At 34.3% G+C, this 121,896-nt stretch overlaps 2 protein-coding genes and 2 long non-coding RNA genes across 9 annotated transcripts in view; 2 read left to right on the forward strand and 2 right to left on the reverse strand.

Annotated features, from left to right (window-relative positions):
* Positions 1-12,817, reverse strand: part of LOC143232535 (uncharacterized) — a 14,613-nt gene extending 1,796 nt beyond the window's left edge. Inside the window, exons 1-4 of one of the 4 annotated variants that reach the window (XR_013017571.1) lie at positions 12,695-12,812; positions 9,580-10,548; positions 4,888-5,026; positions 1-667 (exon numbers count right to left, since the gene is read on the reverse strand). The exon at positions 1-667 is cut by the window's left edge and continues 100 nt beyond it. Coding sequence is in view for 2 of the 4 variants with exons in the window: in XM_076468109.1 (XP_076324224.1) it covers positions 4,917-5,026; positions 9,580-10,057 (588 nt within the window). In the remaining 2 variants the exon portion in view is untranslated. Of the gene's footprint in view, positions 668-4,887; positions 5,027-8,375; positions 8,547-9,579; positions 10,549-12,694 lie in introns of those variants that run through there. The other 3 variants (XR_013017572.1, XM_076468109.1, XM_076468110.1) reach the window with 3 other exon arrangements.
* Positions 12,818-27,845: 15,028 nt separating this feature from the next.
* Positions 27,846-35,947, forward strand: LOC143232537 (uncharacterized). Its single transcript, XR_013017576.1, has 4 exons — positions 27,846-27,979; positions 32,660-33,099; positions 34,244-34,358; positions 35,811-35,947. It is a non-coding gene; the product is annotated as an uncharacterized LOC143232537 (long non-coding RNA).
* Positions 32,387-41,583, reverse strand: LOC143232538 (uncharacterized). Its single transcript, XR_013017577.1, has 2 exons — positions 40,930-41,583; positions 32,387-36,058 (listed from the first exon to the last, which is right to left on the reverse strand). It is a non-coding gene; the product is annotated as an uncharacterized LOC143232538 (long non-coding RNA).
* Positions 41,584-74,533: 32,950 nt separating this feature from the next.
* On the forward strand, positions 74,534-118,150 carry LOC143232536 (uncharacterized). 3 transcript variants are annotated; one of them, XR_013017575.1, is made up of 4 exons: positions 74,534-75,255; positions 100,149-100,261; positions 108,108-108,440; positions 115,332-118,150. XR_013017575.1 is itself a non-coding variant. In XM_076468111.1 (3 exons), the coding sequence occupies exons 1-2, from the start codon at positions 74,787-74,789 to the stop codon at positions 100,229-100,231; spliced, it is 552 nt and encodes a 183-aa protein (XP_076324226.1). In that variant the 5' UTR covers positions 74,540-74,786; the 3' UTR covers positions 100,232-100,261; positions 115,332-118,150. The 3 variants fall into 3 exon arrangements, 1 of the variants encoding a protein (XP_076324226.1); XR_013017574.1 differs by lacking the exon at positions 108,108-108,440 and adding an exon at positions 102,933-103,020 and having other exon boundaries at positions 74,535-75,255; XM_076468111.1 differs by lacking the exon at positions 108,108-108,440 and having other exon boundaries at positions 74,540-75,255.
* Positions 118,151-121,896: the final 3,746 nt, after the last annotated feature.

Below are 121,896 nucleotides of genomic sequence, written 5' to 3' on the forward strand. Positions count from 1 at the left end.
AATCTTTACCAACATCACAACTTCTGTCAAAAAGCTCTTCTCAAACAAACTAACGAATCAGGTTAAGCCACTGCTGTGCGGAATTCACTGCTGTCTAGTGACATAACTTTCAAAATCATGTGTGAAAAACATCAGCTGGCGCGCACAATGAATTGAAGGGTGAATACGTTTTCACTACAGGAGACCAACTATCATTGTGTTGTATTCACAGCCTGCCATCCACGTGCATCTTTAGTAACATTCCAAACGTTCCTGTTGCCTCGGCAACGACAAGCAGTCAAAGAGAAGAGCGTGCCTGAATGTTGGACCCATCTTCATGGTAAAAGCCCATTGCGACAATGCGGAATTCTAAGGTTAAAAAAACAACTCTAGACTAAAAAAAAACGTACTTATATAATCCGAAGTGGAATTCCACACAGAAAGATTTCGTAGGTCTTTTATCTCATAAACACTGAAATGAGCACGGTAGGTCACTGAAGGTTTTGGGATTAAAAGTCTAAATCCTATCTAAGGCCATTGTTCAACATCAGAAGGCCATCGATTCTCCTCAGAAGCAAAAACAGAGGTATTTAAACAGTTTAATCCCTTCGATTTTTACAGGAACGATTTACTCCCTCTGCTGGTATGACGTGTAGTCAATAATTCCTAATCACATTTTCAGTGTTATCTGAAAACACAAATATAATATTCATTATAGAATTAGAATACTAGATTCTTCCTTCTTCAGTAAACAGACACGTGATACAATTCCTTATAAGCACGTTTAGTTTTAAAAAATACAGTGCAGTGCAAAAGGGTTAGAACAAAAGTCAAAAATTCGATTTCAGGCTACTTTCAAAGAATAAAGGAAGGTAAATCACAGGTGAAACATCACAAGCTAATAAACTTTTAACTTTTTTTAAATTTCGTGCAAAACTATATAAGGGCTATCTGCACTAGCTGTCCCTAATTTAGCAGTGTAAGACTGGAGGGAAGACAACTAGTTATCACTTCCCACCGCCAACACTTGGGACATTTTTTTAACCAACAAGTAGTGGGATTGACTGTTACGTTATAACGATCCCACTACTGAAGAGGTGAGTATGTTTGGTGTGACGGGGTTTCGAACCCGTGACCATCAGATTACGAGTCAAGCACCCTAACCACCTGGCGTCCGTGGAATGACAAAAATTAATATATATACTGTTAATCATTGTTTTTTATTGAGGTTTATTTGTGGAATGCTACGAAACGGATTTTTTCTAGCATATTTCGGTACCGTGTGCTAACTTCTTTCTATATAGGTTAAGACACTGCATGTGGTTCCATGTCAATTATTTCAGACCCTAAATTTGATCACTATGTTTATTCAAGCAGAACCATTATGACATGTCCCTGGTACAAGTGTACAGGAATTCTAATAAATGATAAATATTCTCACCCTGACTCATTCACTTGTCAACAGGGATCAGTGAAACATTACTGTTGTGTTGAAATTTACATTCTGTAATAGTATGGAAGAATTAGCCCCATAAAATGGAAAGAATGACAAAATATACTCTTGTACTCTTGTACAGTACTGTAACAATTCATACAACTGTAATTTTTTGATTGAAGAAAAGAAACTTATTAATACAAGTTTTACTATGTTCTATTCAGTTTATAATTAATGTCACACCTAACTGATAATGTGAAATGAAATTTGAACTTCAAAAACAACACAAACAAGAATAACCAAAAATACTGTATACTCTCACCCCGCTGCTCGTTTTCGGGACTAAATGTGTTTATACTGGATAACGTTAAACTTTACCTTCTAAAGCTAAAAAAATCCTTCCCAGGTCAATCCATAATGATCAACGATCCGGATCATTTATTGTTGTGTGATGGGGTGTCTCAGCCTTAATGTTCCCCTGTAATTTCATATAAATCGGATCATAGGTTACAGCTATTAACCCCAATGGCCCGGCATGGCCAAGTGTGTCAAAGCGTTTGGCTCGTAATCCGTGGGTTGCGGGTTCGAATCCCGGTCGCACCAAACATGCTCGACTTTTCAGCCGTGGGGGGCGTTATAATGTGATGGGCAATCCCACTATTCGTTGGTAAAAGAGTAGGCCAAGAGTTGGCAGTGGGTGGTAATGACTAGCTGTTTTCCCTCTAGTCTTACACTGCTAAATTAGGGATGGCTAGCGCAGATAGCCCTCGTGTAGCTTTGCGCAAAATTTAAAACAAACATACTTAATATTCAGTGTAATAGACTAGGTTTGTACGATCTTGTAGACACAAATCAGACAATATTCTTAATACCTGACAAATTTGAAGGTAGTATTATCTTAGATCCATAGGATATAGTTTTCGTGTTTCACCAAGTGAAAAGGGGGAGTTGAGCTCTCGTGGTTATTTTTGCACAATTTTTCAACTTAAAGGAGAGTTGTTGTGTTTTCAATAATCCTATAACTCAGAGACTATATCCATACATACGCACACACACACACATATATTAAACAAACATTTAATTGTTTGTTCGTTAAAGCCAGTAAGCAAACAATCGAGGAAATGTAAACTCCAGCAACAGGAAATGATATTTTATAGCCAAAAAATCAAAAATTGCTAAGTAATTTCAATATTTATTTTATCAAAGAGTGATAACTTATAGAAACAAGCTTGTACTTCGACAGATAATAAACATCTGTGGCTTACGATATGAACCCTACTAATGCAACCACAACACATTTAGTCAACGAAATGTCTACCAAACTGTTTGTTTTTTTTCAAACATCGATCTGCTTTCAACGAATAAACGTGATTTTAAACAGATTTGCGAAATATTTAACTTCCTGAATACGACAGGATTTCCGTTCATTTTCGACTGACTTCTAGCTTTTAGGCTGTTTTTTTAAGCGTGTCAAGCCAACAGACACACAATGAAGGATTGTCACGTGACTTCCAACAACCACAAGCTAAGCTAGCTCTAAGGTTGGGGGCAAAGTCCAGCACAAAACGTTCAGTGAAGTGTGGTATTTCCTCGGGTACCACCTGAGTTCGTCTACCTGCTGTCTTAGGGAAGTATAAAAGTCTTGGGATTTCCTGGCCAGCTGTTACTTCTCTCAGCACATTGTATGGTCTCTTTATTCACTCCCCCCACAACCTCACTTCCTTTTCTCTTCGCCTTAGCCCTTTCTTACTTCTAATGACAGCACAACCAGTATGAAAGACAACACACGCACGCGTGTACACCACACCTCTCAGGAAAACATTTCCCACAACATAAATGTTACTTTAGTTAGAAAGTATCGCCAAACCTATTCAGAACAATTGATAAAAAAAATAGATATCATCTGGACGGGGGTGTTAGTTTCTGAGTTATTATTTGCTAAGGAAGAATATTTTTTACTTAATTTAGAATAAAATGAAAAAGAGAGAGAAAATTAATGCTATTAGTCAGTTTGATAAACTAAAAAATAACTTCATTTAATGTCTCCACAACAATGGATTAAATAGTTTGTGATTGTATTATATTCATTTTACAAGAATCTCTGTTCTCAGAATTTTCTTACATCAAACACCAGATACTGTTCAGATTTTATTGAGAAGGACCCTGAGAATTTCTTATAAAGGAGCGTTTTCTCTCATGTCTTAAATTGGGTTGATCCCACCTGTGCATCTGAACACTGCAGCTACCTGTCGGTAGGCTATTTTCCCAGTGGACAACTGGATTTGCTGTAGCACGCGAACAAACGGCACACAGTTAAACTAGGTCCCCTTCCCCAATTCAACAAACAGATGTCTACCACAATAGCTTTTTTGGCGCCAAGTTTAATCTGGGGTATGGGTACGTGGGGTCGTGGGAAGATCAGTTGAACAGCTGCCTAGATTTTCTTATGGATTTGATCTTAGCTTTATCTCAAATTTATGTAGGTATATGTTCTTACGCACATGCATATAAAAAGAGAAAAATACCGTGTTTCTTCGAAAATAAGACAGGGCTTATATTAATTTTCACTCCAAAATATGACACTAGGGCTTATTTTCGGGGGATGTCTTATTTTGATATATTAAAAAAATGAAGTTACAAAGTAAAAATTATAAGACCTCTAAATAAATAGAAATTACGAAAAACATTCAGAAACTCATTAACAGGAATTTATTCAAAAACAATCATATCATCATCCTCTGGAATGTCTTGCAAATCATCTGTTTTTAAAATTCCTGCTGAGTTTTCACTTAACTCAATTTCTTGTAGAATTTTCGCACCTACTCTCTCATGTTGAGCAATAGAGGTTTCATGGAATGAGAATTTCTTATCCAAGTAGCCTGCTCGTAACGCGTTGGCAATACAGTTGTCTGTAATTTTGTTCCATGAGTTTGTCACCCAAGTCACAATCTCTTGTAACCCGGGCTTCACAAAGTTTCCACGCTCATTTCTCACCATTCTATTTTCAATGTAATCAAAATAAACTATTATTAAACTATTAAACTAACTGATTAATACTTAAACAAACTAATTAACTAACTATTAAACTAATTAATAATTTATTTTTTTTTCTTTCCTCTTCCTGCCACTCTTAACTAGGGCTTATTTTAAGGGTAGGGCTTATATTAAAACCATCCCCAAAAATCACACTAGGTCTTATTTTATGGGTAGGTCTTATTATCGGAGAAACACGGTATATTTAAATATAAAGTAAGATAAAAATCGTGAAATAAAATAACGCAATAATGGTTGTTCCAATAAGCTGGAAGTTACCATGCTTTAATTTTACTGTTTGTAAACGACCTTTGTTTATTTTTAAAGTGACAATTCAATAAGCAAATAAACCTAGATTCCTCCAGCGTGTGTATCCTAAATGAAGCTTGTATTATCATATTCTCACTGGAAATACTGTGTATAAGTAAAAATTACTGTACCGTAAGTATCACGACAGTTGATTTTACGTTCATATTGAATGAAGTTGTCCGTAAGCCTTTGTCGTTGGTGAGATCTTATCCGTCAGGCAGCTTCTGGTGGAACTTTTTAGTTCTGTTCGTTTCCTGATCCTGAGATGTTCTGCGTCAATGTAAAGAGAATGGAAAGTTTACTTGCATTTGTGTAATGTAAAAACCAAAAGAAGAAGCAGCAAGAAAGTGGTAATCAGAATTATTACATAATTTGAAAGGTGTTTACTTAAGAACAAAATCCACCATTCAGGATTAATTCAGTTTGCAGGCCTACTGATAATACTATTCAATGGCGTAAGAGGATATCTGATGGGGACATATGAGGTAATAATATATGCTAAGAGGTAACACGATGTACGAATAGACAAAGTTTCAATAATTATTGAAAATATTAGAGGGATACATGAGGTAATGATATAGCCTAAAAAGTTAACACTATATATAGGAATAAGGCTAGTTTTAAATCTATCATTACAAAAATTATCATAAAAAGTAACACTATATACAGTATATAAGTTGTTACGTATTATAATTTCAAATAACCAGAAATTTGAATTTGAATTTAGAACTAATTATAACTGTTAATATGTATCAAATTAATGGTATTTGCCAACAAGATTGATACATGTAATTTTCCTTTTTAAACCCACTATTAGAAGTAACCGTTATTACAAACGATAGTTTATATACAAGAGTTTTACAAACTTACAGACAACACAGAATCTTACATCCGATCTAGAACTGAATACTTTATCGACCATCCAGGTCCACGAGGAGCAAATTAATTCTGAGTTGATACATATACCTCTCTCTTTCTTAAGCTAGTTGGTTCGGTTGGTCTACGGGTTCGAATCCCTGTCATACCAAACATGCCCGCTCTTTCAGCCGTGGGGGCGTTATAATATCACTGTAAATTCCACTATTCGTTGGTAAAAGAGTAGCCCAATAGTTGGCGGTGGGTGGTGATGATTAGCTGTTTTCCTCTAGTCTTACACTACTAAATTAGGGACGGCTAGTGTTGCTTTGCGCAAAATTCAAAAACAAACAAACAATCGGTTGGCCTAACGCCGCTTATAAGCTGACTTTTACCGATGAAAATATTTAATGCCCTCGTAGATATAATCACGTCCAAAATAATTCACTGAAGTTGAATTGTTTGAAATGCTCGAAATCTATAAACGTTCCTGATCAAATTCTGTAGTTTTCCGATTAATAAGACGCTAATCACAGTTACAGCTTCTGAGGTCTATGGAACACCGACTGTAGCTGATGAGTAATAATCTATTCTTTTATCTCTTGCTCGCTGTTTTTTACACGAATCACTCAAATTCTAGAGCTTTCAACAATGTTCTAGCGCATTTTCGTAAACAAATATTGTTGATTGTTTCTCTCAAAATCCTCTACAAATCTCGAGAACAAGCAGGACTTGCGCAATACACAGCCAACAATATACGTCATAAGCAAAAAAGAAAACTACACTGAAACAAACACAGGAACTAAAATAGATGTACAACAGTAAATCTGTTACCATATATGTATACAGTAATATTAGAAATAATGTATTCTAACAAACTACTTATGAGCTATGAAATCTACCTAAAAAAAGAAAGATTTCAACAAGACAGCTGTCTCATCATTATCACCAGAAAGACAATAGTTTCTAGGGTATGGTACTGTGTGATGTCGATAGATGACAGTTTTTTAGAACACACAATGAATATTCTGACGACTATAATTATCTCAAGTGACATAAACATTTCCTTCATTCACGCTTTGTAAATATTTTCCCAGGCGTCAGCATCCTGTTTCATATTGTGCTTTTTATTTGAGCAAAAGATAAAATATGAAGCCAAGTTCCCTTCAAGTAATATTCTTTAAGCAGCAATACAATAATTACAATGAAATTATATTGAAAGAAAAATGTAAACTATTCGTACAGCTACATAAAATATTCTAATATAAATGATAGTTTACTATTTCGAATATCTTACATCGATACAACATTAGAAAAATCGTTATTCTGATTCTGTATATGGCAATCTCCTTACACGTGTTTTTCATATGATAAAATCCATACGGGGTTGAGTACCAAGTGAAATGTTAATATTCTACGTTCCGTATTTCTGTACACATGACTAACAATATTAGTCAAAATAAAATTCGTAACAAGTTTGGGTTTTTATTATATAGACACACGAAGTACAACAACAACAAAAAACAACTCGGGACAAAAACATATACTCTAATTCATCTAAGTGTTTTATAATAAGTAAAAGTAGAAATTTCAAGAAAAATTAAACGCCAATAATTTTTCATAATTCAGTCTGAATCAAAACGTAGCTAAGTGTTACTGAAGTATATAAAAACATTTAAGTCATTTTGAACTATATTTGTAAATAATCGTAGTCTACGACATGATGGGTCCAAAACACAGTCAATAATGCTATAACAACGACCTACACTATTATATAAATGTATACTCATTTCACACCATTAAATTCATGTCGCCAGAAATGCTACAACCTATTAGTTTCACATTTTTATATATCTGATCCTGTAGTTACAATGAGAGCACTTTATGTGTAAAACCACTCTTGCCTTTTCAGATAATAACGTCAACGAATATTTTAAATAACTAAGATTTATATAGAATGAACAATACAAGAAATAACACCATGGTTACCGTGCCTCGTGAATGAAGAACGCCATTGCTTCATGGCGCTATAAACAAGTATACATTCACGACACTCAAAACAGGCCATCAAGAAACTGGATTTTTCAGGAATGTAAAGAAACATCCTGTATAACTCCACCTTCAGTAAAGACTCTCAGGTCTTACTGGGGAACAGTAAAAAGCAATGTATCCCCATCAGTAATTAGAAAAAGAAAAAAGTAATCCGATAATAACTGCAGGAAATTTTTAGTTAAATTAGATAATTAAAGTACGCTTTCTTCGTACTTTGTAACAACATAACAAATTGATCGAATCAGCAAATTATGTGAATAAACACAACAGATAGAAAGAATGAAAGACCGGCAAACTGTATACACATTATGAGGTCAAAATTGATTGCTATAGCCGTATAAATATGTGACTGAAATAATGAAGTAAAATAAAATGTATAAATTTTACCAAATTATCTAATTTAGCTGTAAAATAACATCATAAATATGATGATAGATGCCATTTACTCCATATTCTGTTATACATCATAAGTATGCTTTTACTTTTCAATAAAGCAACCAAAATTAGATTTTAACACCTCAATCCTTTAAACACTATTCTGCACTATTATATTTAGTTCTGAGGGCGAAAGTAAAATTTAAAACGAGAAATTATAATCGTTACTAAGTTTATTTGCATTTAATTTTAAATGTACATCTCATAATATTGTTTCCACATTAAAATCCTAACTAAATTATTTGTTGATTTTTTTTTTGTCTATGCAATGAATTACTTGATTAAAGATCCATATTTGCCTCTCATGGGAACTCCGTTTCCAAAGATTCAAATACTTTTCTTATGCATTATGCATCAAACAACTGGCTGTAAAATAATTAAGATGGACGCTAAAATCAGGGATTCGATTCCCCTCGGTGAACTCAACAGATAGCCCAATGTAGCTTTGCTATAAGAAAACACACACATAAGAGAAAACATTCCAGTTATTATATTTATAAAAAAAAATTCATAAAAGCCAATTCTATAAAAACAACAACAAAAACTTGGACCAAATGACCACACTAATATTCAGTTTTCCCACGTGTAGTAGTAATAATCATATTTATTTTTTATACACGTAGAGAGACTGCCTTGAGACAGCAAAGTCAGGCCTTTATGGTTTTAATTCTTTTCTTTTTCTTTTTCTATTATTCATGGGAACAAATGATACTGAGAGAATGTTGACAGCAAGTTCTGCTTAGTGTATGAATATGTGTTTAACCTATTTGGTATATGCGTCAGTTTTTATTGTTGTTGTATGTGAATTACTAAAAATAAGTGGTAACGTGTAAAAGATTACAACTATACGATTTACTAAGCATATTCAAATATATTGCAATATTGCTGATAAACTGTGGTATCTTATGAACAAATAGGTATTTGTTGTTTCTCTTTTTATTTTACGTGCTTAGAAAGTAGTGACATACTTTGGTTTCCTTTAAAGTTAATTTTATTACTATTAGTAAATATATTTAAAATAATTCTGAACACAGCTTATTAACTAAGATTATTTTCTTCCAATATGAGCTTTGTATTTGGAGTCAGTTTGCCTATATCTCCCAAGCTCGTGAAATACTGGAATTAATACTCTCAAAATTGTTTTCGGTCAGGTTATCCAATGAAATGTACTATTGATGTTTTGTTCTATTTTAATTTGTGACATTATGTATTTCTATTCAGTTGTTATACAAATTTCGATTCGATAATTCATAACTTTATCAGTGTACTTTTTACTTCTAATTAACACAACTGGCATAATTCTAATCAGAAGTTATTAATATTATTATAATAGTAATAATATTGGTGTTACTATTATTACAACTGATTTGGAAAACTAAACTTATATATACTAATAACAAATTTACATACATTCTTTATTAACTACAATAAAACAATCAGATAAAAGTTGTGAATTAAATATAAATAGGTATTATGCTTACCGGTAATTTTCTTTTGGTGTTGTAAAGTTGGGTTGTAGCTCTGTTCTGGATCTGTTAATATTATGTTCGAGGAGCAGGCTGGGACTACAGAACGTTTGAATTTTACCATAGGCTCTTCTTGGAGCCCGATTTCGAGAAGACTAGAGCAATTTATTTTCGCACGTGTTTTACACTTCTGAAGACTTTTTGTCTTATAAGGCCGGGGCAGAACTCTTTTTCTGTTTTTATTCAGTGTCGATAAATATCCCCAGGGAATTGGTGTTTCAGTTTTGAAATTAAAATTCCACCTTTCTTCATCTTCGTCGTGGATCTTATTTAACTCCTCGTGGACGAACCTAAGGTTTTCTTCGTGATCCACTGGACCAAACAGCGCTCGACGAGCTCGCAAATTCAGCAAGTGTGATCGATCATTAATCCCTATACGACTTCCTAAGCTACTTGGCCTAATTTGTGGTATTATTAAGTCAATATTACCCATGGTGATTTTTTTTAACTTATGTATGAATGCTTTCAAAGTTCACAATCCAGAAAAAGAGATTTTTCACAGACTACTGCAGCGAGCTCAAATGTAGCACGCGTAAGACCCTATGCGCTTTTCAGGGAAAACTACTCTCAAGGTAATGCTTCTCAACAGCGGCTTCAACCGTTATTTTTTGAACCAATCGGTGTTACCCTAAGTCAAGAATACAAGGGGAGAGAAGTGATAGGCGGGAAAATTTAATGTCAGCTGATATAGTAGAGAACGGTGATTGGTTTAGAAACGAAGCTAGAAGTTGTCGAGTTCATAACGCTTGTGTTATTTCAAGCTGAGATGATGTACTATAGTCCTAGACGTTGACTCAGAATATAACCAAAAGAAAAAAGAAAAGCTTGTAGGATTCTTTCAGATTTTATAAAATTGTTAGAGTTAGACGATGATTTTTTCTGTTTGTCTGCTGTTCTTTTCTGCTTTAGCTGTCTGTACACAATCTGCATAAAATTTAATAAAAAAACTTAATTTTTATTACAAATGTTTAACTTGTTTGACTATATTATGACTTTTAGTTTTTACATTAATGGAAAATAGATAAGTACCATATAAACACTGCTTTAAGAAATGTTTTTTGCCACTTAAACATCCGAACAAGATATTCTCACAGCAGTGGTTCAATTGCCTAATTTAACCACTAGAGGGAATCACATTACAATATACTAGCAATACCTAATACCTTTTATTCCTTGCTAAAATTGAGTTTTTTTCAGACAATAACAAAATATAAAGACATGAAAATGTGATAGCGGTGTTTATTTTTTAATGATTAAATTAGCACAATTCTATTTACTCAGAATACACAGCAAATGATATTATAGTGTTAATAAGTGTAAGCCTAAGTTTAGGTATAAAAAAAATATTCTTTAAAATAAAGATGAACTACCACGTACCTTTCAAGCACTTTTCAGTTGGATTACATGATTAAATCTCCCTTAATTCTAACATCAACAACCACATTATGAAAACTTACTAGTTTTTGGACTTTTTAAAGGACATCCCATAAACTTATGGTTACATAGTTGTATTAAGTTTATTTAAGGACTATACACGCATTCACACACTCATTCATATACTCTATATTTATAATTAGATTATAATATAATTAATATGAATTTCAGTGAGATTTCATATTGAAATATGAAGTAAATAGTTAGGAAAACAGAGTTTAATTTAACAGTGACTGTGCTTTCGCTTTTTTTTTGCTATTTTAAAATTATTGACTATTATGACGATAAAGCGCAGCCAAAACAAGCAAGTTTTAATTTAAATATAACAAAATTCCTTCACACAATATATGCTTTTCACAATAGTTGTGAAAAATATCGCTCACAAAAAATAGTTTTTAGAAACATTATATGTTTTTACTATATCTAATATCATCCAGATTTAGCCTGGGATGATAGAATAGCATCCCCCGCCCCAACAAATACAAGTACATACAATAAATAAGAAATTCACAATTTTCTTTCGTTGGGGCACTCTAAATGGCCCGAGCCCTGGTGCAGTTGTTCCTTCTGCCTCACCCTTAATGCGGCCCTAAGTCTATTTATAAAAAGTTAAAATATCCTGAAAGTTACTTTTAATAAACTACGTAGTCTAAAATTAAAATAATGTGACAATCACTTGAAATGGACAATCTTGACATAGCAGTTAACACGTTGGCCAACATATCGTAACATTCTTTATTCCAGATTCCGCTGAACTTATTTAGTGCTTTCAGCTCTGGACGAAGTACAAAAGTGACAGTCAATTACGTTTTTGGTTCAAGAAGCTGAACGATATAGCAGTGGATGCTGCTAGCCAGTTGCTCTCCCTGTTGTGGAGATTAAACTTAAAAACTGCTATACTTGATCGCTAGGAGTCTTGGATCTACTCATTTAGTCCACATGCGAGTAAGTTTCCATTGAAGGTTCCAAACTGTGTAGCCTTGTGTTTAATGGCATAGAAACAGAAATAAAAAACATTTTCAGTTACGTTTCAACGTAGTTGTATGTCGTCTTCAGAAAGGTATATAAATATAAAATACATAAATAAAATCACTCTTTACTCTATATCTTTTCTCAGCGATAAAATGTGGACTTATAGCGTTAAAAATCTGATTTCGATACCCGTGATGAGTAGAATACAGACAGCCGATTTTTAACTTAGCGCTTAACAACAAACTTTTTCAAAGGTACTAACAAAAATTAATGTTTCAAAGGTAATAAAATTAGCCTTACAAAGTTTATAAATTAGTGAAAAACCACAGTAAATGGAACAAACTATGATATTAGAGAAAACACGAGACTGAAGTGAACGCACGAAACAAGTCGAAACTAGTTTTTCTGATATCAAACTTCAGACAGTTTGTTCCGTTTACTGTGGTTTCCCACTAATTACAAAGTTCACTAATATTAATTTTGGAGCTTGCAAAATACTTTATAAAATATCGATAGTGAAATAAAATTAAGTACTCCTTTGCATTTGAATAATAGAAATACCGCCCTCTACAGTTTTTACGACGTAGAGAAGCTTGTATGACAGCTAAGTAAGAGATTGTTGTTACACTAGACTCTAGAGATAGGAGACAAAGCCTTGCCTCACCCTTTATCCTTCTTTCTATCTTTTACTGCCAGCGGCGTGTGGGCGGAGAAGAGTGGATTGGTCACGTGGCTATTTGCACTACCAGACAATGACTGGCACGCGCCATATGGCCTTGCAAATCACGGTGCTATGCTTAACCGTGGGGACCTGTAAATAATACATTAAAATGTTTTAAAAGTCTTCAACAGACATCGGCAGAGAAAAAACCTGTCGTTTGATAATTTAAAACTCTTAAAATAAAAATAAAATGAAATAAACACGAAAATGAATCAATTGAGTAGGGAATGAATTTGTTTGGATCACACACTACCGGTAAATCGCACGATGATCTATCTATCTGCATTGTGTCAAACATACGAATCGAGCCCTGAACTTCAGCGATGTACGCCCTTAAGCTTATAACTTCTGATATTTCTAATAACCCTTAAAAACAATATCTTATTCTACTTAATATAGATAAAAAGAAAGACGGATGTTTATAAACAAAGATAAGTGCTTGAGAAGACAAAAAATAAACGTATTTCTTCTAAGCTCGTGAAATATGATTAAAACGCCTCCCATTAAACTCCATTTTCTCTGATATCACAAAAGTGTTGCTCTTTTGTGAAGGCTCTTTTATTATTATTTTAAAGTCTTTTTTTTCTGTCCAAAAGTCATAGTACTAGAAATTAAATCCTAGAATGCATACTTGAATCTACAGTCAAACTATTAATTCTAAAAAGAACACGTACTCTTAAGAAAAATCTTACGCTAACAGTGTTAAAAAATAAAACAGCATTCATACTCAAAGATAAAAATAAATACTTTGTCGCTTATTAAGTGACGTAATTCTAAGAATGAGTGAAAGTAAAGAATGATATGTCAAAAACACTACATATACTATATACATTGGTGGCGAGGCTTTTCTCTAATACCAGGACTCATCAGACTAGCTTGGATACGAAATATATAATAGCGGTCCATGCCCTGTTTACACCCCAAACTGGTGGTCCATACCCACTGTACACCACCATTCGACGTGAGCAACGACTGCTATCGTGAGAACTAGACAAAGTAAATGAACTTGTAATTGTTGTTTATTTAAGTAATTCGTGCAAACTATAAGTATAAATCGCATTCAGTAACAAATACTCTAACTTTTAGGAATTTTTAATGTGATTACCAATCAAGTAAGATGTGTTCAACGTATTTTAAAAACGTATGAAATTAAAACAAAAGATGTTTATCCACAACTAATGTTCGTGAGATGACTCTAGACGAGAGAAAGCTACCATAATTCTGAAACCTACAGCTGTTAGGAGTGTGTTGAACATTGTAGTCATCTCTAACCATCCAGTCTAGGCCTCACCCAAACTACTGTGTTCTTTTTTATTGCCCCAAGCCAATTCTTTTTTTCTCTCTCTTTTTTTTTTTTTAAGTAGTGCGATTATATATATATGTTCGCGAGGCGCGTGTGTGATAGGTGTTGGGCACGTGCTTACGTTATTTACTCATGGCTTTTTGCCAAGTTCCACCTGCCACGGTCTATGGACAAGGCTTCAGGGCCCAGATGAGGAGGGACAATGAACAGACGTGCAGGTGGGTGCGTAAGCTCACCATCAACTATTACAGCTGTTCACAAATAAATAAACAGGTAACTTTAAGCGCAAGAAAAGTTTATTTATTTATTGCATTATTTAAACTCAATAAAATGTATTACATTTTGGTTCTCTATCGAATGCGTTCATTTATATGGATTACTATATAACAGATGTACTCGCATCAAAATTAGTACTACGATATTTTTACAACGCATCATTTAAAATCAGAGTAATTTCATTTTGCATAAATAAAATATTTTTGAAAAATTTAAGCGTATCATGCATTAGTGCTAACTTTTTTAAAAGATTGGGATATTAAATTTCATTAGCAGAGTATTTGGGCGCTCAAATACCTACGAGATTGGTGTCTGTGAGTGCAAGTATGAATTCCAAATAGACGAAATTTGCATTGTTTTTAGAATTTTGGAAATTTCGAAATTAATAATCATACTACAAAAGAAATTCTGGTTTTTAATAGGTGTAAAAATAGACGGCCTGGCATGGTCGAGCGCGTAAGGCGTGCAACTCGTAATCCGAGGGTCGCGGGTTCGCGCCCACGTCGCGCTAAACATGCTCGGCCTCCCAGCCGTAGGGGCGTTATAATGTTACGGTCAATCCTACTATTCGTTGGTACAAGAGTAGCCCAAGAGTTGGCGGTGGTGGTGATGACTATCTGCCTTCCCTCTAGTCTTACACTGCTAAATTAGGGACGGCTAGCACTGACAGCCCTCGAGTACCTTTGAGCGAAATTCCAAAAAACAAACAACTGTAAAAATAGTTTTGTAAGATATGTATAGGAGAAAAAAAATGAAATGTTAACAGAAAGTAAGGATCGTCGGTTATTCGTAGAATTACTGTAAGAAGTGTTGAATACTAAATACCTGTTGAATAAAACAAGTAAAGTGATGCTAGTTGGACAGATTTTAAAAGATTTTCAACCCTTACTTTGGTTGGCAGATTTAAACTGCTCCGTTTAGTTATACGGATCACAACCATCAGGTTGGCAGTAGACAAAAAGTTGCTGTTTTATAAATTCTTAAATTGTTTTACAAGAAATGTTAGCGACCGTTTTAGCATATTATTAATATATATAATATCGTAACCAATACTTTGGATATTAGATTTTTCGCTTAGAAATTCAATAGGTGGTAGTTTTACGGCGCATGAACTATTTGGAAAGTATCGATCCTCCACCATTTAAGTACTGTCATACTTCATAATTAGGTAACATGAAAATGTACAGTAATGGAACTAATAATTGAAACACGTAACAAGTAATGACAATTATATGATTAATTTTTAATTATTCAAACATTTTCACAGAAAATAGAAAATATAAGTATAAAACGTACTATTTTGTACGTGAGACGTTTGCTTTGTAAGGGGCATTACGTCACGTTTGCATATAGCCACACGTTCTACCAACGTGTGATTCCAGAATATTATTCCAAAACTCTTGTATTGCTCTCAACAGCTGAGTTCTTGGTTGTAAAACCATTGTTTTGCATGTTTTACATGAAACTACATAGTCTGTACTGTTATATCCTTTATAACTGAAGTGAGACTTTCTAACTGTTGGATTACAACCACTCACTGTGTAAACTACCAACTACATGGCTGTACTCTGGTGTAGTTCATGTGCGCACGGAAATGGGTGTCGTCATTCCCGTAGTATTTGCCTTTTATTCTGGATTCCATAATTATTTCTTATACATTCATATGAAATTTATGAATGTAAAGAAACAGCCATTATAAACTGTTTCCACCATCAACAGTATTGGAACTGTAATAGCTAATCATGTTCACTCAACCGAACTTCTAAAACTGGATGAATTTAAAAACCATCCAGTACAGAGACTCCAGAATTCCACTATTCCATATTCTTACTGTTCAGTTCATATTTATGAGCAGTAACCGTTGATCTTAACAAATGTACCACAGAAATTCACTATTTATCTGTTAATTATTCAAGACATGGCTTTAATCAACAATTAAACTATTAGATTTACCCCAAAATTTCTCTATTTATCTCTCCTTAGTATTTAGAGTATATCTTCCATCAGTGATCCCCAGTGGCGCCTGAAGACTTATAACGCTAAAACCAGGCTTCGATACCCTTGATGGACACCTCGCAGATAGCTCATTGTGTAGCTTTGTGCTTAAATACAAACAAACAAACAAACTTTAATCAGTTAACCTATGTACCATTAAATTTACCATGGACTTTCATTATTTAGTGTACTGATTTAAACAAAATCCACTAATCACAGTAGATTCATTACGTGCTTTCTTCACTTTATCTCTTATTATTAATTCAGCAAGAGAGACTGAACAGTAAGTTTGCATCTATTAAATTCACCACGGGTTCTTAGTGTTGTATTTTTCACTATTCAGGACATGGCCATGAACACTGAATATTTATCTTATTAAATTCACCTTATAATGAACTTCCATTGTTTTATCTTTTTACTATTCAGAACATAGCTTCAGCCAGTAAAGACAGTAACGGATTTACCACGACATGTATTCACTCTTTTATAATCCTAGTATTCAAATTATGAGTTAAATCAGTAAATACAGATGTCAGTGAAATTACAGTGGCATGCATTCACGTTTTGCTTCCCTATTATTCAGAGCGTGCATTTAACCTGTAAATACAGGTATCCATGAATTTACCACAGTATGTCTTTACTATTTTGTTTTGTTTTCATATTATCCAGTGCATGGATTAAGCCAATAAACACAGATACCAATGGATTTACCACGGACTTATACTATTAACTATTCAGGGAATGTATTTCATCAGCTAGGAGAGACAAGTAAAGATTCACCACAGACTGACACTATTTTATCTTCTAACAATTAGGAAATAGCTTTAAGCAGTAAATACAGATATCATTAGATTTAATATGATCTTCCATTGTTTTATAATCTTAATATTCAGGGCCTTGCTTTATCCAGTAAAATGAAACACCCATTAGATTCACCAAAGGCTTTTAATGTTTTATCTTTATACTATTCGGGCAAGGTTTGGCCAGTAAACACAGATATCGATGAATTTACCACTGTTTTTCATATATTTTGTTTATTTATTATACATGGCATGATTTTTACCACTAGTAACAGATACTAATGGATTCACCTCGGACTTTCATTGTTCAGGAAATGGCTTTAACTACTATATTAATTACGGACTTTCACTATTTTATTTTATTATTATCTGTGCTACGGGTATAGTAATAAAATCTAGAACCTTGATAGCTCAAGTGTTACGTATACTCCTGGTACAGAAACATAATGTAGATCCTGGATAGCTAAACGATTAGCCATACTATTAGTAGGACAACGTAATCTGGAGCCTGGATAGCTAAATGATTATCTATACTATTAGTAGGACAGTGTAATCCGAAGTCTGGATGGCTACTGGTAGATCAGTATAATTTGGAGCTAGGCTGGCTGAAGGGTTATTTGTGATTCTGGTCGAGAAATACGATCGGGAGCTAGAGTGGCTGAAGGGTTATCTGTATAACCGGAAAAGCATTATAATTTGTAGTGTAGATAATTCAAGACATTTTTACTGGTTACAAAACAAGGTTTTCGCTACAAATATACTAATATAATGAAATGTTTATGTACATGTGGAGTACATTTATTTGTAGACTCAATCATTACAGTTTTATTTTAACTCTAGTACTTAGGGTGGATTATAGCGTTTAGAAGCTCAGTTAATTAAACTATTATTTATTGTGATAAAGCACAATTTTCTACTGGCTGGTTAACTGAAAGGTTTTATGTTTTACTGAATAAAATTATCCGACCATACAGCATATACGATGGACAAATAGGACTATTTTAAAAGCCTATTCAGTAAAAGTTTTAGCGTATTTATCGTACATGTGATTTTTAATCCTGGAGAAAGTTATGTAAATTTAGACTAGTGGTTCGTGTCGATGATTGACACTTACGTGTTTTAATAGCTGAATATTTTGGGAAGGCAGTGCAAGCCTCGAACTAATAGTTTATAATAGTATTAAAGAAAGCTTCTGTGGCTTCTTTACAGTCTTCTTTGCATGTTATTCAATCCAGACACACTAATATACATAGAGGGCGTTTAGTAACTGTTCTTGGGCGTTGTCCCATACCCGCTTACCCTTCAGTTGGTTTTATGTGGTAATAACTTACACATTCTAGGCTCCGCCTAGTGTTATATAGAGATTACAGGGATATATACCAGAGAAGTAGAACAAAGCAACTCTATCGAAAGTCCATTATTTATTTTTTATTTAATAACATAGAAATTATCATCAAAATACACATTGTTAGAAAAAACAATAAGTAATTCAACGACATTTGCTTCTGACTTTTATATCTGGTATAACACAGTAGACCATCTAAAAGGCAGCAAATACCATGATATTATGTTTTAAATACCAAGATTTTAGGACTTGAACAACAGAAATTAGATTTTGAATATTAATCCAGAGTTAGGTGATTCAGATATCAACAAACGATTGTAATTAAAAATCTACAGAAGCTAGTCCCAGTTCCATATTTTCTAAATTCAAAATGCGACCAGAACACCAATATTCCCTGAGAATACAAGTGTTTGAGTATCTTATCTCGGTGAATCGTATCGTGTTCTTGATTACGTTGTGTTCTGGCATTTGCTACTGACTTCTATAATCGTGGATTTCCCATCTATTACAAGACCATGCATTTCACTTACCACAACTAAGGTACGACTTGTTGCAGATCTCTTTCTAGATGGTCTTAAAACCCCACGTTGATCCGCATTCCTTTGTTTTCCAGTGTCATAAAATACAAGGAATATTTCCCTTTTGAAAATTCTAAATTCCCAATTCGAACACATCTTTAAGATTTGAGTGCACGAATATTTTGTGTCCGAAAGGAATGTTATATAGCCTTCCCTAAAATGATCAATTTTCACTGAAATCAATGTCAAACAATGTAAAAATGTCTTTCTTACATGTTTCACTGCCACTTTATATCACTCGTTGTTGTTACGTGACTAACTGATTTACATATTCAAGATCGTTTTCATTAGGTACAAAAAAGTAGATGACCATAGGATAATTTTATATATAAATGTTATTTTATGAAGTGAAATACTATACAACAACACGACAGTATAATGTTAAACCCGGTGTTTTTTGCTATAAACTTCTTATGTTCTGTTTCTTTCTGCACTTTTTGATATAGTTCGGTACTTCTGGATCTTATTTTCTCCATGCTCTTCCTCGGGATGGCAAACGTTTATGATCTTGTAGCTAGCGTGCTCGAACTGTAAACCTGATGGGTTCATGGTTCGTAGCCTGTTGGCGCAAAAATGCACCTCCCATTAGGAGTTGTGGGTGTGCTATAAGAATGCTGGTTGAACACCATTATTCTATTGGACAAGAGTTGGCGGTGGGTGCTGTTGATAAGGTTCCTTCTCCCTTATTTAACACCTCAAAATAAGTGGTGACTATACTCTTTGTATCGCTTTGCAAAATAACTTCTGAAACAATCAAACAATTTATAGCAACAATAATAAATGTTTGTTCTCTAGTATTTCAATATTCCTTTGTTTCTTTAACATTTTTTTTGCTCCCACAACTGTCGTATAGAATTGTTACGTTTTTTTAGATAATGAGTAATAGGTAATTGGCATTATTCTCCTTATAGGCGGCTGGTGTGTTTGTTGTTTATGACGCTTTATGACCTTCGATTAATTTTTATTTTTGAATGTATATTACTGCATATGCATGCCCACTTATAAGTACATAAAAGCTTCATATATTGTTAGCCGTATGAAGCTTAGGGGCAAATATCTATTGTCATGTGTTTTGTAAGTAGTTTGGTTTGTTTTGAACTTCGCGCAAAGCTACTAGAGGGCTATCTGCGCTAGTCATCCCTAATTTAGCAGTGTAAGACAGCTAATAATTACCATCCACTGCCAACTCTTTACCTACTCTTATATCAACGAATAGTGGGATTGACCATCGTCATATTATAACGCCCCACGGCTGAAAGGGCGAGCATGTTTGGTGTGACGGGAATTCGAACCCGCGACCCTTGGATTAGGAGTCGAGTGCCTTAACCACCTGACCATCCCGGACCGTTTTGTAAATAAAGATACACTCAGTTTTTCTTTAAAATTGGCTTTGTTAATATTATCAGCAACAATATTTAAAATTATTTTCATTGTTATTATCATTAGGGAGAGTATTTGAAACTTGAACTTGCTAAACTGGTTGAACTTTATGTTGTACCACTGAGATTAGGCCTGAAAATATCCATAAAAGCAATGGTACTCAATTAACATTCAACGCATTTAAGTCGTTATAGCATCTTCTTTTCTTCAGTATTGATATACGTTATTACACGTCTTGTCAATTTATTGTGCGCAATTGGCTTTACATTTATAACTAACGTTTACTTCTATACTGTTAGTTTGCTTTTGATCAGAAGTTTATTAACGTTTGTTTAATATAACTTTCGGTTTGAGGAACGTTTATTTTTCTTTATTAACCCTTTATTTTTCAATGCTTTGATTTATACACTAGTTTTATGTACTTGTTGTTTTATATTTTGTAACTACTTTGAAAAACATATCTCTCGTAGAAACTCTTTATTCTAATTACGTGGAACTGACTGCATAACCAAATATAACTTTTCTTAAGTGTACGAGTAGTCTGAAAACAGAGCAAGTAAACCAAGCGTTGTTTATCGTTGACTATAAACATAATAATTCCTTTTAGTGGAAAAACACAAACTATTAAAGACACAAACCGGCCTTGTTGTTTGTGATCCCTCTCAGGTGTACCGGTAAGGGTCAGGTTTGAGGGAACAGTCACTCACTCACCTTGCTGACCTTGGCAGCAGAAGCAGCTGCATGAGGGCAGCATACGGGCGCCCGGGCCTCACTTCTTTTTGCTGGAAATGGCACGAGCTGATCCAGTCCGCGGTCACGCGTATAATCTAAGTTATCACGCGGCTAGCTGCAGAAAAATTCGTGAAGTTTGTAACAAAAAATAGATATCCCGACGTACTAACAGTTTCACATAAATGAACCTGTAGGTTTATTTAATTGTATGGTTTTCTATACATATAAAGATACGTACGTACGTTACGATTTCGTTATCGTTTATTTTGCCGTTAGGCTTATGAAATATCGAACGTATCATTCTAGCTAGCTCGGTGATATCATGCCGAATAGACGACTGACAAGCGACTCCAGCGTGTTTGTCGCAAAATATGAGCCTACAAGAGTGCAGCATACCTTGCAATATCTCGTACCATTTTCAAGAACTAAGAAAAAATTATGTTGCTAATTGTGTTACATTTTCCAATAGCAGTATTTAACTGTATTGTTTTCTTCTCATTTTTTGACTTTTTAACGTATCACTAAATAAGTTTTTAACCAAATTTTTACGTGAACGTTTGTTTTTATTCAAGTTACAATAAGTTGAGAAACAGTTGTAGAAAGTAGGACCACGTAAAATATCTCAGCTGATTTGTATTGGATTAAACTACCAATATTCCTATATTTAAAGTACACGTAGAAAATGTAGTCCGTACAAACAACCAATGATCATAAAAGTACAAAAGAGATAATCCAGTCACACTTATTTTATTTATGTCTCTCTCTATTAATATATACATTCTATGTTCTTCATGGCTATATGTCACATACTATAAGCCAGTATGCTTCTAAAGGTTCTTTAACTTTTTTATCAATATTTTGTAGATCGGTGAAACAAAAATGATTGGAGCCTCTGATATGAATGTATACATTTATAGATTCTTGAAATGATAAAATGACAGATTTGAGTGCTGCATTTTAAATGGACAGGATAGTGTGGTGTAGATTCGCATGAGTAGCTCTGACAGCTGTACATTATTATACAGACAGAATATACACATGTCCCTGGAAACCATATATAGCCCTATACATTATTACACAATTCGGAGGATTCTCTATCCTAACTAAAACATTATCTAGATTTCCCTGAAAAAGAATAGTAAACTATTCGAAAGCGCTCGAGTTTTAAGTCGCGTTAGAAACCTTTCTCTTTATGAATATTCTTCCTCCTGAAATGTCCTGTGAGACAGTCCAGTCTTTCTGTGGCAGTGATGGTTGTGAATCGCAGTGAAACAAATAGTCAGGTGCTAACACGCCGCGAGCCGCCACGACTCACATTCGTGGCGAACAATCACTGAAGTAGCGTGTACGAATAGCCTGAATGAAACATATTTAATCCTATATGCAAAAAACGGTCATCTTCAGATGACCGAAGAAGGTCGAAACGTTGTTCGCTCTTCTATGTAAAGTGTTTTCTCAGCCCAAACGAGCCGTTTTTTGCATATAAATTTCTCAACAAGTGGGTTTCTCGTCATAACTGATATTTAATCCTATGTTTTTAAAACTCGTTTTTGTTAAATTAGATTTCAATAAAGTGCCGTAATTATTTCTTTATTTTACAGTAAGTTAATTCATATTGAATTATAGTGATATATACAAGATAAGAGTATTAATTACAACTTTATACGCACTTGTGGCAATTTATAATAATGTACGCACAAAGTGTGTAATAACGTTACTGTACAGGTCACTTCGTCATCACAGAACTTAGACTATATGGAATAGTTAGTCAATGTGGCTTTGGATAAAGTAATTCAAATTATTTCATTTTTAATAAACAAGTCTAAAAGATGAAAACTGAGAAACAGTAGAAAATATTTATAAATAAACACGTAAGGAAGCCAAAAAACAAACAAATAAACATTACATTAATCGAGAGAGCTAACGTGGTCAAACATATCAAATGAAAGAACACAGGCAGCCTAGACTGGCAACAACAACAGAGATGACACTCTTCAGCACCGTTTTTATATAAAAAAAAAACAATAATGTGTTTGTTGGTTGAGAAGTAAAAACGAAGGTTTGGTTTGAATTTCGCGCAAAGCTACACAAGAGCTATCTGTGTTAGCCGCCCCTAATTTAGCAGTGTAAGACCAGAGGGAAGGCAGCTAGTCATCACCACCCATCGCCAACTCTTGGGCTACTCTTTTACCAACGAATAGTGGGATTGACCGTCCATTATAACGCTCCCACGGCTGAAAGGGCGATCATGTTGGCTCAACGGGGATGCGAACCCTCGACCCTCAGATTACGAGTCGCACGCCTTAACACGCTTGGCCATGCCGGGCCATAATTATGGTATTAGTGGCGTTTTGACTCGCCTATAACTATCAAATATTGGGAAGTAAAATATCTTTGTTTGTCAATGTGCGAGACCCGTGGAAAAGTATTTTTGTCCCAAATTTCATGTACCATGGATCAAAATATGGCCGAGTAATTGTCCAAAACACCCAAAAATATATTTTTATGAGCTTTGCCCTCATCCCGGAAACGACTCAAATTAAATCCAACTTTTTATACGTCAATGTGCTGGACGCATGAAAATTTAAATTTGTGCCAATTTTCACGTTTATTGCATTAAATATGACCACAAAGGAACCCGAAATATACATCTTCGTGTTTCTTAGACATTAGGCCTTACAAAATCCTTTTAAAATATCCTAAATATAAAACAGAAATGGAAAAGGTATCTGAGTGTATCGGACAAAAGTATACTAACCCTACAAAGTTTCAAGTCAATTCACAAAGAAACGAAAGTATGGCGGTTAATTATAAATAGTTTAAAAGAAGAGGGAACACTAGAGAAAAAATATACATCTCTGAGGAGACATGAAAATAAAATATCACTTATAGGAAAGAATAATTTATAATGGAAAAAGTGCAAAATTTAAACTTAATATAAAGAAACTCTTTCTACACCGTTCCGTCCTTATTTTATTTCTTGTTTCTTAATGACACATATTTTGCCTACAAAAAAAAAAACAGAAAATAACGAATGACTGAGCATATACAAAGTTACTGTTACTGTATATCCTAGGTGCGTGCTACATTTATGTAACTTCAGAAAACCTCACGAGAAACTGTATTCAAGGTAATAAAGTTACTGTGAGGCAAACTGGCTTTGGGTTCCCTTGAGTAATAACACCAATTTCGGTTATTTGCTGAAGAAAACGAAAAGTTGGTCGAAAGCGCTTTAAGGGAAGAGAAAGATCCGGTAAACATTTTTTGACCAGATACTTATCTTTTTATATAAATACTTTAAAACATGTGCTACAGAGTATCAGCATCTGTTTGTTGTTTATATTATTTATTAAGCTATTTTCTGACTTAATAAACTGGATTACCTAGTTTACTGTTAAATCATCGGGTGCCAGTTAGTATGTACCTTTACTAAGCTTCTACCCAACATGTGGAAAGTTACTAGCAAGTAAGTTCCAAAATGATTGAAAGTTGTAATTTCCATCTCTAACTTTCTTAGAGCTTCCATTTATGCCAACTCTATTTCAGGCTAATTAGGGTTGCCAATTTTTCAAGATAAAAATGAACGACGTCCTGCGTCCATTTGTGAATTTTAAAAGTGACGCTGGAGGGATGCTAAGCATTCCGAGTGCGCTTCTCAAAATCAGAACGACTCGTTCGAGAAACACATGGTGAAAGATTCGCTACGTTGGATTACGTAACGTTAGGGTTGTTTTAGTCAGTTCGCTGTTGTTGATACGTGAAAAAGTTTGCCTGAGCTGTAAAATTAAAGATCATTACGCGTTTGTAGATAATTTTAATAAAATATAGGTGATGTCTTACATTAAAATATTAACGGAAGGAAGAAAAGAACATTATTTGAGGGAGAGGACTTTAGCCGTTCTCTCACAAGACTTCCTGACATAAAGGACAAATTGAGGAAATACAGGACTTTCTTTTTAAAAAAGGATGGAAAGGAACCCTCCCTCCCAACGAATTACATAATATTTGACAAAGTTTTTAAACAATACAGTGGCCTTTTTAACTGTGGAAAAAGTAGGATGTGTAAACTCGTGAACTGTTTTTACACGTGTATAAACATACAGAGACATACACAGATGGATGTTACAGTTTTACAGAGGCGTACGTGCTTAGCTGCAGATACCTCTTATATTTGTGCTCCATAAAACTGATCTTTGCTTGGCTAACATTTTTTACTACCATTATTTTAGGTCAGCATTTTTGTAATAATGTGTTCGCTTACTTCCGATTTTAAGATTAAAGTTAAACTGTACAGAAACGTGATTAAAATAGCTAATTAGTTTCTACTGTACATCAACTTCCCAGTTCGTCTTTAAACGTCATTACACGCCACTATTCAAATGTCTTGAAACTCCTGTAGTCGTTCGATTGATTAGGACGTTAAGAACGTCTTTGGTTTATTGGAATAAAAATTCGCGTCACATAAATTTCATCAGTACTGGCCCACGAGGCTTGGAACCTAGACAAGTGCCGTGTCTCAAGAGTTTCCGGTTGTATTACGTCACACTGCTAACAATAAAACGGTGTCAATCGAAATCACGAAAAATAATTTAAAGTATCCGTTAAGATTCAAGTTTAGAAATATAGTATGAGAAACTCTCTTTTAAACACACAAGAACATATTCCATAATAATTATTGACGGGTTTTAACCCTTAATTTTACCTGATAATGCCAGCCAGCGAGTTTATCGTTAAATTTCTAGTTATGTTTCCTCGACTTACAAGGTTTTGTTTGGAGTAACAGGATTTTACCATAACAAAATTGATCTCTCGAATTAAACTTAAAAGTCAGAGAAAGAATAAAATGTGAAAACATATATACAGACAGTTACCTGGCCCGGCATAGCCAGGTGGTTAAGGCACTCGTAATTGAATCCCCGTCACACCGAACATGATCGCCCCTTCAGCAGTGGGATCGTTATAATGTAACTGTCAACCCCACTATTCGTTGGTAAAAGAGTAGCCCAAGAATTTGTGGCAGATGGTGATGATTAGCTGCCTTACATCTAGTCTTAAACTATTAAAGTAGGGACGGCTAGCGCAGATAGCCCTCGTGTAGCTTTGCACGAAATTCAAACCAAATCAGACAGTTACCTCGTGCTGTTAGATGTATTACTAATATAAATAATAATCATAAACTTGAAGTTTACGGTAAAGCATACAGTGTGTTCATGTTTTTACATGTAATTTTAGGATTGTAAAAGAAATTCAATAAACACATTTTATCTTAAAACTAAACACCTAAAAATCAAAAATAAAGTTAACAAAGAAAACGTAAAATGTGCGAGTTTAACTTATCATCCCAAAGTTTCTAATAAGATATACAGTATATTTAAAAGAACAGGGGTGGAATTAGAATCATTGTAAACAGAAGGAAAGTAAAGAATCAACTGTTCCTTATCACATGATACATGAATATCGTTGTATTAATTGAATTAGATCTGGAATTATTGCACAGGTTTGTAATGGATATTAATATCTGATCAAGGCAAGTAACCTGTGTATTTAAATTAATTTATAAAAAAAAGTCACAATTTGAAACTTTAGTTTATAGTTTTTTTTAAGTTTATAGAAGTTAAAATTATTCTATTCATTCATTTGCTGACTGACCTCATAAATAGCTGGAAAATGCACTTGACTGTGTAATATATATAAATACAAGTATCAAGTTAACAGTGCTCTTTGATGAAAACAACAACAAAACACACACACGACGCTATGAATACAACGCTGTTATTGCAATAAATAACTAGTTTAGAAATGTTTTTTGTTGTATTACGTTTCATCGTGTTTGGGTATTAAAGTACTAGTGACGTTTTCCTAGCCTAAACGGTGACTTTTTTTCCGTGTCTTTCTCTATTTCTAGCTACTTTTGAAACGAAATATGCGCGAGTCTTCAGAAATATTAAACAGATGTGCGTGTGTGTTTACTTACAGCAAAGCCACATCGGGCTATCTGCTGAGTCCACCGAGGGTAATCGAACCCATAATTTTAGCGCTGTAAATCCGTAGACTAACCGCTGTACCAGAGGGGGCATTAAAAAGATAAAATTAGATCATCCGCCCTGTGGTGGACAGAGCACAAATGGCCCATTGTGTTGCTTTGTGCTTAAGTTCAAATAAAAAAATAGACTATAGGTTCAGATGAGGGACTAGAACTGAATCCGTTATGGAAGAAGTTTTCTTCCAGATGCCAGTTCTTAACTTATGCAATGATATTGTCTTTTTTATTCTTTTATATCGTGTTTAAGAAAATACTCCTAACCGCGAGCACGAAATTTAATGTGCCGTACGTTTCCTATTTCTACAAAAGTTACGTAGTAAATGAAATTCTTTTAAGCGTTTTGAAATATAAGATAGTGATGTGCTAATAATTCCGCATTTCTTCAATATTCCTATTGTTTATAAAATTATAGAACTTCTATTAAAATATTATTAATTATTAAGAGGTAAGTAAACATCTGGATGTCTAATTATTTGTGTTTTATAGGCACAAAAAGATTTTTTAAAAGTTATACTGAAAACAAAGAAAAACTAATGCTAAAAATAATGTTCCTTCGTGAAGTATTTCAAAATTCTTAGTCAGTGACTGGCTGTGTAATATCAGATACCAGAAAACACGTGCTTACTCGCGCTGCATGGGCATGTTCGAAACACGAGACCGAGGGTATTACAAAGATGTTGTGATGGAGGAAGACGTCATTCCATGGACAGTCGTTATTATACACATTTTTCGAACTTAGCATCCATTTCAATCTCTTGGACCAATCACGTGAAATTGTAAATAGCTATTACATTTTTGTTGGTCGGAAGTGTGCCTGTAACTTCCGGCAGACAGTTTCCAGCTGTTTCTTATGGCTGCGATGTCTTTTGGTTTAGTTTATTTTGAATTTCACCCGAAGCTACACGAGGGATATCTGCGCTAACCGTCCCTAATTTTGCAGTGTAAAACTAGAGGGAAAGCAAATGGTCATCACTACCCACCGCCAACGAGTGGGATTGACCGTCACATTATAATGTTCCCACAGCTGAAAGTGAGAGCATGTTTGGTGTGACAGGGATTCGAACCCACGACCCTTTTATCAAACTTATGTCTTGTTGTTAATTTAAAACTGTATTAGCATATAACTAACAGCAAACTACACTGAAGCGATAATAAGAAATTATTCTGATTATATCGTGTGACTTCAACCAATAACAACATTGCCTTAACTTTGTGTCCATATACAAAGACTGAACCTTCGGCAAAATCTGAGGTATTGCACAGTTGTTCCAAATTCCTGGAATACCACTGTTCGTTTGTTTAACAACTGATTATAAACGCTTTTGCATCACGTTTAAAACAACACCTTCATGTGTGTTCTATATCAAAAGAAATAAGCAGTTCAAAGGTAATAAATCTCTTCTTCTTTTCCTTGTTTAAGAGGCAAAAAATAAATAAAAATACAGTAAACATATGAAGACCAGCATGAAAGAAAATACTATTAGTAAATGTGAATTTGAATTAAGGCTTGGCAGACGTAGCACATATATTAATGCTCTTTGTAAATATCTCTTTTAATGATTTTAATGGTGAATTGTTTGTTTGTTTTGGAATTTCGCACAAAGCTACTCAAGGGCTATCTGTGCTAGCCGTCCCTAATTTAGCAGTGTAAGACTAGAGGGAAGGCAGCTAGTCATCACCACCCACCGCCAACTCTTGGGCTACTCTTTTACCAACGAATAGTGGGATTGACCGTCACATTATACACCCTCACGGCTGGGAGGGCGAGCATGTTTAGCGCGACGCGGGCGCGAACCCGCGACCCTCGGATTACGAGTCGCACGCCTTACCCGCTAGGCCATGCCGGGCCTTTAATGGTGAATATCTCTTCGTTGTCATGAGATTAAACCTGATATATTGAAGGCCTAGGGGTATGTTGAAAATCTAAATTAGGAAATAAAATTTAGGTCTAAAACGCAGAATCTATGTTACTAGCGTCACTTAAAAATTATGGTTCGAACCCCACTTAGGGTAGAGTGTTATTGTTTGTAAATTTTATAATAATATTGAAATGTATTAATCTATGTTGAATATTAAGAGAAATAAGTGATCAAAGAATTGTAGAAATATTGCTGTATCTGTCTTTTCTGTTATTGCTCAAATCCCCGTCACATAAAATATGCTCGTCCTTTCAACCGTGGGGGCGTTATAATGTGTCTGTCAATTCCACTATTCGTTGATAAAAGAGTAGTCCAAGAGTTGGCGGTCGGTGGTGATGACTAGCTGTTTTCCCTCTAATCTTACACTGTTAAATTAGGAACGGCTAATACAGATAGCCCTCGAGTAGCTTTGCGCGAAATCCAAAACAAACAAACGTGTTGCTCTTTTACTGGTATCAAAGTTAGACTATAGTGTGAATTATGTTTTACTTTTAACAGTTTAATTTAGATTTTTGTTTTGTTTGCTAAAGAGAGTTTTTGAATAACGTAATGACAACGTGTAACGCCTAGAATGTGAATCTTGATTTGAAGTGATGTCTTGAATTTTTAAAAGATTTGGATTAAACCTATGTTACATAAACACGTCAAAGGTCGTGGTTGATCAGTTAGTTATAGAATTAATGATTAACAAGTAAATGACTGTTTGGTTTTGTCTGTGAGTTAGGCCTGTCAACAAACATATTGGGGTCAAAGAAATGAATTACTCTCATTATAATTAAGTGGACTGGACTTTGCATATTTTTACCAAATGGTAAAAAAAATACTAATTAATTAAAGAAAACATTACAAAATTAGAATGTTGAAATGAACGTATGCAGTTTATTACTAAATAAAGAACATCTGTAATAAGAAAAATAAAATATTTTGTATAAAGAACATTTAACATTTTTAAACATATAAAATAATTACTGCAGATTACCTCAGAAGACTTGTAAACTGACAACAACTACTAGTCTCTAGGTGCACAGTATTTAGATACATAAATTATTGTTGCATGTGTCATCTTAACACGTGTAAAGTGACAGAAGTAAGTGATATCGTTTGTTAAAACAACAAGTAATAACATTATGTAACACAAATTTTTTTCTTGATAGTATGTGTTATATCTTAATTGCTCATGTTGTAAAAGTACAGAAAATGGCCATTATTCCCTTCAAACTTTGCTTTTGTGACCTGGATAATGAAATTTAGAAATTAACCGATTTTCTATGTAATTTTCATTAGGTCTGAATAAAACAACATGTGAACCAACATTTACAAAAATGTTTAGAAGTGAGTAGTTTTTTGAGACCTGCGACTGTAATGTAAATCACTTTCATGAATCGGTCCCCAAATATAGTCTTCCATCATGTTTTCCTTATATGCTCCTTGATAGCGGCGTTCAAAGTCCAATATATCTTGGTAAAAGCGCTCGCCTTACTCCTCTGAGTATGCCCCCATGTTCTCATTGAATTTATCAAGACGAGCTTTAAGGATATGGACCTTTAGGAACTTCTTGAAGCCCATTTTTCCGTAGTTCTTCACTAGAGCCTCAACCAGTTCCACATAATTTTCGGCCTTGTGATTACCCAAGGAGCCCCGAACCACTGCGGCAAAGCTGCCCCAAGCTTTTTCTTCCTTCCTACTGAGCTTCTTGGGGAATTCTGTGCACTCCAGGATCTTCTTTATTTTTGGTCCAACGAAGGCAGCAGCTTTGACCTTTATCTCAGACAGCTTAGGGAAGTCTCGAAGGTACTTGAAGGCTGCATACTCCTTATCAAGAGCTTTGACAAATTGTTTCATAAAACCCAATTTTGTGTGCAATGGTGGGAACAACACCTTCTGGATGTCCACTAGTGGCTCACAATTGACATTGTGCCTTCCCACAGAGAATTCGGTTTGTTGTGATCAGTGCTTTCTGTTGTAGTGCACAGCGATGTCCCTGTTGTTCCAAAGGCAAAGATAACAGAGAAACTTGGTAAAGCCTCCTTGGAGACCCATCAGAAACGCCACCATTTTTTAAGTCTCCGATAACCTCCCAGCCATACTCATCATACTTCAAGGCTTCTAGCAAGAATATGACGCTGTTGTATTCCTCTTTGTGGTGCATCGAAAGATATTTAAATTTTTAAAGGTCTGAAATTTGTATAATATAAAATCTTATTATTCAAGCAAGCAAAAATTGTCCGTCTTACCTTCCAGAGTTTCTTTGCAATGCTTGCAGATAAAATGAGGTGCCAGGGTTTGTTTTGATCCCCGACAGGCATGGCGAAATGTGCCTTGTAGGCTTCACACATTTTAGCAAATGCTGTCACAAAGTACTTTTTCGCTCTTATCATGATAAATTGGCCACATACATAGCAGAATGCGTCTGGAAAATGTTTTCAGCTTTTTGATGCCACTTCTGATAAAATCAGATAGGTCTATGTGTTCACTTTGACAGCTAGAACTAAACTGAAGTGGTGAGTGATGAGCCCCTGTATACTTATTACTATGGAAAGTTCTAGAAAATTCTAAAATGTTCTTGAAAATTCTCGTAAGCTTTACAACATTCTAGAAAATTCTTGTAAGTTTGAGAAAATTCTCTATCAGCTACTCATGGAATGTTCTGGAAAATGGGTAAATTTGAAAATTTCATTACCCAGATCACAAAAGCAAAGTTTGAAGAGAAAAAGAAGTCTTTTCCATTTACGTTAGGCATAAGCAATTGGGAACTAAAACTTTCTGCCGAGGAACAAGAAATAGTAATAGTTTTGTTACATAATGTAATATCTTGTCTATACACAACGTGTATAGAAATGTCACGTTGGAATAAAGGGGCCAGTTATATATATAATTTAAAAAAGAGTCAACTTACATAAAATGACAAATTTTGTGAAGTTGTAATGTAACACTGGGTAAGTTAAACAAGAATGTTTTATATTCATTTTACCCTTTACTTTAGTTTAAGTAAAAAGAGGGTTCGAGTGTTATATTCTTTACAAGTTTTTGCATATTTTTATAACTTGACTTTCTCATGGGATATCAAATTTCTATGTGATTAACCCCTTTATTCTAACTTGATTGTTTTTGTACATGTAAAACGTTTAAAACACAGACCAGTTGCACAATATCTTTATAACGATCCTACAATTCTACATGGAAAGTGCTGTTGCAGTGGCTTCAGTTGTTAGGTGGGTTCTTTGAAATTACTCTATGAAAAAAAAGAAAGCAGAATTCACTCTATTTAATAATTACTAAAGCTTTTTATTTTTCAACCACAAGTTCTACATATTTCAAGTACTAACCTGACGTACATCAAACAATAGGCCTAACTTCCAAATAAACGATAAACAATTACTTACTTTCTAATGCTCTGTCGCGCATACGGAACTTTCATGTATCTGCAGTACTCCGTTAAACAAGAAGAAGCTTAGTATTTACAAAACTTAAAACCAGGCCAACAATTGTAACGGATTTTTCATTATACGTTGATTTTAATTCCTTTGTTTGTTTCAGTTTGATGCTTGTGACGTATATTGTTGGATGTGTATTGTGCAAAACCCGCCTGTTCTTTGAATTTGTAGAAGATTGCCGAGAGTAAGAATCAACAATATTTGTTTTACGGAAACGCTATCGTGTTTCGAACATTGTTGAACATTCGAGAATCTCGCTTTAAACTACGCGCCAAGAGACAGAAGCTATAATTATGATTGATGCTTATTAATCGGAAAACTACAGAATTTGAACAGAACATTTATAGATTTCGAACATTACAAATCGTTCAACTTCAATGAATTACTTCGAAGGTTATTTTTACAAGGACAATAGATACTGTCGTTGATGAAAAACTGATGTGTGCTTAAAGTCGTCAGGAGAAGAGTACCTGTGTATCAACATAGAATTAATTCACTCTACCTGAATGTCGATAAAAGATTCAGTTCCCGACAATAAAGTTTGTAAGTTTGTAAAACTCTTGTATATAAACCAATATTTGTAATAACTGTTATTATAAATTGTATTATTGTTTACATATTAAAATATATTTATGTTAAGAAAGAAAACTGTGTGTATTAATTTTGTTGGCAAATATCATAAATGTCATACATATCAATATTTAATTAAAAACTAATTTCAGATTCAAATTTCCTGCTATTTGAAATCGTAACATAGTAGATCGGAGACTCGTCCGAATAAATTATAATACGTAACAATTGCAAACAAAGTTGCTAACTAAATAAAAAAGTTCATTACTGTTATAGTCTAACTTTAAAAAAGTTCAGCTGTTAGCCACACTTACCAATTGTTATGAAAATTACCTAAAGTATAAATAAAGAAAAAAACTGTAGGAATAACCAAATCGAAACAACCACATACATGTATTATAACAATATAACCGCGATGACTCCACAATTCTACGCCAAAACATATATTCATAGCGATCATTCATGCTATTCTACGGGGAAATAATTTCAAAATAATAAAAATCTAAGTTTCGCACTTCAGTACTGAATAATATTATTAAAATTGTTTGCAACAAACTTGTTTTGAACTGAGTATTTATAGAATAATAGAATAGAATACAATAATAGCTGGAATCTGGGGATTAGTTCAGAAGATAGACAGTGGCGTAAAAGTCAAAATAATCAATTAGTTTTAGTTTTTATTTATAAAACAATAATTCACCATAAATATTTGCATGACATATTAGCACTGTTCGAGATTCGTATTTAAATAATGTTATTTATAAGTTGTTGTTATTTATTAAAGCAGATATACTTATACATCATAATAGCCAGTTTCCAAAAGGTATTTATAAATCACAATAAAATTATTTAAAATAAATTATTATTCACCACGATAAGTTGTGTTTACCGGAAATATGTATTTAAAATGTCAGTATTTAAGAAATATATGCGTCATAATAATTGATCTAAATCGTACATTAATAACATTTTTCCTTTTAAATCAGAAATATTTAGAGACTAAGATTTTAACCGTTTTGAATTCAATATTATAACAATTACAAATGTTTAAATTTTCTGACAGCCATCTGATAAATGATGGTTTTTGTTGTTTTTTTTCTGAAAAATGCCAATGTAGCTTTTGTTACCAGTTACTTCCTTGAAAGTTTCATGAATTTACTTTCAATACATGTTGAATGAAATCGTGTAGTGATTCTAAGCAGAACGAAAGAAGGGGAAATTGAAGTCTAGAGGTGAGTGAATTGTTATGCCTACTTGTATCAGAGATTCATTTTCGGTTGATTTCTTTTCTTTTCTTTGCGACGCGCCTCCCTATGTATTAACATAACACCGGAGATTGTTGAAACGTAGTATTGTTTTATATTGAATAGAACACTTTAATCAGTTACAAATCTCCAACGTCTTTAGTTAAATGTTCAGATGAATAGAAAACGAAGAAACAGAAACGATAAGTGTTTGGAAGAATGCTTATTTTGACATACATTTTTTCGAGGACGACTTTCTTCTACAAACCTATAAATACTTAACGAACAGATGTAATAATCCCAGAATAAATCAAGAACACGGTATAGAGTTTACACAACAATAAGACGTTCGTGCACGTAGTATCGGAGACAAGAAATAATTTGTTGTAGGTGGATAAACGAAACAAAAAGAGATTGTACAAATTTTAAAGGGTATTGCGTTGTGATGAGGTTAAAAATTAAAATAAACGAATAAGCTGCATTTAGGTAAAAGGTAAAAACAAAAGGTATCGCGATACAGTAATACCATATGAGTATCGAGAAGCCTTGATATTGTTATATCAATACATCGTCCAATACGGTTTATGTATCTTCACAAAATTTGCCAAACTTTCACTAAACATTATAAGTCTTTTGTACAGAAAAACTTAGAATTTCTGATAAAGTATTTTATGCTAAAAATTAATGATTCGGTAAAGAAAGAGTGTGTGTTTTCTTATAGCAAAGCCACATCGGGCTATTTGCTGAGTCCACCGAGGGGAATTAAAGTCCTGGATACAGGATGATGAGTATTGTGAACTCCATATTGTAATCCTTTCTTTTATCAAAAACATTACATACAAAGTAACATAACAAACTAACTATAACAAAATTGAGAGACAGGTATTAACTTTTTTATTTTACTTTTCTTGCCAGCTGCCATTTAGTTGATCAAACCTGAGAATTTAAAAACTGTAATGTGTGAACTATTTAAATAAGACAATGTTAATAATATAGATAATAAAATACAGACAAGACCGACAGACTTTGCAACAAACTGTTGTTAAAACTTCTGTATCTGGGTACGTTTCGTATCGACTACTGTGGTGAGATACATACTCCTAGTAAAAAACAATAAAAGCATATGTAAACAAAAGAAGATAAAACAAACTTTACTTCTGTAAACTAAAACACCAAGTGGTTGATAACTTAAAAGGAAAAGGTTCACACACACACACACACACACACACACAAGGCCTTCTTCTAAAGGAAGCAAGTTTAAAAGATCACCATGAAACAGAAACGTTTCTAAGGGCCATTTCATGGCTCCTAGTTAACCTAAATATTCATTAAACCTCAAAATTCGTGTTATGACAAGTGTTTTTCACTTTTACATACTGTTAATGTTTTATTTTAATCTTTGAAAAAAATTTCTTTTTCTTTTCTCTTTCCTTCTTTTAGGATTCCAAGCACAAGTCCCTCTTCTTGTCTTATGAGCTGATACTCCTTCAAGACAAACACATTTGAGCAGCAGGTCAAAAGTTATATAGGTAGTACAAAGACCGGACGTCCTAGCATGTTTAACTCTTTCAAATAAGAAAAACAATCTTGCTGAATATTCCAAAGTTATTCTCATATTCCACATTTTGTCTGAAGCTGACCAGTCACAAGGTTGGATTACAGGTATCTGGAAGTAGCTCTGCTCCATCCTATGTACACAAGGTGATAAAACAACAGATAATTTACATGAATGAAGCCTTCTAGAGAAATTAACATTTGACTTGAACTAGCAAACAGCTTTGATCAGATTTACTATGTTCCAAATTACAAGTTCATAAAAAAATTGTTCTTTAAATATTTAAAAAAGGAGAGTGAGATATATGGTGCTACAAGAACATTATTAAATTAACTGGAATATGTGGCTGAATAAAGATAATGTTTTTGGTTAATTTTTTGCTGTCGAAGAAAACGAATGGACATTTATCTGTTTAAAGCACATTAGTTTGTACATCAGTCTATTAAGTAATTTCTATTTGTTCATAATACGGCTATTGATGTGGAAGTTAGCTGACATACTACAATGAACCTATTTTATTTTACTGTGTTTATATTAAACTATTTCCCTTAATAGTAGATATTATATTTTGTTATTGATTTAATATACGTACCAAGTTTGTTTTCACAAATACACGAATATTAAAGTTAATAAAGTACATCTTTTTATACAACTCTTTAATCACTACAGGATGATTAGAATATATTTCGAGGTGGCCAGTGTTTGCAAAAAGAAAAAAAAAAACACTAAAATAAACAGCATCTGTTTAGGATAAGACACCTCTGATACCTCCCTGTGTGGTGTTGCTTGGGTTAACTCAATAGCCTCTCTGTGAATATACTTATGATTACCTCTACATCATCCATAAACAACTTGCAAGGGTATCCCTTCACACATAGCTTCCACAGGTGATCGACGTAGACGAACAAGTTCTTATGGACTCCTCACTTTTAAGCCTTGTTGTTAGCCTTGTGCGTTAGTGAGTTCTCCATTTGGTCAAAACACTACTGCAATCTGGTTATAATTGTATCACAATAACTAACAATATTTATCAATCAGATACTCTTCAGTATTAGTGCTGAACGGTCAAAATAAATACTTGTGTGGGGGTAAAGCCAACATTCAGGTTCATTAACATTGATTTAATTTTGGATTAATTATGATAAGCTAAACTTGAGTACAAGTTGCATCTATATCTTGTAATCACTGCTTTCATCCACAAAAAGAACTAAGAACTGAGTTCAGATATCTTAAAGAGAGACCTGTTGCAGAAAGGGTCAACCAACTTCACCTATGGAACGGTACTGCAGTAAATCACCCAGTGCCAAACTGTCATAGTCAAGAAACAGTAGAATATAGATGCTTCTAATACGGAAGAAGAAACAACGTTTTTAAATGTACAAGTAGCTTACTGTAACGTTATGTGGAAACAGTGTTGTGTATCCCAACACGAGAGAACCCAAGTACAATATTAACGGTTTTTTCATAACATACTACTACACGAGGCTACACATTTGTGCCCAGAACTAATGTACCACAATGATAATCATCAAATGAGTTTTCACAAATAAGCGTTTCAAGGGTTTATGAATCATGCCACTAAGGAATCTCATGCTTAATTATGAAATTTATGACATATTTGATTGAGACTAATATGTAGTAAGGGTTAGCCGCATCATGACTAAAATAGATTCAGGACTGTCATGTGCATTCACGTCAGTACATTACAGAAGGTATGTAGATGATATTTTTATCATCTTTAGAAAAGTCGAGCATGTTGAAAGTTTTTAAACTACCTCAACATTAAATATCTATTATCAAATTTTGTGACTTGAATGACATAATCACGAACTTTTGTTTTTATATTTATTCTTCATAACAATGAGGGAAAAGCTGAATGTGGAAATTTTCACCAAAATGTGTTTATGGTTATATTTGAACTTTGAAACTTTATGCAGTTGTATTTTAATAAACATTCATAAAAATAGTGGTTCATCGAGCATATCAGTTGCTGTTTTCATTGAGAGGTAGAAAACATTAAGGAGAGATTAATAAGAAATTCGATTCGAACAAATATTGTAAATCAAGTTATCCATGGTTATTTAAAAAAGAGGATCCTTCTTACATTGTACGTAGGAAAAGTTGGTTGGTTCTTGTTAAACGTAAAGCTACATGATGTGTTATTTATCCTCTGCCTGCTACGGCTATCGAACCCCAATTTTTAGCGTTTAAGTTGCAGACTTACTGTCCGAAAGAGATTATGCTTACTGCTGTACGTTTATGGATATGCTTGATATGCTTGTTGGTAATGATATATTTTCCCACTTTTTTCTAAACACCCTATTTTTATTCATGTTTGCACTTTCGATCTAAACTAGTTTTTGGATTTATTTGGTTTAATAATGTTTAGATAATGTTCTCTAAACCTCTCACTGACGAAACAATCGGCCCGGCATGGCCAAGCGTGTTAAGGCGTGCGACTCGTAATCTGAGGGTCGCGGGTTCGCATCCCCATCGCGCCAAACATGCTCTCCCTTTCAGCCGTGGGGGCGTTATAATTTGATGGTCAATCCCACTATTCGTTGGTAAAATAGTAGCCCAAAAGTTGGCGGTGGGTGGTGATAACTAGTTGCCTTCCCTCTAGTCTTACACTGCTAAATTAGGGACTGCTAGCGCAGATAGCCCTCGAGTAGCTTTGTGCGAAATTCAAAAACAAACAAACAAACAGACGAAACAATCCAGTTCGTAAAAGTAATGTGTAACGTAGCATACAAAAATATAAAAGAAAAATAAACTTCCATACGCTTATGTTGTACTAATATGAATTTCCATCTGAAATGAAAAAAAAAAATCTATTAGTAAGATAGAACTGACTGATTATGAAAAAACAAAACAAACATTTCTCCAAGGTAAGTAGCTCCTCGTGCAGAAAGTCAACGTAACGAACTAAAGTTGACGGTTAAACAAGGGAGTTGTAACGGACTAGACTTTCACGTGATTCAAACATTTGAATTCGAGGACGTTACTTCAACTAATGCAGTAAGCTCACCATTAAAATCTAAGTTTGTTTACTATGCAGGCAGTGTTCATTGCTGTGGACCAGAATCTTCTTTTCATGGAATATAATAACAGTAATTACTAATACTAAATGGATTATTTAGGTACGTGATAGTGGCAATTATACGATAAAGGTAAGTTAATGTAATAGAAAATTTAAATGTTTCGTGTAATAAATTATTTTTTCAATGATCTAGTAGTATTAGTTTATATATTTCCTTTTTACAACCTTACATGCTTTTAAAGGTTTATTTGTCCGTTTGTATTGTGTATTCAGATACGTTTGAACATACTTAAGAGTAATCGTACAAGAGTAATATTCCCAACGTTTTTCAGAGTTAACTCTATTACAATTTTTTTTTTCCTTCATGATGTTACTACTGTTGTAAGATTCCACAACAACACGTTCTCTTATTTCGGTTATACTGTATAAATTAAGCAGTCTTTAGAACTTCTTCAATTTGCTATCTTTGCTGTTTATCGTTTAATGTTTTCAAGGTGCTACCATTACATTAAGTTTGCTAAGTTTGCCATTTTAGTGGTGGTATTTTTAGACCAGGGTCTTTCACTCTGCTTGGTGATATATCTTATCTACTTCCAAACTTTTCCCGGATGAAAGCACAAGAATATACTGTTTAATTTCATCAGAGTGATATTACATTTTTCTGTTGCTTAACTTTTGTAGGATAATATCACCATACATTATGCACGTTCTAAGGTCTAATTTTATAACAATATCGTTTGACAATTTCTTCAGACCAATATCACCAGAAACAATATGATTATTTTACAATTTACCCAGAATAATATCACAAGAAACTAATGTACAATTTCTTCAGGCTAATATTTTGATAAGGATTCCTTCTTCAGAGCAGTGTCACTATAAACTACACTACAACATATTTAAAATAACATGATTATAAGATGATTTTTGGAGATTCCTCACAGTAATAATACGAGACGCTATTCTGCAGTATCTCTTAGACTAGTTTAATAATTAGATTATTTTACAACACTTGGAGTAATATTACTAGAAACTATTCTGCATTATCTTTAGACTAGTTTAATAATTAGATTATTTTACAACACTTGGAGTAATATTACTAGAAACTATTCTGCATTATCTTTAGACTAGTTTAATAATTAGATTATTTTACAACACTTGGAGTAATATTACTAGAAACTATTCTGCATTATCTTTAGACTAGTTTAATAATTAGATTATTTTACAACAGTAATATTACTAGAAACTATTCTGCATTATCTTTAGACTAGTTTAATAATTAGATTATTTTACAACACTTGGAGTAATATTACTAGAAACTATTCTGCATTATATTTAGATAAACGTCATATTAAAATTATTTTACAACATTCTCAGAGAAATATCCATTGAAAATATTCTATAATTTTTTCTGGCTAATAACATAGTAATATTAGTTTACAATTTCCTCAGAATAAAATGACTAGAAACCTGTTTACAACTCCTTCAGGTAAATATCGTAATTAGATTATTTTATATCCTTGTCAAGACAAAATCACCAGAATCTAACTACTCAAAAACGTCTTCAGACGAACATAATAATAATAAAATTATTTCATTTTACAACGTCCTTAGTGCAAAGTAAAAACTATTTTCAGCTTCTCCAGACTGATTTTATAATACGATTATCTCACCATTTCATCACTGCAATATCATTAGAAACTATACTACAAACTGTTTAGACAAATATCTTAATAAAATTATTTTACAACGTCATCAAAGCGATATCACTAGGAAATGTTTGAAGACTTTTACAACCTACTTTGAGTTATAGCACTGTAAACCATTCTGTATCTTCTGGCTAACATTATAATACGTTTATCTTACAACTTCCTTAGAGCAATATCACTAGAAACTATTATACAAATATAAATAATGTCACCATCACCCAGGTGATTGTGATTTGTTACAACTTAACAACTTACCGTTGTATACAGGAACTAGATTTCACTTTTTATGTCTGTCACCAAAACAGTAATACTTTAAACATTTCTTCCAGGTGCAGTGAATCGATATAAGCACACTCTGATCATTGACTCTCCCTCAAGAGAGGTGAATTTTCGTTAGAGTATTAAAACTTTCTTGTCAATATATAATTATTACCATAAGAGTGTTTTATAAGGCTTAAGTGAAAAGCTTAGGTAAACGTTACCTACATGACACTCAGCAACTGAAGTATACAGAACAAATTATGAAGCTGTTAAAAACAATATTTTTGCCCCAAACAACTATAGTTAAACTGCGAGACGTTACTCACTTCCTGACTTCATAGCTATGAATACTGATCTAGGAAGGAGTTGTAAAATGGGGTTGCTTGCCTGGACATACAGATTTTTACGTTGAGTGATTGAAAGTACAAGAAGTTGCTGAAGGTAGCGGAAACGAGGAGGACCTGGGGAAATTCTCCCAGAAAATTAATATAATAATATAATTTACAGGTGCTATATAAGTCAGATAAGTTACAATGGGGGATGCTACAGCCCCCTGGTTCTAAAAGCTCTGTTTTTGAATACAATTGTTGGACAAAAACTGCATTGTTTTGCTTGTTTTTTAATCTCATGATGTGAAGTTAATTTATATGATTTTACCTCTTAATACATCGAAATTTATTATTTTGTCACCGATATTTACAATCTTGTATACATGTTCTATCGGACAAAAAGTGACGGTTAGCAGAGAAAATACACATTCACACAAGATACGATGAGCGGTAAATCAGACACTGAAAAATATGCTTCATATTATATTCGCAGTCGTGATGAATTTTATGCTTTTGCCACAATCGCGTCGATCCAAAGAAGAGCCATCGGCGATGCTTGTATTATTTCTTCCGACTTTGTCTGATGAACCCCCTGCATATTCGTCACACCATACAAAAAAGAAAGGTTGTTTTAAATTTCGTCCTTTCTGAATATAGTGACGTCTTCAGTTAAGCACACTTTGTATCCTTCACAATATTTCAACCAGTTCTTTCATCATTTGCTAAAAACATGTCTATAAGCCTACATTCTTGGTGTTTCTAAAGAATGACAGTTAGTTCGTTTCTAAGAGAATTTTGTAGCTTTAAACGGTTTTTGAGACATAAAAGGAATGAATAAACAATGGAATACTTCACACTGAACACATTTTATTATACTCAATAAAATCACGAATCAACCAGCAAGTGTCTCCAATCCCTAAATATTTCTGTAGTATTTTTGCAATTCTATTTTTTCTTCTTTCTTAATTAATAACATAAAGAAACAGAAAATATTTTATTGTTTAGTTCCTATTTGTACTATGGAAATCAAACGTGCGAAGATCAATTGTTCCAGAGATGTATGAATTAACAATCTCATTGATTGTTTGTTTATAAACACTCAATAATTGACTAATATTTGTATGGTGGGTCGATTTAGGAAGTAGACTTGTTGATAGAGCGACTTCATATTACTTTTATTATTTTTAAGTATTACAAGGTATATGTAGCTAAAACTGTATAATTCATAAACGCAGCTCACTTTATTTGAATTAACTCAATATTTAACACCCATATTTCCTCTCCCACATATCCATTAGCTACAGAGTTCAAGCCACAATGACAATCGATATTCGTTAATTCCTAAGCTCGAGCACTTTTGCCAATAAAAATTTTCGAAAGCTCAACGTCTTATACATTTTCATTTCCATTATAAGCGGTGCTCATTGACATATATTGATGAGCTTAGCCAATTATGTCATTTAGCTATTTGCTAATTAATTGACATTTTTTAACTTTATTAATACTTTAGGTTTTACTAGCGTGCGAATCACTCATTTAAGCATGGGATGGCTTGATATTTGTAGCTCTTAATTCCGTCTGCGGGCTCGAGGCCTCATCACCGAAAATGCTCTCCCTTTCAGCAGTGTGGGCGTGATTATGTGACGGTAAATCTTACTATTTGTTGATAAAAAGAGTAACCGAAGAGGTGGCGGTGAGTGGTATTGTCTACTTGCCTTCTCTCTAGTCCTCCCTCTGCTAAATTAGGGACTGCTGGTTGGAGAGAATAGGGGCGATACCAGGTAAACCTGTCCAAAAATCACCGATTATGCATAGTAATCTAAATGCTCCAACTGTTTCGAGACTAATAAATAAACAACTCATTAACATAATCTATATCATGGTAATACTCTTCCCATAGAATAAATAAATGACAGGTATCAAAGGTCAGGTGAAGAGATACTACATTCCAAGTCATTTGAGCTGTTTCATTAAGCTAAATATGAAGCACTAAGTTTACAGGGTGTTTATGTAGATCATGAAATTCAATGAGCAAGTATATCAAGTTTTCTCAAATCTAACCCAGCTGACCAGTATGGTCATTTTCCGGTTTATCTTTTATTTTCCTTGACCTTACGTTTTAGTTTAATTTCGGTTACTTAAAAGTTTATTTTCACTTGTTAAGTTTTGTTTTTGTTTTACAATATGTGTGCCTTTGACTTGGCCTTTTAGCTATAGTAAAGACACGTTTTCAGTAGTATTGGTGGTTTAATCTAGTCACTTAAGCCTTTCATTCATGTTTCTATTGTTGTGATTTTGGACTCTGATTATCTGCCGTCCGAATAATCGAGAATATTACATGTTCACTTACACATTCGAAAATTTGCTTTATTTCAACAGTCACACGCCGAGGCAGCGGTAAGTCTTGGGATTTACAACGCTAACATCAAGGGTTTGTTTCCCCTTGGAGTTTACACAGTAAATAGCCCGATATGGCTTTACTATAAGAAAGCACGCGCATATTATTTCAGCACGTTATTGATTTAAACATTTCTACAGCCCAAGCACTTAACGATACATTTGTGTCTTTTCAAAAGGGTTAGCTAAAATAAATACGTACATACATTAATTATTTGACGTTACTCGTGTAACGCAAAGAAGGAACAAATAATCTTATATTATTTTTTAAAATTTTAATAACTGAAGTTGGTTATTGTTGTCCTTTGAAAACAGAATAATCATTTAGGAATATATTCTTTTAGTTAAATTATCTCACCTTTTTAGCTTACTTACTGAATGTGTTTAGGACTAACTTAAGTTGGCCCGAACTCGTAAAATATTGTTGGAACTGCAGCTGAAAATATCGTTAACAAGGAAAATACTCAAATATTGGTTCGATACATTATGGTTTGCTTTTTTGCTTGTTTATTAATTTATGGCATTACGTTCTTCTGGTCATATTACGATTAATCATTGGCTTTATTAATTTGTAAGTCATTTTGTTGTTTTGACTTATATATTTAGCTTTTGATTAAAAGTGATTAATAATAACTAATTAATAATTAGTTTCAACATTGTACCTAAAGATTTAGTTGCTTTCCGGTTACATACATGTAACACTGAAATTATGGTTTGTTTTTACTAAAAAGGAATGAGACATTAAAAACGGAAATGGTCAATGTTCCCAACGTAGCTGTAACCTGATAATTCTTCAAACACCCACTCACAGACATATAAATATAACGAAATCCAAATAAAACTCCGGAAGTCGAGCTGGCATTAATATATACTTTAAACACTTGGAAACTTGTGCAATGACGTCTCCATTAAGTCTTGAGGAAGTAACACAAGCTACACCAGGGAATTTCCGGAATAGCTTGAATATATGCTTTGATTGAATAATATATAAAACCATCAAATATATATACAAGTACTCAATGAGTTACTGGTGCGTGTGTGTTTTACAAGAAAAACAAACTCTGCGATGTTATCAAGTTTCTCTTTACGGACAAACACCAATTTATTTAGGTTTGTAAATGTTTAACAAAGAACCTATCAAATCGATCCTCTTGAGAAAACAGAAATAAAAAAATTATGTTATTCTTACACTAATTATAGTTCATAGGTGTAAAACCATTCGTCTCTATTTAATGCTACGTCCAACGGTTAGTTAAAACAATCGGCATAGAAAAAATTAGTTGTATTAAAGGAAAAACTGATTAATTCTGAAGAACTGTTTTTGGTGAAAAGCTGGCCGTCTAATCAACTGTCACTAAACAAAAGAAAATTGCTTCTATGTATTGAAAAATGTTCGTTGTGTTTCTTCATGATAAAACGTCAACAGCTAGTGTGAAGTTACTAAATGAGTAATCGAAGTAGAGTTTAATGTTTCTGGGTCAAAGTTGAAACGGTTAGTTGTTTTGAAGAGTGGACCGTCTGCTAAACAGTTAACTTTCTCTGAGGAAGTTTGTGGGTGTATCTTAAATATATTAATTTGTCTCTGGACTTAAAGAAGAGTTAACTGTCTTTAATATGTGTTAGTCATACCCGATAAAAAGCTGTTTCTGAAAATGAGATGAGTATAACTGAAATATATTTCACCTATTCCGAGTACGAGTTGATTATCTTCAGTAATAACTGAGGAAGAGGTAGCTTTCTGTTCATAATGGTAGGAAATTATCTCTAATGGAATTTAGCTGTTTCTCATGAATTTGAGGAAATGTATTATTCACATCTTATATAATTGATATGTAGCTGTAGTGGTGTCAAGTCCTGATATTTTACGCAAGAGCATGAACATATTACTTAACAATTTAATTCATTAGTAATAAATATAAATTGTGTACAAGAGAATAAGCTGAAGAAGCGGATTTTCGTTTTATAAAGAAATAAGCTATAAATATATTTATGCGCAAAATAAAAGTGCCACTAAAATGTATTGTTACCTCCAATACGGCTGTTTATTTGTTTGTTAAGAGGTAAGCACAAAGCTACACAATGGGCTATCTGTGCTCTGCCCACCACGGGTATATATATGTTATGTTCGTGGTACAACTTATGTGTAGAATGCGTTGAAACGAAAATCTTGCATATGCATTTTAACAATTAACATGTTCTTCACGGGACGACCGTGCACAAATGGTATAAAAATGTGTTGGCATATCTCTACAACAACCTGTGACGTGGAAAATCGTCGGAGACATGCCACGACTTGCAACAAAACATTGAGATTTGAGAAATACTGTGAATAGAAGCTTCAAACTCGCTGAGTGCCAATAAATAAATAAATAAATCGGATATTCAAGAGTGACCACTACAGGATTGTTGTGTAGTTCAGGCAGACTGGTCAAACATCAGGTAGTCCTAGGACAAGCACTAATTACGTGACCAGACCTCGGGAAGATCGCTATCTACGCACACAGCATCTGAGAAACTGGTTTCTGACAGTGACGTCATCGAAGAAAATTCACTAGGTCATTCCATCAGCCGACACACTGTAATCAGACGACTAAGAGCTGATGGCGGAGTCCGTGCACAGAGAAAATCGAACAGTCAGTGTTATGTCCAGGAGACAGAGCCATTTGAGGTAAAAGGGTCATGGTAAGGAGAAGAATTTATGGTAGCCAGAAGACTTATTATTGTCGACAATAATCTCACTGGCCAATATTACATAAATGAAGGCTTACAACCTGCTGGTACTTCATCTGTTAATAGTCCCTGTTTAGTTTCTTCCAACACAACAATACCAGACCCCACAACATTTCATCCAAGCCAAGAACACTGATGTTCTTACATACCCAGCTCATTCTGCTGAGATATCCTTCTCAACAGAACTTCTCTGGGATTATCTAGATAAAAGAATAAAGAGGCAGCAAAAAACCAACCAACCAACAGAAAATAGCTGAAGTAACCCATCTTGAAGAAGTAAAGACGAGTTCTTGATGACATCATCCGTCGGCTAAGTGGATTCATAAGGAAGCGTATATTAGCATGTATTAGTGTAGGGCTGGTCGCACAAGATACTAGCTTCAATTTGGTGGTGAAAATACAGACGTGTGTGCTAATTGTCTATCTGACCTCCATATGAGATTGACAGTAATCGCTTCAATTTGTAAGTCACCCACAGATGTGATTTCCTAACAATGCGATAATATCATAGAAAGCTCAAATTTCATAAACCATCGTTGATCAAAGACTTTGAGTTGAATTCGATAATTACATTACTAATATTATTCCGATATATTGTGGTCTAACAAAAAAAATACCACTTTACGCTCAATCGTGTCAACAATACAGACATTTTAATGCAGGTAAGATTAAGCAACAAACTTTAGTGCATATCTGAGGATAAACTTCCTTTTTAAAAAATCACTATACTTGTACCAACCAAATGTAAGATAAGTTTAGTGTGCGTGTTTTATTGCTACCTTTACATGAAACTTGTTGAGTTTCGTAACCAGAGAAAGTCAAGTCATAAAACAAGTAGGTACTTTGTACACCCAGTAATAAAGTAGGCCTGTCTGTCATGACCAATTGTAATACTAGTGTTCAGGGTAACAATAAAATAACCTGGTATGCTGTTGGGGTTTCAGCACAGTCAGGTAGAGCTGTTTTTTTATATAATTACAAAAAAGAAAACACTTAAGAAACAAAATCCGAAATACTACAGGCATTATTATTATTAATTCATAATTATAAAATTCATAATCAACAATATTTCACTACTACGGTTTGAAATAATAAGATAAAAATATTTGTGTATAAGTGACTTGCGTCAACGTATTAAGGGCCTCCAGTTAGCTAAAACCATTCCTAATCATAATATTCTTAATTAATAATATTTTACTACTATAGTGTGAATAAATAAGACATACCAGAAGAGTAATTGTGCATAACGTGACCAGACTAGTATTAGCGTGTTATGGATACCCACTTAATTAAACTAAATGAACAGCAAATAGCATTCAAAAGGTATTCATTTACCTAGCTCTTCCACACCAGAATAAAACATTTCCAGTAGCCATATCGTAGTCACGTTAACATGATAATAAATCATTATGTGACGTTGTACCAATTATTAGATCAATTTCTTAACATAACAATATTCCTTTCCCTTGTTGGGTATCCCTAAAATTTTATTTCTCCTCCTGTTAATATAATCTTTTAAGATAAATTTATTTTAGATTTATCCCAGTTGAGAGTATGTATGCTTTCTTAAAGCAAAGCCACATCGAGCTATCTGTTGAGTCCACTGAAGGGAACTGAACCCCTGATTTTAGCTTTGTAAATCCATAGACTTATCGCTGTACCAGCAGGGTACCACAGTTACGTTTCATTGCTCCTTTTCCCTTGGTTAAAAAAGGCTGTAGCTTGGACTGCCTGTACTTCTTTTGATGTCAACAGCCACATTTGTTATGTTGCCTAAATATAGAAACTTCTGGTCGTTCGTAAACCTTCACGTGATGTGAAGAAAGTATTGAATACTTGATATAAAAGTCCTACCGGAAATACGTGTGTTTCAGAAGGAAGGATGCCTAACAAATAGCAATATTTCTAGTCCTTTCTGAATTTAAAATGTTAATTTTGGCTGATTGTTTGAAGTTAAGCACAAAGCTACACAATTGGCTATTTGTGCTCTGCCCACCACGGGTATCGCAGTCCGGTTTCTAGCGATGAAAGTCTACAGACATACCGCTGTGCCACTGAGGGATCGTTAATTTTGAGTACTTAAATTAGGCAACTAAGATATTTCAGGTACAAACTTATTTTCCAGCAGTTACTGAAAAATTAATCACTTGAAATTCATTTTCATCAGTTGAGATTATTTTAGCATCAACGGACGTCGATATAGACAGCTCCCTCTATCGAACGTCTATTAAATCACTTGCTCTTAACGTTTGCAAATTGAGAGACCTTTTATAAAATATACAACGGACTGTGATTCAGTTCGATGAAAAAATATGGATGATAGTTTATGTGTTAATTATAATAATTGTAGCTGAAGTGTTATTATTATTATTATTGTTTAAATACTTGAAGAAAATCAGAGGCACCAATAAGCTCAAGCACTGTGGCAGGCTTGGGCTTTATACAACCCCAATATTTAGTATTTATATTAAGATTATTATATCGATTAATCCTTTTCAGACTAACGGGAGTGTCACTGATATCTCCTGACAGCTTTTGATCTTTTAGTATAGTGTGTCATTAACCACTGTACAAAACTCTGCGTTGATAGTACGTATTCAATATATTTTAATACCAGCAGAAAACCTCCAAACATTTACTGTCAAATTGGTGTCCATACTAGGTACATCATTACTTCTTTAAATGCAGAGTTTCTAGAATAATACAAAATAAATCTAATCGCAGACACAGATGTGCATAAGTCCACTTGTATTAGGCCTTAACATTAGTTAGCCTTATATTAAGTAAGGCCTATATTCGATAAAGAGATACATTAACACTGTGTACCTTTTTTGTTTCAGTTTAGTAAAGACTAAATTTTACCGTATTTAATACAATCAATAAATAAATTTGTAATGTTATTGTACAGCCTAATGTTGGGCCTTTTTAAAAATTCTGATAAGCTTTTAATATGTTGCACAAAATGTCCACTAAAGTATATTCACATCTACTTCTTGTTTACATTCGTGCGCATGCTCTTTTAGATAGCAAAGAGCGCGCGCATTTTTAGGTCAAAAACTGAGTATTATTATAATATATTGTTACTGTTCGTTATGATTTCATCAAATTTTCTGTTACATGTATCGTTAATATTTTCAAACTTAATTATATTTGTAAATAAAATGATTTGTTAAATCTTAAAGCTGATATATCGCATAAAGAAAATTTAATATTTAATTTGTTTTCATTTTGTCGTTGTTTTGTTTTTTAGTTTACTTTCAGTTATTCAAGACTGTTGTGTTGTAGTTACATAAAGATTTCGATTTTTTTATGTATAAACGCTATTGCTTCAGAAACCCAGCATCATTTCTTGAAACTGCTTCCTCTCTCCTACAAGGCCTCACATGGCCAGGTGGTTAAAGCACCTGACTCGTAATCTGAGGGTCGCGGGTTCGAATTCTCATCACACCAAACATACTCGCCCCTTTTAGCCGTGGGGGCGTCATAATGTTACGTTCAATCCCACTATTCGTTGGTAAAAGAGTGTCCCAAGAGTTGGCGGTGGATGGTGATGACTAGCTGCCTTCCCTCTAGTCTTACACTACTAAATTAGGGACGACTAGCGCAGATAGCCTTTGTATAGCTTTGCGTGAAATTCAAACTAATCTTTCGTACAAAACATTAGTTACTAAAAAATTGAAGAAAAAATGAACTAGTAAGCGAACTAGACAGGTATTGCGTACATGATGAGGATAGTCCCAAACACCTCTTCCTAGTAAATATATATTAAAAAAAGCCACCTGTAAACTAGACACCACATTAGTTTAGGGGTTAATTACCAAACATTGAAAGGGTTTTATTATGTAAATGTTTTATAGTTAATATCCATCTAATAAAAGTGCAAATAATTATGGAACTATAAAGAGAAATGATTTATTTGCACCAAGTGTTTGTGTAAATAGTGCATAGACATTACTCTGAAAGGGGCCTGAGTAAGTGCGTATTACTCTGGCTTTCATACAATATACCGATACACTTGACAGTTGCAGAAACAAATATAAAGAAAGGAAGAAGAGGTCGACGAAACCTGACCCTCTCGGGTTTATAAACATCAAAACCCAAACACCTATGAGAGAGAGAGATTAGTTGTTACACTGAAGAGAACTTCTTCACATTCAACATGAACATAATAATATTTTAACGTTTCTTATGTTCTTATTTCTCGAAAACTAAAGGGTGAATATATTACGTCACTTACATGTGTTTTTGCGAAACCTACTCCTTTTATAAGGTATTTGAATTTTTACACCACCATATAAAATTGTATAAATAATATATTGTTTCTGGTTTAATCCACAAAACAAATGTGATGTCTAGAGACCTATGAGAAAGAAAAAATATCTATTTTATTCAGTCATGTAAATAGTATTCTTACGCAAGAATCTGTAGACAAGGGATTTATGAGATACATAGAGTCTATGTTACGACCAACGTGTAAACAGAAATAAAATGGTTTTCTACATTTGTAAGTGTAAGTGACAAACTTGTTAGAATGTATAAATTGACAGGTACTGACGCTTCACAATTTATGTTATACCATTGACAGTCGAATCCTGCTATTTAGTTGAACAGTAGATTCCGTTGAATAATTATAATTAATCATCTTCCCTCAAGCTTAGCTGGTCGAAATTGGATACGGCTGTGCGTCGATAATCCTCTGTATAGCCTTGCGTGAAAATTGCGAAACATGTTAAACAAAAACATTCAGTGGCACATAGCTAAGATGGGTCTTTCATTTATCAATCACGACAAAAAGCTGAAACCATCTAGAACAGACTGTTGGTCATTCCTCTATTAATAAGTCTACAGCAAATGTTTCTTATTCGTTATCAATCACAAAGCTACGCAATAAACAACTGTCTGTGGTGTGTCCACCGCTAGTATTGAAACTCGTTTTTTAGCGTTTTAAGCCTCACACTTATTGCTAGGCTACCAGAACTGGGAGAGTGCGTAACATAAAATAAAAACGAAATCAGAAGCAGTCAGCCTTAAAATGACTGAAAACACCAATTAAAAATGTTCGATTGTCTTTGGTCATTTTTAGCTCGTGTTTGTTTTTAAATCTTGTTTTGTCTGCTACTCTGTTCAATTCTTTATAATGTTGTCTGTCTTTGTATCTACTTATCATCTATATATTATTGTGCTTATTTAGCTAACCGGTTTTGTCTTTCCCGAAGCCTTCACGATGCATACCTGCACCTATACAGTCATTAGTAAGTAAAGCTGGACAAGACTCAGGCAATTATATGTTGGATTCAGTTTTCAAGTATTCGAAGAAATCATATAGGTAACATTCCTTTTCCGATACAATATTTAGACATGTCATTAGGCCTATCAAAATTACCTTTCAATCACGTACACGTACCTACCTACCTATTCAAAGGCTAAAGATATTACTTGACAGAAATAAAACTTCATAACGATATCATTTTCCTTTCACACTAGTACACTGAGCAAAGTTACCATTTGAAAGAGTTTGACTTGCAAAGACCATAACGAAACTGAGAAAGATGTTGATACTTCTAATGGAAGTATAAAATGTGTCCGTATATATATACATATATTTGAAATTGTATTATTGTTGTTAGAATTAATTATCACTTATAATAATTATTTTCCAACCTTAGTCTCATATGATGAATTATACAGAAATATCACAGCACGAGGCATTGCTTGAGAATATTAAATTACAGTTCACTTCCTTCAGTCCCACAACAGAAACGTATATTCTTACAATATTAAAAATCAACAAAGTTTCCAAGTTACTCGTTTTGCTCTATTGTTTGAACCTAGGTGACGCACATTGTTTGACACGTGACCGTGACAAAGTGAAATGCCAAATAATGACTCACAACAAAATGAGGACAACATATAAGAAACCGGAGTCAGACAAAACACCCCTGATTTCTATTGGAAGATTATGATTCATTTTCCTCCTGACTTGTCAAGCATTTCCTCAGGGACATGTTCTGAGCTTATAACAGGAGTTGTGTTTCTCGCTGATAGTATCAATTTCTCTTCGTTATGATTCATAAACTAGTTGCTTAACTGATTCCAATACAAAGTAATATTTCTCATAAAATACTGAAACGTAAAATTCTATCATGATGGCAATCATTTGTAAACCATTTTGTAAAAATTAATTAATAATTACGAAACAGAGTTTTTTATTTAAAAAATTCGGTCTTTAAAACAAAGAGGTACACACCATCAAGAGAACTGGAATTTTGTCTACAACAGTTAATCTAGCTGGCTTGATTTCATTTGGAAAATTGTAAAAAAAAAAGGTTCTATTCTAACGTCTATAAACGATTGTATATTATCGTGAAAATAATATTATAAGCTGAAGTACCAGCTTTGTGAATAGCTCCTTGTTAGGCAGAATTACAACAATTGCTTGAAAACAGAAAATAGTATAAGAAAGTCACGAAATTACTCACGTATTGTTGCCATGGGAAACGACAACTAAGCTGTTTATCGTTTGTTATTAAACACAAAGCTAAACAAAGGGCTATCTGTGCTCTGCTCATCGTGCGTATCGAAACCCAGTTTCTAGCAGTATAAGCCCACAGACACACTGCCCTGCCACTGGGGAGTAACTAAGTTATAATGTTCTAAGTATCAACTAAATATTGTATAAAGGTGTGGAGAGTAGGTAAAGATTCCCCTACCTCGACCTCGTCAACATATTTAAATTCAAATGTTAGTGCTGGAAGAAAGGAAGAACGAACACACATATAAGAAAATGTATACTTCCCGCCGTGTTCTTTCCTCTCACAGCTTTACTCATAAAAGAAACAAGTATACAACCATCACATTCTACCACGTTAACACCTACAGAAACCAGTATATAACCACCACATCCTACCCGGTTAACAGCTATAGAAACCAGTATACAACTATCACATCCTACCAGGTTAACGGCTATAAAAACAAATATACAATCATCACGTCCTACCAAGTTAACAACTATAAATACAAATTTACAACCATAGTATCTTACCACGTTAACACCTATAGAAACCAGTATACAACCATCACATTCTACCACGTTAACACCTACAGAAGCCAGTATACAACCACCACATCCTACCAGGTTAACAGTTGTAGAAATCAGTATACAACCATCACATCTTACCATGTTAATACCTATAAAAACAAGTATACAATTATCGCATCCTACCACGTTAGCATCTATAGAAAGAAATTTACAACCAAAATATCCTACCAGGTTAACAGCTATAGAAACCAGTATACAATTATCACATCCTACCACGTTAACTCCTATATAAACCAGTATACAACCATCACATCTTACCACATTAACATCTCCAACTTTCGTTGATCCACCTTAGCTGTCGCTCCTCTCTAACAACTTGAAATAAAACATGATGTTTGTTGGACATGTGACCATATCAGCAGAACACCTCTTCTGATGAACAAACATGATTCATCCGGTATACATCTTTTACTGAATTATGCTTCTTGAACAGTCTTTGATTATAACTCATTTTATTCTGCAACACTTTCTCTTCAGTATCATACACTGCTGTATATCTGGATGTCCAAATCTAATAGTTCAATTTACTTAGATACGAGATTAAGAAAAACAGGAACATGCAGTGAGTTATGAAATTAAAATGTTATGTAACCGAAATGTCTGACCTGAAAATAACTGAAACCCTTCTCCAGTAAACTTTGACATTTGAGCAGCCAACATATAGAGACAGTAAGACACCTCAAATGTATAGGAGTTAACGTGGTAGGATGTGATAATTGTATACTGGTTTCTATAGCTGTTAACCTGGTAGGATATTTTGGTTGTAAATTTCTTTCTATAGATGCTAACGTGGTAGGATGCGATAATTGTATACTTGTTTTTATAGGTATTAACATGGTAAGATGTGATGGTTGTATACTGATTTCTACAACTGTTAACGTGGTAGAATGTGATGGTTGTATACTGGTTTCTATAGGTGTTAACGTGGTAAGATACTATGGTTGTAAATTTGTATTTATAGTTGTTAACTTGGTAGGACGTGATGATTGTATATTTGAATTTATGTAACCTTCCTCTAGTATTTACTATATTGTGGTCGATCTTTAAGTTTAGATCTCTTTTTTTACTTGCTATTTTTATTACTTAAGTTTTCCATGTTTTTATTCCACTTAACACTTGATGTTGTTGTATTTTCGGTGTTAGTATGTTATAAACATTTTATACCTCATTGTATATGATTTTATTTGGTTGTCATCTTTACATTTTTAACTAATGGTTCCGTAACGAGATATAAATAAAATGGCGAATTAAGTAACTTAAGTGTTTGGTGTTTGTACGATTAACTTTAAAATTGATGTTTGTCTCCTGGAGTGTATTGATAAAAGAGGACGCAGTTATATTCTAAATATAAGAATTTACATGTTACATCCGTCGACAACGGTATTAACTAATTTTTAAACTTTAGAAGACCTCCTAATTCTTCTGGGATTATATATATTTATTCATTAGTGAGTGACCTATTTAACCTTTAACCTCTTTCTAATTTTGGTAAATGCTTAGTAATTTCTGGCTATATTCATTTTGTGACTTGTTTAGATGTATGTAAGTTTGTAGAGTATTGTAAAACTGTCTATCTTATTTCTAAATTTTGTGTTATTATTTTAGGTGTGTTTTCTTATCGAACGCCTGATTTTAGCGTTGTAAATCCGTAGACTAACTGCTGTTCCAGCGAGGGTCGTTACTGTTTTAAATTTATAAATTATTTATAAAAAGTACTATTAGTTTTTTTCCTCTTCATAAATCTTTTTTGCTTTTGTTTGTTTGTTTGTTTTTTTAATTTTGCGCAAAGCTATTCGAGGGCTATCTGCGATAGCCGTCCCTAATTTAGCAGTGTAAGACCAGAGGGAAGGCAGCTAGCTAGTTATCACCACCCACCGCCAACTCTTGGGCTACTCTTTTACCAGCAAATAGTTGGATTGACCGTCACATTATAATGCCCCCACGGCTGAAAGGGCGAGCATGTTTGGTGCAACCGGGATTCGAACCCGCAACTCTCGGATTTTGCTTTTGCCATAATTCTTATGCTTTCTAATTTTTCTTCATGAAAAATCATTTAGTTTTTGCTTTATGATTTGTTTGTAATCAAGCACAAAGCTTCACAATGAGCTAGATATTTGTGCTCTGCCCAACACTGGTATCGAAATTTAGTTTCTAGCGTTGTAAGTCCGCAGACTGGGGGGTGACCATTTGCTATGTATTTGATTCTGTATATCCATGTTGGCTGACATGACGGTGACCTTTCTATTTTCTCGTAGAATTCCTCACCGTATTAGGCCCGGCATGGCAGTGTGGTTAGGGCGCTTGACTCCCTGTCTCATCAAACATGCTCGCTCTCTCAATCCCACTATTTGTTGGCAAAAAAATAGCTCAATAGTTGGCGGCGGATGGTGATGATTAATTGCCTTCCCTCTAGTCTTTCACTGCTAAATTAGGGACGTCTAATGGAGGTAACTTTAATAAGGTTCTGCGTGAAATTCAATAACAAACAAACCTTACCGCGTTGACGATTAACTCTATAATCACGTTTCTTAACACAGATACTCTGAAAAAAAAGACACGGTACTTTCCATTTGTAAAATTTTAAGTGTTATAACGTTTTTGAAGATAGTCTGAGTTTCGTCACAAAATCTGATGATTTTGACGAAAATCCTTATATATGTATGGTAGAATGTTCGTAGCTAGATTTTCAGTTTTTGGTTTTTGAGTACACTGGATTTTGTTAGCTCTTCTGGTAGGTGGCAATTTGTTTTTATACGATATTGGAGGGGTAATGATTTTCTTGCAATATGTGTGCCAGTTTCATGTACAGAAGTCTGTTTGACTTGTTTTGAATATATTATTTTAAAACAAGTAGAATGTGTGCTTTCCGTTTATTGTTCGCCAATACGTAATTCACTACTGTAAATAATTGAGCTCCATAAAACTGACATTTGACCAGGATTATACAATGGTAAACGGCTGTGAAGGACCTGAACGAGAGCAGAAATAAGCTCGCCTATATATATAGGCAAAACGGTAATGCCGGCGAAAATAGTGTAGAGATTACAATCACGTTATAGATTCAGGTCAACAGCTTTTGATAAATGGGTTGAAAGAGGTGAGCTAAAAAGTAGTGTATTTCAGTTTACAGCACATCTGTAGTGCTACTTAACAAGATGGACTGGCATAGCCAAGTGTGAAAATAGTTTAGAGGGACTGGCAAATTAATTAATACGTGAACAGTTTATGATCACGTGCTCAACTGATATGTCACCGTTTTTAATGGAGAAAGCTGTTGTTGTTTTTTGAATTAAGCACAAAGCTATTCAATGGGCCATTTGTGTTTCCCCACCATGATATCGAAAGTCGGATTTTAGTGTTGTAAGTCCACAGACATACCACTGAGCTACTGGGTGGCATGGAGAAAGCATCAAACGAAGTGGACGAGATGACCAAACTGGCAGAACAGTATAAGGAAGCCAGGGTGTGTGTGTAGGGGTATAACTGGCGAGTCTAAAAATGACCAGTAAAAGTTAGAAACAGGATACAGCCAAAAGTGACAAGAACATAACAGACAACTAGGAGAAGAAATACAATACTTGCTATAAAGTGAGGCACATTGCAACGGAATGCAAGTACATCATCAACAAACAACTATAAAAATATCAACATAAAACAGTTGGATCAACCTAAAAATATGGTATTAGTAAGAAACGATAAAGGTGTGACTATCACTATGGACACCGCTGTCACAAAAAACAAAATTAAGGCAAGATGTCAGGTTCATCACAAAGAGGAACTGCTGTTTGCATGATTAATCACTGCATGGCTAAGGGTCAATTCATATTAGCAAATTGATCAACAGTACCAGTAATGATTGGAGCATGGGACAAACATCCAGAGCTGATAAGAAATCATAAAATACCAATAGGTAAAAGCCATGTTAGAACAAGAAAATGAAAGTTCTACGAGATACTGGAGGCAGTAGTGCATCAATGAGAACCAGTGTAATATCTGATCACCAGATGACAGAAGCCATACCAATGCCGAAGATAGAGTTACGAAATCCATTCTGAAAGCGTTCTGCAGAGTTGGATTTCTTAAAGAAGTCGTGAGTAATAGAGATACCCAGTTTACTTCAGAAATGATGCAGACTCATTAGTACTAAGCAGCCTTTACCATTCCGTACAGTCCTAAACGTAAAAGTGTTTATAAGAAAGTTATTGGAGTCTTAAAAAACATGCTGGGGTAGGTACTTGCAAGGTGAATTATTTGCTTATTGAGAAGTACTGCAAACAAGTAGAGGATTTTCACCCTTCGAGTTATTGTACAGGAAAACAGTACGAGGTTCGATGCACATATTGAAAGAGCTATCGACAGATTTAGAAGAAGAATCAGAAGTGAGGTACACATACCAGCATGTGCCAGACCTTAGAAACCGATTGAAAGATACTTGTCAACTCGCTCAAGAAAGCTTATACGCAGCTCAAGACAGTCATAAGTATTTCTATGACAAGAAGGCTAAGGTCGGACAAAAGGTCTTAGTTCTGCTGCACAAATCAACGAACAACTTACTTTACAATGTAAGGGACCTTTTAAAGTGCAAGAAGTGATAAACAGAATGGATTATTAGGTGAAAGTGAATAGAAGACCAAGATCCACCATGTTGATCTGCCAAAAAGATACTTTTAGAGAGAGGAAGACTTAATGAGTGCAACAATTGAGGATCAGATAGGCATGGCAGGTGTGGCTGTCATAGATGCAAAACCAGAAGGCAGTGTCTTTGTCATACAAGATGAACATCTACTAGGCCTAAGAATAATGGAGAGGGAGCATGCAAAAACGTCAACTTCATTTAAAAGCTGGCTGACAAGCGGAAGAAAGAACTAAGTATCAGTATGCAGATGTCTTCACAGATAGACCAGGCAAGAGATGCCTAGTACCACACAAGATCTAGACCACGACCAGGGATCCAGTCAAAGTGAAGCCCGATCTGATGCCCTATGTGATGAGAAACCTAATAAAATAGGAAGATGAGACAATGTTAGGAGCTGGAATTATTGAGCCTTCAAATCTAACTTATTGTTTACCAGTGGTAATCAAACTTCTGCATAGACTTCCGGAAGTTGAACCCAGTGATGAAATTCAACTCCGAACCTATGGGCTACCCAAATATTATCATAGCAAAACTAGATGAAGCCAGATTACTTTCACAGATCGATCTCATAAAATGCTATTGGTAGATTTCAAAGAAGACAGGGTCCATCGAGAAAGCAGCTACTGTGACACCAGACAGATGTTACTAACGTAAAAGGATGCAATTTGTGTTAGTCAACTCAGCAGCTCGATAAGGACGATGATGCAAAAACCCACCAACATTAAGCGTTATGTCGACAACCTTCTGACACACACAACCAGATGACAAGACCATCTGAAGAAACTCAGAAACCTTTTGACACCAGTAAGGGCAGCAAGTCTGACCATCAGATCATTCAAGTGTTACTTTGGCTATCCTGTGCTGAACTTTGTTGGACGCAAGGTGGTTGGATAACAGATAACTAAGGAAAGGGAGAAGGTAACTTGCACACAATATGCACCAGTTCTGATGACGAAGCAGCACATCAGTTTCTTCCTAAGATTAGTGGGATACTATAGGAAGCTCATCCCAAATTATGCTGAAGTTACTGCACCATTAAGTGATCAAGGAAAGCCTAGCCAACAAAGTGAAGTGGGAACAACCACAGCAGATGACGTTCCAGAAGTAAGAATACATGTTGGGATGTTCATTAGTACTTAGAATGTCAGATTTTAATAAACCATTCACCATTCAAGCCGATGCTTCTAACATTGGAAATGAAGCGGTACTTCTGCTATAACATGAAGACGGACTGTTTCCTGTAATGTAACTTCTCCTGTAAATAAATGGAAGAATGAGGTAACTGACCGATAGCTGACCACATGTTTGAAGGTGGTTGTGTAACTGAGTGTAGGAATGTGGAGAGCGTGCTTAGATGTTTGATTATATTTATTAATACAGGTATAAAAATGTTCCTTTGAATTGGCTTATTTTGAGCTTGAGTTGTTGTACAAGTAAGGCTTCTTTAATTTTGCGTTTGTTTATGTTTGTTTCTTTATTTACTATTTGAGTGTTTTCTATGGTTATGTTGTGTTTATTTGATTTGAAGTGTTCGAAAACATGTGAAGGTGACATTTTGTGTTCTTCGAATTCGGTTTCCATTTTCTTCTTGTTTCTCTAATATAGAAGTCGTGGTAGTTATTGCATTGTATTTTAGAAATAATGTTGGTGTTATGTTTGTCAGTGTAGTTTTTACATAGTATAGACCTTAGTTTTGTGCCTGGTTTTTGAATAAATTTAGTATTAACTGGAATGTCATATTGTGTTACTAGTTTTTGCTAAATGTTGGTTATTTTTCTGTTGATGTCAGGAATGTATGGTATGCAGCAGTATACGGTTTCGTGATTTTTTAATTCGTGCGTATAATGTTTTCTATGGTTTGTGGAGAAAATTTATTGATGTTGATGAAGTATTGTTTTATTTTGTCTAATTCATCGTTAATTTTGTCTGGTGAGCATAGTTTTATGGCTGTGTTTATTTCTCAATCCAAACCAGCCGTTTTTACATGAATGGAAGAGTACTCTTCATAAGATAAACATCAAGCTCTGTATGATCACGACCCTAGATTACGAAAGCGTCATCAACACACTGCCACCAATAATGCGATATGCAAAGCACTATTCTTTAATTCTTACATGACATTTTCAAAGATAACGTCGAAAAGAAGAGAATCTACTGATGCACCATCAGTTATATTGTATGTAAAATCTTTCTAAATGAAATACGATACTAAAAAACTGGTTTTTAATAGTTTCATAATATATTAGACTAATATTCAATCCAATGCTATTAGCATGTCAACATTTTGAAGTTCCTGTGTAATTACTGATGTACTGATGGTACGTGTGTCAATAATGAAATCACGTAAAAAATGAGAACTATGCCAGCATCGTTCATTCTCATTTCTTGACAAAGACCTTTGAACTTTTGATGGTGTAAATGTTGTCATTGGTTAAAGGTTTCAGGATTGGATGTTTTACAACATTATAGGTAGGACTGTTGATCTTAGTTTGTTTCACAGTATTTAGTCTATTTCTCCTGTTTGATTGTGATTTTCTACCAGTGGATTTAGCTTCTTCTCAAGGTTCATCGTAGGATCCTAAATCTATTTAACAGTTTTAATATTTTCTTGTATTATTCTGTCGTCCCCACAACTAAAGCAGCACATGATCAGTCAGATAATAATATACGGCCATTTCAGAATATGTTTGTATCTGTAGGTCCAAGTTTTAAGCCTCAGACATAGCATGGGGCTATGTTATTTGGGTTTGGGAAGGATTTGCTTCATTTCCACTATATACATAGTCCCGGCTTCATTGCCTTTTAGTTTGTTTGCAAGTTCTTGAATGTCTGTTATGAATTCAAGTATTTGAAAGCCATGAGAAATAATGGGAATGCTAATGCCGTGTTTCATAAGAGAAGCTTGTTCACAAGTAAGAGTCTTTCTTAAAAGACTGATAACGTCAAATATTGTGTCATCATTGGATTCTCTAGATTTGTTGAAACCTTTGCTTTATTCAACAATAGGTTTCTTTTTGCTTTTCAAAATTTCAGAATTAAACTTTGCTTTTACTACCACAAATTCAGTTGAATCAATATATTATTGTTATTCTCACCCAGTAAACTGATTCAATACTTTGTTGTTATCTTCACCAGTCAGCTGATTCAACACTTTGTTGTTATCTTCACCAGTCAACTGATTCAACACGTTGTTGTTATCTTCACCAGTCAGCTGATTCAACACGTTGTTGTTATCTTCACCAGTAAACTGATTCAACACTTTGTTGTTATCTTCACCAGTCAGCTGATTCAACACTTTGTTGTTATCTTCACTAGTCAGCTGATTCAACACGTTGTTGTTATCTTCACCAGTAAACTGATTCAACACTTTGTTGTTATCTTCACCAGTCAGTTGATTCAACACTTTGTTGTTATCTTCACCAGTCAGCTGATTCAACACTTTGTTGTTATCTTCACCAGTCAGCTGATTCAACACTTTGTTGTTATCTTCACCAGTCAGCTGATTCAACACGTTGTTGTTATCTTCACCAGTAAACTGATTCAACACTTTGTTGTTATCTTCACCAGTCAGCTGATTCAACACTTTGTTGTTATCTTCACCAGTCAGCTGATTCAACACGTTGTTGTTATCTTCACCAGTCAGCTGATTCAACACTTTGTTGTTATCTTCACCAGTCAGCTGATTCAACACTTTGTTGTTATCTTCACCAGTCAGCTGATTCAACACTTTGTTGTTATCTTCACCAGTCAGCTGATTCAACACGTTGTTGTTATCTTCACCAGTCAGCTGATTCAACACTTTGTTGTTATCTTCACTAGTCAGCTGATTCAACACGTTGTTGTTATCTTCACCAGTAAACTGATTCAACACTTTGTTGTTATCTTCACCAGTCAGTTGATTCAACACTTTGTTGTTATCTTCACCAGTCAGCTGATTCAACACTTTGTTGTTATCTTCACCAGTCAGCTGATTCAACACTTTGTTGTTATCTTCACCAGTCAGCTGATTCAACACGTTGTTGTTATCTTCACCAGTAAACTGATTCAACACTTTGTTGTTATCTTCACCAGTCAGCTGATTCAACACTTTGTTGTTATCTTCACCAGTCAGCTGATTCAACACGTTGTTGTTATCTTCACCAGTCAGCTGATTCAACACTTTGTTGTTATCTTCACCAGTCAGCTGATTCAATACGTTGTTGTTATCTTCACCAGTAAACTGATTCAACACTTTGTTGTTATCTTCACCAGTCAGCTGATTCAACACTTTGTTGTTATCTTAACCAGTCAGCTGATTCAATACGTTGTTGTTATCTTCACCAGTCAGCTGATTCAACACGTTGTTGTTATCTTCACCAGTAAACTGATTCAACACTTTGTTGTTATCTTCACCAGTCAGCTGATTCAACACTTTGTTGTTATCTTCACCAGTCAGCTGATTCAACACTTTGTTGTTATCTTCACCAGTCAGCTGATTCAACACGTTGTCATTATCTTCACCAGTCAGTTGATTCGAGGTTTTGTTTGTTTGTTTTTTAGAATTCGATACTGGTAAAATTGATATAATTAATTAGTTTAGTAACAGTCTTTCCATGTTGTTAGTAAAACAACGAACTGCTTTGCCCTACGTATTTTAGTATAACGTGTAGAAAGTATTTTCACACGAAGATTTCACAGATTAATTTCTCAACTGCGACATTGTATAACAAAATGTGGAAAAGAATATGTGAGAGGAGGCAAGAAAACCCATTAAAGGTCTGACCTCAAGAAATACTAGCCTCCGTCAGCCATCATGGACACCCGGTCAGGATAACACGTATGTTGAAGTCTTGATACAAAATGATAAAAACAACCCTAAAACCCGAACGCTTTCGATTGGTGTGTCTTCCTTATTAAAGGTCAAAGTGTGAATTAAAGGTATAGACTGAGAAAGTGCCAAATTTTTTTATCGAGAGGCTGACGATATTAAGAGTACAATGAAATAAACTCTTAAAATAGAAATAAGAAACAGAGAAAATAATAAAACTAAAATAATAAAGGCACCAGCAAACAACAATAGTCTATTTTCAAGTACGTAAATTTCAATAGACTGACATAATATGTATTATTTACTACATCTTTAAGACTTACTTATCCATTCATTTGTTACCGTTTGTATTGTTTTAAATTGTGTATACAAAAATTATATCAATATTAATTAAATTAATTACCAATTTTTTATAATTACGAAATTTGTGAGCTTGTACGAGGGCTGTTCAAAAAATACGCGGACTGACGTCATAAAACAAAATGTACTTTATTTAGACGTTACAGGTCTGGGACTCCTTCAAAGTACTCTCCTCCCCAACGCACACACTTATCCCAACAGTGTTTCCACTTGTTGAAACAGTCCTGGTACGCTTCTTTTGTAATGTCCGCCAGGTCCTTCGTCGCATTTGCCTTAATCTCGGGAATCGTCTCAAATCTTTTTCCTTTCAAGGGTCTTTTGAGTTTGGGGAACAAGAAAAAATCGTAAGGAGCAAGGTCAGGTGAGTAGGGGTGGTGGGGAAGAAGAGTGATCGAGTGTTTGGCCAAAAACTCACGAGTTCTGAGGGCTTAATTTCGCAGCAACGCGGTGCATCTTCAATTTTTCGGTCAAAATCTCGTAACAAGATCCAACTGATATCCCACACTCTTCAGCAAGCTCCCTGACAGTCAGACGTCGATTTGCCCGCACCAGGGTGTTGATTTTGTCGACGTGTGGGTCGTCAGTTGACGTGGAAGGACGTCCAGGACGCTCATCATCTTCAATGGACTGTCGACCATCCTTAAAACGTTCATGCCACTTGAAACATGCCGTATGCTTCATAGCACCATCACCGTAAGCCGTGTTAAGCATAGCAAAAGTTTCAGTCGCAGATTTTCCAAGTTTAACACAAATTTCACAGCAAGTCGTTGCTCCTTCAGGTCATTCATTCTGAAATCCGCCAAACGAAAAAATCGCACTTCACTTAAAACCGCGTAGCTAATACACAAATGAAGATATCTGCAATTGGGAAATGGCGTCGTAATCAGCTGATCTGTGCGAACCTAGCGACACCAAGCGAATTCCCCTGGAACCAACTGGAGCCGCGCAATTCAAACAGTCCGCGTATTTTTTGAACAGCCCTCGTATGTAACAAGTAGATAAATATAGTTTATTTGTTTTCTTATAGCAAAGCCACATCAGGCTATTTTCTGAGTCCACCGCGGGAAATGGAGCCCCTGATTTTATGGTTGCAAATCCGAAGACTTACCGCTGTACCAATCGATAATTAAGTCTATACTATATATAATTATATAATCATGATTGCCAAGCTTAGAAACTACATCCACAATAATAATTGTTCTACACAACATTGTTGGCGTGTATAACGTTGTGGTGTTCTCATATGATTGGTTGATACTTTTTAAACGCGTTTTTAGTTAGTGTTGTAATTCCATATGATGAAAAAACCTTTACATAGGAGGGCTTGTGGATTGTTAAAAACAGCCTATAAATTTCTTTTTAGTAATAAACTTCGTTTCCATCGTTTGGAGCAGCACGCCACCAACCATCACAGTATACATGAAACAGTGTTGTTATGGCGTTAGTTAATTGAGAAATGCGCGAAAAATCGATTAGTTATCAATATATTATGCATATACATTAGATGACCTAGAATGTTAAAAGTAAATAAATATCAAAAATAAACATTTGTTGTTTATTTTAAGGATAGGCTGGATGATTACTGTTTGAACAAAATGACCAAAGGCCAGAGATTTTTGAATTAACAATTCACGAACACATCAATAGCACAAACAAAAGCGTTGAAAATGTGAAACACCGTCATCTAGAAAATCCAATTTCAAAGTTAAACAGTTCTTTATATTAGAAATAAGGTACTTTTTGAAAGAAGGAAACAGTCTTGGAGCCATAAATGTATGTATATATCATGTTTATTCAAATACTTTGGTTTAGTTTGAATTTCGCGCAAAAATACGCGACGGCTACCTGCACCAACCGTTCACAATTTAGCGGTGAAAGACTAGAGGGAAGACAGCTAGTCATCACCGTCCACCGTCAACTCTTAGGCTACTCTTTTACCAATGAGTATTGGATTGACCATCCCGGTATAACACCCCCACGTTTGAATAGGCGGGTATTTGAACTCGTTGCTAGTGGATTGCGACCTAAACATTTGGCCATGGAAAATATTTTTAAATGTTGACTGTCAATGTTCTACTTTTCATCTTATCAAGGTAACATCAGCGGTCCTTGTCAAGAATAGCTCTAGTTAAAGGTAAGGGTATAGATTATTTCCCGGCCTGAAGGATGTTATATGCTGGCTTCCCTCCAACCGTAAGACTTCTAATTTCTGGTAAAGAACAACAGGTGATGTGTATTCTCTGTGATGCTTAATTGTTCGACATATAATTCACGAATGAAGCGATAGACTCACAGTCTGTCACAATGAGCGAAATACAATTTTAATTAGTAAAGGTGATGGCAGAGTCACCACAGCGTACACACGTTTCGTGTTTTATCTCGCACATCTTGATTAAGTAAAAAGTGCCCCAGGATAATCATTATCATGGGTTAGACCGAGTCTGGCGCGTGCCAGCAATGACGATTGGAAAGTTATGCACTCTGAGCAAGCCCAAATTTGTTTAAAAATATTCTAAATAGCATAAGTAATACCCAAAATTCATTACCGAGCTCAGTAGGGTTTAGTGAACTGACTCGTTAAAACCTTATACATCTGTTATACAGCTTAGTGGTATCTCACAGTCAGTTATTGGCTGCTGATTAGTGGATCATTCGTGTGCTTAACGTTGCACTTGGCTAACCGCATCAGCTCATCCATTTACGCACGTGTTTGATATCAATACATTATCTGTTGTACTACTATTTAAATTAAACTAACGCGGTAGGTACCTCTTGTTTGTGATGAAACCGATAATTAAACCTTCAGCGTGGGTCATGAATGTGTCTGGCACGTTATCGCTCACCGTATTATGATTATAAATATATTTTTATATATTGTATATACTCGTATCTTGAAAACTACTCGTCCAAAGGAAACCAAATTTCATTAGAAGCACATCGATAACCATAAGTTTTATCCAGGAAAACTTAATCATGACACAAGATCTTTCAAAGCCATATTGTACTGGTATATAAATCACTTTTATTGGAAACTAGGATCGCTTTTATTTTGTTCTTTCTCACTTTTAAAAAAGTTAGATAGATTACTTGAATAAAACGTTCTTATCGAGAGTCAGTGAACACTGTCCGAAACAGGTTATGCTAACAGTAGCCTCATTTCGGGATATATTTCATACACCAGTTAATAATAATGTAAATAATACTGACACACTTTCTGTGACAGTTTTTGAAACATCCTGTGATATGTCAAGACATTCTCGAGTAAAGTTATCGATACTTAGTATCCGTCTTTCTGTTGACATTTTATTCCACGAGGTTAAATAGTTTTTAAAGTATAATAATGTCGTTTTACACACGTTCTTAACAACTGTCATAGATATTAACGGAGAGTTTGCGTGACATTCCCCCCCCCCAACAGTGGCACAGCAATGTTGTTATCTTCACCAGTCAGCTGATTCGACACTTTATTATTATCTTCACCAGTCAGCTGATTCGACACTTTATTATTATCTTCACCAGTCAGTGGATTCGACACTTTATTATTATCTTCACCAGACAGTGGATTCGACACTTTATTATTATCTTCACCAGTCAGCTGATTCAAATGTCATAGCGGTATGTCTGCGGAGTTAAAACCCTGAAACAGGGTTTGCATACCCGTAGTGGACAGAACACATATAGCCCTTTGTGTAACTTTGTGCTTAATTACAAACAACCATAACAGATATGTAACAAACGTGTAAGGCTTGATAAATACTAACCTTTATAATATGATACAGTTAAAATTCAATGGTATATAGTTATTTAACCATATACCAGTGAATTTATATTTATGATATCGAAAATAATATCTTATTGTTATATGGTTCACAAAAATAATAAGGATACGTACACTAAATGCTTGTTTGAAGTTAAATGAAGTCAAGTTGAATTAACTATTTTACTACTGAAGGTGTAGCATTTTAATCGCAGTTGGTTAAATCGGTTATTCAGCTGTTTCAAGATCTATGCTCCTTCCCCTTAGAACTATTCCTACTTCCTTCATCGTCAGTTATTCAGTCGAATGACGTGATTACGTATTATTGCCCCAATCCCACAATTTCCATTATAAGTAGTTTCTCAGAGATCCGTAAATAACAGTAAGGCTATTTTTTAAACACAGCGTCATGTATTGTTCTGATGCAGGCACTTTTTAATGCTTTATTCTTATATGATCACACCTTAATGGTGTCCTGGTCATGCAGAGCAGGAAGTTCGTGTCTCTTATTTAGAGTCAGTAATGTTTCCTGGTAATATAAAGTTTAATATTATCTATCCCATGCACAACCTACAAGGTGGAGTATGTAACATATAGATAACGTGAATAAATCCGATAACGGTAAGTTATCCATGGAAATTATTCAGATCATACTTGTAGTATTACACTTTGCTACTGTGATTTTTGTTTTGTTTCTGACAGTTTGTTAACCTTTCTCTAGTCATCAAACTACTCCTTGGGTAACGGTAAGTTATCCACAGACTTCTCCCTGGGTAATGGTAAGTTATCCACAGACTTCTCCTTGGGTAATGGTAAGTTATCCACATACTCTTCTTCAGACATCATGACGTATCTAAAGATACGATAAATTTCCTCGGATTTCTTGAGAGATCAGGGAGAACATTAAACCCACAATGAACTTGCGCGGAATACTCCATAGTCCTCAGTGCTTTCATAACAAAGACTAATCGTACATCGCTGAGAATTAGAAAATGATCATTTTTGATATAGTTTCAAATTTCTTACAAGTTAGTTGATTATTTATGGTTTCCAGTAATGTACAATGTTTCGTGCTTTGTAATTAAATATCATAAAAGCTTTCAAGTGGGTATCTAACATATAACATCCATTAACATTAACTGTTAATTATGAGTTTTTTTTTCCAAGATGCATGTTATGTGAGACTATACTTAAAACTCGTTGTAGAAAAGGCTCAGTAAATACTCTGAATTTAACCTCCTCTCCCTCTTGCTTTTTTGTGTGTATTTGGTAATACTTCAAATTGCACAAAGCTTAAATTAAAAAACACCATGTTCAGTATTTTGCATTTGGTCTCCAATGGTCATAGTAAGAAATTCTTTCCGTGAGACCATAAAAATCAACAAATTGTCCCAACCCTTTCCGGTTCCATTTTAACTCTTCAAACCGTGTTACTTTTACTTACTACATAACGTGCCGTTTCCGGTTTCATTTCAACTCTCCAAAACTGTGTTACTAGCTATTAGCTATGTGTATCGCACTGCTTCCGGTTTTCGTATCCTCGATAAGCCTCTCGTGCAGTCAGTGGTTGCTCAACCGCACTGTATCTCAGCTGCCCACACAAATCCCGACCACCCCATCCAATTTCGATGTTATTTATTTTATTTTCTCTCTATTTATCTTTTTTTTTGTGTGTGTGTGTGTGTTTCTTTTCCTTTCCTGATTTAGAGTTATTATAAACACAGCGGTTTATATTTGAATTTTTTATAAAGTTAACCAACTTGCTAATCGTTATACGCTTTTTATTGGCGTTTATACAGTTGACCTTGTTTTGTTTTTATATAGAATTTGAACAAATTATATAAATCTTAACAGGTTTCATCCGAAAATAATAACAATAATTTACAGAATCTAAAGAAAAGCAAACCAGCATATAACTTTTACAGTGAGTGCACCATAGACTCAACTCTAAAATAAAATTTGGAATTATATTTCCCACTGATAAAAAGCAACTAATAAGTTCATTGTATAAAGCATTACTTTGAAACAAGAGACGTGATAATATAACTTATCTTGAACGATATATTTACCCTTTTATCGTTTGTGACTTCGTATATTAAAAGATAAGAAGATAAACTTTCCTAAAGTTGTCTTTCATTATAAAATTTCTGATATTACAGTAAAAAGAGACGCAATTTTAAGGCCAGGGACATCTAGTTTAACCGCTTCTATAATAGTACATCAAAAGACGTGTTGTTTGTCAAGGTAAACTTGTAATATCGTGATTTCTTCTTGAAAACAGACCGTAACGCCCGACTATTATGTTATTACTCATACTGGCGAGCTTGGTGATTTATCTGATATTTAACTAATTCAAACAAATATATCTAGAATTTGAACATTCTGCTGTTTATGATTAGTTCTTCCTGTCAGTCAAACCAAATTTTCACCAGACAAACGTCAGCCATAATACGTGCGCAGAAGCTCTGCCTTTAATCTGTGATGTCGTACTCAGTTTCATAATGCCGGAGCCCTGTCAAACTTTTTCAGATGTGTGACATTACTATCAGGTTAAAGATGTTAAAATCAAATCCCAATATTCATTTTTTGAGTCAATTTTAAATAAAAAAAATGAGGTACAGCTTTAGTTATTTGAGACTACTTATGTTAGTACTAAATTACGTACGATCTATATTGCCGAAAGAAAACACGTAACTAAAATTTATTTCAACTAAGCAGCAAAGAAAAAAAAAGACACAAAACAACAAAGAAATGGTTACTCTATAATAGTCACAAACGTTAAAACACATTTTAAAAATGGATATCTTAATAATGTACTATACTTCTTACTATGCTATAATATTTACAACATTGACTTTTATAATGCTTTTGCACAACCAATAAGAATAACTAAAAAACAGAGCATCCTTCGTTATATATTAAGTAATTAATAACCCCTTATTAATAATACGTGACAAAACCAGTATTAAGCAATGTGCACTTTTACAGGTGCCCACGATCGCCGGAAAATATAATTGCACGAGATTCCATAAATAGTTGTACATGACAATCACAACTCACCTGAATTAATAAAACGCTTAAACGTCATTCGTTCATTACTATGAGCGCGATGCTTTCTTAGTCTATCAATTATCTCAACAGGGCAGGGAACACGGATGTTTTGATAAATTATGTTTAATATTAAATTATTAGAGTAAGAGCACAAAATATTTGCGTATCAGTGATGCTTGTGTTTCCTGCCGAGAAAAATGTAAGATAATAATGATAATAATACAAGGTTTGTGTTTATTTGTTGTTAAGCACAAAGCTACACAATGGGCTATCTGTGCTCTGCCCACAATGGCTATCGAAACACGATTTGTAACGTTTAAAGCCTGTAGAATTGCTGCTGTGCCACTAAGGGGGTTGACTTTAAGGAAGAAAAGACATATTTTCCATAGCGCATAAAGGATCAAAATTCTTTAATCTGGCACTGGACGTAACGTATGATAAAAACATCAACATTTTAACACTCGACGCCTGCTCTTGAGTTGCACGGCGCCTGACGCCAGCTTCTGAGGAAGAGTGACAGAATGTGTGTGCTGGCCAGACTAAGATAATTTTTACAATGGACAATTTTAAGTGCCAGAGCAGCACTACTTCTCTAATGGTTAATGTTTTGGATTAAGGAATGAATCGAGAACTATTTAGACCACCTTTCAACAACGACTTATAATGTACCCAAAAAGAAATTGTCAGTTGTATCACCCTATCTAGGAAGAAGGTTGTTAAGGATAAAGATAGAAAGCTGAGGAGATGATTACCAGGGTTTATAAACAAATTAAACTCAGCTGTGTTTTCAAATCCTAATGTAGGCTTATAAACTTCTGTTCATCTTCTGTCCATTCAAAGAATGAATCAATTATTTACATAAGACTACGGCCGTGTACCAGCAAGAATGTTCGAGTTGTAAACAAGAGTATGTATGATCGATAACCAGAAGACTAGAAGAACGAATCAACGAACACCTAAACTTTTAAATTGTAAACCCCATACAAATAACAAAATCCATATTGAACTGTAGTTAGTATACGATCAACTAACACCTCAGAGTCGTTCTCAGAGGAAAGGATGAGAGAAACTAACGTATCATTGAAACAATCACGATAAACCTAAGTAACCAGTGATCAACAATCGGGTACAAGCGCTTCCACTTCTGTTGAAACTGTAAATAAACTTATTGGTATGCCTGAACGTTAGGGGTCACTGACCGAGCCGTTTAGCCTTAGGGACGCCGTTCTGGTTGAAAATACTAGATAATGTATCTACCAATTAAAACATTGTCATCATAATAAAAAGGAATGTTTTAAAGAAATAACTCGTTATAAACAATTGTAACAAATATGAATAAAGCATGTCTTAACCTTTGTTATATGGAGCTCACCGAGGTGTATGGAACTGATCTGAGAAATGCAACAAAGTTATTGTTTTAGATCCTTCACCAACGAAACGTCAAGTGACGATCCAACTTACTCAACGTGTATATTGAGTCATGTGGTAAAATAGCGACGTTTTTAAAATAATGTTTGGTTATTTGCTTCAAATATGCTAATTTTTTCTCTCGGATTTCGTTTTGTGAAACAATATAAGTAATCAAAAAGTGACTCCAACTGTAATACCTCTGAATTAAATCGGTGCTAAAAAAGTTAGTTCACATACATTTGCAAAAATCACTTGAATAAAGGGTAAAAGTATTGGAATTAGAACATGTTATAGGGTTTTCAATGTCTCTAGTACATAGATTGGAAAATGGCTATTAAAAACTATGTTTGGATATATTACAGTTATATACAAAATGTGACTGTAATAAAAAACTTAGAATATAAATGCTAATAAATTATGGTAGCTGAGGGTCTTATTGAAGAAAGATAGTTAGAAAATGGCATATACATAGCCTAGAAGTCGTTTCTATCTAATACATCTCTTATCATTGTCATTAAAGTAAAATATGGAAATTTGTGACAAATATCCAAGCATCAAATATTACCAAAAACGTATAGATTATTATACGTATATAGGAAAAGCGGAGGAATATATTTCTATTGATTTATTCTCAAATACAGAACTTGTTCAAATATTAAAGCGCTATTTTTAATACATAGAACTTGGTGAGTTTTGGCAGCCTTGGTTGCTTTCTTAAGAAATATTTAATTCGTATGTGACGATGAATTTCTTATTTTATAAAGACGTCATTGTACAATGCGTAAATACTTCTAAAGAAAGTCATTTTTAATAAAAATAGAGTTTCAATTCCTGTTTTATAACGTTAACTGAATGTTAGAAAGAGCTCTGTTTTTAAAGCTCACGCAAGTTTTTATCGGTTGTACATAGTAAAACTTTTGTTTATTTTACTTTCAACGTTTCACTAGGTTTACTTCACATAATCGTACTGAATGTATCAGTTCTTGTATTCTACCTGATGATGCCAAGTAGATGTAACGAAACGTTGTGAGTAAAATAAACAAAAGTTTTACTACGTACAGCCGATAAACACCTGAGTTAGCTTTATAATATAATTTTTGTTACTTATATAGGTAGTACAATATATCTGATTTTACTATGTACAGCCGATAAACACCTGTGTTAACTTTATGATATAGTTTTCGTTACTTATATAGATAGTACAATAGATCTGAGCATGAAAAAGCCCAGATATTTAGTTATTTATACATACGTTTTTTGTATGTTTATGAGTGTTTTTAAGGATTTTTCATTCTCGTTATTGATTAATTATTTTTATAATTTGATATTAAATTATTTACTTTTCCACAGATACGTACGTTGAGGTTATTGTCGTTTTTTGCGTGTAAAGTTTCTTGTACAGTTTAGTATGTATTCCATCATATACGTAGACATTACCTGAAAGTGTCAGATAAATACCAGTTGACTACAGCTGAAACTGATCCATTTTTACGTTTTACTTTTAAATTCTGTCAATGTGATTAGACGGTTTTATTTTGATGCATTTGCCTTTAATAGATAATATTTGTGATAAATTATTTATAACAGATCTCTGTTTTCCTGTTAAAACTTTAAAAAGTGAATGAAAGTCATCAAAGTGTCTGCTACAGGTTTGTTTCCGTGTTTACTATATGAATCAGAGTAGAATGAAAAGCATAGTATATCAGTTACTATATCTTATGACGTTATTTTTAATAGCCAATTCCTTTGGACAGCTTGAGATTGATGACATTTTAACATGTTTCTGATAAAGACGAAGCGAGCTATATTATACTCCTCAAACTGAACCTTCCCTAGCAGACATTAAGTGAAAAGTGAAATTCTTAGCTGCCTTCAAATCACACGAAAGTAAACTTTAATAACGTGATGACCGTCACCTTATAAATATTACTTTTCACTAAATGTCTGCTAAACAGATATCCCATTATGCAGTTTGTGCTTAATTAAAAAAACAACAAGAACTTGTGACTGTACCAATCTAGATATGTGTTTTTATGTTTTGAGGTATTAAAGGGTTGACGTAACTTGCTAAGAACAAGAAAAAAACGTAAGAATTAATTAGTTTAACTAACTCTGTTTAGCAGTGTATTGAATCTCAATCAAAATAGATCTAATAAGTTTGATTGATCTGATGCAAACTATGTAATTTGTTATTTTAACCGACTTATTTATAGACTGTAACCTAGTAGTAATAGCTCAACTGCAGCAAAGCTGTGAATGTAACACCATACACAACACTCAAAACAAAAGCTGTATCTGCGTCCATAACATTTGTAATAAGTATAGAGTCAAAATGGAGGTACCTTGAAACAAAATCCTGACAACCTATTGTTGTTGTTTTTAATGTGGACCTTTCAGTTTTCGGTATGCCTATATCCACTTCCAAATTCTATTAGAATATTATCAAAATTTCTTAGTAGGACAAAAGTATTTAGTGTGAGCATTTTAAAGAAGAACATGTAAACTATTCTAAAATGTCTCAACAGATTATTTGTTATAAATATAACTATACAAGAATATCGTTTTGACAAAACATTTAAGAACTTTCTATAATTAACTACGTAATAGAAGCAAAATTAAAATAGTAATAGTGTCGACAAAAATGTTTTAAATAGTAAGAATTAACATTCTACTGTGTAATAAATGAGCTATTACTGGTAAATATTCATTATTATCATTATGGTACTAGAAAACCTACCTTTGTTAAATTGATAACATTCAATATTGTTTTAAAGCCAAATTACTTTGGACTACAGAGGAACATATGTAAGTTTTTATTTTTGTAATATTTAATTTCTATACAGTCGTTATTTGATTGACTGTTGTGTCGCAAAATAGAAGCTATATATCTGTTTACGTAAAAGACGCAGTTATCCTGGCGCGTGCGCAGTGGAAACGCGTGTACAAGTCGAAGATGCTTGGCATAATCTCAGCAAGTGCAAAACTCAATCACGTGTTATAACGTATTGAAATTAGGCTACGTGAGTGTACGTGCGTTTTCCCGCCAAGAGAAATGTCCAATCGGTTAAGAACTGCGTAGAAATGTGATTTTTTTATTGGTGATTCACAACGTCAGAGGAAACAAGACACCCTTGAGGTGACTTCGTGTATTAAATATGTGCAAGAACTACGTGACTATAAAAATATTTACAATCCAGAACTAGTAGAATAGTTGACGCTGTATTATATTCTCATATTTGACTAGTTATTGGTGATTTAAAAGATATTTTCAAAAAATGGAAACAGCCAAAGAAGCGGTTTTCACAGAGTGTGGTGGTTTTGCTGATCAAAACCGAAATGTATTATCACACAAACGAGAAAAATGCGTCCGACGCTGTTTATTTGGGCGTCCTAATCACGATGAAACAAGTCGTTCTTTAAAATACGAACTTGGATCTATATATGCTAATGATAGTTTGAGATGGAACTTCGATTTTAGGGAGGAAAAACCATTGAATGGATCGTGGGTGTGGACAGAAGTTGGGCAAAATGATCCGGAAATTCCTAATGTCTATGGTCGAATGGTTAATAGAGGTGGTGTAGAAAACAACTTCCCACGTGCAACTGCCTCTCTACCTGTTGAAACAAGCACGGAAACATCTAATGTAATAACAGATACATCTCATGCTGTGATTGTTACGAACTGCGTGAATAGAGTAGGTTTGAGAGAGCACCACCTAAAATCATGTCAAACATCGCTTTCTGGTAAGGTTATATTGGTTATCAGTTATTATATTCACACTTAACAAGTTACCAGGTGAAGAACGGTTACTTTATAATATTACTTAAAAATAAATCAATGCCTTCAAATCCTACCTATTTAATTATTATCTCACTTTGTTCCATTGTCAATTTAAGTATTTAGTAAATAGATAGGTACGGCAAAAGGTTCTTTCTGATCTCTTCAAGTGCAACTTAAAATCAAAAAATCAAAATGTATATATTAAAGTATTTCATTGAACTAAAAAAGTATGATATTGTAACTACAACTGTTATATATATTATGGTATAATGTTTTACTGCGATTTAAACAAATATCTTAAACAAGGCTTATCAGAACAGCTAAATTAGAAACATAAGAATGATAAAGTAATCATTTCTGTGTTATTCTCTAATCTACATTATTTTGAAACACGTTCTATTATATATGTATATATACAGAAGTAGAATTGTGATTTAAAAGTTCACAAAATATACACTAAAGTTTTGAGCATTTAATATTACTTTTAAAATACATCATTCAAACTATTGTTAGAGCTCGTGCTAGCGAGTTGAAAACTGTATGTGTGTGTATTTTGTATAGCCCACCAAGGGGAATCGAACCCCTGATTTTAGCGTTATAAATCCGGAGACATACCGCTGTACTAGCGGGGGGCAAGTTGAAAATACGTCGAATACAGGTTAAAATTTATTCTGTTTTAATTATTTGAAAACATGTATTATCTGATAAGGGAAAAAATTCGTTTGTATCTACCTTTTTAAAGTTATTAAACGTTATCGATATAAACTACTCTGAAATACTAAGTAGAAGACGTAGTATACACTATCTTATACAAAATATACTGGTGTCGATACTTTGTAAAGTTATTTAATGGTTAATATGTAGATAAAACACAGAGTTCCGTAAATACTGTTATGTCGATAGTAATTACTTGTAATAATTGTATTGTGCTTGTTGTTGAGCGTAACGTTACGCCATAGGGCATAGACTATCCATACGGTGCTCACTATGGGTATCGAAACCCAGTTTTTAACGTTATAAGCCTACAGATTTATTGCTATGTCAGGGGAAGGTAGTTATAAGATAAAATCTAATTTATATTATGCACGTATTAACAGATTTTTTATTATCGCTATATATCTCACTGAAGAATACTGCATAAGGATGCACGAAAACGTAACTTGTGTTTAATGGTAAATACTCGGTGTTTTTATTATTAACAACTGCCTGCTCTGTTTAAGGATAAAACTGTTTAATCCACACTACTAATGTGTTTAAAATAATATTAAACGAGTTTTAAGAGGCTACTGAAAATATACGCGTTCTGCTGCATACACCAAATAAAAACAGTAAGAACGTTTTTGTAGCTCAAGGCCAGTCTTACGCCTTGCGTAACACTAATGAGCCTAATACTTTTTTGTTAGAAACTTTAATATTGCGTTCTAACAATGCCAACAGAATAATTTTTTTTTTCTGTTTGGCTGTATTAGAATTCATATGAATGTCATATTTTGTAACGTTTGAAATTGAATAACCATAAAAATAGATTTTCTTATAATGTTACCACACCTACTTGCTCTTCAATTTCCCGCCAAAACTTGTTGCCGAGTTGGCGAGCTCATAAGTGAAAGTTTCGGTGCTTTACGTGAATATTCAAAATAGTGAATCCGATATTTAGGAAGGTAAGGTTTTATTTTAAGATTTGTCCTTTATTTTCACTTAAATATAAGAATTGAAGTTAACATATTATTGTATCTCCTAGAGAGAAATGAATATTGAATGGATAAGTGATAAATGTGCTTTGGAAATGTCGTACATACTGGTAGTTGGTTTGAAGAAAGCTTAATAGTACTAGTTTTATTACTAACGCCTAGAGCTGCCTTTATCAACAAGGTGACGAACTGAGGTCTTAGTAGAAACTAGTCGAAACTGTGTTTAATTTTCTTATGACATACTTATGAAGATAAAATATAAGCTACATCGCTATAAAAACAAAATAAATGTGAATATTTTAATTTAATATCCCATAAGGCTTGCTTTTTCTAATTACCATCTTGATGTGAAAAATAAAAGTGTAGCGAGAAGGCAAACGTCCACAAATTAATGAACGTTTTAGGAGATCCTAATTTGGTGTAGTGTATAATCGTTTTGAAATAAAGAACATGATATGCTTTATAAAATGTATTTGAAAACAATTACTATTAACAATTTAATAAGTTTCATCGCACTAGTTTTCGAAACGTACCTGTTCTAAAAACTAATCTTTTTTATTGTAACTTGTAAAAGCTGTAACTTTTAATAAAATAACACTTAATTAGAAAGTAAATTCAGAACGAAACTATTAAGTTATATCTTAGTTTTAATAAACAAATAAGTGTCTGGAATTTTTTTTCATGGTTATCTGAGTAAAGTTTTATAAAATTTCGTCTTTGAAGTTTATTTGTTTTTCAGGACAGTTAACAAACGAGTTGCACTAGCACTAGAAGTTGTTAAATACATAAAACCTAGGGCAACAATGAGAGTGAGGCTTTGAAAATATTCCATACTTGCTTTTAAGGTGTTTAAAGCGAGATATTTAAAATTATTACATTGCTACAATTATTACTTTACTGTGAACTTGTAAAAATTTCTGCCATATACAATTTTGTGAGATAGCTTTAGATTATATAACGATAATTATCAAATTTAATAACCAGAGATCTTCGTTTTTTTATCTATTAATAGTTAACAGTAGGCTTATTGCTAGACAATAAATGTTTACTGACTGAAATTTCTGGATAAGATGATCATAATCAATTTCATTTTCTTCTTATTAATATTTAGTATTTGAGCTGAATGTTAAGGTATATACGTTGTTTGAAGATTACGTGACGTATTACGAATGTAAACTACGACAAGACAATAATAGTAAGCTGTTTATAAACAGCTATGAAAAGCACATTGTACAGTTTTTTGTCCTAATAAGTGTAATCGTATAACGCATACACGGTCATAAAACATGGCTGCGTGCGTTCTTTGACTAATACTAGTGGAAATGACTTTATCTCCTTTGCTTCGAAGATTATATCGTATGGTTTATCACGGCCTCCAGTTAAGAATTCTTAAAAGAAGTGATATTGACGGTTTCAAGAATCATCGTAGTTTATAGTGTCACGGTAGGCTGGAAAGTCTGGCTAGCCCTGCCGTCATCCTCTGCTCCTGTGGGAGTTATGTGAAGGATATCGTATACAGGACAAAGGTGACTGTGTGAACGAATCACGTAAGTATTAACTACTGCGACACCTCATAACTAAGCTAACACATGGATGGAATTAGAATATCGTCTGAATGTTTTGAGGACAAGTGGAACATATGGAAGTGCACTGATGACAAATAGCGTGTGGAAAAAGAACTGCATATATGTGCCACTCATCCATAACTTCGTAGTTCCTACTGTTTTGTTATGTTTAAAGTTTGTATTAACCACACACAATTTTGGAACACTTTGCATTTCGTTGTTATTGAATTAGAACAAGAAGGAAATAGCGTTACATTCAGCTTTTGTAGATAATATTGTATTCGTTTCTATATCAAGGCTTGTTACGTAAATATCACATTATAATGTTTTTTTTCCAAGAATAATTTGGATATCAGTATCTAGTGGTTAAACTTCAAAATAATTTCTAATGTAGTGACGTTTTGTTTGTGACACGTACTGTAACGCGAGGGCTGAGTCTATAAGTTACATAACGAGAGATTAAAACCGATACTGCAATCAGACTGGGCAACATATTTGTAGTTTTGCTTCATTGATAAGTAAAGGAAAAATTAACTTTCAAATGACAATTTACTTGGTAGTAAAACTTTTGTACTAACTATTTGCAGTTATATCAAAGTAACTATACATATGCATATGTAATTACGAACGTAATTTTATTAAATAAGGAAATTGTTGTTTTATTGTTCGAGGAACGATTTATTGTTGTAAGAATACTTCTGTTGATAAACTGTTTACTTTAAATCTAGTGGAACTGAAATAATACACAATTTTAATATTGTTTAAGGCTTGCGTGACAATTTGCATATCTATTATATATATATTAAAATTCTTTTTGAAGTTTCAGAATATTAGCCTGTTATTAATGAGGTACAATAAAATCCACTAAATAGAATTGCAAACATTTACTTTAATAACATACCTAAAAATGTAAAACAATCGTGAAATTCACTACTGTCATTCCTGAACGAAACCCGTAATAACTTGTATACAGAAACACGCTGAACTAGGATTATTTTCAGTGTTGGTGACTTGTAAGACAATCCTAAATCTATTAAATTATATTTAAATTAAAATAAAACTAACCGTTAGTTTTTGTATTTAGCAATTTCGTTTTATTTGTCTATGCAAGAGGTTTAACAAAAACAATAAATTATAAACTTGTACATGTGTAGACGTTCTCTTCACTTGTATGGACACGGATATAAACATTTAGGTCTGACATGCTATAAAGCAATAGTTTTGTTTAATTATGAGTTTTAAAAGAATCTCAACCAGTGGGCTAGAACTTTGTTTCGTACTTATAGCAAGGTTTAGCTGCCACGAATACGTGTAGGTTTGATGTCCTCGTCTTTTGAGCAGCATATTAAATTGTTTTACTAAAACACTTCGTACAAAGGCTCTAAGGAATTATTTTGTGCTATGAAATATTATTTTATGATTAGTTAACAACTTGAACTGGGTGGAAGAGAATATATTAACTTTCCTTTTAAGCGCTGTACTGAGATTTGGACAATGTTTTGAAAACACAGGAAGGCGTTAGGTTTAGAAGTGGACAGCACTCCAGTCTTTGAGCTAGCTAGGCCTTCAACAAAACTTCAAATCTGCTACAATTTAGTGAATTTACACTGTATGAAAAGTGAAACTCCATTTTCTGGAGGAACGGTGTAATTATTTTCTATATAATTTAAATATTTTGTTTTTTTAATTCTGAATCATCACTAAATTATGAAGACACTAGAATATTTTTACCATTTCGGTTAAAATGATTGTTTTTAAAACTATAATATAAAATAACTCTCACAAAATGGAACATCTTAGAAAATTTGAAATATATATAAAGTACTGTGGCTTAATTAGATTTCGCTGAGTGATAAATTAAGAATCCCATGAAGATAAAGTTTAATACTGTGTACTGTTAGAATTAAATCAGAATATCTAATAATTAAAATCCTAGATGAACAAAACGTGAAAAAAAATTTAATGTAGTGTAAAATACATCTTCATATATAACTGCAATTAATATTATCTGTATATTGATGCAATATATATGTGTATATTTGTTCTTTTATTTGCTTGTTTTATTAAGTCTTAATTAACTAGTGACACCACCTACAGATTGTATTGAGGGGAGACTGACACCTACCACGTCTTTAGCTGTTTGGATGCTTTAATGTTTATGTACGCATATTGCCAGTACTCATGAAACATATTTCTGACACACGAAAATTTTCTTAAACATAACTTTTTTTTTTGTCGATGTACATTGCCATAAAATAATGGCGATTTCGCACGTTAAGTGGTTTCATTTACCCATTACATTGGTTGAGAAACTTCCATAAAATATTTTTAACCTTTGTTGGTCAATTTATCTCTTGTGCTGTTTTGTATTAGGTTTGTTAAATGTAGCAGCTGAAGACTTAAGAAATCAGGAATTTTAAAACTGTATATATCCAACAGTGTGTAACTTTATAATATATCTTCTAACACTGATTTTGTCATTTGTCTTCTACAATTTTAGGACAATCATTAAACGAAAGAATTTTTTAAGTCGTACATTATTTGACGAATTTTTGTATGTGCACCTTGTATTTTAATAACTTGTATCATTTCGAACCCACCTTGAGGTGTATTCCTGTACTTGGTGAGAGTGGCCTTTCAGGGAAGGTTCTGTATTTTCAGTTTACCTAATCTTGGATTTGAACGTCCACCCACATGTTTGCCGTGCGTGGCGATAAGAGGAGGAGAGGATCCTGGTGGTTGAGGGGCCAACCCCAACACATCACTTTGGCCTTGAATTCCTGCAGAATGTTTTCCTAATTCTTAGCGCCAGACTATTGTCCTTCCTTTCTTTAAGCCTGGAAAGGGTCCCAAGATTCCTTCTAATTATCATCCAGTTACTTTGATTATCTGTCTCTGTAAGGCTTTTGAGAGGATGGTTAACGCTCTTCTTGTTTGGTTTCTCGAATCAAACAACTTCCTCTCGCCAACCCACTGTGGGTTTTGTCGACAATGTTCCACCATGGATCACCTGATTCGACTTCAAAAGTTCATCAGGGAAGCAAGCCCTCCTCAAGAGGGAAGATATTGTTTCCGTATTCTTATATGACCTTGAGAGGGCTTACGATACTACGTGGAGGTAGATCATTTGCGGGGGACTTCCACTCCTATGGGTTACATGGCCATTTACCCATTTTCATTCTGAATTTTTTATTGGCCAGGCGATTTCAAATCAGTGTGGGTTCAACACCTTTCTGTTCTTTTCTACAGGAACTTGAAGTCCCTCAGGACTTTGCCACACCTTTCAATATCACGATTAATGCTGTCACTGCACAACTTTGTTCTACTGTTCCAAACAGGATCTATGTTAACGAATTCCACATCTCGTTTCGGTCGTCGAACATAAGGTTTATTGAGAAGCAGCTTCAGACTGCATTCAATCGCTTGTTGAAGTGGACCACAGAAAACAGTTTTTACCTTTTCTTTCTTCAAAACCGTTTGTATGCACTTTTGCCGCCAGCTGATCCCGAGCTCCATCTCTGTGATGTTGTTTTTCCTGTAGTCCTTGAGGCAAAGTTCTTGGAGCTTATCTTTAACCTTAAGCTGACTTTTATTCCTCACATCAAGCAGCTATGTGTCAAGTGTACAAGGGCACTGAACATCTTCCATATTCTCTCTTCTATCTCTTGGAGAACGGATCGAAGTTCTACGCTCAGGATCAACCGTGTCCTCATTCGCTCTAAACTGGAGTATGGGTCTTTGGTCTGTGGTTCTGCCAGGACCTCGGCCTCCAAGACGCTGTACTCCATTCACCATCTGGGACTTCGGTTCTGCACGAGGGCTTTTCATACTCCCCCTGTCCAGTGCTTGTACAATGGGTACCACAAACCTCCTCTTAATCTCCACCGTTTGCAGCCTTCTTTGCAGTATGCAATTAAACTTTGAACCTTATCACAGCATCCCACCTGAGGTTGTGTCTGACTGACTTGTGTCATTGGATGATGTCGTTGTTTCCACTGACCAGTCTATCCTGCCCTGGCTTATTATTATTCCTATCTGTGACCTTTCTTTGAGAATCTGAGGAAGGCGGATACTTCCGTATGGAGTTATTGTCTTCTCTTTGTCGAATATCTTTCGCACAATTCTTTCATTCCCGTTCATACGAATGGTTCGAAATCAGGTGACTCTGTGGGATCTACCATGGTTTGTTGTGACTCAGTGGTTTCTCGCAAGATTCCCTCTACAGTTTCTGTGTTCACTGCTGAATTGTATGTCATTTCTCTTGCCCGGCCCGGCATGGCCAGGTGGTTAAGGCGTTCGACTCGTAATCCGAGGGTTGCGGGTTCGAATCCTCATCAAACCCAACATGCCCTCCCTTTCAGCCGTGGGGCGTTATAATATTACGGTCAATCCCACTGTTTGTTGGTAATGAGTAGCCCAAGAGTTGGCGGCGGGTGTTGATGACTAATTGCCTTTCCTCTAGTCTTACACTGCTAAATTAGGGACGGCTAGCACAGATAGCTCTCGAGTAGCTTTGTGCGAAATTCAAAAAACAAACAATTCTCTTGCCCTCGATCACATAGAAGATATGCAACAAACATATTGTACTATTTACCGACTTTATTAGCTCTCTACTGGCCCTGGAATCGCTTAGCGTTAATTCTTACCCTGTTCTCGTTGATATTAAAAAACAACTGGCCTGTTTTTCTTTATCTTATATACGTATACAGTTTTTCTGGATACTTAACCACGTCGGAATTCGCGGGAGCTCGCTGACATTGCCGCTAAATCACAGCCTTGTTTATCAAGTATAAGAACTGCGGTCATGTATTCAAGGGTCGGCTTCGCGCTACTTGGCAGTCGATTTGGAATGAGTAACATCATAAGCCTTTCCAGAGCAAACTTTCTGTTGTTCTTTGGTTGTCTTGTTTCCGTAAGGATAGGAAGGAGGAAGATGCCCTAACTAGGTTACGCACTAGTCATAATTTTTGCTTATCGTTTTCTTTTATCTGAGACTGATCCATCAATATGTGACCTTTGTGACACTCAAGTCACAATCGTCCACGTTTTACTGTCGTATAGTCGTTACAACCGTGAGTGACGGTACCGTTTTAGACATGTTTTTTCTACGGGTTTACCCATGACGTTGGACAGCGTCTTTGGTGATGGTGACACAGTCCAACTTGCTCGCGTTTTTAAGTTTTTACGAGCCATTGACCTTTATAATTGTATTTAACTCTTTTATCCGAATCTTGGACACTGTTTCCTTTCAACTCCATTTTTTAAAAATAATATTACTTTTATGTTTTCATTTTTTCAATTGGTTGTTTGGTGCAGGTAGCCAATTTGCTTTGCGCCAATGAACACCAACCAACCAATCTTTTCGAACCATAAAATGTTAAGAAAAAGTAAAAATTTTATTTCTATCTTCTTAGTATCTCATTTAAATTTGTTATGTTGTATCAGATAAGTAGCATTAGATTTATCTTGAAATTACTCGGCTGTTCCTTTCTGATAGGCAGGGTCCTGGGTTATACTTTTAAAACAAATTCTGAGCACTGAAAGCGTCAGGTGTGACCTGTTGAAAACTTAAATGCACATATTATTCATATACAAAATTAGATTTGTCCTATTACTGAGTCGCAGCATAAACTTCGAAACGGAGAAAGACAGACTGGTAACAATTATGGCTTATAGTGGAAAGTATAGTTCCGTAACGGAATGATACAAGTAATTGTTTCCGTGAAAAGTGTTGATCATCTAATAACAGATATTACATTTATTCATTTTGTTTTCATTGTTAATGTTTGTTTCCACTGCATTATGGAAAAAAATAAACTTAAAAGACGTGCCCGTAATATCTCTCACTTACCTAGAAGCTCTATATTTTATAGAAATGCATTAATTATTCTGTTATTCTGTTTTATAGACATTTGCAAATTAATGAATGAATTTAACGGCCTCTGGTGGAAGGTTTTAGTTATTTGTCTTATGTTTATCCAAAGATGATTTTGTGAAATAAATTTAAATAACCCAGTTAGAATAGTTTCTTCTTCTAAATAAGTCCTCCGCTGGTACAGCGGTAAGTCTACGGAATTACAACGTTAAAATCAGGGGTTCAATTCCCCTCGGTGGACTCAGCAGATAGCCCGATGTGGCTTTGTTATAAGAAACCACAAATATGCACTTCACTGTAATAAGTTTATTGTTCCTATTGACAAGACAAACTTTATACAAGGAAGTTTATTCTGTAATTACTTGAAACGTCCATACCCCATGTGGCTCAGAGGCAAGTCTTGGGACTTATATCATTGAAATCGGGTTTAGACATTTTAATGGGCAGACCACAAGCAACCCATTGTTTAGCTTTGTGCTTAACAGTAAGCAAATAATAATAATGAAAATAAACCTCAATAACAGAACGAGAGAAATTTAGAATTAATGATATTCTTTGTGTGAATTAGAATTAATGAGATGTGAACATATTCCTTGTTTATAATTTAAACAATTTTATAATTTATAATTTATTCCTTGTATATAATTTAGAGTTAATGTGGTGTGAACCTAATTCTTTTATACCTTCCTGTTGTAATTTTACTCGACCATATAATATATTGAACGAAATTTATAGTTAAAACCATCGTTGTTAACCAGTAATGATCGAATGTATTATTTTATTTGTTAATGTTGTTTCTTCAAAAAATTGTATTGAATCAGATTAGATCCAGGGTAAACAACTCTGTTGCAGTTCCTAGTGAGCCAAGAATTCCAAAAATATGACAGCCCAACTTGACTAAGAAGATGGTTTGTTTTTTTTTAGTAAAATATCAGGAAGCAGTTATGTATAAATGTTGACATAACAGACCCATAGAAGGAGATTTAAGTGCTGCTTGAAAAGGCAGACTTTCGTAAATACTACTTATAGAAGGAGGCTGTCATAAATACTACTTATAGAAGGAGGCTGTCATAAATACTACTTATAGAAGGAGGCTGTCATAAATACTACTTTTAGAAGGAGGCTGTCATAAATAATACTTATAGAAGGAGGCTGTTGTAAATAATACTTATAGAAGGAGGCTGTCGTAAATAATACTTATAGAAGGAGGCTGTCGTAAATAATACTTATAGAAGGAGGCTGTTGTAAATAATACTTATAGAAGGAGGCTGTCATAAATACTACTTATAGAAGGAGGCTGTCATAAATACTACTTATAGAAGGAGGCTGTCATAAATACTACTTTTAGAAGGAGGCTGTCGTAAATACTACTTTTAGAAGGAGGCTGTCGTAAATAATACTTATAGAAGGAGGCTGTCGTAAATAATACTTATAGAAGGAGGCTGTTGTAAATACTACTTAAAGAGGTAGACTGTTGTAAATACTACTTATATAGGGATAGTTTCTTGAATACAACTAACAGAGGGAAAGTTTCTTGATTATTACTTATAGAGGAAGACTGTTGTAAATACTTCTTATAGAAGTAGACTGTTGTAAATACTACTTATAGAGGTAGACTGTCGTTAATACTACTTATATAGGGATAGTATCTTGAATACAACTTACAGAGGGAAAGTTTCTTGATTATTACTTATAGAGGAAGACTGTCGTAAGTACTTCTTATGGAAGTAGACTGTTGTAAATACTACTTATAGAGGTAGACTGTTGTAAATACTACTTATAGAGGTAGATTGTCGAAAATACTACTTATATAGGGATAGTTTCTTGAATACAACTTACAGAGGGAAAGTTTCTTGATTATTACTTATAGAGGAAGACTGTCGTAAGTACTTATAGAATTAGACTGTTGTAAATACTACTTATAGAGGTAGACTGTCATAAATACTACTTATAGGGATAGTTTCTTGAATACAACTTACAGAGGAAAGTTTCTTGATTATTACTTATTCGTAAGCACTTATAGAATTAGACTGTTGTAAATACTACTTATAGAGGTAGACTGTCATAAATACTACTTATAGAGGAAGACTGTCGTAAATACAACTTATAGAGGTTGACTTTCTTGAATACTATTTATAGAGAAGATTGTAGTAAATACGGTTTATAGAGACAGATTCTAGTAAATACGGTTTATAGAGGTGTATTGTTTTTAATGCTAATATGTTTATTTGTGCTTCTTTTCCGATTTGTTTAGAACTCGTTAGTTACATATTTTTAAGAATCTGCACACAAAATAGCTTCATATAGCAAACTCCTGTGTTAGCTGACTTCAAGAAGCAGGTTTTCAACTTACTCCTGTGTTAGCTGACTTCAAGAAGCAGGTTTTCAACTTACTCCTGTGTTAGCTGACTTCAAGAGGCAGATTTTCAACTTACTCCTGTGTTAGCTGACTTCAAGAGGCAGGTTTTCAACTTACTCCTGTGTTAGCTGACTTCAAGAGGCAGGTTTTCAACTTACTCCTGTGTTAGCTGACTTCAAGAAGCAGGTTTTCAACTTACTCCTGTGTTAGCTGACTTCAAGAGGCAGGTTTTCAACTTACTCCTGTGTTAGCTGACTTCAAGAGGCAGGTTTTCAACTTACTTCAAATGGTAGTACTTCATTTCCCGTATTTTATTTTTATTTCACTTAATTCTTTCTTCTTTACTTGAGGGACCAGTAGTCACTTCCTACAACTGTCCGCAGGCAGTAAAATGTGATATAGATGTGGGACGTTAGGAGCTTCAGCACCCACATTTTTCTCTCGTAATTTCTGTTTCTATATCTATTCCTACTCATTTATTTCTTATATGAGACTAGCGGATGGACTGATAGACGGTGTATAGCCACCCCAATGTTGGTATTACTTTCGCAGTCACCTCCAAAGCCTAGGGTACATTTTATATCCCACATTATAGCTTGTACCCTGGGGTCCTTTAAATTAGTGCAGTTCTTTGGTTTAATTTATTTTTGTTTCAGCTTGTTTTCAAGTTATAACAAACTAATATAATTAGTCCGAGTATTTGCTGTTTTAACTTGTGATTTTGCTTATTTAACTTCATTTAAAATGTATTAATTTTAACTAAAATATATTATATTCTATATTTTTATTGTTCTTTTACAAATGCACAAGAATGTTTAACCATAACGATTTTCCGGCTAGTTGAATGTATGAGTTAGTTATAATGACAAACGTATGGTCATCATATTATAGTTATTATTTCGGTTTTATGAAGGATAAACATTGTATTTGTTTGTTTGTTGTTTTGATTTCTTTTCCCCCGAAGAGTATCACCTGATTATTGTAAGACTTAACATATAAAGGTTTTCCCTGCCTCCAGTAACACAGCGACGAGTTTGAACTTTCGTAACGTTAAAACGTGAAGACTTTACGTAAACAGCTTCAGGTTTGCGCTTAAAACATATGAACATACTTTACGGGTTTAACGAACGTATTTCTAGTTTGTATCAAACTGAACGTTTTTATCAGTGTATATCAATGTACATCTTCGTGTGTGTGTGTGGTTTTTCTTACAGCAAAACCACATCGAGGTATCTGCTGTGTCCAATGTATTCCTTGTTTCTTCGAAAATACAAAATGCACTTATATGCTGAAACTACACGGTAAACTCAAGTAGTTTATTAGAAATTTAACACGTTCACTAATTACAACCAAACAATTATATTGACGGAAATGTACTGAAGGCACGTTTCAAGTCGCATTTCAGTTGTTGTAGAAAACTTAATACAATAAGGGCTACTTCTATAACGTATTTATTAAAAGTAAACTTTGAAGTTCAATTTGTGAGCTTGAGAGTATTGGGTTTAATAAAGCCATAATAGAGGTAACATTACGTCATTGTAGAGTTAACATTACGTCATAATTAAACGTATATGTTGTTGTTAGTGTGTTTTAAGTAATTTTCATTTTGAAAGCATATGTGCTGATATTTATTTTAGAATAAGCGCAAATAATTATAACTTATGTTAGTAGGTTAGGCAGTATATAATTACCTGATGACCTGTTCTATGCTGTAAGACCTAGGAGTAGTAGCTATTTCACCAAGTACATGTTTCTCAAAAGTCGTATCTTATAGGATCAGTAAACGTCATGTTAAAATAGAGGCAGTTTGCTGAAACATATAATTATTAAATCCAGTAATGTTCATATAAAAATAAATAGCGTATTTCGATTCACGTGTCTTCAGCTAGTTAAAATGTATTGTAGAAGTATTGTATGGAACGACTTATAGGTCAGCTAGTTAAAATGTATTGTAGAAGTATTGTATGGAACGACTTATAGGGAGTCACACTGGAAACGGTCTCTTTCTCTCCCAAGGTTTCACAGCTTTCTCAAGCAAGGAGTGGGACATCGGGTCTGTTAGGACTTGTGCTATTTACAGAATAATAAGTAAAAGAATCGTTTATTTGTACTGAGAAAACATACTGTAATAAAACAGTTAACCAAACTTCATACCAACAGTGTTTGTATCAACAAATATAATCTCATATGGGCTGGGTATAACAACCCAGCGTGGGTCGGAGTGGTCGTTTTGTCCGTAGGCTGAGGCCCCACTAGCTTCAGTGATATAACAAGAAACAATTTGACATATTATCACAATTTCAATAACAACGTGATATACGATTACTTCCGTAGTGGTTTGTATGAATAGACTTCTTTCATCGTTACTTCTTGCCAGAATCGTGAATAAGTCCCTCCTTCGTTGTACATTAGATTCACGCGTGACACGTTATTTTATACTCGACTTGTTATCAAGTATATTTGGATGTTTTGCAGTCGTGTTACAAGCTATCTAGTGGTAACCCTTATACACCTGGCGTCACAACTGGGGCATGCAAGTTCATAAATAACATTAGACATCTTTCATGTAGAAATAATGATGAATAGTTTAGGTTTAAGGTATCAGTGTTGAAGTTCTCACGAAAATTTGAAAAACAGTCTTTACTTTGGTTTTCATATTTATTATATTTACACTTAGTTTCACATTATTAGGCATAAGAAGCTGATTTTGCAAAATAAATTGAACACTCAATACTCGTAGGTTCGTCTAGATTAATTATATATTGTGTATAGTCAGTCATGAGTGTTGTAAGTTTTATCAACCAGTACTTTTGTCTAGAATTTCATTGAGAAGATCAGTTAAATATCGCCCTCTGGCGAACCAGTTTGTTACGATACCTTTACCTTTTCATTATATCCTCAACTTTGAAAATATCTCCAACCTCCCTCTAAAGAAACAAATTCTTGTAGATCCACAATTATTTCACTGATTGATGAATACTAGTAAGCGCATTTCTGTGATTATAATCTTTTTTTAGAATTCAATATAAACCCAGTCTTTGTTTCTTTGGTCAGTAACATGTTGCTGTGGTAGTTACGAAACGTAGTTTTGTAGCTTAGTATATAATCTTTTTCTGTTTAGATAATCTTGTCATTATACGTGAAGTATTCGGGGTTATTAAGTTTTCCAAAATTTAATTGATAAATAGGTTTCTTCATTTTGAATGTTTCGCAATATCTTAAGAATAAGTCAGGCCCGGCATGGCCAAGCTTGTTAAGGCGTTCGACTCGGAATCTGAGAGTCGCGGGTTCGAATCCCGGTCGCACCAAACATGCTCGCTCTTTCAGCCGTGGGGGCGTTATAATGTGACGGACAATCCCACTATTCGTTGGTAAATGAGTATTCCAAGAGTTGGCGATGGGTGGTGATGACTAGCTGCCTTCCCTCTAGTCTTACACTGCTAAATTTGGGACGGTTAGAGCAGATAGCCCTCGAGTAGCTTTGCGCGAAATTCAAAACAAACTTAAGAATAAGTCATTAAAATTAAAACTCCATTCACGATATTTGACTACTTTTGACTCTATGGTCATATTAAGGTCTTTTTAAAAAATGTTGAGTATCCAGCAATAATAGTAATAAATTGATGCAGATGTTATTATTCTTAGTGGTATGAACGCAAGGAAGAATCTTTGTAAAGTTTCGTTATCTATTTACTTCTTATGGAAGCAAATGGAAAAAAATAATCACCCCAAATGTAATAGCAAACGCTGGACAGAAAGCTTTCAAAGTGAACTCCTAGAGCAGTGGTTCCTAACCTTTTGTGGCCTTTGCACCCATCCACCGCCATAAAGGTATGCATTAAATGTTTCCTCTTGGCGACATTTGGGGAAAACGGACCTGGTATAAGCCTTCTTCGCGCATCCCCGGACCTTTATTTCGTACCTTCAGAGGGCAGCACCACTCATGGCTGATGAATCCCCGGCCTAGAGATTACTACCAGTTTATCCTTACTTTATTTCTCGTGGATGATGCCATATGAACTAATAATGGAGCTAGCAGCATTAAGCAGTGAATTCATTTTTCATCTGCTTAACTGATCCAGTTATCTACTTCTTTTTCGTCACTAATAAATACTTGGCTCGGCATTGCTTGGTGGTTAGAGCGCTCGACTCATAATCTGAGTGTCGCTGATTCAGATCCCCCTCACATCAAACATGCCTTTTCATCCGTGGGGGCGTTATAATGTAACAGTCAATCCCACTATTTGCTAGTAAAAGAGTAGTCCAAGAGTTAACGGTGGGTGGTAATGACTAGCTGCCTCCCTTCTAGTCTCACACTGCTAAATTAGGGACGGCTAGCGCAGATATCCCTCGTGTAGTTTAGCGCGAAATTAGAAGAAACAAAATCAAAACCAATAAATATTCATGCTTAATCTCCCAACAGGACTTACAACCCTATAAGCCGGCTTTCAATACCTGTGGTGGGCAGAGCACAGGTAGCCCATTGTGTAACCTTATACTTAACTTCAAACACAAAAACAATAAACAAATTTATGCTTAACAAGCATACTATATCAACAGTAAATTAAAAATACCCTCCACCCATTTGTCTGTAACTCTCGTACCCAGTATTAATTTCTTATATTCCATCTCAGAACGAGAGAAGCAGAGAACTCCTTACACGTTGCCATACGTATAACTAACAGTCTTTTCTAACCCATTCTACTCTACTTTATAATATATGTAATATTAGCAATATCCTAATCTGTATATTACTTACCTGTATAAATTATTCCCATTTAAAAGTACGGGTGAACAATAATGATTGCAGTGTAAGTGTTTTGGGTTGAAGCAACTCACAAATATACGTGAAATTAATCCAACAACAGTTGATTTAAAAGCAATACAAACGGGTTTTGCTTTGGTCCAAACACTAGACGGTAAAAAGCATAGCAATATAAAGCAAACTGGTCGTTAATCACTTTCCATAAATGTGTTCGTGCTGTTAAACTAGGCGTACATTTTACCAAGCTACTAATTCACACCATATTTTGTTCAATATAGCTTAATGATAATATTTGGAGAATTAGAAGTTTTACAGAATATAAATAAAATGTTGTAATGTGAGTCATGCCAAGTTGCTTTACTTTCCTGCATTTTTAACTTATAATTTTTAGGATAGTTTAGACCTATATACAGAGGCTCCGTGTGTTATGTTAATTGATTTTTAGGCCGGCCGTGCTCTTTCTGATGGCCATGAATTTTCTCAACAGTACTCACTATCACTGTCCAGAGCACACTCCTTTTCCCTAGTTGTCTTATATAAGACATTTAGTTTACTGAGGACTTTAGTTTCCTATGTCCGTTTCAACAGCACGATCACAAAGAAATCCATAAATGCTGTCAGCTGACTTGACTGATATGTATTCATATGAAAGGAATATGCATGAATAGTGAATACCTATTTCATCCTCCAGCTGCTTGTTGAGGTTTGCGATGTGTAAACGTTTATGTCATGAGAACAGTTTGTATGCGCGCGGTTTAATTCACTTTTTTTTTAGACGGAAATCCGTCTTGATTATCTTGCGTGCTACTAAGGCAACTGGGTGGCCTTTTCCACTGACCTGTGTGCATTTTCAACTGATACATGTGCCACTGCACTTTGTTTACCACGACTGGAGTATGATTTCTTGCAGGTCTTCTTTTGGTAGTCTTGGTGATTCAAGTTGAACCATATTCCTTTGTTTTCCACTGTCATGTACAACGAATATTGGAAACTATATATCTGATCTGAACACGTTTTTATGATTTGGCGTATGAATATTTTTCGTTGGATAGGAATGTTATATACTCTCCCCAAACGCAAATAAATTTCGGTGACTTATTACACATTACCCACAAAATTTAGTTTTGATAAAATCCAGTTTCATCTCGACTATCGGCTGTGACAGTCCAGTGACTTGCTGATTTGCATATTAAAAATCATTTCAATATGATGTACTCAACAGAGCCCATCTCGGAAGACATACGGCTAGAAAATTATATATCACAGTCATGTCCAAGGAATGTTATTCATACAGTAAGACTGCTTTTACACTGTTTGGCTTTAGCCAAAGGAAAACAGTTCAAAAAGGCGGCCTTTAGTATTTGTTTTGTGGAAACGGAAATATTCGCATTAGGACAGCAAAATTCCCCGAAACCACTCCAAAACAATGTGGGCAACATTTTTACCCGCAAAGTGCAGAAAGAGAACCCTCTGACCCATAAAGTCATTGCACTAAAGCTGGGCTGGTATTTTGATTCGTTAAACGATGATAGATAAGGATGTGAATATTACAAAAATTCGCAATATTTTAGTCACCTTCCAAACTTAACAGTAGTTCTTGAGGAAGTTGGCCGAAAATTGTAACTAAAACAAATTACATTCTATCATATGTTTCTCAAGTTCCTAAAGGGTTTTGGTGTCTTTTGTCTGCTTAAAACATGATCTTGGAAATCGTCTATGTGAAATATTTATAGATTTGTGGCCTAAAAAACATCTTACTGTTCTCCCCAGAAAATTGGTTTGTTTGTAATTAAGCACAGAGCTACAAGTTGGGCTATTTGTGATCTACTCACCCGATTTATAGTCCGTAACTATACCGCTGTGGCCCTCGGGGTGGTGGTGCACAGGAAACTGGTACAGCGAAAATTGTGGTGTCGGGCAATGTTTCACAACCATGACCATTACAATGAGTACTATTGGCACTGGAGAAAATAGTTATTAGCATAGCAAAGGATTTAGAATATCGCTCTTATAAATTTTGATTAACCTTCGTATGAAATGTAATGTTATTTTTATCGCAATTATAGAATAATATACACTAAAAGAGACACCATTATAATCTCACTGATTTTGGGCCCATCTTTACAGATTTGTAAAACTTTAATTAGTCCATAGTTTCAGAGTTGTATGCTCAATACTGTGTGGTACCATGTCAAGAAGGAATGGTTTTGTTTTATTACCAGAATGCATTGTCATTGTAGAATATTGGATGATTTTAGGACGTTTCACATCAAACTAGAAGAAAGTGTTGTGCTGCTTTTAAATAATCTTACTTCTTCCTTGGAGAGACCAAAGTAGACAAATACGACTGTTGTTGTTGATTCTCTAAACGATTCAGTGTTTATCCTCAAAATACGTTTCGTGTGTGGTAGACAAGTGAATTTAGATCAGATTTGTCGAACTTGTAGTAGGCAAGTTATTTAGAAAATGTATTGTACGTAGCCTCAAATGTCACGCAATGTGACGCATAGTCCCAAATATCATGCGTTATAATACATAGCCCTAAATTTCGTATGTTGTGGTACACTGTTCAAAATGTTTTGGAATCTCCGCACAAGCGCGAAATATTATTAAAGTACATGTCCTATAATAATTCACGTTATTAAATATCGAGAATAACACAATAAGTGATACTTTTATGTAAAAATAATCGAATTTTAAGCGTGACGACACACAGATGTGCCTCTCCTGTGGTTGGTCAGTGGCCTGTTTCAGAGCTTACAATGAATGCTAAAATTTGGAGTTTAATTCCTCGCTGTAGACAAAAGACAGTTCATTGTGTAGCTTTGCGCTGAAAATTAAACAATAAAGTTGCACACCGAACTTCGATACTTGTAAGGAGAGGTACATGTTTATACCGTGTAGATGAACAAATTTTGTTTTAGAGCAAAACCACATTTAACTGTTTACTATGTTTAACCGGGGAATCCAACCTCTGATTTTAGCATCGTGAGCTCGTAGGTTTACTGCTAGTTCACCAGGAGACACGACTTTTGTTACACTCATTTGTAAAGATATACAAATCTAAAAAGTGAAGGCGGGGAGGAAGCTGTAATGATAAAATTGTATTTTATTTAGTTTTGGGATAAATATTTCATATTGATCAACTACGATTTATCAATTGCAAGGTATTCTTTTGGTGAATAGTTTAATCTTCGAAGTGCAGTATTGTTTGTACATTTAACAGTTGGCACCTTTGCAACATAAAAACTGTTTAATTAATTGGGTTAATGACCTAGTTTGCAATGTTAGAAGGATTGTTAATGTAGTAAAGACTTTAAGGGTGCCGAGCTATGTGTCGGAAGGTTCAAGGGGTTCGAGGTTTATTGTGCCCCTGAAGACGCTGTGCATTTTCAACTATGTGATTTTTAGAACTGTGACAGTCAGAAATTCTCTTAGAGGTCATTGTCATTTACCCACTGTTTCGTATAAGGTGCCATTTAGGTTAAAAATACCAAATATAACAGCTTGTAAGATATTACTCGTTGTGCATACTGTGAACTTTGTGGATATTCAAGTAGCTGAGCGTAATGATTGTAAGTTTCGTAACATATCTGAATGAAGCACTGTGGAAAAGCTAAGTTTTCATTATTATCTTACAAAAACAAGAATTCTCGGGAGTATATTTTTTGATCTGTGGTCAAAACAATTTTTTACTTTTTCAGGTAAATCTCGTGTGAGGTTTAGACGTGTAAGCCTAACTTGCATATGTTTTCATCATAATACTTCAGTTAATTAATCTACATTAACAAACGCATGTATATAAGATTACAGCCCCCTCCTTCCCCAATGAGCACTTGTTTTATAAACTGCATTTGAACATCAGAATTTCTTAAAACAATCTTTGGTTTATTCATGTGACGTGTTTTTCTTTATCACATATTTTACAAGTTTTGGCGTGTATTTCTCTTGTAACCAAAATTGTTTCTTATTCTCAGTCTGCTGTGTTACGTACTTAGTATTGTTGCAATAACTGGATAGAAACAATACTAACCTTGTTTTCATTTGTAAAAAATACGAACTGAGTGAAACTCATGCATTATTGAAGTGAAAGAATCAAGTGAAATATTAATTTAATTTCTTATGAACGTGAGAAGCAATATATTACCAAATGTAGGTGTCGCTTAACAGTGTCAGTGGAAAAGAAAAATGTATGATATTTAGAATATTGTTGTTTGTTGTTGAGTGGTTATATATCCACAATATTTGCTTTTTATTTAATTCAATAGCTGCAAAGAAATTTATGAATAGCAAAGGGCAAGTGAGGGTTATAAAGTGGTTTATTTTTAACCTGTATGATGTATATATATATCAGTGTACTCTGTGGTCAAGCGCTTCTAAATATTAAATTTTAACTCATCTGACGAAGAGGATTTGAGCTTTTTTACCACCAGTGATTTGATGTGATATCTGTTGTCGAGAGCAAAGCTACACAATGGGCTATCTGAGTTGTGCCCTCATGTATCAGAACCTAGTTTTTAGAGTTAAAAGTTCTCAGACTTACCATTGAATCGCTGGGAGCGCCACCAAATAATTTGGAAATATATGTTTGTTTTGAATTTCGCACAAAGCTACACGAGGGCTATCTGTGCTAGCCGTCCCTAACTTAGCAGTGTAAGACAAGAGGGACGGCAGCTAGTCATCACCACCCACCGCCAACTCTTGGGCTACTCTTTTACCAACGAATAGTGGGATTGACTGTCACATTATAATGCCCCCACGGATGAAAGGGCGAGCATGTTTGGTGCTCTTAAGCAGAACCTAAATCTTAATACCACTTCGTGATGACGAGAAACCCACTTGAAGTAAAAATGAATCTCAAGACGGCTGGTATGGGTATTAAAACGTTTATTAAAATAATGTAGAGAACAACGTTTCGACCTTCCAAAGTCATTTTCAGATGATGACCTAAGAAGGCCGAAACGTTGTTCTCTATTTTATTTTAATAAAAATTATAATACCAATACCAGCCGTCTTGAGATACGTAATACCATTTAACTCTAAAGTATTTATATTAAAATGTTATAATGTTTGTTCGATGCCTGGGGCTCTAAAAAAATACGTTCGTGAATTAGAGTTAAGTCCTGCAATAAAATCAGTTCAGTAGAACTAAATATTAGCACACAGATAAACAAGACCACGCTTCACTTAGCAGTGTAAGACAAGAGGGACGGCAGCTAGTCATCACCACCCACCGCCAACTCTTGGGCTACTCTTTTATCAACGAATAGTGGGATTGACCGTCACATTATAATGCCCCCACGGCTAAATGGGCGAGCATGTTTAGTGTGACGGGATGTCGAACCCGTGACCCTCGGATTACGGGTCGAGTGTCTTGACCATGTGGCCATACCGGCCAATTTGGAAATTGGCATCACGTAAGCATCACGTGAGTTGCCTACAGATGTTTTTCGATTATAAAACATTAATTTAAAAATCAGTATTGACTGTAATGGTTATTTCTATAAGAGCACATGATCACAGTGAGTTTGACTTAACACCTCCTGTGTAACGTTTTTGAAAACTTTAAATAAAGAGTGAAATTGGAAGTATAAAAATCATTCGTGGTTATTGTGTTGCTTCGAAAACCTTTTTTTTTTTAAATTAAATATATCCCGCATACTTTTATTCGTATAAATTAGCATGGTGTGATTTGTTTTCAGAGAAGCCCCTTCAACTTCTCATTATGGGAACTGATAAAACGAGATTGCGTGTCAGTGTACCGTATAGATGTGAAATTCGAGGACTAACAAATAAGTTTACTTATTATTACCAAAGATGATATTGGGATAAAATAATCATTATAACCGAAACTATTTAAAACGTGTTTTCAAATTCAAGATTGGCATTGTTGGAGGTTTCAGACGGTTTCTAAGATTATACAAATATTTAAGTAAAAACTTTATTGAAGTTTTCTACAGTCATTATCAATAAACCGCCAAGTATAATAAGCTGTGATATCTTGGTCATAATTTCAAATCCAGCTCTTTTTCATTTGTCGTAATTGTCAGGATAGGTAATTAATGTGCGACTTGTGGTTCTCTGTGGCCTCACGGACTGAGAATGTTGGCAAGCTGTTAAGTGTAATTAGCTAGGCGTTTCGTGTTTATATGGTATACCTTCCTTCTGACACGTCCGTGAATACAGCTATCATAAATACTTCTTGTGAACAAGTTCATTTTTTAGCAATAACAGTGACTCACCCAGTATGAACACAATCATTCCTTGTTTCTCAGAAAATGAGTCTGTTGTTTTGTTAGAAACAAGCTGAAGGTTTGCCGTTAGCTTGGATAGTTGATGGCAAAAGCTATGGTTTATAATGAACTTAGGTCACCCCCTCTGGTGACTGATATCCAGCATAATAATGTTCCTTACCAATCTCCCAAAGAAAACAAATAAAAAAATTGTTTCCTGTCAGGAAAACGTTTGTTGTAAACAAAGCTTTGTGAGTTAGAGTGGCTATGTATTCTGCTAATCTTTTGGGATCGTTTCATTGTGTGTTTTGTGTTATTCTAGTTTCAGTTTAATGAACTAATATATGTGTGTGCGTGCTTAAAAATCATTATTAGTATTTAAAAGATGGACATTACTTAGTGATTGTGAACACCAAAGCTTGCTATTAATCGACATTAATAATCGACTGAAATCCACATTTCTGTCATGTGTGAACTCATTACTCAGTGTTTGTCTTTTTTTTTATAAATATATCATTTTGTAACATTTAGTATTCGTGCAGGAATATTTAAGTTACACATAACTATAGATTTAAAGTCAGGTGTTCAGACGTACCTCATTACAAATCTGTGATACATTCGGTGTTTACATTGAGGAAACTAATTTGATAAATTATTAGAGATTAAACGGAATATTTTTAAAACTTCAGTTTAATGTTTCAAGGTCTTCACGGAAACACATTTCTAGTCAACAAACCTGTTGATTATAGAATTATAATTATATAGATCGTATTGTAGAAACCTGAACCTTTTAAACTAGGAGTGGTGGAAGCTTTAATTAGCAGGTGGTGAGACTTGTATCATTGACTGGATGGACAAGCTTGAACTAGTAGTTAATATTTATGCTAACAAGACGTCAAAATTTTCGCACACAACTATACAATGTTGGTCTTTCTGAGCGTAGCCGTTCCTAGTTTTGAACTGATAAGACTAGAGGCAAGGTAGCTAGCTCATCAACAACACCCATCCTGTATAGTCTTGGGCTACTCTTTTCTGAGTCATTCGTAGAAACGCTCGCACCCACGGCTTCCAAATGTGAAGTGTTTTTGGATCAACGGGCCACGAACCATGGACCTTCAGATTCACAGTCCGATCACGCTGACCACCAGGCCATATTTTTGGAAGTTTATTATGTATTCCTTAGTGTTATTTTTCATAAGAAAAGCATACAAACATAGATTTCTTTAATTTCTTTCTTAATAGTTTTACCACTAGCACATAGTGTTAAAGTTTTTAAATCTATTTTAGTTGTGTTCTGATATTTTAATTCGTTCTGTGTAAGTCTTGAATATTTCCTTTTCAAATATTTTTCTCGATAGCCTAGCCCCGGCATAGTTAGGTGGTTAAGGTGCTCGCCTTGTAAGCTGAGAAACGCTGGTTCGAATCCTCGTTACACCAAACATCTCCGACCTTTCAGCCGTGAGGACATTGTAAAGTTTCTATTAATCCCGCTAATCATTAGTAAAAAGAGTAGCCCACGAGTTGGCAGTGGGTGGTGATAACGACTATCTTCCCTTCAAACACAATTCAGAATTTAAGACAACATTAGGTGATTTTGTACGTGATATATATCCGGTATGACCATAGTGTCTACCTTTGTTGTTTTGTTTTTGTGAACATAGTATAACAGAAATACTGCAGATGTTTTCCATTTCTTGATAACGCGAGATTATTGATGACGAAATCCGTAATAGTTACTTCGGAATCTCGCATACTTTTGCCTAATACGAGAAGTATAATCATATTCACATTGTTAATTTAGTAGTGTAAGACTAGAGGCAGCTAGTCGTCACCACCCATGGCCAACTCTTGGGCTACTCTTTTATCAACGAATAGTGGGATTGACCGTCCCCACGGTTAAAAGGGCGAGCATGTTCGGTGTGACGGGGATTCGAACCCGCGACTCTCAGATTTCGGGCCTATTCACTTAGTAATTCTTTGTGATTGTAAAACGAGAAAATTGAACGTCATTGAACTCTCGTGATTTTCGAATTATTTTAGTACGTTAACTGCATTTTCTAACTTAAAGAATTCTACCAATTTTAAAGAAAAAAGTAAGAGAATGTTTTAGGTTGGATATTTATACTTTGAGGCAGTCTCAATAAGGTTTTCCTGGCCTATAACTAAAGGAAAACTAATTTTTTATGATGTTTGTTACCTGGATTTCATGATATTTATTCATCTTCCCAGTCTTCACTTACAAGATTATTCAAACAAAAAGAATTACTCACTGTAATCAGGTATGACAACATTCGTCATTTTATGTATTAAGATGCGAGTGTAGTTTGCAATTTTGACTGTTAAATACAACGATATATTATTTTCTTAGATTATCTAGCAGTGAAGAAAGCAAAGAGAGACACAAAAGTGAGAAATCCACATCATACAAGTTCTCGGAACTCTGCTGAGTAAATGGTCGTTTTCAGGAGCAAACGAAGAAAGGTAAGTGTTTGCTATTGTTTTCTTATCCTCTACCTTCTTTTTTCCAACATTTACTTAATAAAGAAAGGTAAGTGTTTGCTATTGTTTTCTTATCCTCTACCTTCTTTTTTCCAACATTTACTTAATAAAGAAAGGTAAGTGTTTGCTATTGTTTTCTTATCCTCTACCTTCTTTTTTCCAACATTTACTTAAGTGTCTGCTATTGTTTTCTATCCTCTACCTTCTTTTTTCCAACATTTACTTAATAAAGAAAGGTAAGTGTCTGCTATTGTTTTCTTATCCTCTACTTACTTTTTTCCAACATTTACATAATAAACACATGTAATGATAGAAATGTCTTTTCACATAACAGTACTTCAAACGATGTAATCATCAATGGTAAAGATCAGTAGTTTCTCTTGACATATAATGATTTTCTTGAAATGTCGCAATAAATAAGTGATTGAGACAGCATTGTTTTACCGAAATCATTGTGTCAGTTACCCTTAAATTTATCCATGTTTATTATACTCAGTGGTTTTGATTGGCTATAAGTAACAATAAAACGAACTGTTAAGCCATTCATGCGAGGTTCACATGTGTGTTAGTTATAGTGTACACCAGATTTTTCCAACAACCCTGTTCCTTTGGCTTTGATTTTTCTTACATAACTGGCAGGAACATCTTTGTTCTTGGAAAGAAACTGATTACTATGATATATATTAGAAAACTTCTAACAGTGCAGATGGAGCCCTCCCTATTCATCTCCAGTTTTGACTTGTTCTTGACTTAACCATGTGTGAGGTTGTTTAATTCTAGTAACTCTGGATACACTTTACTAGTGATGTGTAGAAAATGAAATTTTTCTTTCAGTTATAACTAAAATATTTTTCATTTCTCCTGGTCGCATAACGTATTTATTATTTTGCACAATACACTATTCGACCTTGCCAAAAATGTCTTCGTTTCGGATTTTGAGTTTGAGCTGTGCCAAGCACCAATAGGAATTCAATAACTGGCTGTGTGATTAAACTGTGGAGAATATTTTTCATAACATAATCACTGAGATTTTACCTTTGAGTTTTACTGTGTAGTCAGATTTTGGATTCATTTAACAAAGAGCGTAAATATACAGAAAAAAAGTAGAAAATCTCTTAACTTTACATTTTACAGTAAAATATGCGCATACGTTAAGATATCATAACCAGAACTTAAAGTTTTAAAAAATATGATTATAATTAGGTGTTATAATTGCTTCAGGAAAAGTAACATTTTTAGAAATTTTACATTCTATAATGAGGAGCCGTAAAATTACAAATGCTGTTTTTGTAATATTAATTGCTGTTCTCCCAGCAGGTTAATAAAGGCGACATCATTTTCGTTTTACCGAGAACTAGCTCCATACATCTTTCTCAAAAAATTTGTTAATGATTTTTACAGGAAAAAATAGCGAATTATCTTGTTAGGTTTTCGCAGGAATTTCCGAGAATATTTTAACATAAAGTATATAAAAGTTAAATATATCTGTTTAGAAACTTATAATTTGCCGAATTAAAACAATAAACCCTCAAATTATGGCAGTTAGAGATATGATAGTGACAGAGGAAATGTTCGAATTAAAACTCGTAATCCGATAAACACCCTCGTGGGGTGTATAATTGACGGTCAATCCCACATTCGTTGGTTAGAGAGTTGGCGGTGGGTGGTGATGACTAGCTGCCTTCCCTCTGGTCTTACACTGCTAAATTAGGGACGGCTAGCACAGATAGCCCTCGAGTAGCTTTGTGCGAAATTCCAAAACAAAAACGTTTCAATGGCTACGGAATTTAGAGAATCCGCGTGAGGCGTCATCACATTTTTGTAAGTGGAACACACCGTCATCAGTACTACTCAGTTTGACTCGAAACTAGATAGAGCTACTTACTATTAACCGTTTTATAAAGAGCCAATAAAACAAATGCACTTAAACGTTATCTATCAGTTATGTGATACGATTTTACTCTTTGCTATGGATACGGGGAACAGGAAAGAACTGGAGTTACATACGTCTCTTGTTGTAATTAGATGTGCTAAAACAGTATGCTTTAAGAAATTATTATGGTTTGTTGTCCTCTGTTGTTAATTAGTCCCCATTTTTTATCAGTTGGGACATTTTATGTATTTCTAACGGTTAAAATGCGAATTGAAGGAAGTAGAAGTGAATGTTGGTTATTTATAGTGCCATCAAGTAATGTGTCAGGTTCATTGTATTATCTATAGACAAGCAGAGGATAGCTGAATACACGTGTCTTTAGAACGTGTGTTCAAGTGTTCTTTTACAATGGAATAAGCGGAAAATAACTAGGGCCAAGAACATTCTAATGTACTTCAAGCTAGCGTGATAAGATGACAGGTAATATAACAATAAGTTTCTGGAAACCCTGGTGCACGTTGAATTTTCCATCTCTGACCTTTACATTTACGCTACATACACAAAAATACCGGTTAAAAGATATTGTTAATATCCAGAAAACACGTTACACTTTCCTACTCGTGAAAGTTATTTTTGCATCATAATAAAGATGTTGATTATTTAAAAACATTCCACATCTTTCTTTACATTCAAAGTTACCTATGAATTTTAACAAATATGTCTTGAACTTTCCAGTTAGATTTATTTGTGTATTTTTTTCTTTTCTTTTTTCTTTTCCAGCCCCTCCTCCCATACCCTCGATGGCTTAGCGATAAGTACGAAGACTTATAACGCTAAAAATTGGTGTTCGATGCTTGCGATGAGCACGGTAAAGATGACACATTGCATAGCTTTATTTTTAAAAACAAAGAAAGCCACATTACCTTTCAACACGTGATGTTTTATGTGCACTGTTTCTGTGAAATGGTACATATATTACTACAAGTAGGGCTGTTTTATTAACTTTTTTCAGTCTTATCTTTTGTTTAAGAATTTGTATTTTCTTTTTCTAGCAGTTCATCAAATGTATTCGGTGAAACCTTGTTATAAAATTATCTTTTTCCACGTTTATTTTTTCTAATTCTTATCCTGTCTTGAAAATATTGCTAAGAAATCAATGATAGAAAGTCACGTGGGGTTACATCATTATGGAGAAATATTGCTAATAACATAATGATAATAATTTCCCCTTCATTCTGTGTTTTGTACAGGGTGTTCGGAAAGTCACTGACAAAACTGCACAATGACTTTCCGAACACCCCTGTAGTTTCTATTACAGTTTGAATAATAGTTGTAATATTTGTTTTTATATTTTATTTAAAACAACAACAACTAGACCTTAATAAAATAATTTGAATTAAATAAAAGTTGATGTTTTTGTTTAGCTAACACTCAGTTCTTCACATATATATTCATACTCCAATACGGGCGATGGTTAGTTCTATATAGTATGGCTCTGAATTTCGGTTTCAAATCCGTGCGAAAATACACAATATTTTCCGCACTTTAAGCTATGATTGCACTGTAAGAGTGACAATCAATCCCTTAGCTTGGATGGTGGATGATAAGGTGCTGCTGACTGGCTGTTTTCCTTCAGGTCCATAGTAATTCAAAACATATAGGCCTAACAGCGTAGTCATAAATACAAAATACTCTAACCATTGACCCAACACTACTTAATACAGAAATAGCTTTTGGTAGAAAACCTGTAACCTGTACACTCCTGTTTTTATATAAATTTACAAAAATCTTTTTCACTTAAATATACTGATATCAAAAATGTTTAATGAAAATAATTAGTCTGAGATTACTGAATAATTTACTAACCATTTTGTTTTGAATATTTAGCAATTCATTCGTTGAATAATCATAAATTTACACAGTTTCTTGTTTAGGTTAACATGCAATGATCACAAGTGTAAGAACGTTTTCATTGCCCTCGAGTAATGTATGCGAGCTTCTTCTGTACGTATGGTTGATTTTGTTTATATTTCCTACCAAACTATTTTCAAGCGCGTCCCAACACAATAAATAGTTACGACTCGGTGAGTAATGTGTCTGTTTGTTTTTTAATTTCGCGCAAAGCTACTCAAGGGCTATCTGCGCTAGCCATCCCTAATTTAGCAGTGTAAGACTAGAGCAAGGGTCACCAAACGTTTTTCACAGGTGGCCAGATTACTTGGGGGAATGAGAAGTGCGGGCCACATGATCATTATGTTCAATACTCATAAGCTGAAACGAAAGCTCTCTGTAAAAGACTTAACACTAAGTTTAGGATGCCACATTAGCCATGTGGGAGTAGCATGCAATACACACATATAATAAAAAGCAAACAGAAATACAACCAAAATTTTATTTACCATAAGGTTATCAAAGAAGGTGACATTAGCAAAAACAATTGTCACATCGCACATAGTGAGTACATATCTGAATTTCACTAAGCCGCAAAAAAGTTAGTGAGATTTATGAAATTGGCGTTTGGCTTTCAAAATATCTTCAATGTTCGATTTTGAATTGCTGCATCCAATCATTAGAATTGCTTTCAAATGTTCATCAGTCAACCTTGATCGATGTACCGACTCCACATACTTCATTTTTGAAAATGCTTGTTCACAGACATAAGTTGTTCCGAACACTGATAACATACCAGATGCAAACTGCTTCAGTTTGGAAAATGATCTTCAGGTATGCAGCTGTAAAATTCAATAAGTTGTCCCTCTCTATGTTTTGCTTTTAACAAGTCATTTTCTTGCAAATCGATGACCTCCAGCTGAAGTTCCACTGACACGTCATCAATGACACAATCAAAAAGATTCTGAAAAAGGAGAATGTCACTTTCGATTTTGTCGATATCCGAAAATCTCTCTAAAAATGCTTATTTAAATCACGAATAATCTTTTTCTGAAACTCCAGGTTGACATCTTCTGTGATTCCAGCATGAAACTCATTGAAACACTGAAAATGAGAGAGGTTTCCTCCTTCCAAATGTGCTTCAAACAATGACAGCTTTCTCCGAAATCCTTTAATGATTCTATAGAGATCACAGACAATGTTATTCTTCCCCTGAAGTTTCAAGTTTAATTCATTAATGTGAGATGTAATGTCAACCAAAAATGACAACTTTGACAACCAGGTTGGATCCGACAGAAGTGGATCGGCTGTGTATTTCTCGATAAGAAATATATCTATTTCTCTTCTCAGCTTATAAAAACGAGACGACTTTACCGCAGCTGAGCCACCTCACCGCCGTGTGATAAGGCAAGTCCCAGAAATCCGAATCAATTTCTTCAAGAAACACCTTGAACTGGTGATGATTAAGTGCATGACCCCGAATGAAGTTCACTGTAGAAATGACTGGTTTCAGTACGCAAGAAATATCTGCGTCTTTTTCACAGAGTGCTTGCTGATGTATCATGCAGTGTATGAACAGAGCGCTTCAGAGTTGAAGATCTTCCAACTATTTCCTGATCAGCCCCACCAGACCCTTCTTTACTCCAGCCATGTTTTTTCCTTCATCAACTGTTACACCTCTAAACTGATTCCACTGAAGGTTATAGTCTTGCAAAGTTTTATGCACTTCCATGAAAATGTCTTCTCCAGTTTTTCTTCCGTGCATGCTGCAAACTGATGCCAACTCTTCCATGAACTGAAAGTCCAAACTAACTCCACGAATGAACACGAGAAGTTGTGTAAAAATGTTCTCTCCAAGTTCTTTTGCTCTCCTTACAACTGAAGTTGCTGAAAGGCTGATACTTTCAAAGAAATTGGCTTTTTCAGGACGCAGCTCATTTGCTGCTTCCATCATGCACTCTTTGATGAAGTTGCCGTCAGTAAAAGGTTTTCCTCGCTCTGCCATCCTATGCACTATTTTGTAACTTGTACGAGTGACAGATTCATTTTCAGCAAACTTTCTCGTGAAGAGATTCTTTTGAGATTTAAAAACACGTTTCATGGATTCAAATTTCTCAGAACGGAACTTTCCTGAAAATTTCAAATATATAGACGTTTTGTTTCATAGTGACGCCGAAGATTGTACTCTTTCAAAACGGCGACACTTTCGGTGCACATCACACAAGAAGCTTTCTGGTTTTTTGTTTCCACAAAGAAGTACTTTTCTTTCCATTCTTCATTAAAAGCACGACACTCAGAGTCCACTTTTCTTCTTTTAAAAGCAGTCATAACGATCAGTGAAAAAAAACAGGATCTGAAAATGAAAAAACACAGAACGCTGTGAGAAAAGTGTAGTACTAGTCCAAGAACGCACAAACAAAATATATTGAAACGTACGTTTGCCACGACACTTACCTAAGAACGAGTTACGAAAAGCGCATTACCCGACTACTAAGAGAAATGGGCTTGCTGAAGCGGTAACTCTAGGTCGCTGAATTTACAAGACGAGTCGATAGGACGAGGGCTAAGTCTGTACTTGTTTTCGAAATCCTAATGCTTTCATAAATACGTGCCTCGATATGAATAAACGGGCAGCAAGGACGAAAGAAGAATTTTTCCTATTGGTTAAAAATGCGCGTGACAGCCTTGTTTCTTTTTATCATAAAGTCTTGTGTTTGCCAGCTGAAAGCGACCATCGGTGTGATTTATTTTGTTATGACAGTCGGACATTTGATGAAATGTCACTTTTTATTTCCAAGCGGCTAGTTGCTGGCGGGCCGGACAAAATGACTTCGAGGGCCGTATCCAGCCCGCGGGCCGTAGTTTGGTGACCCCTGGACTAGAGGGAAGGCAGCTAGTCATCACCACCCACCGTCAATTCTTGGGCTACTCTTTTACCAACGAATAGTGGATAGATCGCCACATTATAACGCCCTCAGGCTGAAAAGGCAAGCATGTTTGGTGCAACGGGGATGCGAACCCGCGACCCTCGGGTTACGAGTCGCACACCTTAACCCACTTGGCCATGCGGGCCGAGTGATGTGCCACAGTCACATCTGTTTCTAGTTCGGATTGATACATACTTTAATAGACTAAGACATTAATGATTCAAAACTGTTTTTCAAGGCAATTTCAAATATTTCATAAATTGTTAAGAAACAGTGACTTTCAGGGAATATATTTTTAGCTCTAAAGAGCGGTTAACTGATGAGTAATACACACATACACAGATACTTAAATATGATTTCTAGTTTCAATAAATAATTATATAAATTTTAAGATGTAATAACTTTTACGTGAAGAAAGATAAGAATATGTGGTTGGTTTGAAAACGCTCAAGTCCAGAACTAAGCCAGAATTTAAGAATTTTCTTAACAGGTAGAACAAAAAATGTTGATTTCAATGAAAAGCAAAGACGGTATGCGGTAACCAGGACTCAAGTTTGTTCTTATTTCTTTTAATGCCAAATGAACTAACTATGCACAAGCACCAACAAGCAATATGATTAAGAGATGACACACACAGTTCAAGGACACAGGATCGGTGTGTCAGAAGATGTCAAGCAGTTGAAGAATAGGATTTGCGTGTCTCAACAGGAATACAATTAGTTCTACACAGGATATGTGTATTTCAATAGGAGTACAAACAATTCTGTAACAGGTTTTGTGTGTATCAGTAGTAATACAAGCAATTAAAGGACAGTGTCTGTGTATTCTAACATGGGTATTGTAAGGACAACAAGACATGGAATCTGTGTATTCTAACACGGGTATTGTAAGGACAAGAGTCAAGGTTGTGTATTCAAATAAGGTACTGTAAGTATAAGAGAGAGAGTCTATGTATTCTAACCGAAATACTATAAGACCTACCAATAAGAAGACATTGTCGCCTCAGTAACTGCGTTATAGGTGTCCCATTCCTGGACACATGCTAAACTTTTCTTTTCCGCAGTTGCAAACTAATGGTATTATTGACACATGTTTCTTCCAGGTAAACTGGACACTATCGCATTTTTTTTTTTTACAGTAGTCAGAGGACAGTGTTTGAACGAGCCACTGGGTTGGCCATATTGTACCATCACTCTCCAAACAGAACACTGGTAGACTTTTGACTGGTGGGCCACATGAAGTCAGTGAGTTTTACACCCTAGGAGTTGATCTCAAAGATCATATCATTGGATGCAGTTCCAGACCGTATGTTTAATAGATGGCAAATACTTCCACAGTAGTGGAATAAATTAAATAGTAGTCATGCAAAGGGTATGTGGCCCAAAAGAAAATTTAACAGGGATTATCTGAAGAATACGTGAATCAACAAGGTGGTTAACAGAAGTTATGTGAAGAATATGTGAACCAACAGGTAAGCTGACAGAAGTTATGTGAAGAATATGTGAACAAACAGGTAAACTAACAGAAGTTATGTGAAGAATATGTGAACAAACAGGTAAACTAACAGAGGTTATGTGAAGAATATGTGAACCAACAGGTAAGCTGAGAGAGGTTATGTGAAGAATGTCTGAACCAACAGGTAAGCTAACAGAAGTTATGTGAAGAATACGTGAACCAATAGGTAAACTAACAGAGGTTATGTGAAGAATATGTGAACCAACAGGTAAGCTAAAAGAGATTATGTGAATAATATGTGGACCACCGGGAAAGTTATCTTGTATTTTTCTTTTTCCGTTTAAAAGTTGATGCATTTTAAAAGATGTGTCTAGTCACTTGTAATTATTATTGATACTTTTAATTGCCTAGTTTTAGTAGTAAGACTATTTCGAACCTAAAGAAATCGCTAATGAAAAATATAGTTCTTTAATCTGTTTCTTATACATCTGAATGACTCGCTTGGTCAGGGAAAACGACAGGGGAAATATGCTTTAATTTTTTTTTCCTAAAACAAACAGAAGCCTGTATGTTGCCTTTTAACAATAGCGATTTTTCTCCCTTATTACACATTTTAAAGTTATTAATTATAAGTTGGAACCGATAGAAAGGACGTTTAAGAATGACCCATGTAAAAGATTAGCGATTATTCATACTAACAAAACAAATAGTTTGCGTATTCGTTTGAACGTGTATAGTAGATGTAGACCTATTACACCGTCCACACCTTTCTTAAACAGGCCTGGCATGGCCTTGTGCTTCGGGCACTTGATTTGAAATGCGCGGGTCATGAGTTAAAATCCTAATTACGATATATACTCGTCCTTTCAGTTGCGGGGACGTTATAAAGTTAAAGTTAATTCCACTACTCGTTGGTAAAAGAGTAGTCCAAGAGCTGGCGGAAAGTGTTGTTTACTACTTTTCTTTCCACTGATACATTATGAGCATTTAACGCAGATAGCTCTCGAGTAATTTTGCGCGAAATTCAAGCCTTTTCAGGGTGCTTTTACAATAATATAGATTGTTTGTTTGTTTAGAATTAAGCAGAAGGCTGCTCAATGAGCTATCTGTGCTCTGCTCACCACGGGTATCAAAACCCGGTTTTTAGCAGTATGAGTTCGCAGACATACCGTTGTGGGTAGCTTTGTGTGAAATTCAAAAAACAAACAAACAAACAAAACAACTATTATCACTGATGCCATTTTTGCACCACAATGATAGCACATTGTTTTTAACCTATTATAAAGATGAGAAATGCTGTTTAAATACACGCAAAAAAGTACTAGATCTTTCATTACAGAATTACTAAGAAAAAGGGTGATGATATATAATTGAAAGAAGTACTGTACAGCAAACAAAATCTATTTCAATAAAAAAAACTGTATACTTGAGTATCGCATAGTGTACATATTTTTATGTGTAAAACCGTAATTCACAAGTCCTATCATAACTACAAGCCTTTCATTTGTTTCTTTGAGTTGCTAGATCATTCGTTTTCACTGCTAACTTCGATTTTAGTGGACAATATATTTCCACAATATTTTTTATAGATCTCTTTTAATTTTGTGACTGTCACTTGAAGAGGGCGCTACATTACAATTAACGTCTGCACCTGAGCTATACACTAAAATAAAGCATAAATATTTCGTGTGCTATGAAATTTTGCCGTGATTATTATGAAATTAAGTTTCATGTAAAGAGTATAAAACGAAAGAGCAGGAAGATATATCCTGGAATAATTAATCTGACCAATTTCAAAATTATGTAGAGAGAGGCATAAAAAATATATATTTTTTTTAAATTATCGATTGGTTGGTTACGTTTGCGGAAAACAAAAATAGAAACTTTGATATTAAGTCAAACATAGTTTCCAAATTTTACACCTGGAATGTTGCTCACAATCGATATATGTTGTGAGGTTAAAAGGTCAAAACTACATTGTTATAAACAAGACTTAGGTTTGCAATCTCTTCCATTTGTTATAATAGAACATGGTGGATTAGGTGCCGAATCAAAAAGGGCTGTTGTAAATAGTAGCATTGAATGAATCTTTAATAACGGCAACAAAAACAACATTAGACAAATGAAATTTAAAGCTAAGGAATGAAGGGAAAGACGAAAAGGGGTTTTACCTATTATATAAAAGCGTAGGATTATCGTGTTGGTGAACTCCAAACAGACATTTCTTTAAAAACAAACGTTTACTGTGTAATTCTCTAAGTAATTTGAAGCTTGTGTTAGTTTTTCTTGCGCTAGTATCTATATACATATACACATTTTATGTAATTTCAGGAAAATAAAAGTAGTTGGAAGATTCCTAGCAATCTGTTGACTTTATCTTAGATTTTGTAAGCCTAAAGTTATCTGCTTTTATTCCATGATGTTTCACTACATTTTATAATTCAAGTTGTCTCTTTGTGTGCAGTTAATTGTAACTTTTATATTTCGTATATGGGTTTGTATACAATATGGTGCGTGATGACTTGTGTAATAGCGATTTTGTTTTCTTAGCGTTTAACGTATTTCAGCTTTCTTCCACTCGTTACATGTCACAAAGGTTCGAACACAGTATTGGAACGGGATGTCTTATTGTTTCACGAGAGATGGTAATTGAACCATAACATGGTTGTTACCTATCACAGGGCAGAAACGTTTATTCTGCCCTAGCATAGGCTTTAGCATAGTTAGAATTGTTAACTATTGGCAAAAGAAAAATATAAATGCTTTCATTCAGCCCTTTTAACATTGTAGTGATTGTAATTGTTAGATCATCACACCAAAATGAAAAATATCAGGAAAAACCAAACCAGTGTGAGGTATCTACCATTAGAAACCTGATCAAATTGTTGATAGCTAATGCTCTGTTCGTGAGTAAAATTTTTTAATTTGAATGATGAATTAGCTAGAAGCTTAGAGAGAAAACCCTTATCAACGAATAACACCTGGTGTTGGATTTAACCGCATGTGGTAAGCACGTGCATGAACTGTTTCATATTTTAGGCGAATATTGAGCGACTTCGTAGGGGCTATATTTACATTATAAATATATATAAATACACACACACATACATATATATATTGTTCGAATCCTTCACTCGAAAAGAATGAGAATTCATAATTTACAATAGGCATATGGTTATCAGACATGCGTAGTTGAACATATTTAAACAAATGATAGAACCTGCATATATGATTAGACATAGATAGAAGACCAGATGTTTGTTAAAACGAAATTCGGTAACATCAGTATTCTGATAAAATCGCTCTTGCAGCTGTTCATCTATAATTACCTGAATTAGTAACCCTCGTTCATTTAGCTTCTGTGCTTCACAAGTTATTTCAGAGGATTTATGAAAGAAATTAGATGCTGAAATAGTGAAAATTTCGTTGTTCTCTTGAATAGTTTACACTGAAGTAAATACAGAATACGAAGTTGACGTAAATTTATGAATAGTGTAAAAAACAACTGTGTATATGTGTGTGTGTCTGTATATACAGATAGATACTGATTTCGAAAAGAAAATTGCACGACAGTTGTAATGGGTTGTTTCTGCTGTAATGCTATATCTGAAATATTTCTTTACCTTTCATTAATAGTGACTAGTTTGTTTTAAAAAAGACAGTTTCCAGTCTCGAAAGAGACATGATTTTCAAACATGGTAAAAGTGACAGGAAAAAGACTTCTGACAATACTCAAGGCTCGAACCTCCTGTATACACAACTTAGATAACCCACTGAGAAGAGTGATAAAAAGACATTGAATATGCCAGGTTTTGTGTATGCGTGAAAAGTTTTCAAAATCGCTTAACGTATCTAAACTTTCGATAATGGAGCAACACCAGCGCCACCACCTTGACATTCGTTTATTTCGTTACGATGGTGAGTATTACACTAAAAGTACGTGCTATTTCATACTTTCAAAAATAATCCAACATTTCCGTACAGAAAAAAAACGAAATTTATCTTTATATTAAAATATAAGAAATGTTAACAAACTAGTTTTAATTTGGCTCAGAGTACATTTCTGTCAAATGTTTATTAATGTATTAAAATTATTCATAACCTACTTTCACATGTATTATATATGACACCCTTTTATAATTAATCCATTATTATTCGTTTCACATGCAACGTGATTCACGTACATTCTAGAGTAAAATAAACTGTGACAGATAAATCTATGTAATAGATGAGAAGACCCAAGGCTATGTTATGTATCTTTAAGTGAAAACATCCGACCATTGTGCACACTCTTGTTTATTCATTTTTGAAAAATTATAATTTCAATTTATGCAAACATTTCTGTAAATACTCATTAATTAATAAAACCTCACCCATTATTCTTTCTAATGCCCTTTTCATGTGGCTTCCTTTTAAAAATAACAGTTTGTCTATTTCAATTTGATATTAGAAACTGACTGTGACATTAAGTAACTTAAAACCAGGACTGGGAATGCCAGCATATAATGAGTATGCTACGCCAAATTTAACATAATATTTTTAAAAAATCTTTGTCGAAATAAATAAAACCATAACTGTGTCGGCCAGATGAGAATGCAGGTTCGATCTGAACTCCAACCCTGGCTCTACGGAGATATACCAGGAAGCCATGAATAAATAAGCATTTTTTGTTTTGTTTTGGTGTGAAATAACGTCACATATTTAAAGAAAGTATCAATGGCTTATAATATTTTTATTTATTTTTTACCAGTGATATATATTTTAATAACCATAAATAAACATTGGACATATTCACATTTTATTACTGTATTAAGCCCGGCATGGCCAAGCGTGTTAAGGCGTGCGATTCGTAATCTGAGGGTCGCGGGTTCGCATCCCCGTCACACCAAACAAGCTCGCCCTTTCAGCCGTGGGGGCGTTATAATGTTACGGTCAATCCCACTATTCGTTGGTAAAAGAGTAGCCCAAGAGTTGGCGGTGGGTGGTGATGACTAGCTGCCTTCCCTCTGGTCTTACACTGCTAAATTAGGGACGGCTAGCGCAGATAGCCCTCGAGTAGCTTTGTGCAAAATTCAAAAATAAACAAACAATTACTGTATTAAATGCTCACACCAACGTTTGTTTCCTCACTGTTTTTGCTGTTATACTTGGCTATAGTTAAGCTGTTTATTTTATCATCTCTAATTATTCAAAGTTGTAAATTATAGTTTTCGTTAGGTGTACTTTCATTGTATTTATGTCAATATAGATTTGAATTAAAGAACATTACGCTTAACCATTCATTTTGTTGGTTTACAGAATTTTCTAGACCTTTAGTTACAGACATCCACCAACACCAAGATGTGCATGTTCATCGTGAGAACCAAAGACATATTGCATCAGTTGATTGAGAACTTTAAGCTAATCTTCCGCTTTTATAGATACCACAAAGAGTTAATTGATAAGAACCGCAGCTGTTACAAGTAACCAATAACTTTCTTTGTTTTATTTTGTGTCATAAAAGCGACTAAGGAAATAACAGCAATAGAATCATAAAAGACAAAAGTTAAGATTATCGACCCAACATAACTACGATACAGTCGTGAGAGTATTCAGATATACGGATTACGATGTGTGGGTGGACAGAAGGTCTATTTCGTCTTTCTTCATCGAATCTTCTTAGCTCAGTGTATTTGGTCGTAATGAATAAACATAAGACATCCTTGACTTAGAATTGAACGAAATGGGTAAAATAGATACAATAATAATTCTTTTAAACAGTTTTGAGGTCAGTGTTGGCTGGAACGCTGAAACTTGGTTCGTCGTCTTTCTTCAGTGTATAGTAATTTAATAATCAACGCTTTTTTCCAGGTTTTACAGTGGTATAACTGACTTTGTTTCTCCAAATTTTACAGTATTTTAACCGGCATCTTTCCTCAGATTTTGATGTAGTACAACCGTTTTTGTTTTCTTTCCTTACAGTGATTTTAGCCATTTCTATGTGAGTTTTCAGTTTCGTTTTCGTTTGTTTGTTTGGAATTAGGCATAAAGCTACACAGTGGGCTATTTGTGCTCTGCCCACAACGGGTATCGACACCCATTTTATAGCGGTGTAAGCCCACAGACATAACACTGTGCCATGGGGAGGCATGTAAACGTCACTGAAACTTGGACCACACAAAGTTTCAACTTGATTCTTCACAACCTCAGTAACTTATGAAGCTAAAATAACATAACACCATAATGTGGATGTGTTACGATTAAACAACACCAAAGTGTGTGTGTATATATTTATATTTTTTTACATACTCCTAGGTTAAGTCTCCTTTTTCTAACACAGAATACTGCAATGCATGCTTTTCTCTCCATGCATTGAAAACTTTGCTTTCATTGTAGATTTTTACAAACAAGAATTGTTAAAACCAATTTGTACTTGTACTTAAAATGTTAACACTTTCCGGGACCAAGTATGGTAAGGTGGTACATACTCTGACAGTAGCGGGTTCGAATTCTCGTCACACCAAATATGCTTGCCCTTTCAGTCGTGGGGGCGTTATAATTTACAGTCAATCCCACTATTCGTTGGCAAAAGAGTAACCCACGAGTCGGCGGTGGGTGATGATGACTAGCTACCTCCCCACCAGTCTTACACTGTAATGTTAGGGACAGTTAGCTCAGATAGCCCTTGCGTAGCTTTGCGCGAAAATAGAAAAGAAACACCTTCCAGCGACACCTTTTTTTAAGGCTAGGAAATAGAAGTTTATCATCACTCAAAGTCTACTACATTTGTTAACCAATAATCAGTTTGACTGTCTTTCCTACCAGTTGTACAGAATAAAACATTTGTGTATTTTTATATATTTTTCATTTGCTGCCTATAATTTTCTTTCCTTTTCATAACTTAATTTGTTCTTTTCTTTGATTCTAGAACTGAAGCAGTCTATGGGGATCGTGTTTACCATTGGCTGGTAACCACCTATTCTTGACCACGTGATTCAGGACTGACCATCACCGTTTTATAACCTGTATGATACGAAGGAAGACCAAATAACTGTATTATTCGGAATAAAATGAAACATATTGTGTGTTGTGATAATGTATACTCAAGTTTCTGCTGGAGTGGTTAACACCAAAGGAATATTTGATCAGAGTTATTCAGCTTATCTTGTGTGAATTTCACAGTAACTCAAACAGTCGATTATATTTAAATAATCCTAAAATAATTTGACTTGTTGATATATATTTAAACTACTTGATGCCATTACTGGGTCATTACGTAAGCATCATAATTTGAACAAAAAGTATTTAGTAGTGTTTCGGTTTACATATTTTAAAATTAAGAGGTATTCGAAAACGTTATGTTTTGTCATATGCCATTCTAATTTATCCTGCAGCGTTATGTATATTATAACACGTCTACCACGTTAAGCAATATGCGTTTGATACACGCGATTCCAATATTGCACGTACGCTTTAGAATGTATTAGGTTGAGGAATAATTCGTGAGCGTTTTTAAATAATTTCATTCAAGCATTACATGCAAGACTATACAATACTTCAATGCATGAACACATTACACCCGAAACATTTATTATGATACTTTATTTCATGTAATACCTAGGTATATAGTATGCATTGTTTTAAACGAAATTGCAAGAAATTAAATGCGAAAAGCAGATGGTGTCGAAAATGCTCGATTTTGTCCACTTGACATTCCATTTAATGAGCTGAAAATGAAAGCAAAAATTAAAGACATATGAAAATCAAACACACCATCTATTAAAGCAAACAATTATCTACCAAATGACATGAAATATTTTGCGAAAGCGTTTCATTTATGAATATATTTTGTTAACTTGAAAAAACGCTCACGAATTATTCCTCAACCCAATATTATTATGTGCTGCATAAGAGAAGTGATCGTGATTTCCAGAGAAGAAACGACAATCTATGTATATCAGAAGCTATTTATGATTTTAATACAATTCTGTGCTTCTCAAGATATATATTTAAATGATTTTGCTAGGTTGAGTTTTTTTAAAGAATTGCTAACGAAAACTTCATAGTTAAATAATACACGTTATAAATGTGAAATTATAAGAACATGTAATCTATTTATTATGTAATAGTGCTATACTGTAGTCACGTTTTGGTTAAGTGTTTTTAAGTAAGTCTGAGCCAGATTTGCATCCTAGACAGGATGTGTAAGTTGGTGTGACCTTAGAGTAATATTATAAAGAAGCTAGACGTATTTTTTAAAACAAGAAGTATCGTATGGCCAAGCGGAGAGGGTCGCGAGTTCGAATCCCGGTCGCACCAAACATGCTAGCCCTTTCAGCCGTGGGGGCGTTATAAAGTTACGGTCAATCTCACTATTCGTTCGTAAAAGAGTAGCCCAAGAGTTTGCAGTGGGTGTTTTATGAATAGCTGCCTTCTCTCTAGTCTTACACCCCTAAATTAGGGAGGGCTAGCGGAGATATTCCTCGTGTAACTGCGCGAAGTTCAAATAACAAACAAGTATCATATAACATGAAATTCTCACACGTAATGCCCTACGGTAAATATGTATTTACTATACCGAACCGAGATTCATGGTCTTTATTACATAATATTAAGATACTTTTGTATATATTAAAACGTTATTTTAAAATTACTTGTATAATCTTCTTCTTAGTAAAGTTATTATCAAAGCAAAGCTTGAGACAGAGTAAGTAATGAAAACTACCTACTTAACTATTATAATTGTACGTTATAATCACACACGCTCCTTGTATCACACTAGGAGGGGACACGTGGTCATAAACACATGAAACTTGGAGGAAGGTACCCTGCTTGGATAATAATACTATCAGTATTGTTACGTGTCGATTTAATGTAAGAAATAATTGGGAACACACACTTAGATGAATCTATAGATAGTGGGTGTAATCGAATCCTTTTCCTACCTTGTTCCTATTAGCCACATAAAAAATCTTGAAGGAACTGACCTTGTGACGATATGGTTGTCAAAAATTATTAGGGCCTTTGGTTCGTTATAAGAGTGACAGTAAAATCCCGATTTTCTGTCAGAGTTGACAATTGCTGCTGTTGACTAGCTGTCTTACGTCTAGTCTTATCGTTTTAAATTATGGACCGTTATACGTGAATATCCCTTTATCTAGCTTTTCACGAAAAATTTGAGCTAATTATTGTGTAAAGTCCTCAGACAAATCAGCCAGGATGAACGGTGTGATACGAAGCTGTTTTTTTTTTTTTTTTTTATATATGCTAACGTTTGATACTGAAATGACAAGTGTGTTGTTTGTGTTATATCATCCAATATCAGCACAGTTTTGTCTTTGCTCTGTTTTAAGATATTACTGTATTTACATTTTTATTTACAGCTTTTTGGTACAGTTTTCACGTACGTAAAAATAAATGGTGTCTCACAGTTTCCTGTCTCTAAAATATTGATGTTTATATTTTTGTTTCCGAGATCTCTTGTGTGATTTATATTCTATTTTGGTAAACTATAAATACTTGCTTTTTTCCATCACTAAATGCACGGGCAATTTTTCGTTGTATATTTTCATATTACTTTTCTCTGCCTTTACCGTATTATTAATCAACGATTCTTAGGCTTATCGTAATTGTTTGATATTTAGTTTATTTGTGCAGACCGGTTTTTGATTACCCCAAGGAAATGTAACAGACAGTTAAATACTACACAATTTTCTTATCACTTGGTAAATAAAGATACTTTTGCATGAATCTATAGTTTCATCAGATAGATTTCCTGTCGAAAGGTGGATTAAATTCACGTGAAACCGAATCTGTATGTTAAAAACGTAGTAGCACAGTAAGCCACACTAGGAGGCGTTCAAGTAATTTTTACGTAGAACACACCTAATAAATCATCGTTTATATTAAATAAATCAGTTCTTCTAAAAGTTTAACACTACCCTGATAAACTGTTACGCCATTGAAATAAAACAATTTTACTATTCTCTTGTGTGTTTTTTCCTTCTTGAGGGCATGGAACAAAGCTGGAAATACACACAGAAAAAATAATACAATAAAACCATGTCGTAATTTTAGTTTTATGACACATTAGTATTATTATTTAGTAATTTTTAAACGTCTATTCAGTATATGTTACCTGTCAGGTTCAAAATGTTTGATCTCCATTACACCAAACATGCTCGCCCTATCAGCCATGAGGGCGTTAAAGTGTTACAGCCAATCCCACTATTCGTTGGTATGCATCAATATTAGACTTTTCTATAGATTTCATAAACTGTTCATAAATAAACAGCATTTTAGATTTCTTTATAAAGCAAATCAGATTTACATAACATAATGTTGGGTGCAAAAGAGTATAAAGGAAAAACGTTAGAAAATATCCGGGAAACATATAAGTAAAAAAAAGCTTATGGTGTTTGATTTAATGTATTCATAAATAGTTCTGGCTTATCCAGCACAGTAACTGTACAAATATGCACATTTGAAACTCACAGTTTGATAACGTTGTTGCAGGTCTAAACTCGAGTCCCTGAATCTCTTAACCACATTAAACTAATCATAACTGAATTTAAACTTGTATAAATACATTAAGCTTAAACGACTAACTCTGTAGATATCTAAATTACTTGGTAAAGCATTGCTTTGTGACTGACTAGAAATTCACATTGGTGGTAAAATAACTAACAGTGACTTAAGTTATTTGGAATGTCTATCATCGGAAAATGGAAATACGAGTTCTTAGTTTTCTATTACCACATGTAAACAAAATCCTATTGAATTTGAAGACCAATTCAATGGATCATTCAGCAAGTTCTATTACCACATGTAAAGTATATCCTATTGAATTCGAAGACCAGCTCATTGAATTATTCAGCAAGTTAGTCAAATTTGATAAATAGACCAATCTTGGAGCAGCTCTACGAATTTAGAATAATTCAAGGTATATTGCAATGTTTTTATGTAGAATTTGTGGCTAAAAACAGAAACTTGTACTACATGTTCTTAAAATTGCATGAAAAAACAAAACAGTTTAATATACTATGTTTAGGTTCATGAAATCACACTTCACAATATCCTACTATTTAACTTAGATCCTGCCTTTTTTTAATTTTAATTTCAGCCACAGCTTAAACCTGACGTAAGAAAATTATAGCTCTAAGTTAGGGTTAAACTGGATCCATCAAACTTACATTAGGCAGCATACAAACTTTAATACAGACTAAGGTACTCTTTTAACTAAATAACAAATATAATTGGAACACGTTTTGAGGTTTCTTAAAACTAAAGAGTTACTTTTAACAAATCCCACATAATACACACACATATATATATATTACGAAAATGCAAAACAATGAAAATAAATACATAAAACAAATAATATTCAACTTCACACTTTAATAAGGTTTAACTACTTTTATTTTTAACTTTTAAGAGATTTTACAAAACATATATAAATACTTTTTTGTTTAATCTTTTAATAGGTTAAACGTAATCGCATATCGACTAATTTCATTTTCACAAGTGACACATTTGTATGGTATATAATCTGACTAGAACTTTTAAATTTTTCATATATATTCGTATTTGAAATTATTTGTTTACCAGTTGCCTTTACATTTTTCTCTATCCCTTTTTAACTTTTATTAATTAGATGTGTTTATTTCTTTTACTAGATGTTCTAACAAGTGTTTCCTCCAAGCTGCGCGGCTGCACAATAACCAATTACCGCGCACATTCTCATTAATAGTGAAGTGTCTCAAGACGGTGATGGTCTTGAAGAACCTGGCACTCGATAGGCCTAGAACCCAAATAACCAACTGGTAGCATTACAAAGCGGTTTAATACATCAACAGATATAGAAATATCTCTCTTCCCTAAAAAAGGGTAGCACGTATCCGTACATTGCCTTGATGACAGTGCACATGAAAAAATTCATTCTGCACATGAATTTAAAACAAACATTAGAGGTAACATTGGTTTTTAACCCATTACAGTAATGGTAAAGACTTCTTGATAGTTATGCTAGTAAATCCAGAGATGTTGTGAGAGTTCTTAATAGGTCAGATCGTGGAAATTTTCTATGACCATAGACATGATTTCACAATATCTTGGGGCCGTACCAAAAGACTACTTCTTCTTGGGGAACAACCTTCAGGCTACTTTTGGTCTAGGATTTTTATGGTCGTATTTATGATGGGTAATGACTTCTTTATGTTGTGTCAGTGGGATGAATTATTGTTACTATTACCTTCTTTCTCACAGCAGGTGGTTGCCGAAATGTGGAGATTAGTTTAGCCCCATTGCTAGTTGATATAGCAAAGAATTGAAACGCCACTAGCTTTTTGCTGGTTGATAGTCATCTTCATCCATGAGGAATTGATTAACATACATTGCTTCTTTTAATTAGTATGGCAGCGAACTGAAGATCTAGAGAAGTTGAATAGAGGTGTTACAATCAACAACAGAATGCTATGTATTGTTCATGACACTAGATCTCGAACTACTAACTAAGAGCAAAAGCCAGAATGGTGAAAATATTGCGTTGTATTGGAAAGGTCAGTTTTAACATTTTCATATTAACTAAGTCTTTAACATTCAACAAATATGTTTGTTGTGACGTGCTTTGTCACAACTAAATTAGATGGTATAATGTAATGAAATACAGTATGTGCCATTTCTTCCCCAGCAGTTTAACCGCATACTTTATGTCAGGAGAAATATTCTTCACCAACATGAATAAAAGCACTGGTTAGTTCATTATGTCCCACGATTTAGTGTAAATTCAAACAGTGAATCTTATCTTTTAAGTAACAACTGGATAGCTATCCATCTATCAAGCTTGGCAGTAGTTTTGGTTTTGAATTTCACACGCGCCCTCTTATCAATCTCACTCGCAAAATTATGGTTTGGTTTAGATTAACATTGGCATTAACAACGTTATGGGAAAGCTGTGAACCAGAACGGAAAGTAGGGAAAGAGAACTGGCTAGGTGGTTCTTAGATGGTGGAAAAGTAACGAGTTCCTAGATTAAGGGCTTACAACTCTAAAAATATTAATCTGTGATTGACTAGAGCAGGACTTTAGATTTAGCAATTAGCTTAAACATTGGTTTTAACTTTAAATGAGACAACTTATGGGTATTTCAATTCTACAAAAATGAGCATATTGTACACCATGTACATCCTAAATGTAGTGACTTAAGGTAGTTTTTACGTACTGTCTACATATCTCGCTATTCTAACAAGTTGGGTGAAGGTGGCTGCTCTTCCAAAGTAAAAGAAAGGAAAAACCAAATAAAGTACCACCACTTTGAGGGGGGGGGGGTAAACTAAACTTATCTCATGAGGTTGGCATTAAAATCTTAGTTTAATCCATAATGTTTTTAATTTTAAAATATAGAACTTTTCTGTTATTTTAATACAAATAAAAGGATAAATTCTAAAATGCTTTAATTCTATAGAATTCATTAAATTGTGTTTAACTTGAGATCT

The sequence above is a fragment of the Tachypleus tridentatus genome, chromosome 11 (genome assembly GCF_004210375.1).
Source record: "Tachypleus tridentatus isolate NWPU-2018 chromosome 11, ASM421037v1, whole genome shotgun sequence".
NCBI lineage: Eukaryota > Metazoa > Arthropoda > Merostomata > Xiphosura > Limulidae > Tachypleus > Tachypleus tridentatus.

Excerpts from the sequence above, each read along its gene's own strand:
- LOC143232536 (XM_076468111.1), top strand. The coding sequence starts at position 74,787 with ATGGAAACAGCCAAAGAAGCGGTTTTCACAGAGTGTGGTGGTTTTGCT. Across the intron at positions 75,256-100,148 it reads ATGTCAAACATCGCTTTCTG|ATTATCTAGCAGTGAAGAAA; the intron begins GTAAGGTTATAT and ends TTATTTTCTTAG.